The sequence below is a fragment of the Denticeps clupeoides genome, chromosome 5 (assembly GCF_900700375.1).
Source record: "Denticeps clupeoides chromosome 5, fDenClu1.1, whole genome shotgun sequence".
Taxonomy (NCBI): domain Eukaryota; kingdom Metazoa; phylum Chordata; class Actinopteri; order Clupeiformes; family Denticipitidae; genus Denticeps; species Denticeps clupeoides.
Genome location: NC_041711.1, coordinates 32,715,512 through 32,855,563, shown reverse-complemented (window position 1 = coordinate 32,855,563; position 140,052 = coordinate 32,715,512). Strand labels below are relative to the sequence as shown.

The window sequence follows — 140,052 nt, the reverse complement described above, 5'->3', positions numbered from 1 at the left end:
GTGTGGGGGGGGGGGGGGGGGGGGGGGGGGGGGTGACGGTGACGCCGCCGCCGCGCGCGCGCACGCCAGCGCCATCTTTCTTTACGCCACTTTCCGCCGCGCGGCTGCGGACGAGCATCGAGGTTCGAGGTTCGAGTTTCCGCACCCGGCGATCGGCGAGGGTCACACTGCTGTTCGAAACTGGCATTATTAATATTACTATTGCTAATAATAATAATAATAATAATGAACCACACAATATATTACCAAGTGCACACGCGTATAAATAGAAATATATAGAAATATATAGAGATTTCGGGTGAGGCCTAATTCCTGAACACAAAGCCGACAGGTCACGGGAGGGCTCGAAAAAAATAATAACTAGCCAACAAAACGGAAACCAAGCCCGGCACTTCCCGGCTCACGTTCGCGGGGCATCGATCGGTTTATTATTAATATTAATTTTTTTTTTTGTAAATATTGTATAATTTTTTTTTATCAGAAGCGGCTTCGTTCTACCTTCTCACTGGGGCACTTTTTTCCTTTAAACGATTTAAAAGCAAGACAGGTTTTAGCTGTTTGATTATTTTTTTATCCAAATTGGTTTGACATAATTTTGTATTAGGCTCTAGTACGTCCGATTATTATTTTTATTTATAGTCATCTGTAGCGGAAATATTGCTCGTTATCTGTAGTGTGCTATGGTTGCTTCTTGGCTACATTAATTTTATTTTATTTTGTCAAATATGACATTCAATATAAGGAGCTCTATCTCTGCCAACCTAATTCCAAGTCATTTTCTAAAAAAATAAAAATAGAAAATCAAATTGGCGAAGTATTGACGTGTTACTACTGACTGCTACAAGAAATGTGCTTATATCTGCAATAGCTTTTTATTTATGTTGAAATATCTATGTTACGTTCTTTTTATGACTTGAATAATATTTAAGTACAATTTATATTTACATCCTAATATCATATTATAGGCTATGAAATGTTTTTTTTTTTTTTGCTGATGGACGGCGTGTGGACGCGTTTTCGGTGTAAATGGCTCGGACCGTTACTGCTGTGTGTATATACGTCTCTCTCGCCGTCCGCGACCTCTCCCCTTTTTTCATTTTATGGTTATTATTATGATTATTTCATGTCACATTTCACGTGTGGTTTTTATTTCTCCTGCTCGGCGCCACTTTTTTTTTCTTGAAAAGAGAACCCAGAGGGACGGCGTGGGAGCAGAGCCCCCTTCCCCACGTAGCTTTAATCAGCCGAGATACGAACTGTGGGATGTATTTATTTCTTTGCCTTTTTGTCATAGTCTCTATCAGACGTTGTTCGGTTTGGGTAAAAATAAAAAGCGCAGAGGCTGTGATAGAAATATGTCGAATGGATATTTCATCACTGATAAATACATGAACACAGACTTGCACATTAAAAATAATAATAATAATAAATCCTGAATTGTTATTAAACGTACTTTTTTTTGTCACTTCACAAGTCGTGTGCGTGTTTTGGAGACCTCTTCTCCCTTCAACACGTCACCCCCGAAACCCCGTTTTTCGTGGGAATGTCGGACGACGCTGATTGGTGGATTAGATGCAGCTCAGCAACCAACAAAATAAAGAGGAGCCAGACGATCTCTCCACTAATCTGCCTTTAGTAATTCTTTATTCTAGCATTTCTTATTTGTGTGTGTGTGTGTGTGTGTGTGTGTGTGTGTGTGTGTGGTTTTACGCGCCAGTCAGTAACATCTCCAGGCTGTTCAACAGGTCAGATGGATTACAGTATCGATAGGGAGTTGAACCCTGGGTGAGGACCGATTGAACAGATCGATAGTGGGTTTTTTTTCGTGAAGGAGCAAAACAAAAGTGCCCTCTACCGGCGGCCCGTAATCGTTTTTTTTTATTATAAACTCTGGGTTTTGTTTGATTGTTGTTCGGACGGAAACCCGCAAATCTGATCCGTGTGAAGTAAAAAAAAAAAATGAAATCAACCATATACACACACCTATCGATCGCCGGTGCTGGAAATGAACGTGTTTCTCTCTCTTCGTTGGTCACGTGTCCAGAAAGCTGCTGTCAGCGTTTCCGATCAAGATTCCAAGTGTTTTGGAGTCAAACCAAATCCGAGATGTGCAACCACGAAGGGTGCATCTGCATAAACGCACTGTTTAAATTATTATTGCTCTGGTGAGGATTGTGGGAAAGAGGGACAGCAGCGGCCTTGCATGTCACTACTTTAAAGGACGGTTATTTCGTGCGGGGCGTGAAGGTCACCGGGAGGACTTGAGACTGGTCTTTTATGGGCGACTGCCTGTTCTTTACGAGAGATGGCCGGCGTGAAGTCTGTCTGTTTACTATCGGGTGAATATATCTGGCGTACGAGCTGCCTGTTGGTATGTTGTGATCGGCCTGTAACGGGTTCCCCGGTCGTGCGGCCTGGTGCCGGGTCCCATGCGGCTCTTCTGACTCTCCTGACGGTACAAAAAGGCGCCGCTCATCCAGACCAACGATGGTTTCATTTAAAAAAAATAACTTTCAAGGGACGAAACTTCAGGATGCAGGAGGTGAAGACACTGGATGCCGGTGTCATGTGGCTCTGCAATGCGGCTGTCCCGGCTTCCTCCTCCTCCTCCTCCTCCTCCTCAGCAGCAGCAGCAGCAGCGTTTAGCCGCGATCTCTGCTGCTGTCGGTTTGGTACCGGCCTGTGCGAACGAGGCTCCGTCCCCCCCCCGGCGCCTGTGCCACATCAACACTGGCCATCTTTCACCACGGATTGCCGGCAGGAGTGGAATTCTGCTTCAGATGCCACCCCTTCCCTTCCCTTCTGTAACTTACTGAATTACAATAAATACATGAATACCATAGAGATCAGTTGCTATGGGAAACTATGGCAAATATTCGTTCATAACGATCCCATTAGTTATGGTTATTATTAGTTATTAGCTTACTGTCTGCTGTGGAATCCAGACACCACTGAACATAATGTTTTGGTTTATGGGGTCAGCAGCAACGTGAATCTGACTGAAGATTAGTTTGGACTCGGCTACTATTATTACTATTTCATTTCAATTGAGCGTAATTAATAGGAATGCATGACTGTGTATCTATTTCTGTAATTGACAGTCGGTTGTGAGGTGCTGAACGAGTGACCCCGCCGTACCCCTGCCTCTGATCTGGCTTCTCGCGTGACAGCGTGCTTCGTGTCCCCCATGTCACGTTGTTCCTCAGAAGAGGGACGATTCCGCACGTCTGCTTCTTCCCTCTTTCCTGCAGACAAATGTCCTGTTAATGTGCCAATGTCAGACGCGGGGACGTCAAATCACACCCCTCCCTCCATCCCTCCCTCCCTCCAAACCAACCAACTGCATTCAGCCACTTCCAGCTGCACATTCACCGCGGGCGCAGTTTTAGAGGGGGTGGGGCGGGCGGGGCGACCTCTCAGCACAAATAAAATTTCATCCTCTGTAGTGGTAATATGGCCTCATGCGTGTAATGCAATTAATAGCCTATTGCAGCACATTAATTACATCTTTCTCTTAATTTGGGCAGCTCGAAACGTCCCGTTAGGAATGCCGGAGGAGACCTAATTGGAGCTGAAGCCCCCGGCGGCGGCACCTTAGTCCTGCAGTGCCACCTAGTGAAGCTCCGGCCGGGACGGTATAACGAAGCGGCTTGTTACTGTGGTCCTGCCAGAGGACTTGCTCACGGTGGACGTTGTGGACAGTCGGCTCCGCGTCCTCCTGGCGTAATTGGTTCGGGGCAGGACTCTTCCAGCATGAGACTCGCTTACCATCCCAAAATAATTAGATGAAAATGAACAGCCCCCAGGAATCGTGGGGGAGGGAGGAGATGAAAGGAGTGTGTGAGTGTGTGTGTGTGTGTGTGTGTGTGATAGAAATGTTGATCACGTGCTCTCAGCAACACAACATAAATTTACATGCATTAAAATGGGGCGTCACCCCAAAGGGTTAAAGACTCAGATGTAGGTCTAATGGCCAGAGGATGATATCATAGTCTGTCCCTGTAATCAATACCCCCACAACTCTGACACACACACACACACACACACAAATGCAATACAGCAAATTCATTATTATAAACTAGACGCATTCAGGCTAATTACACCCTGCATACATAAGAACACAAACGCTTATGTGCGTTCATTTGTAAACATTGTTTAATTATAAGTTTGCGTGAACTTTAATGATCATTTGCATGAATCACGCATCCTCTTTGGTGTGTAATTATTCAGCCTAATTGCTTGCACTGTTCACAGGGTGTCACTCGTTTTTATCCACGTACATTCCGAGATTTTTCCTCATCAAATCATACTCATATATTTGTACAAATAAGACCATTTAGTAACTATATAAAACCGCCACTTAGAACTAAAGTTATAATCATACTTGGTCATATGCAATATTTAATTTTAGTTTGTATGACGCACAATTTGTTGGTTGTAAATTAGGCAATTTAGATGTGTTCACTGCTCCGCTCAGCAAGGTAGCAGTTTTCACTTTGCAAAGATAAATTTGTTATTCTCATAACAGTGGGTCAAAAATCAAGCCACACCCCTTACATCCTATTTGTTTACCTAAATAAAAAAATTATTAAAAAAAAACAAAACAAAACAGAAAGTATTTATTTCAATTAACATTAATGTAGGGAAGTGGTATATAAATTATATTCACTTATATTTTTATACATGGCACGTTTAAGACTTTTTAAGATTTTTTTTTAATGTAAACATCCTACAATAATGTTTTTCCTAAATGATTCTGTCATCTTCCACAAAGTTAAATTACATTTCATCTGAAGACTCCAACTTGCACTGGAGATCTAGAACGACTGTGATGTGCAAGCAGGCTCCACCTCCCTACACATGAAAACCTGACTGCATCACATCCACAGTCTTATACCATTTGAAAATCACAAAAATACCCCAGTATGAAACATGTTGGGGATACTGATCTCCTTTTAAATAATCCTTGTACAGTAACATGCACAATAATTACCCCATATACTAGTTTGATGTCATCTGACAAGGGATTATATATAATATCTATGTTAATGAAGGCGTAGCTTTTTATCAGCAATTTGAAAGAATTACTCATCAGATCATGATAAGCAAATTGCAAAGAGCTTCATATTATATTCATATTAAACCTTGACGAAAACTATAAAATATAAAAATGGTCTCTGATTGCAGCAGAAGCGGTGAAATAATCACGAGGGAGGCGCCTCAAGTAATAAATGAAGCCGCCCTGCGCTGCTTTCCATCATGGGGCCACATTACAGGCCCTCAATATACATCATTAAACCAGGCATAAACAATTCATTAAAATGCACTTAAGACTACAAGCTAATGTCACTTCCAGCTGGAATATTAATAGGCCATAAAACGGCGGCGGTTCAGGCGAAAGGATCATTTGGTCATCAGGCTGACCCGGCTAATGAGGCTCCGGCCTGGAGTGACAGCAGGTGACGTCCGGCTCCGGCATCGCTTCGTGACACAGTTGGCCCGACTAACGTCGATTCGCCGCACATCCACTAATTACAGGGTCCGCCGGAGCAGGGCCAGCGTTTGCCAGTTGACGGCAGAGACAACCAGGCTAATGAAAAACTCAAATCATTTTCATTTATTCACCTGGTGCATGTGAAGAAATATTAAAATAAAAATAAACAGAGACCGAATGGGTCAACCCTTATTTTATTGTACCGTGACTCTTACTCCTGTTTCAGGTGAAAGTCAGTGAATGATACCAATTCAGTTATGATACCAATGATTTATTCGTCGAAACGAATCGGCCCTCCGAACAACATTGCGGGTGTCGAGCGGAGGGCGCGTCCACTGCTCTGCATGGCTCGGCACGTTTCACTGTAACAGATAACAACTCTTAATGCAAATAAATATTTAAGACGCCTTGGAAAAGAACCACAGTCATGTTTCGTTTTTTTGTTCGCGTCGTACTGAATTTCAATGGTCTCTATTAAAAAAAAAAAAACATGAAATCAGGCTAGCTGAATCTACAAATTGGCCCACTCTGGTAACAGTACGATGGAGAACAATCAATCACTGCACTTCACCAGCAGCACACATGCAAGGCCAACAAATCAAATATTTGAATTAAAATAAGGCACATTGAGACGTGCGGCCAGAGTTCACCATCTCCAAATAAGAAAAAAATATTTTTGCACCTCTGCGTGTGCCATCGTCCATTCATATTATAAAATCAATAAATAATTAAACATTAAACCCATTTGACAATCACACCTTTTTTTTTTTTTTCCTAAACATTCTTCAACAGCAATTATTCAACTGGACAGAGCTGACACTGTGGCAGTGGTGCCGGCGCGGCCGCAACTCAGAAAAAGCACGCAGTCGTACGAGGTGTCGGGCTGAGAACCTCCGGAAAAATAATACAATCAAACCCTGAGATCAATAGCGAGGTCGGGTCCATTGACAGAACCTCATGTGAAATTTGGGACACGGGTGTGATGTGAGGGGCCGGGTCCTGCGCTGAAAGTCACACCATCAGTGAACTCCAGCAAGGTGTGTGCGTGTGTGTGTGTGTGTGTGTGTGTGTGTGTGGTGTGTGTGTGTGTGAGAGAGGGGCATGTCACTGCGTGAAGCTCTTCTTTATGGCTACGTTAGGAAAGAGGCCCAAGAGTTCCTGGACGACGCGGGAGTCGATCTGGGAGCAGAAGGACACGTCCAGCAGCAGCAGCTTGGGACAAGATTGGAGTAGCTTCCTCAGGGAGGCGGGGCCCACCATTCGAGTTCCTGTCAATCAAATAATAATGGGAATTCACAAGCTTTAGTACATTATAATAACAAACCCCGAATCAGCAACTTAAGTGACAGAATAACGATGTCCAATACAGAAGTTTTTCACCAACATGATTTACATGAGGACACGCATATGTTTTTCATGCATCGTTGGCTTGTTGGTCTAGAGGTATGACTCTCGCTTCGGGTGCGAGAGGTCCCAGGTTCAAATCCCGGACAAGCCCAATGACGGCTCTCACCTCCTGTTAACTTCTGATTTGATTTAGGGTGCTAGTAGCCTAGTGGGTAACACACTCGCCTATGAACCAGAAGACCCGAGTTCGAATCCCACTTACTACCATAGTGTCCCTGAGCAAGACACTTAACCCTAAGTTGCTCCAGGGGGGGACTGTCCCTGTAACTACTGATTGTAAGTCGCTCTGGATAAGGGCGTCTGATAAATGCTGTAAATGTAAATGTAAATCTATATGCATGCGATGGTGCCGGACTCCACCCACCCAGTATGTCGAGGTGCTGCAGGGCGGGGCAGCAGTTGGCCAGCTCCTCCACGTCGGCGTCGCAGACGGTGCGATTGGCCGTGAGGAAGAGCTTCCGCAGATGCGGCAGGCACCGGGCCAGGTGCTGGAAGCAGCCGGAGCTGCTCTGCAGCGTGGAGCACCAGCCCAGGTCCAGCTCCTCCAGCAGCCGGCAGCCAGACACCAGCTCGGACAGGCCGCGCTCGGTCAGGTTGTGGCAGCGCCACAGGTCCAGGGAGCTCAGGAAGCGGCAGCGAGCGGCCAGCATGCTCGCCACCACGTCATAGTCCTCAACCTACAGCCAGCAGGACACAAGGACACACAGTGCAGCACAGTTGGTTATGCGTGAGGCTGCGTCACCGCAAGAAGAAAGAAAGTGAAGCGATTGTCACATGTGATACACAGCGGCACAGCACACGGTGCACACAGTGAAATTTGTCCTCTGCATTTAATCCATCACTGTGAGTGAGCAGTGGGCACCATGACAGGCGCCCGGGGAGCAGTGTGTGGGGACGGTGCTTTGCTCAGTGGCACCTCAGCGGATCGGGATTCAAACAGCAACCTTCTGATTACGGGGCCGCTTCCTTAACCGCTAGGACACCACTGCAGACTGGACATCACCACCAAAAGGGCCTACAATGGCCACATGAGCATCAGAACAGGACCATGGAGCCATGGAAGAAAGAGTACTGGCCAAACCCATCACCTTTCCTTCTACACCATGTCTGCACCTATCTGGAGGAGACAAGGCACCAGGATGGACTAGAGATGGAAGATAAACTGGTGGAAGTGGTGTGGAAACTACTGGGTTTGGCCAAGTACACCACTTCATGGTTCAAGTATGGTTTGAAGAACACAACAAATGATTTGAGGTGTTCTCCAGATCTCAGTCCAATCTGTGGGATGTGCAGGAAAAAAAAAAAGTCCAATCCACGGAGGCACCAGGAGGGCAAGGCTACTCTCCCAACCTACTCAATATCAGGCGGCCGATCTGTGTATTAGAATCAATTAATATCCCAACGTAAAATGAATAGAATTACAATGATGTGTTTACTTTTAAATATGGTGGCGTGTGAGGATGGGTGCGTATGAGCCTCACCATAACACAGCTGCCCAGGTTGAGGTGCCTGAGTTCAGCACAGAAGGTCAGGATGTTCAGGATCGCTGTTTGCTGCGGGTACACGGAAGAAGAAGAGGATGAGGGGGGGGGGGGGGGGGGGCGCATGTCTTCGGTACGGTAAAACGAGACAGAGGAATGTTTATCACAAGCGCATATCAAAGATAACAACAGGTTAAGCTATGTTACTGGATACGGCCGTCCGTTAGCAAAAAACGGGGGTGTCAAAATAAAACTATGAGATGACTTCGCCACCACCACCGCCACCGCCGCGTGCTCGGTAATGAGAGCGTATCGCGTTCCGGAGGAGAATGTGGGTTCTCGTGACATCGGCTACGCTTCCCAGGTCGGGCGCGAGGGCGGCCGAATCAAAGCGGGACTGAAGGGTGTCATTGTCTCCCCCGGCAGCGGTGGGTTCCAATAATGGCCCTCTCGCAGGGCGCCCCCGACAGCTGTCAGCCAGCGGTGTGACGTGTGCGCGGCGGTACGCGAGTGCCAACTTACTGAGCGAGCGAGCGAGCGAGTGTGCAAGAGAGAGAGAGAGAGAGAGAGAGAGAGAGAACAACACAACGTTAATTATGACAGTGACAGGTTAATGACAGGCGAGCTGGAGGATGACTCCACGGCAGACACAGCCCGGCCTGTCTTGGGCGGTAAACAGCCTCCTCCGGGCGCGGCCGCAGTAAGACTATACGTCTGAAGAGCGGGATAAACGCTGAATCACTCGCCGCACATTAGGAGAAGGGAGAAGAAAGGCTTTAATGAGTACATTTTGAGACGGGCCTGAACCTGAACAGCTCTGTCCTTCATCGCTGACTAGCTCCAAACAGGAGAAATCAGGTTTCCCCAGACACCATCAAAAAAACTCACATTTATGACACGCTTATCATCGGCCTCCATTACACAACTACAATTTGTAGTGGGATAGTTACAGAAAGTTGTGTAACGCACCGCACTTTCTGGCCACTCTATTGAAAACAGACCAAATGTGGGACAATGCAGGTCAACATGGGACAGGTTACACACACAAATCAGGCAAAATAAAGCTACAGTGTGATCTGTGACCTCAACCTTGTCACCTATTATATATTCCAGTTAGACCAGAAACGGCACACCGATGTCATCAGACGGAACAGAGCGGACATAATCTAGAACGTGCCACAGCATCTCTGCACATCCTTCACCCCAGGAGAGGAGTTGGGAGGAACATGGATTGATGGCCATCACAACCTCAGCCTTGCAGAGCGTCTTTACGGTTCTCATCTCAGATAATGGATGCCCAGGGTGGCAGCCTAGTGGGTAACACACTCGCCTATGAACCAGAAGACCCAGGTTCAAATCCCACTTAATACCATCGTGTCCCTGAGCAAGACACTTAACCCTAAGTGTCTCCAGGGGGGGACTGTCCCTGTAACTACTGATTGTAAGTCGCTCTGGATAAGGGCGTCTGATAAATGCTGTAAATGTAAATGGATGCCAGTGCAGCTCGCCACCACATTGTCATTGTCACGTGTCATGGTTAGAGGTAAATTTTTATTATTCACAACTGGGAAAAAAACAAATGACAAGTGACAATATGGAACATTATCTCCATATGCGGGATGTGGGACGAACCTGTGTAGACTGTGACAGTCCGTCAATAATCCGATTCTCACCAGACGGCTGTAAGTGATCTGAGTGTGGCACCTTTCACAACAACCGACGTGGCCCTGGGATGCTGGTGCAGGACCCATCTGTGCCAGGAGTTCTACACACCGGCGGGTAGAGAGTAACCATCCAAACCGCAGCCATTCTGTGCCCTGAAATGCACCACTGATGCACACAGACTACAAATCTACACAAACCAAGGCGGTCCCAGTTTTCATAAAAGCGAGTGTGATTGTATCTGACACACATTCAAATGTGCACAATGATCATAAACATTAGGGGTGGGAAGAGAACTCCATATTGCAATATACTGTTGTGCTCTCTGTCGCAATAAATAATCGATACACTAACGGCCAATATCGATATTTTATCACAACACAAAATGATTAAATTCCCTGTTATAAATATCTACCATTCTGTTTCTGCCTTCTTTTGATGAAAAACATCTGTCATTAAAGTTGCTGATTCGGTGAACTCCTCTCCGGTGAAAATGAGGGCGAACCGAGTACGGTACAGAATCATGGTTTACACGCGTTCATTAATGTTCCTGCTGTTTTTTAACGTTCATGCACTTTTATCTGCATTTATCTTATTTTTATGCATATTTCCTTGCACAATGTTGGGAATATTGCCATTACTAAATGCATAAGATTTCCTTATTCCTTGTCACAAATATCATGATATATTGTTGGTGAAATTTCTTCCAATTTATTGAATATCGCGAATCGTGATATTATCATTATCGTGGCTACATATCGCCACAGAATTGAATCGTGAGTTACCCGTATCGTCCCGCCCCTAATAAACATGCGTGGAAAAAAAAACTTGTCATCAATGACATCACTCGTCTTCTTTAAAATGAAATGAGACAATAGTTTCTTTCCAACCCCGACTTCATATGACTTCTGCGAGTGTGTGTGTGTGTGTGTTAACTTATTAATATGTGGGTCCAGATACGCCGAAAGAGGGTTGAAAATCTGGTGGTTACTGCTGGCACCGTGGATCTCGGCGAGAGGGGCTAAGAGGATACAAGAGAATCTCACACGGACGCCGCCACACACAGGCGTCTTCACAGCTCTCTCATAACGTCAAGTCTCCCTCGCACACACGTTCACACCTCGCTACTCCCTCCCTGCTGGCCGTGGCCTCTCCGTTTCTCACCTCTATCTTGGTGCGGTAGAGCACCAGCCGGCGTAGTCGGGGGATTTTGGCGATGTGGTTGAAGGCCTGAGGGTGGAGGCGGTCGCAGGAGGACAGGTTGAGCTCCTGAAGGCACCGACACGTCTGAGCGATCACCTCCAAGCACGCCTCGCTCAGGAAGTGACAACACGACAGCTCCAGACACACCAGACTCTGGCCGCACGCCTTGGTGAAGCTACCGGGAGGAGCGGAGGGAGACGGATTATCGTGGGTGAGCAGAAGCGCTGAGACAGAGTAAACAGAACCACCACATTCGGTCCGGTTCGATCTGCGGAAAACTAATTACTGACGTACCTACAGAGCTCCAAAAAGTACGCGGTGCTCTATCCAGGGTGGTAGTAGCACTCGCCTATGAACCAGAACACCCAGGTTCAAACCCCACTTACTACCACCGTCCCTGAGCAGGACACTTAACCCTGAGTGTCTCCAGGGGGGCGGACTGTCCCTGTAAATACTGACTGTAAGTCGCTCTGGATAAGGGCGTCTGGTAAATGCCGTAAATGTAAATGTAATGTTCACAGCAGCAGTTTAGTTGAAGGAAGGTGAAGTTTTGGGTCGTGTTCACTTCTCTGATCTACAGTCACCACGTACAGTCAGACCCGGCGTCCCTGGAGTAAGCCAGCGTTGGGTGTCCTGCGGCGGGACGCGACGGCATTTGACGATTACAATGGGAGTCACCTGCAGAATCCAGCAGCGGTGACGGCGCCACGGTTGCCCGTCCACGACAGGTTGAGCCTCTGCAGCAGCGTGCAGCGACCCTGGAGGTGGGCCAGCGAGGCGTCGCTGAGGCGGGACCAGTAGGGCTGCAGGCTCAGCTGCACGTACTGCAGCGGGTCGCAGCAGTGCTGCTGCAGGAGCTTGCAGCTCTGAGCCAAGCGGCACAGGTCCGGCAGGGTGAGGTGGCTCACGATCAGCTGGATCAGCTGCTCCGCACATGGAAAAATAAGAAAAGGAGGGAAGGGGGATGGAATGAGCTCCTCGAGATACATGAATCCTGTTCATTTACAGTTTATTAGGGGTGGTAGTAGCCTAGCGGGTAACACACTCGCCTATGAACCAGAAAACCCAGGTTCAAATCCCACTTACTACCATTGTGTCCCTGAGCAAGACAACACTTAACCCTGAGTGTCTCCAGGGGGACTGTCCCTGTAACTACTGATTGCAAATCGCTCTGGATAAGGGCGTCTGATAAATGCTGCAAATTTAAATGTAAATGTATTAGAGACCTGATACGGCCGGAGCCATTCAGTGAATGGACTGATGGGTGGTAGAGGGTGGTAGTAGCCTAGTGGGTAACACACTCGCCTGTGAACCAGAAGACCCAGGTTCAAACCCCACTTACTACCATCGTGTCCCTGAGCAAGACACTTAACCCTGAGTGTCTCCAGAGGGGGACTGCCCCTGTAGTCTGATAAATGCCGTAAATATAAATGAGAGGGGGGGATGATGGGATGGAACTGTTAAACAGTAATATAATGTATATTTCTCAGGCCCTTTGGCCCAACAGCTCACATGCCAAATTTCCACTTTTCACTTCATAGGGAATAAGGAATAAGATTCGCTCTGGGAATCATCATTCCAGGCAATCCTGCAGGGTATATAGTTTGTGTGTAAGTGTGTGTGTGTGTGTGTGTGTGTGTATTTGTGCCAGCATTTAGAAGAAACAATACGCTGTGTGTTCGGTTGGGTATCTGCTGGCAGATAATACCCCTATAGCGTTTCAGACACACACGCTCACACTCAGACCTGCAGCAGGTGAGTGGCAGGGGTTTGGAGTTAAGATCACAGGCCTGAACTCATGATACAGGGGCAGCAGAGGGTATCAGATTAACCTGCTGTTTTCAGAATTACACAATGATAAAATGTCATTTTTTTAATTAGCCAAAAATCACTGTAAAGGCCCAATTTGCCCACAAGCTGGAGATTGAGTGTCTCAAACATAGGTGTTTGACAGTGGATTTGAGTCTGAGCCCAGGCTCGGTATTCTGATACCTGGTTGAGAGTGTGTGATGCCTGTTTGTACAGCAAGCTGTGTGTAAGGGTGTGTATCATTTATCCACCTCGTAGGGAAGCTTGTCAAAGTATCCATTGCCAAGGTTCTGCTTAGCATCCCTGGCCTGTCGACAGGGCAAGCCCACATCTGTGGCCTCGTCCTCGCTGTCGCTCAGGTCACTGATGTCGATGATGGGCATTTTGTACAGGGCCAGGATGGGCCGCTCTCGCACCCCGCGCAGGATGACCGCGTCCAGCTCCGTGTAGTAGTCCAGCAGCGAGCTGTTCACCTCCAGCCGCAGCAGGTTGGTGGCGAAGCCGAGCTGCCGGATGTTGGGGGAGAACTGCCGGGCCTGCGGGGTCAAGGCCTTGCTGGGCTGCCCCGCCCACAGCACCTCCCACCTGACACAGAGAACACAGAACAAATCACTATAAAATAGAGTTCTTCTGTAATTTGTACTTAATACTTCTTAAGCGGCCGCGTAATCAGAAGGTTGCCGGTTCGAATCCTGATGAGGTGCCACTGAGCAGAGCACCGTCCCCACACACTGCTCCCCGGGTGCCTGTCATGGCCGCCCACTGCTCACCAAGGGTGATGGTTAAAAGCAGAGGACACATTTTGTTGTGTCACTGTGGGCTGTGCTGTGCTTCACAATGACAATCACTTCACTTTCGCTTTACTATTAAAAAACAATAAAACACAACAATTATAATGCATAAATAGCTGTATTAACCAATGAATGTGGAGATAATCGAGAATCTAAATAATTGTTAAATGCCTTGATGGGTGTGTATTGGCAAGGGTCTCACAATACGATACTTATCACGATAAGTGGGTCACGATACAATTATATATTGTGATACTGTACATATCACGATATTCTACAGCTCACTGAAAATGTAAAAACAGAGCTGAAATACAAGATCGGTGTGTCACGTTTGGCGAATACACTCTGCAGTTCAAATTCGAAGTACCCAGCAGTACAGCGCCATCTACAGGAGTGGCGGTTGTGGTCGCATGCTGATTCTCGTCTCTGCTGACTTCACTAAAGAAAATGCTCGACAGCACCACCCGGTGGTCTAAATCTGAATACGGAATATCCAAATTTGACGACGCTCCTGTCTTGATACAACATCACCACGTAAAATATTGCGATATATTGCTGTATTGATATTTTCAAACACCCGTAGCATTGATGCATTGGACAGCACTACACTCAAAGCCACGTGCAATCAAAAGCATACAATGCATACGAGGACCCAGAGGGGACTAAACCTCACACAGCAGCTTGTCTCAACAGACATTTCTAGCATAGTGAAAAAATTGTTCTTTGCAGGCATATCATGGGTTAAATCTCTATTTTGATTATTGGCACAGATTTAAACGGCGTGCACGGAAAGGTTTTCCAAGGCATCATATTCACAGTTTTGCGGCTGGCTCTGGTTTTGGGCCTGTTAAATGTGCTAAAGCCATGGTGGCATTTTATTTGCCTTTAACACCATGCTTTTTTTTTTTTTTTTTTAATAAATGATTAGACATGTTTGTGTGGTCATGACTCTAACAAATTATAACAAATGATCAAAATCTATTAAAAGTGAATCTATCCTAAAAATTTCAAATGCTTTTTTTTTTTTTTTTTAAAAGCTGAGAACTGTAGCGCTGCACCAAATTTCACAAAATGTCACATCAAGTCAGATGATTTAACTCTACAGTTTTAGTGAATCTGCGGACCATATTCAAATGCATTTATCCAGAATAAATGAAATTTCATTTGAAATAAAAGTCATTAGCAGGATACTTCATGGCTCACCTGACATCAGCTGGAGGATTCTGGGAAAAGGGGTTATGCGAGCAGGCCAGGATCTGGACAATGGCTCCTGGATGGTAGGTCTCCAACACTTCCACAGCCGTGGGGTAGACGGGCTCTTCGAAGGCCAGCTCCATGTAGTCCTGGCTGTGGAAGGCCTGTGGCGTGCGGCGGAAGGCCTGAGTGGCGCTGGTGCACTGCTCCCACCACCGCCCGTACGTGCGGAAGACGGCCGTTTGAGTGAAGTCACCTGAGCTGGGGTAGACGTTGGGGACGCCTGCCAGGTTCCACATGGTGTAGGACATGCTGTTCTCGCTACCGTAGTGCGAACTGAAGTCCAGCACCTCCTTGACGTACTGCTCCACCTCCACGCTGATGGGCAGCACCGCCCGCTGCCCCAGCTCCACCGCCCGCCGACTGCCCAGAGCCTCGCTTCGTGTCCCACTCCTGGAGCGGCGCCGCAGACAGATATAGTAAAACATGCTCAACACTGTTAGCATAGGGAACATAGGGCCGCGGGACGGGTGGGATCAGGGAGCGCCGTCACTTCCCCGCCCTCCCCACCAGCACCACCGCCAGCAGAGACTGCAGCAGCAGCACCGGCACCGCTCTGGATCGTGCTTCACACCGTGCAGGCTAACGAGTGAGCTGCATGCATGACCTGTGGGTCACAGAGAGACAAACACAGGGAGGTTAGGCACTCCACTACACAAGCATAGCTATGGGAATGCTACAAGGAGCCAGGGTTACTCTGCTACTGTAAATCTCGTTTCTACAGGCTAATCACCCAGGTCCAGAAGACCCAAGTTCAAACCCCACTTACTACCATCGTGTCCCTGAGCAAGACACTTGACCCTGAGTGTCTCCAGGGGGGGGACTGTCCCTGTAACTACTGACTGTAAGTCGCTCTGGATAAGGGCGTCTGGTAACTGGATGCGTCAGTACAAAATGGTTACAATAGGGTGACCAGAATTCCAGAATTCCTGGTCCAACTTTGAGCAAGGGCAGGATTTATAGACTGGGGTAAAGGATAAAGAGTTTAGGCGAGGCCCATTCCTATTGTATACTCATTATACATTATACAAACACAAGAAGAACTAAACTCAGGACCCTTTCAGTTTTCAAAGACACTTTGTCCAGGGGTCACTTGCAGGTCAAAGCTTTGTGAACACAGCTCTGTTCCCCTCAAACACAGAGGCAAAACGGCAGAAGAATGAATATTCGCCATAATCGCGTTGAGAATTTGTAATACAAACATCGTCTTCCTACATATATCCCCTGCATGTAAAATTATAATAGCTTGGCCCTGACTGCAGAGGAAACGACAGCTCTTCACACTTTAGACCACTGTGGTTTTAATTCTAAACTTGAAAACGCCCCGTGAACTAACTCTCACGCCACCTCGCAGTAGCACAGACGACACATTTAGACCCCAGAAATGACCGCGATGTCACTTTCCACCCCGTTGCCACTGTTTAAAAAGCCCTGCATGAGATCTTGTACCCACATGCTAGGCAGCTAGCCCGCTAGCACAGTTGCAGGTAGACGGCGGACTCCGTGCATTTACAGTGTGGGCATGTCCTTGCCTAGTTACCTCAGCTAACCACAACGTTAGACCAGGATTAATTTCATTCGACACGTCACTCGCCGGGTTAAAGTCACGCTTGCATCTACAGAGGAGCGATTTAGCGGTTACCTATTCAAAGCGCTACCGTGTCCTTGTGCCATTTTCCACAGTTACATGTTACAAGGCTCGGAAGCCTGTAACTACAGGACCCTCGTTCTGAAGAGTGTTTACCTCTCGCGTATCAACATCCGGTCACGCTTGGTCGCAGTGCTTCATGGGTATTGTAGTTTTTTTTTGTTGGTGCGAACAGACCATGCAAAATAGCCGGACAGGTTTACTAACAAGCGGCAGGTGCGTTCATTGCACTTCCACACTTGACAGTTAGAGTATTTTTTTTTATAAACCATACATTATAAATTAGTATAGCCTTGGTAAACTGCTTGTTTAGCTGCACATGCCGAACATGCTGTTATAATCACAGTTCAGTGGTGTTTGGGGATCACATTGCATTTTTGGTAGATGAGCGTTATCAAATTCATCTGGCAACTGAATGGCCAAACATGCTATGTGGGTTGGCTGAGGACATTTTGGAAATGAGACCTAGCAAGACAATTCAATAGCCTGGAGGAAACGCACAGCAGCCATTGGTGCATGCCTCAGGACCCCTCACTCCTTTCACACAGTGCACAAACTCTCAATGGTCTGGAAGGAATAAGCCATTGTTTGGTATGCTGAATAAAATATTTATCAGTCGGCCTAGGCTGGGAATGGCACAATATGACATTTACTCTGTCGTAAATAGGCACATTCCCACATGACCTGCCCCGTTGCCCTCGCCAGTGGAGAGGCTGCTTGGGGCCTGCGCCGAAGGCTGTCCGTCACGTGCACGTCCGGCACGCTCTGCAATGAAGATAGAAACAGATGCATAGGAGCACATCTTGGCTGGCATTTTGCATTGATGAATGACTTGTCCAGTCACTTTGTCTCGGTGGCGAATCGAGGCTCCATTGTCAACACAAAGAGCACTGGGTCTCCATGGACCCTCCCCGACCAATCACAGGCCCAGCTGTCCTGAGCAGGCGGGACGGTGCATATGACCAGAGGAGATAATTACCTCGGAATAACGGAGCTTTGTCTGGCTGCCTTTCTCTCTCACAATCAAAACACACAGCTTCCTTTTCTGTTTTGTGCACCGGATGCCTCATTTTTGGTAAATACCAAACTGATATTTTCCCTTGTTATCACTAGTCTGGAAAGTGTAATTCAAAGTTGAAAACCGTTTATCACGTTCTGGGACCAATCTATTATAACGGAGCCGCATGAATCCAAATAGCTCCGAATCTGTCAAAAATGAAAAAAAAATTCCAAATAAAGCAAGAGGTTGATTTATTACAGTTTAAACACAGAGTTTTTCCCCCGTTGGTTTATGTGCATTATTTTACATATGCGATTTTAATGAAGTGGGGTGATTTGCCTGCCTGAGTCTAGAATAAAGAATGTCGAGAGCAGAAGAGGAGAGCGGTGATGCGCAAAGTTAACGAGAGGTTGGCGGTCGGGGTCCAGCTGGGCGCTGGCGTGGACGCTGGCATGATTGACAGCCTGAACCGCTGTCAGATCCTCCAGGCATCAGTGCTGGGGCTGCTGTCTTCCGATTGTCCTCTGTTCCAGTCCATTGTGCCATACACGAACACACACACACACACATTCTAACACCACACTCACAGATGTGAGTCTCTCATCCTTTCATCTTTCTGGCTCGGCTGTCAAAAGCCCAGTTAAATAATGAATTTGTCTGTTTGCATCAATGGAGATGCTGATGGAAGCGCAATGGGGGAACAGGACGGCGTACGAAAGGGTGGCCCTCCAAACAAACACTGGTCGCTTCTTCCATTTTCTCACTAAAGAGCCTTCCATGTTTCCAACTGCTACGTGAGGACAGAATAAAAGCTCAACTCAATGTTTTTAGCAATTCTTAGAATATAGTAAAATGTTGACTTTTACAGAATTGTGATTTTCATTATTTTAATTATATTTAGTAGTATTGTTTTTTGAGAGAGCAAACCCTCATGTTTGCTACTGCATTAATCCTACACTGACAACACTTCAGATACAAATCTTCGGGTAATAAATTGCTTTTGTGTAAAATCAGCCTAAGATGATCGGAAGAGATTAAAAGTATGGGAGGACAGAGGGGCCGAATGAAACTCGGCTGTCTCAGATCTGCATTCAGCCGTGCAACACGATGCCACTCAAACACGAATCCACTTTGCAGCCATTTCTGACCCCTCTCGGCACACCCTGTTATTTCTTACTGACTGGATTCTGTTTTGAATAAGATAAACCAAGTGTCCCAAGGTAAATTACATTCCATTTAAATCTACGAACAAATCTTAATTGCATTTTATTATCAAGACCTATCTTCACTTAGTGCATAATCACCCATAAAATGCTATTCTCAATCACTCATAATTAATGTCCAAATTTCTTCTATCAAGGTGATATTTGATTAGCACATATATCTCACTGCCGGGTTCATTTTCAGAGGTCGATAAAACTCTCCATCTAAAGAGCACTTTAAATGTTTCATGTTGATTGCTGCAGTTCTTTGCCTTTTGTCTAAATGACAGAATCTGCAAATATAATTAGCATGGCAAGAAATAGAGCAAGATAGTGGAGAAGCTGTCATCTCTTTCTCCCATTGTTTTCTTGCTTTTTGTCCTCCAACTGAACTTCACTGAAACGTAGTTTAATTGCTTTCAGGAGAACACTGGTGAGGAAGTTATAACCTTGATCTTTCCCCTAGATAATGCATCTTGGTTTGCAAAATATATGCAAATTCGAGTCCTGAGCAGGAGAGTAGAATAAACAGACAAACATGATTTTGGCTCACTGTGTTTCTGATTAGAGAGAAATTATTAATCATGGTGCGAAGAGACGGCGTCTCCCGCTCGCATCTGGGTGATTTTACTGAAGTCCCTTTAAAGGTAATGCTCATCAGCAACGTTACAGCAGCTCAGGTTTTCTGTTTGCACCGCAGCAACAGAAGAAACCCTCTAAGAGGTTCCGAAACACGTCACAGGGAATCAAAGACAAATCGTCCTGGGCCTCAGATCAGGTTCTGATGCGGAATAAAATAAAGTGCATTCGCGGCTGCGCTTTCTTCTGTCTTCTACTAGACGTCATACAGAGCAGAAGGGTGCGGTGTACCTAACGCACACCTCACCAATGGTGTCCAATCGGAACCACACGGTCCTCTGGCACTTACATGTTGCGGATAAAACCACAAATTCTGTATACTTAATTTTCAATGACTGCACATTAAGAGTAAATATATAAGCAGATGCACTGCGGTTTTGCACTGCGGGGGGGGGGGGGGGGGGGGGCAAGCACACTGTATAATACGATCATCTAATGTGTGTATGGTGTGTTCATGCTTAAGAGGATGAATGAACAATGGTGACAGACAGACATGACGCTAATCTTTTTAACAGAAATATTTGAATCAGCTATTGTTCTCACTGTCTGGAGCCCTGAGAGCAGGGTTTATAAAGGGAAGGAAGAAATATCATCTTTTGTTTAAGCCATCACTCACCATATTTAATCGGTAGACACCAGGGGAGTCCTCACGAGAGATTATTCAACCAAGGTGCGCTAGTGAAACATGGCGAAATTGTGATGTGAGAACAGACAGGTGATGATACACTGGACTACAGCCAAACATAACCCGACCCAGTGTTCTGGAAGCATCTACTCTACCCCAGCGATTACGACGACTCTTCAGACCCCTGCATCACCAGAGCACCGAGCTGAAATATTAGCTAAACCTTGAACTGCCACCTCTCATCTGCACTCTTGGCACGCAGAGGCTTTTTTGTGTTTGTGCCAGCTTCAAAGACACAGTTATCTCGCTTCCTCAATTCCCCCCCAGCGCCGGGGTCAACTCCTCCTGCCCTTCATACTTCCGCACTCTCACTGCGCCATTGTTCTGCTCGCCGGGCCTGCTATCTCCTCGTAAGCCCGACCAGGTATCCAGGTATCTACCTCCAGAGCCTGAGTCCGAACGAGGTCAAACTGCAGCGAAATCCTAACAAGTCCCACAGAAGGCTGGAACTGTTAATGAATTATGGAATAAAATGTGAAAACATGGGGAAACATGGGGAAGCGGTCAAAAAAATAAAAATGTGTCAGGGTACCACTAACCTCTCCATAATTCCCCGCCGGGCGAATTAAAGTACTCCAGGGCTGTGCATCCACATTTCCGCAGGTTTTCAATCGGCATTCATTTCATCCGAGTTGCTCCCCGAGCCCAGAGAGGGCTAATTCAAATGCACACCCCGGCCTCCCGCTCCCCGCCATACCCATCTCAACAGGCTTCTGTGGAATTTATTCAAATATTTTGACATTTTGCCTCCCCTCACTTCCAGAGCAGAAATGATTTGTGACAGATGGGGAAGGGCCCTGTCTGATGAGCTTCCTCCAACACCACGGGCATGTCTTTCCCCTCTTCCTCCCGTTCCTCCAGTGCTCCTCCTTTCATGTGACGCAACTCCGCTCGGCGATAAACAAGCAAATGAAATACGAACACCGCGTTATCGCCGATAGAGGTTCCGCCACTCCAGCTTCTCGTCCGAGCATTTATTACCCCGTCTATACTGGTTCGTTATTACATTCGTCTAAATTTGATCCGTGCCGCCTGATGAAGGAAATGAATAAGCCGAACATTATGGATAGCCCGCGGGACTCGGAGAGGTGCAGGATACAGTGGCGTGACAACAGAGCGTCCATTTGAATAATGCTCCTCATTAGCAGGAAGAAGCTTTTTCCGCGCGCGCCTGTCCCTGGTCATTTTGCACCGGCGCGATAGAAAAACGTGGTGCCTCAGCGTGAAGGTTGGCATCAATCAAAAGAGGCACGAGCTTCGTATCGTGCCAGTGGACCCGTCCCCGCCCTGCTTTTGCATATAGAGCAATCCCCCCCAGCAGCCATGTTTTAGCGTCCTGGGACTTCATGAGGCGAGGGGCGGGGGATCGGTCACTCGATACTTCATGCCAGGACGTAGAGCCGTGCCGGTCTGCAAACTCGAACTACGTGACATTGATTCAGAAGTGTTGCTTCTTCTCTGTGCACGTCCCGACCTATAGCCTGCAACATGGCAGGCGGGGGGCATCAATCAATACACGGACAGCGCGGCCTGAGTAGACACGATAACGGGATATTTCTAGTCAACATGGACTCGGCACAGGGCACTCCATCATAGCTCAATCTCGTCCATCACCCACTACCTGTTTCGGTTTTCGTGTGAGTAAACATCTCACTTTCGCCGACTGTGAGCTGAATGGGTGAAAACGCGTCGCTATCTGCGAGGCCGATGACCAGGGGGCATGTGACAGTGCATTGTGGGAAACCCACATTCCAAAACAGCAAGACGTGGAACCGTGTGGAACAATTATGGTCCTAATTATGGTTCCTCCTCAACCTCAACAAACAACATGAAAACACACTGACAGCAACCGCAAAAACACAACTAGTTAGTCCTGATTATGTGCTGAAAAAACTCTGGGGGCTTCATTACTGGAGAAAATATATCCAGACTTAAACTAAGGTATCAAAGAAATGAACATCCTTCCTTCCTATTACAAAAGCATGAAAACTAATGACTGTCCCCTATTGGAGGTCTAATCGTATCTTAAGAAATCCTTTCTGTAACTGTAAATTAGATTCTTTTTTTCTTTGATTTGAATGCACCAGATGTGGACACGTCCTAATTTCCACACACAGTTTTGGTGTGTAATTAATCTTGGTCATAAAAAAATCTGCGTGATTTCAGTACTGACATCCGGTGGACCACGCCCAATCCGCGAGATTTGTGCTTCATGCAAGCGGCCAGTTGCAACCACTGAAATGTATGGCAAATGCGTCTTGCCAAGCAGAGGTATTGTAGTGGTAGTAGCCTAGTGGGTAACACACTCGCCTATGAACCAGAAGACCCGGGTTCGAACCCCACTTACTACCATTGTGTCCCTGAGCAAGACACTTAACCCTAAATTGCTCCAGGGGGGGACTGTCCCTGTAACTACTGATTGTAAGTCGCTCTGGATAAGGGTGTCTGATAAATGCTGTAAATGTAAAATGTACATAATCTCATAATTCTGGACAGTGATTCAGTGTTTCAGTTTGGCTGTACAAATTGCTCTGTGCAGTGAAAAATGAAACCGGGTTTAATGTGTTTTTTTCTAATTACAGTAGTAAATAAAATGGTTTGCTCTTTTGAAGTGAAGTGATTGTCATTGTGATACACTGCAACACAACAAAATTTGTCCTCTGCATTTAACCCATCACCCTTGGGGAGCAGTGGGCACCATGACAGGCGCCAGGGGAAGCAGTGTGTGGGGACGGTGCTTTGCTCAGTGGCACCGTGGCGGATCGGGATTCGAACCGGCAACCTTCTGATTATGGGGCCGCTTCCTTAACCGCTAGGCCACCACTGGCCCTACTAAGCCGTCTAATTTATGCTCATGAGTAAATTGCACCACCCCAACACACTGCACCCCGGGCGCATGTCATGGCTGCCCACTGCTCATTGGTTTATTCACATCAAGGCAATTCTAAAATATTAGGTGTTAAAATATTAGCCATTGTCTTCTTTTCTCAATTTTTCAAATCATACATTTACCCCTCAGCAGATCATTTCTCCTAGTGGCAAATGTATGCATTGCATGTATGCATATTTGGATAATGCTGTCCGATTATTCGGTCTGGTACATGGCACATCAATCAACTTCAACTTTAATCATCTTAGCAGTCTATATACATATTAATGCACTAGTCCAGGAAATGTAAAGCATTGTGTGGTTTGAACAGCCTTTTTCACTTGTTGTAATCTGTGTTCATGTTCCTCACCATTGCTATACAGACCTATCAAAAGTGAATTGAAATCTATGGCATCCTAATTCCTCACTTTGGAAATACCCACTTGTGGTTCTGTTAAAGATAAATGTCTGGTCTATTTTCTGTGGTTTTTCCAGTATAGAACACATAGGAATTAGATTACTAATTAGGTAATATTACTATTACTTTTAATCACATGGTGGTAAGACCCATTATGGGCTGATATAGGGTCTCACTTGGTTCCTTGGCCAGTCCTTGTTGGGTCACCCATTAGCACTCACTCAAACACTCTCTGGCCTCAAACAGCTTTCGATCATCAGAGAAGATTTGCTCGATGTCACAGAGAAGAAGAGCCTCTCGTCCACCGAGTGTTGAAATGCAACAAATATTAATCGCTTTCATCTTAATGAAGGGCCAATCAAATCAGAGTGGATTATTCCTTGTGACAGATTGTGTTTCACAATTCAAACAGGCAATGCTTCAAAATGACAAATCAGCGCGACTTGCGTGTGTTGATTGATTCCCTCCAGGAAAACCTAATAGATTTAGTCCTCACGCGGCAATTGGCACTCATTAACCTTCAAGCATTTTCATATGAGAATGTATTGCTGCCATTTCGCCGAAGCACTCAACGGCAATTCAGCAGGTGATGGATTCTTCCCCCTCTCTCCGGCGGCGGGTCGCGGAACACAGTAGCACTGGGCCCTTCGCTGGGGTTCCCCGCAAACACAGAGAAACAGACACGTGCACTATGTTCGTGGTGCAAACCTTTCGCTAAACCGTATGTAAATGCCACAATAAATGTCATATATATTCACGCTCTTTGGTGGGAAATTACGCCTATGACTGATGCCGTTTCATTCACCTTTACTCGTTCTCCACCCTCTGTCTCTCGCTCTCCCTCGCCTCTTCCTTCTAATTGCTTGGGTCACGCTCTCCTCGTTCACTTCTGGAGGTATTATTATTCCGCCATGATATAGAACTCACAATGACAACTGCAAAATATGAGATTATAACGTGTGTCAGCCTTTCCAAAATGGGTCCACAAAATCAAAATATTCTCCTTTCATCTTCGGGGTCAAAGGTCGCGATCTTCTTTGTGAGGTTCTGAGGGGAATTTCTAACAATAAGCTCACACTTCCTGCCTCTCGGTGGCAAAGCAGGTAGAGTCAGTGACTAGATTAACCTCCGTGACCTCTGCGGTACCTGTTCCGAGAATGCTTAATGTGCCAGTCTCCCTCACAAAAACAAACTGGCTGCCGTGTTGTCCTGCTGTTCATATAATAATTCATATTAGCATGAATAAAATGAAGAAAAAAAATAAAATTCAAATATGTGTTTTTTTCTTCAGAAAAACCCCGACGCCCAGGCTGGCAGTGGTGGTGGCCTAGCGGTTAAGGAAGCAGCCCCGTAAACAGAAGGTTGCCGGTTCGAATCCCGATCCGCCAAAGTGCCACTGAGGTGCCACTGAGCAAAGCACCGTCCCCACACACTGCTCCCCGGGCGCCTGTCATGGCCGCCCACTGCTCACACAGGGTGATGGGTTAAATGCAGAGGACAAATTTCACTGTGTGCACCGTGTGCTGCTGTGTATCACATGTGACAATCACTTCACTTTATTCTCCAGGGGCTCCCCAGCTCTCTGCCGGCCTGCCATGTTTCATGGCGCCCGGTGGATGGGAGCGGGTCGCCATGGAGACCCCGGCGCGGCGCAGGTCTGATCCAGGGCGAGAGACTGGAGCCGAAGGGGGTGTTCTCCCCTCGCCCGCATCTGAGGTTGGCACCGCGCGACAGCCCCCCGAATTCAATTACTCCGTCACGAGCCGAGCTCTGCCCCACGGGAGCCGCGCGGCTGCCATTTAAAAGTATGATTACTAATAAACCAATAACATTTTAACTCCCGGGTAATGGACCAGCAGATTAGAAAATTTAGATTACATTCAACTGCCTGTAGATTCTCATTAAAACACCGCAAACTAGAGAGAAACAATAGGTAATTAAGAGTTTAATGAAGCGTGCCACCGTTAGCACTAGCCGACTGTTTGCGTCTCTGCTGGGACCGAGCTTTACTCTACACTTATCCTACAGCAAAGCCACTCGGGCGTCTCATTTGGGCAATGCAACGTATTTAATTAGATTAATGAATTTTTATGGGCTCTCGGAGGGCCGGGGTCTGCGCCTGCGCTCCACCGCGGCGGCGTCTGCTGTATCGGCCGAGGCCGGGAGCGCACACGCACCTTCAGCCCCGCAGTTATAGATCATCGAGAAAATAGAAAAACAGAAATTCCGTTTCAACACAATTCATTTTAGGAAAACATTTGTTTCTATTAGAGTCGGCCGACGTTCGGCAGCGAACAGGCTCCTCCTACCAAAAGGAAAAAACACCCAACCTGCGCCCAATGTCCATGGGTGTCACCCACGTCCCCTGTTGTGGATTAACATGCTAAGTGTGGTCCATATATTCATGTTGCATAGACAGTCCTCAGGTTCGCTCATGGCTGTGGGTTCTGGACGAGGCACAAGCACCGCCCCCTGATTTCATATGTTCCCTTTTTGCAAGACATTTTGTGACTGTAATACTTTACTTAACCCTAATAAATTTGGTGCAAAAAACATGTAGTGCCCAACAATTGGGGCAGTGGTGGCCTAGCGGTTAAGGAAGCGGCCCCGTAATCAGAAGGTTGCTGGTTCGAATCCCGAGCCGGCAAGGTGCCACTGAGCAAAGCACCGTCCCCACACACTGCTCCCCGGGCGCTTGTCATGGTGCCCACTGCTTACTCAGGGTGATGGGTTAAATGCAGAGGACAAATTTCACTGTGTGCACCGTGTGCTGTGCTGCTGTGTATCACATGTGACAATCACTTCACTTTTAAATTGCATTTTTATGTTTCTGTGGGTCCACCCTTGCCCTCATTCAGCGCCAATTACAGTAACATCAGTGTTTGTCCTGCGCAATGTCCATAAAACTTGGTTAATTTACTCATAAAAACCAGCTAGTCTACCTCAACATTTACAGATGAAGCCCTATTAAAACAACACTCGGTAGGCACCTCAAGCAACTTAGTGAAGTGATTGTCACATGTGATACAGAGAAGCACAGCACACAGTGAAATTTGTCCTCCGCATTTAACCCATCACCCTGAGTGAGCAGTGGGCAGCCATGACAGGTGCCCGGGGAACAGTGTGTGGGGACGGTGCTTTGCTCAGTGGCACCTTGGCAGATCGGGATTCGAACCGGCAACCTTCTGATTATGGGGCCGCTTCCTTAACCGCTAGGCCACCGCCGCCCCTCTCTATTCTATTCGAGATGTGGATTAAAACATGGCCAGACGTATGGCTGTGCGTTGCCTGACCTCACTGCGGAATATTTCAAATATTGAATTCCGTTTTTGCCGCGTTGCCCTGTCCTAACTTCACGTGTACAACTTTGATGCATTAGTATGCGGTGGCTGTAGGTGCCATATTGCTGGCTTTTTAGGTGTGAGGAGTAACAGTTTTGTGTGCAGAAGTAACACACACTTGGCAGCGACTCCGTCCTTACAGGACGTCTGCCAGCTTTCCGAAGGGGGAAAAAATGAATAAAAAATATTAAAGCGTTCGCACATTCACGGTTCAGATAAGACAGATCACATTCTCGGCACAATCGCTCGCTGCGCCGGAGCGCTCTCTCGCTGCCACGATGCATCCTTAAGCGCCCAAAGCTGCTCGGTGGCAGGGGTCAGGTCGCCGGGCCAAACACGGGGGGTGTTTCTCCTGACAAGCCAAGTCCAAACACTGCGAAGGAACAGAAGACGGACAGGAGAACCGGCCCTTTGTTCCGTTTGGACGTGCACCTCTGAAGCAGAAGTGCGATGGCGGCGTATCCGTGTAACATCAGCGCCGTATCAAAGGCCCATTGATGCAGCATTAGAGTGCTGTCACAGGTTTATCACCCTTACATCAGCGCGGAATAAAGGCACTGTCTGTGCCCGCGGTTTATTTTGCGCAACAAAGCCTCTGAATGACTGCTGAGGCTGATATGGTATTTATTTCAATGGGGTGACATTAAAACCCGCTCCACAAAGCGATCAAGTAATTCAATTAATATTTTGAATAAGGTTTGAAATTGAGTGGGCTCCTTTTTTTTTTTGTCTTTTGAAAGGGTGAGATTAAGAATCCTCCGGAAATGCAAATGAGGGAAGAGTGCTGTAGGGCGACGGCATGCTGCCCCCTATGGGTCGCGCTGCCGACATCTCCCATCGTCCCCACTCGAGGAGCTGTGACCCTCGGCGCGACCCCGGAGTCTGCACGATCACCCCGACGAAGGGGCCGAGCCGATCGCTATGTGACAACTGCTGATCGCTCCTGGGTTTGTGCTGGTAAACGGGTGAATAATGGAGCCACGTTCGAACCCGCCGCGGCCCAGCAACGACGGAGGAGGAGCAGGAGGGCGGAGAGACAGATGGCCTCTCGCACCGTGAAGAGCAAGCATTGTTGTGCCCGCGAGGGCCGCACCGTCACGCCGAGTACAAGCCGTCCCCGGAGGGCCGGGCTCTTACCGTGTCAGCGTCCCCGTCCCATTGTCTCGCGGTTTTTAATTTCTCCGAACGCAGCCGAGCGTGACGCCAACTGTCTACCTACCGTGTCTGCCGCGCTCGGAAAGGAGGGAGAGTAAATAAATAAAGAAGAAGAGCATCCGAGAAAATAATCCGGCATAATGCTGCCGAGTTTAAAGAGGCTTTGCCAACATCCCTCCCGGTTCGGGGAGGAAGAGGGGGAGATAAAGAGCTGTCCCCCCCTCGGCCTCGCTGGGATCGGTGATTATTGTTTTTTTGGGGCGCAACAATCAAGGTATTAAGCGGCCGAAGATAACGTCCGGGGGACCAGGCGAGCCGCTTGGGGACGGGGACAATGGTGACGCCGGCACACGGCCTGCTCCACGTTTCCCCTCGCGGAAAAAGACACCCGGACCAATCTTAGCAGGGGACACTCGGGGGACGGGACAGAGGTTCGTACGTTTAGATATTCACCGTCGGGGGATCCAGGGGTGACGGCATGGCCGGGTCAAGGGAGCGAGAGGCAGAAAAAACGGGCCCCCACACACACACACACACACACACACACACACACACACCGCTCTGGCTTCCATCCAGCAGGCCAACAGGACGGCCGAAGTCATCTGGAGCGCCGCGCCTGCCAGTGAATAAATAAAGCTGTAATTAGTTAAGAAAACAGCGCCACCTGTTGGTGTCACTTCCCCCCCCCCCAAAAAAAACCAGGCCTCTGTGAGGGGGGCACCTGAGCCAGAGGAGAGGCGGTCGTGGGGTTCAGCCGGGCGCCCGTCCCACCGGAGACACGGGCGGTGGGGGACAGACGGAGGGGTCACCGTCCCTGCCAGGTGGCTGGAGGGACGGAGAGAGGGAGCAGCTACACACACACACACACACACACACACACACACACATCCACTTACTGCTGCAAATACGAAGCCGTGCTGCAGCAACAGAGAACCAGCGTAGAGAGTCAAGTAAAGGGTGGTAGTAGCCTAGCGGGTAACACACTTGCCTACGAACCAGAAGACCCAGGTTCAAACCCCACTTACTACCATCGTGTCCCTGAGCAAGACACTTAACCCTGAGTGTCTCCAGGGGGGGACTGTCCCTGTAGCTCTGGATAAGGGCGTCTCCACCACTCTGATTATAAAGTTTCAAGGCCTTAAAAATGGCCGACACAACGCTGAAGTTGGATTAGCCGGTGATTCGGAAACCGTCCGAGGAAACGGGCCGCGAAGCCGAGGTTGTCTGGGACTTGCGCTGCATAATGATGCTCCATACACGCATCAGGTGGGACACGAGAAGCGAACCTGCGGCCTTCTGCGTACTAAAATCACGAACAGACTTGCGGCTCGGTCTTTATGGTCTGTTGGGCTGGACCGCCGGGGACGCGTGGACAGGGCCAGGCTGCCGGTAGCGGTGGAGGTGACAGTGGCGGAGGCGCCACCGGCTCCTCCCGTCCAGAGCCACAGATGCTCCGGTGTTTGTGTGTTGACTCTGTGTAATTTGTTTGCTGTAATTTGTTTTTTCGGGGTGCCAGGGGACTTTCTCTCTTTAATTTCCCTCTCTCTGTTTGCCCCTCTTTGTGGAGCAGCGAGCTGTTAAGCGGCAGTAGGGGTGGAGCGAGAGCGAGAGAGGGAGAGAGAGAGGGAGAGAGAGAGGGGGAGAGAGAGAGGGAGGGAGAGAGGGGGAGAGAGAGAGGGAGGGAGAGGGGGAGAGAGAGAGAGAGAGGGGGAGAGAGAGAGAGGGAGGGAGAGAGCGAGAGAGGGAGAGAGAGAGAGAGGACTGGGGTGTTGAAGAGCCCAAATTAAAAAAAGGAGCGCCGCAGATTGTTTTAAGCTCCGGCTGCCCCTTCGGGCCCAAAGGCCTCGCTCGCAGGCTGCACCTGCTCCGTCCCGCAGGAGCCCGGTTCCTGATCCGTGGCCCCCGCTCCCCGTCCCCTCCTCTCCCCCTCTGCCCGCCCCCCCCCCCGCCTCCAGCGCCTGGCAGCTCCTTAATCAGCCGCCTCCGCGCCTGGATGCCTGCCACTCGTTAGGCTGATTGAAAACACGGTGGCTCTCTCACACACACACACACACACACACACACACACACACACACACACACACACACACACACACACACTTACACTCACACATTTACACTCACACTTACACGCACACACATTTACACTCACACTTACACGCACGCACATTTACACGCACGCACGCACACACACTCACACATTTACACACACACACCCACATTTACACACACACACCCACATTTACACTCACACGCACTCATACACACACCCACATTTACACTCACACGCACTCACACACACACATTTACACTCACACTTACACGCACGCACACACACACACACATTTACACACACGCACACACACACACACATTTACACACACACACACACACACATTTAGACCTCACACGCACTCACACACAAACATATTTACACACACACACACTCACACATTTACACGCACGCACATTTACACGCACGCACGCACGCACGCACACACACACACACACACATTTACACACACACACACACTCACACATTTACACACACGCACTCACACACATACACATTTACACACACACACTCACACAGGACGAAAAGTTCCTGAGATGGAGACACTCGTCACTCTGAAACAAACACATAAAAAAAACACACACACGCGCGCATAATGGTTTAAAATATGTACTGTATGGTTCAGCACAGATACACACACACACACACACACACACACACACACAGGACGAAAAGTTCCTGAGATGGAGACACTTGTCACTCTGAAACAAACACGTAAAAAAACCACACACACGCGCACGTAATGGTTTGAAATATGTACTGTATGGTTCAGCACAGATACACACACGGCACTACAACACACACACATACACACACACACCGAACAGACATCATTTAAAAGACACGGTACACTGTGTTCAAGAGCGACACGGACAGGTCATGACCAGTATTAGGCAGATATTGCAGAGCAGTTGGTCGTCTTCAGTAAATAAATTACAAAAAAAACTTTAGTTTCCGGGGTTAAAATGCCAGTTCGTCTACTGGACAAGTTCCCGGATTATCTGTCCCAGGATCAGAAAGCTTTGCTACGTCTCCTACTAACGGCTGCAAGAAAGATGATGACAACTTATTGGTTGAGACCTGAACCACCCACGATCTCACAGTGGACAGTTATATTTAATGGAACAGTTGACAGCACAACCACACTTGAAGACTCACATCTTTGAAAGAAGACGGGGACCAGCTCAAAGCCTTGTGGGACAGGCCACTTATGGCTCTTTTAAGTTTATGTTTCTGCTTGAGGTTTGTCTATTTATTCGTTTTTTTAAATTGATTTATTTCCCCCCTCAGATCTTTATTGTAATTATATATATATCTTTATATATCTCAGGACTGTTTGTTAATAATAAATAATAAGAATCGCCACAGTTCTGTTTAATGGGCTGATGTAGAGTTGTCACGCGGCTACTCACCTGCGCGGTAAATTCCGCCAGTTCTTACGTTATCACAACGTTCCCCTTTGATTCATCTGTAAAGTAAATCCACTTTATAAGAAGAGAGAAAAGTCGACTCAGTGGCACAAATCAGATACGATCAGACACACGACGTCATGTGGCGAAAAACACCTTCCGAATACGAAGGCCGAGACCTTTTCAGTGCGTCGGGAAGCGCACGGAAGTAATTAAGCGGCTCATTAATTATTAACCTCCCGTGGTCGGGTCTGAGGAGGCCGTGGCTGTTTTTAATCATCGGTTGGGTTCCTCGCTTGTGATTGTGTCGAAACCTCCCATTCGATTGGGCTCCGGGGCCCGTGTCAGCTACCTCTCCATCGGAATGTTCCGGGTTTAATAAAGTGATGCGCTTCATGGACGCCTCGCTGTTGCACAAGATGGATTATGTAAACAATGCTAAGCATGGTGCAAATAAGTCCGCCGCTCCACGTCGAGGGGGCGCCCAACGTCTCCTGCATTATTGGAAATCAATGCGAGTGAACGTGAAAGCACTCCTCTCCACGCCCAACTACGGTCCACTAAGACGCCCAGTCCATTATTGTTCCCGTATGCCCGTTTAAGATTCGGCTGCAGGTCTTTGGCGAGGGAATAATTCTTTGGAGTGTAATTGAATAATAAAATTTGATTTTACCGCACACCGGGTGAGGCGAGCTCTGGATCTGTGTAGGTCCCAGACTTGATCGGGTCAACTATGTATATTAACATGAAGCTAAGGGCTGTACACACACAGCCATTTAAAATGTACAGCGTGTATAATCACACACAGCGGCCACTGCAACACTTACACTACCTTCCCAGTCAAAACCGATTTCTAATTTTAAACGTGTGCAAAACGATTTGTTTAAATGCATCAAACATGAATATGCATGAAGGGGGAAACAAATAAACAAATTAATAGCTATGGCTTCAAGTTGATTCACAGAGAAAGTAGTTTAAAATCTAAATTAACATGTGTATGTGTGTGAGTATATATATATATATATATATATATATACACACACACACACACACACACACACACACACACATATATATGCACATTTTAGAATGAGAAATTTACAAACAAAAAATTATATCTATGTACACAGCTGCACAATTTAAAAGACCTAGATGGGGCAGTGCACTGCCCTCTGAATGGACAGGGTTCGGCAGAAATGGTTCTGTTGGCTTAAGGCAAGAACCTGCAAGAGACTCGGTTCTGCTCAGATAATCATATGAATGTAAATGTCGCCCTCTGGTGGCAAGTTGGAAATGGCGGTCTAAGCGGGCTGATCTGTCTTGCGAGCAGAGGGCTGACAGGCACCAGTGTGTGAAGCACCGCCCGGTCTGATGCAGCGGAACATCTGGTTCTGCTCAGAGTTCCGCGATGGGATCATCGAGCCGATGGAAGCTGCACTCCGAAGGCCACGGGCCTTAAAGCGCAGATGTCAAGATTGAGGCCTGATGCTTTATGCCTCACCTTCAGCCAAATCCATTTTTCAGCTATGGTTCATATTTTGGTAGATTAGGGGTGTTAAAATAATTTAACAAATACGTCAGGATTGCACAATAAGAGCATAAGCGGCATTGTTTCCTATATAAAGACATTGCTGGACAGTCCTAACTTTTTTTTTTAAATAATATAGCTAAATTATGTAGGTTTGTGGGATTCCCCGTGGCTCTCTTGGAGGTTGCCTTAATTTACTGGCCATTGAAATCGTGATAATGAGCCATTTTACAGCTAATGGAATATGGTCATAGCCTAAGGAGAACTGGAGGACCTCCGAAAAATTAAAAAAAAATAAAACGACCTGATGAAATTACATCAAAGGCTGATTTTTCTACACTGTGTCTGCAGCATGAACCCGTGTCCACGCCGCGCGTCTCGCCCCGCGCGTTGATATACCGACTTCCTGAGGCATTCGCTCCTGCACTGAAGGGGTTTTCCCTGTCGAGGAAAACCTCGTCAGAGGCGGCAAACATTAACACTTCACATGCTGCTCGGGCTCGGATCCATCCAGGTCGATGTCCGAGTCGAAAAACGACTGTCCCGAGTGGCCGGCGTCCGGCGAGGGGGTGCGGGACAGCACGTGTTGTCCGGAACGACTGCTGGCCTCGCTCTCCTCAAGAGTGTCTGTCCGGGAGAAAAGGCCGAAGTCGAGGGGCCGACTGGGGGACACACAGCTGCTGTCGCTCTGCCCGTCGTAGCAGAAATCCTCAATGTCCACATACCACTCCGGCCACAGCTTCCTCCGGATGCGGTCGCAGTACATGGCCAGGTTGATGAGCTCTCCTGCACGGCGTTAAAAGACAATTATTGAGAGACACGACACGTGCTTGGGCAATAAATGTGATTCTCGTAAGGTTGCCGGTTCAAATCCCGATCCGCCAAGGTGCCACTGAGGCCGCCCACTGCTCACCAAGGGTGATGGTTAAATGCAGAGGACAAATTTCACTGTGTACACCGTGTGCTGTGCATCACAAGTGACAAGTCACAGAATGTATTTCTTCCCATTCGATCAGTTCATCCAGTCAGTAACTAGCGGATGAGCAGTTGTGAATGATTTAGCACCATCTAGTGGGTCACATGATAACCTGGACGTGTATAATGATTAATAGAGAACCGTTTCCGATCCACCATGACTAGTGCTACAGTTCCAACTACAGTATACGTACACAGACCTCTTAAGGTCTGTTCTGTTGAAACAGAAAAATCATATTACATGAATGCGATTGCCGCCCTCTGGTGGCGAGATTAAGGGGCTGCTCTACAAGTGAAAGTCAAAGGGTGAAGAAGTGATTGTCATTGTGATGCACAGCATGCAAAACAACAAAATGTGTCCCCTGTATTTAACCCATCACCCCTAGTGAGCAGTGGGCAGCAGTGAAAGGCCGGGGAGCAGTGTGTGGGGACCGGTGCTTTGCATAGTGGCAACATGGCGGTTCGAGATTGGGGTCCGTTTCCTTTCGTAGGCCGCCCCTGCCTAGGAGTTCCATAACCGCTTGGCTAATGGGGTGTTTCTGTGAATGTATGTATGTAAGTGAAAAGCATGGCTGAGGGTTGACTTCTATGTAATAAACCCCACTTTCTTGGAGATTGTATGGACACCTGCTCCTGCATAGAACTCTGGTAGAACAGAACTCATTAAAAATGGTTTCTGCCTAAAATGTATGACTGTATGGATCTAGTATGAAAGTGAAGTGATTGTCATTGTGACACAACGAAACGTGTCCTCTGTATTTAACCATCAGCCTTGGTGAACAGTGGGCAGCCATGACAGGCGCCCGGGGAGCAGCGTGTAGGGGGACGGTGCTTTGCTCAGTGGCACCGGCAACCATCTTTAACCGCTAGTCCACCACTGCCACTGCATCAACCATTAATTATGGATGCGGCTCAATATCACTTTCCTTTAAAAGGCGACTTCTGTTCATGCCTTTATTGTCAATACTGTCACCGAGGTGACTTCTCTGCTTATAAAAAATAGCCCCACACCTTTAATAAGTTGCTCTGGCTGCGTTCCAGGCAGGGTCCACATGGCCTGAGCGAGGTGGCCAAAAACGGTGGCATCCACAGTGGTCATCTTTGACCCCATCATGTACTTTTTGTCTCCTGCAAAATACAAAAGCATTTAGTTATGCGAATTATGGTGATTGCATATAATAATCTGTGGTGCCTCTAGTCTACATTCAAACATAAACACCCTCCTCAACTAGAAATCCATTTTAGATATTTTAATTATTCGTTAATTATTCATATAGAGCTCCGCAGTTATGGAACGGTTTGACAGTCAGTGTCCAGGACTCAGACACAGTCTCAGTGTTTAAATCCAATCTTAAAAACGATCTGTTTTCTCGGGCCTTCTGTTAAAGTCCCAGACACTCAGTGAAGAGACCAGCAGATAAATCCTGGTTCCTGGCAACTGCTAAACGAGGACCCAACCAGAAGGTCACCACAGCCACCACCACCATAACAACTACAGCTTCAGGGATCTTCAAGTGGACCAGTACCATCATAATGGACACGTAATGTAGACCCTGACACTGGACTACACTCTGGACTTCTCCAACCCTACAACTGTAGGACTTATTTTTTATCACCAACCCGGCCCTGACACCATTTGCAGGCTCACTCTACCCTGGAAGGACGTCCCTCTCTCTATCACTCCTTCCCAACATTTCTTCCCTCCTAGAGTTTTTTTGTGTGGAGTTTTTCCTTGTATGTATAAGGGTCGAGTGTGAGGGGGTCAACTGTAGGGTCTGTCAAAGCCCATTGAGACATCCTGTATGTGATTTTGAGTTATATAAGAAATAAATGTTGTTGTTGTACCCGTTTTACTATCATTTTATCCCTGTTTGCCACCAGCCAATTAATAATTTTATGATGCGTGTAAACTCGATGCATATGAATATTAAATGCTAGCAGGGGTTAGCAAACAGCTTCACAGAAGCTGAAGTTCCAATTAATAACTTTATGCACTTTATGAATTCTACTTTCTGTTTCACCGTAATATTACTTTTTTTTTTAAATGTTGGTATGATGATGACACAAAACATGCTTTAATCCTTATTGTCGTTTAAACAAATGTTAACTCTTAACGTACAGCATTAGAATCTGAACATAACAGCTCAAGAACTCTGTTCCCTCTCAGCTGGACGTTCGAAGCCAGTGTTGTAATACCAGATCCAGCTCCTTGTCCAGGTTGTCCAGGTTATTCGTGTGAACCGAGACCGCGATTCGCAACGCACCCAGCAGAGTGGCCAGCGTTCGCATGTCCTTCTCCATCAGGGCGTACACCTCCTCCTTAGAGAAGCGGCCGATGCCATGGCCGTACATCTCGCGCCTCACAGCGCCGCCTGTCAGGTGGCTCAGGATCCGTTTCAGCAGGTCACCCAGGGGTCCGTCCGCGGCCAGCATTTTCTGGGTCTCCTCCAGATTGTCCACCCACTGACAGTATGCAATGGTCCTGAGGAGAGAAACACACACACACACACACACACAAACACTTCTTATTCAGCAAACCTTTTTGATTTGCGGTACTAATTCCAGTTTCCACACTGTTCAGAATTTTGAACTCGAGATTCTGTTCTGTTCTGATGCAAAAACTAAGCACCAAGAACTCATAATCCTTTACAATGGGTGTAAATACTGCATAAAAAACAACATTTACGTTTACAGCATTTACCAGACGCCCTTATCCAGAGCGACTTACAATCAGTAGTTACAGGGACAGTCCCCCCCTGCAGACACTGCTCAAGGACCTGCTCAGGGACACGATGGTAGTAATTTACTTTACTTTACTTTGCAGATGCTTTTAAGCAAAGCGACTTACAGGAGGAAGACACCAGCAATTCTCGTTCAGTTTCTATAGATTGAGTTTACAAAAACTAAGAGCCCCGATAAGGCCCAACTTGTCAGCAGAGAGCATGCTCGGAGATTGTTAAGTGCTAGACGAAGAAAAAATTATTATTATATATATATTTTTAGGTGACTGCAGAGGCTCCAGCCAGTTTGGAGATGACCGTTGCCTGGACGATGTAGTAAGTGGGATTTGAACCTGGGTCTTCTGGTTCACAGCAGAGTATGTTACCCGAGGTTCCTACCACCCTCTACATGTTTGAAAGTATTTAAGAACACTGTTTCAGATCAACATTACCTTACACTGACCTGAACAATATTAGCGTTCTAGGCATAGTTTTGTACCCCTGAATACCCTCCCCCATGTTAGGGTGGTAGTAGCCTAGTGGGTAACACACTCACCTATGAACCAGAAGACCCAGGTTCAAATCCCACTTACTACCATTGTGTCCCTGAGCAAGACACTTAACCCTAAATTGCTCCAGGGAGACTGTCCCTGTAACTACTGATTGTAAGTCGCTCTGGATAAGGGCATCTGATAAATGCTGTAAATGTAAATGTAAATGTGCTGCACACCCACAATGCACTGCTGCCATTAGTCCTCTGGAGAATAAAACGCCGCACGAGTGAGAAGGAGAAGGCGCATGGATGGAGGGCAAGCAGCTCAGCTGTGTTCTACGGCAGGACGAGGCAGGAAACTCGCTCACACACACGCGCAACCTTCTACTGGCCTGTAACGTAATCAGAGCGTACGGAAACGCTGCCATCAATAAGCACAACCTATTCCATCATGCCGCTCCTATAATAAATAAACCTTCACATATACACTGAAATGATCCACATTTCCAAATTCGACTTTAATTCACCTCCACAAACAACCGAATTAAACAATTAAGGTAACATTCTACTTGGCCATCTATCTGTCGAGGGAAATAAAGCAAAATTTACGTATCTGTGAACAGTAAAAATGCAGAGTACATTTGAAGGTGCTCTATCAGTGGTGGCTGTACTGTAACTTTGCCCAGAGCATCAACTACTATGTGTTTTATACAGCCAGGTTTTTCACTGTACAGGGTGGGCAATTTATATAGATCCACCTTAATAAAATGGGATGGTTGGTGATATTAACGTCCTGTTTGTGGCACATTAGTGAGGGGGGCAAACTTTTCAAGATGAGTGGTGACCATAGTGGCCATTTTAAAATCGCTCATCTTGGATCCAACTTTGGTTTTTTCAATAGGAAGACATTGAAAAACATTTGACATTTATTGGTAATTTCACAAGAAAAACAACGTTTTAACGTAACTTTATTCTTTCATGATTTATTTACAAGTTTCTGACCACTTATAAAATGTGTTCAATGTCACCAACCATGCCCATTTTACTAAAGTGTATTCAGATAAATGGCCCGCCCTGTAGAATGTTCTAGTTCACTTGTGCTCATTTCTGGCCAGCATAATATAGATTACAGTGTATAACATATTTATAGTACATAAATAGTAACATGTAAAGACATTTTTTAATAGTTCATTATCACCGGCTCTCCAGACCTGAAACCAAGTGCTGGATGAGCAGCAGCATCTGTACTAATGTCAGATTTTATGTGCCTCGCATGACGCACAGCTGCCATTATTGCTCTGCTTCATTTTTTCCATTTTTTTTTTTTTTTTAGTTCTCATGACCTAAATCCCACGGCAAAGCAGAAACAACAGACGTCAAATCCAGAAATGTCAGAAAGTGTCGAGGAATGGCAGGGATAATCACAGCACATACCAACAATAACGTTGAAATGTTTTATAGGACTGATAGATAGAGTAAAAAAAACGTTGGTTTTGTTTTAAAGACTAGAGCTTTTAGGCTCACTTCACAGCTGCATCATTACATTTAGTCAGAGGTCAGCATTGCGTGCAGTGATGTCCTCCGATGAGGCCCACATGGTTCCTCTCGTGGCTCCTGAGCCTCAAGAGACCAGAGATGGAAACCCGAGGCAAGATCCACCCGGAACAACAGGCCCACGCAAGAGCCCTGCAGTGGCATGAATTATTCACATCACCAGACATACGTGGACCTAAATACAGATCTTTCTTGAATGTTGTGGCCGGTGGAGAATTGACGTGAGGAGAGGTGGTAGCATCAGATGGGCGGAAACAGAAATGGCAAGACGAACTTTACAAGACGGCGTTTGGAAGTGCAGGCTTATACTGAAGGTGGTACAGCAGTGCGTGAGTGTTTTATAGGTCCCCTGACATCATTTTTTTCATATCATCTCATCTCAGTGGTCCCCTAATACTGTATCTCAAGTCCCTTTACGAAATGCAGCCGTGTCGCAGAATTACAGCCACTTTGATCCAGTCCCACAGTGGGATTTCGGTGTCTGTAGCTTTAAATGCTAATGAGGACCAGAGAGGCGGGACTTTCGTCAAAACTACATCGACGACACCACTCACCACCCACAACATTTGGCGTGTCCGCGTTTGCCCAGAAAAAAAGGTAACGAACCCGGCGGGAACCCTCGCGTAACCCGACTCCACAAACTAACGGATGATCTCCTACAAGCAAGAAAGTCTACAGAAGAAAATCCCTCATTTACCTCTGCTGGGAGGACACTGAGATGGCGGCGTGTCTATCTTCCAACCGAGCGTGCATTTCACTTGCTGAAAACGCCCCAAAATCCAGCCGGAGCTGAAGGATGTAAAATGTCCTCCGGCTTTCCCGAACCCCCGGGAAGATGTCGCGTTGTGCCAACACCTTTTTTCCTCCTTTCCCACTTTCCCATTCTATTGGTCTCGCGACGAAATATGTCGCAACGCAGCCTGTTAGATTTGTCTGAAGTACTTTTTGAAAAAGTGCGTTTTCAACTGCTTCTTAAAGGTGGTGGTAGTCTCGGCTAGTCGAATGGAGCAGGACAAGTTGTCCCACCAGCCAGGGACAACAAAGGAGAACAGAGTCGATTGGGATCGGAGACCCCGTGAAGAGGGAATTTTCAGTCTCGTTTCATTTGCGGATCTGAGAGGGCGTGCCCGAGTGTAGCTGGCTTGTAGTGTTACAGGGACAGTCCCCCCCCGGAGACACTCAGGGTTAAGTGTCTTGCTCAGGGACACGATGGTAGTAAGTGGGGTTTGAACCCGGGTCTTCTGGTTTATACCACGTCACTCCATCTATATATCTTTATATATATAATCAGTTGTGTTCTGCGCTGCATCGGTGCAGAATCGTCCCCCATCGATTATACCATTAATTTCAACGCCCCTAATACACCGACTGAAGTAATTTCTACACGTTTACATCTGATTTGGATGTAAATACCTTCGAGCACATGTTTTATTTGAACATTTTGTGGGTTAAAACTGGGTTGAAGTCTGCCGCTTCGGCATCCATCACAGACCCCCTCTCTACCCTTCATATGAATTCTAACTACTGTTCTCATCTACGACGGCAGACGGGAAGGAAGCTCGTTTCCCAGCTCACCAGTAGAAGTGCTCCTCCACCATCCGGGTGATGGCACGAGACACGGCCTTCTCCTGAGGACTCAGGCTCTTGTTGAGGCTCACGCCCAGCTCCTCCTCCAGGAAGTCGATGATGAACTCCGTGCCAGACACCTGCTTGTGGTTGTACTCAATCCAGGGCATCTTGCCGTGAGGGGAGAGCTTCCCATCGAAGTAGTTCTGAGGAGAAGGAAGAGGGACGGCAACGTGTTGTGAAAGCCTGGATATTGAAAGTCAGTACATTAGCATATGTAGGTATCTAAGACACATTTCAAAAAGGCCACCACCGTCACTACCGGCACTACATTGTGTAAAGCAGGAATGCCCCCTTATCCAGAGCGACTTACAATCAGTAATTACAGGGACAGTCCCCCCTGGAGACACTCAGGGTTAAGTGTCTTGCTCAGGGACACGATGGTAGTAAGTGGGATTTGAACCTGGGTCTTCTGGTTACCCGCTAGGCTACTAACACCCTACAAAATGACCACGCAACATCATTCTGACATTTCAACACCCCAACAAGACCGGGTCAACCGGGTCAACACGTGGCACAAGCAGACAGACGTGGCCAATGGTTCCCATCCTGGGGTTCGCACAGAGTTCGCATGGAGGTCACAGGATCGTACCTAACGTGAGGTTACCAAACCTCGCAGCGGTGGCCTAGCGGTTAAGGAAGCGGCCCCGTAATCAGAAGGTTGCCGGTTCGAATCCCGATCCGCCAAGGTGCCACTGAGCAAAGCACCGTCCCCACACACTGCTCCCCGGGCGCCTGTCATGGCCGCCCACTGCTCACTCAGGGTGATGGGTTAAATGCAGAGGACAAATTTCACTGTGTGCACCGTGTGCTGTGCTGCTGTGTATCACATGTGACAATCGCTTCACTTTACAGTAGGTTAATCAACACTCCGTATGGCCCTGTATGCTACATAAAATAGAGGCGTAAATCTGGTCAATAATTTCAATTTCTAGCCCTCTAGTCCGTCTTGTGTCGGGAGTGTGCTACCCGCTAGGCTACAACCACCCTCGGGAGGATGCAGATGAGAGGAGGACGGAGGACCGAGCCCGCTTGGGCTGAGGTAGCGTCGCGGGGCGAGGTGGTGAGCAGCACTGTCACGTGCCGCTTCAAGGCACAATACATACGGGACCTCCACAGAACCTCCACGAGGACTTCCAAGCACGGAACGAAGCTTGGATGGAGAGGATGGGGTCGCAGTCTAACCCAGCAACTCTCTGCATCTTAAAGAGTTGCTATTTTGTCCACCATGGACCTTCAACAGGCAAAATCCACACACGTGCACAGTACCTGGTAGGGAAGGTCCACCATGCGAAGGTACGTTTCCATCTTCAGGCAGAAAGGGGAGAGGCTGGGCACCCCATTCGCCGGCCTGGAGAACTGGTGGAGGATGATGGCGTCTTTAGAGTCCATCTCCTGCTCCTTCCTGAAAAACCCAGAGCGGAATTCGCCTCAGACGCACACCGGGATCAGTTTCCTGCACTCTCGGTCTAGGACCAGGGCCTAATCCATAAATGGGACAGTGGCCGCTTCTTTTTTTGTAGGTTGGGCGGTTAAATTGTTCCTACGGCCCACTACGCCCACTCTGAACGGCGCATAACTCTGGAGACACAGGGCTGTAGGACGTCTCCATAATAAACATCGTCATCGTGACGCCTGGAACTAATTCAATGCTAAATAACCAATATATGAACAGTCAATGATTCATAAAGTCAAGGGTCCCCTATTATTATTTTTTGCATCTGTATTGGTCTTAGTGGTCCCCTAATATCTGTATCGGTCTTAGTGGTCCCCTAATATCTGTATCGGTCTTAGTGGTCCCCTAATATCTGTATCGGTCTTAGTGGTCCCCTAATATCGTATCTGAAGAGACTGGCGAAGCAGAACGGGGCGCTTTATACATACAGTATCACCATTTCTAGCCCCGGTTATTTATCAACGTCAAATAACCGGGAAAATATCACAACGGGGGACTTCCAACAAATAGTGTGATGCTGCTGTCCACAGGGTTGTCCCATGCGTGCTCTCACCGCAACGTTGCAGCAATATGGCTGCATTAATGCCACTTGTCAGACAGGGACAGTCCCCCCCGGATTTGAACCTTCGTGACTGACCACACCGAGCCATTAAACTGTTAAAAAGCCCTGAGACGCTGCACAACGACGGCCATGACCATGGCGGATTAAACGGCGAGTGTGCGGGGTCGCTGAAGGACGCGCTGGGGGGGGGAGGGGCTCGTGACCACGTGACCGGGGGCGGGACTAATTCAGAAGAATTAACATGGATAAGTAAAGTAAAAGAGATAAATAGGTAAAATTGGGGGTGGGTGGGACTAATTCGGAAGAATTAACATGGATAAGTAAAGTAAAAGAGATAATAGGTAAAATTGGGGGGGGGGGCGGGACTAATTCGGAAGAATTAACATGGATAAGTAAAGTAAAAGAGATAAATAGGTAAAATTGGGGGTGGGTGGGACTAATTCAGAAGAATTAACATGGATAAGTAAAGTAAAAGAGATAAATAGGTAAAATTGGGGGGGTGGGCGGGACTAATTCGGAAGAATTAACATGGATAAGTAAAGTAAAAGAGATAAATAGGTAAAATTGGGGGGGTGGGCGGGACTAATTCGGAAGAATTAACATGGATAAGTAAAGTAAAAGAGATAAATAGGTAAAATTGGGGGTGGGTGGGACTAATTCGGAAGAATTAACATGGATAAGTAAAGTAAAAGAGATAAATAGGTAAAATTGGGGGGGTGGGCGGGACTAATTCGGAAGAATTAACATGGATAGTAAAGTAAAAGAGATAATAGGTAAAATTGGGGGTGGGTGGGACTAATTCAGAAGAATTAACATGGATAAGTAAAGTAAAAGAGATAAATAGGTAAAATTGGGGGGTGGGTGGGACTAATTCGGAAGATTTAACATGGATAAGTAAAGTAAAAGAGATAAATAGGTAAAATTGGGGGTGGGTGGGACTAATTCGGAAGAATTAACATGGATAAGTAAAGTAAAAGAGATAAATAGGTAAAATTGGGGGTGGGTGGGACTAATTCGGAAGAATTAACATGGATAAGTAAAGTAAAAGAGATAAATAGGTAAAATTGGGGGGGGGGGGGGGGGGGGGGGACTAATTCAGAAGAATTAACATGGATAAGTAAAGTAAAAGAGATAAATAGGTAAAATTGGGGGGGTGGGCGGGACTAATTCGGAAGAATTAACATGGATAAGTAAAGTAAAAGAGATAAATAGGTAAAATTGGGGGTGGGTGGGACTAATTCAGAAGAATTAACATGGATAAGTAAAGTAAAAGAGATAAATAGGTAAAATTGGGGGGGGCGGGACTAATTCGGAAGAATTAACATGGATAAGTAAAGTAAAAGAGATAAATAGTAAAATTGGGGTGGGTGGGACTAATTCAGAAGAATTAACATGGATAAGTAAAGTAAAAGAGATAAATAGGTAAAATTGGGGGGGGTGGGACTAATTCAGAAGAATTAACATGGATAAGTAAAGTAAAAGAGATAAATAGGTAAAATTGGGGGGGGGCGGGACTAATTCGGAAGAATTAACATGGATAAGTAAAGTAAAAGAGATAAATAGGTAAAATTGGGGGTGGGTGGGACTAATTCAGAAGAATTAACATGGATAAGTAAAGTAAAAGAGATAAATAGGTAAAATTGGGGGGGTGGGCGGGACTAATTCGGAAGAATTAACATGGAAAGTAAAGTAAAAGAGATAAATAGGTAAAATTGGGGGGTGGGTGGGACTAATTCAGAAGAATTAACATGGATAAGTAAAGTAAAAGAGATAAATAGGTAAAATTGGGGGTGGGTGGGACTAATTCGGAAGAATTAACATGGATAAGTAAAGTAAAAGAGATAAATAGGTAAAATTGGGGGGGTGGGCGGGACTAATTCAGAAGAATTAACATGGATAAGTAAAGTAAAAGAGATAAATAGGTAAAATTGGGGGGGTGGGCGGGACTAATTCGGAAGAATTAACATGGATAAGTAAAGTAAAAGAGATAAATAGGTAAAATTGGGGGTGGGTGGGACTAATTCGGAAGAATTAACATGGATAAGTAAAGTAAAAGAGATAAATAGGTAAAATTGGGGGGGTGGGCGGGACTAATTCGGAAGAATTAACATGGATAAGTAAAGTAAAAGAGATAAATAGGTAAAATTGGGGGTGGGTGGGACTAATTCAGAAGAATTAACATGGATAAGTAAAGTAAAAGAGATAAATAGGTAAAATTGGGGGGGTGGGCGGGACTAATTCAGAAGAATTAACATGGATAAGTAAAGTAAAAGAGATAAATAGGTAAAATTGGGGGTGGGTGGGACTAATTCGGAAGAATTAACATGGATAAGTAAAGTAAAAGAGATAAATAGGTAAAATTGGGGGGGTGGGTGGGACTAATTCGGAAGATTTAACATGGATAAGTAAAGTAAAAGAGATAAATAGGTAAAATTGGGGGTGGGTGGGACTAATTCGGAAGAATTAACATGGATAAGTAAAGTAAAAGAGATAAATAGGTAAAATTGGGGGGGTGGGCGGGACTAATTCGGAAGAATTAACATGGATAAGTAAAAGAGATAAATAGGTAAAATTGGGGGTGGGTGGGACTAATTCGGAAGAATTAACATGGATAAGTAAAGTAAAAGAGATAAATAGGTAAAATTGGGGGTGGGTGGGACTAATTCGGAAGAATTAACATGGATAAGTAAAGTAAAAGAGATAAATAGGTAAAATTGGGGGGGTGGGCGGGACTAATTCGGAAGAATTAACATGGATAAGTAAAGTAAAAGAGATAAATAGGTAAAATTGGGGGGGTGGGCGGGACTAATTCGGAAGAATTAACATGGATAAGTAAAGTAAAATTGGTACCTGATGGAGAGCAGTTCGTGCAGCAGGTACACGGCCGCGGCGATCAGCGCTCCGCCGGTCAGATACAGGCTCTTCCTCCACCACGACTCGGGGCCCAGCCCCGACATGCCCCCGCCGGGCTCCCGCAGCGGGAACGCCACCACGTAGCCGTGGAAGGACGGCTGCGGGCCGGAGCCGCAGAGGCCGAGGGGCAGCAGGCTGCGGTTCCGGCCGAGGTCGGCGACGCACGACCGCGACGTGGACAAGCAGGCGCCCCAGAACATCCTCGCATCCTCGCCCGCCTTCATCTAGGAGGCCGCCGCCGCCGCTCCGGCCCCGCCGCCGCGGCGTCCCGTCCCGTCCCGTCCCGTCCCGCCCGGCGCCGCCGGTCCGCGCAGGTCCGCAGCAGCCGCGGATGCGGGGGGCGAGTGACGTCACGACGCCGGCGTCGTTCTATACGCGCTGCAAAACGCCCCTTCTGGGGAGGGAACGACCCAGGAAGTCCCTTCCTGAACAGGGTGCGTTGATCTAGAAGGATCCGGAATTCCGGGCAGCGTTTGCCTCATCAATAATTCCAGCGAACCCTCGTTTGACCTTCAAAAGGTCATAATTGCATTAGAATACAGGGCGGCTGATGAATAAATTCAAGTTTTTTTATTAGAATACTGAATACATCCCAAAATAAATAAGTGTGGAATAATACGATTCCGCTGGTTTCACGCCATCTTAGCTTATGTTGTTTATTATTATTTCAGGACAGTTCAGGTTTTAATAGGAAAAAAACTGACATTTTACTGATTTTTTATTTTTTTTTTTCCCCAATGGTGGAGAGTAACCACACCTATATTGTATTTTCATGTTACAATATAGGTGTTTCATTCATTTCACAGAAAACTGTGAAAGCAGCACTTTAAATGCACCCCAAGTTTACAGTTAATAACACTTCTACACATGGAACAATACAGTTAAATAAAAACAACCCACTAAAAAAAATGAAATAACACCGCACACCTCAAGATAAGAACCAGGTTTGCATATTGGGGTGGGCGTGGAGAGTCTCCAAAATGCTGGAGAAAACAGCACAGTAGCGAAGGGGTACGGCTCCCATTTTTATGGCAAAACGTCCATCAAGGATTAGAACTTCCCTCCAGCAACGAGTCGTCTAAACCTCAGCCGCGCCCCTTACGTCCAGCATCTGTCGTGGGTTCACATCCTCAGGCGTGTCCTGCTTGAGACATGGCCTCAGCCTGGTCCTCCACTGAGGCCCGGTGGGGCTGCGGATCCTCTTTCCGCTTCACCGCGTGGAGAGCGTAGTTGATTGCAGTGCTCTGTGTCCAGCTCCAGGCCCCGGACAGAGGGTTGTACAGCATGCCCCGGACCGTCTCCACGTAGAAGCCAGCTGAGATGCACAGAGAGAGACGAGTAGGTGGGTAGGAATTCAGCATCTCCTCTTCTTTTGACTCTCACTCTCATCTCGTATTTACAGGTTCAGGCCCTCAGGTTTATTATTATCAATATTATTGAGGTTACTTACACAAAGCCATATATTTCAAAGCAACTCTGGTGCTGATCATTATTATAAAAAAATAAGCAATACATTTTGTGTTTATTTATAAATATGACTAATCCTATATTTTCATATATTTACTTTATACTGAATATCAGTAAATATAGACAAATATCAGACAAGTCAGTAAATATTTCCTAGTATAATGCATAAATACTGTAGTGAAAAAAGTAGTGGAAATAAAAGAAATTATTTTTTTCCCCAAATCTATTAAATCTATTAGATAATTATAATAAAGACACAAATTTGATTTTGTAAATAGAGATTATGCCATGGTAAACCAGACAATACTATTAGACCATCCTTCACAGCTTTAAGGTGAAATTAGAATGATCAATAGCGACGTCAGTGCGAATAAATTCTAAATGCTTTCCAAAAGGGCTGACATGCAAAAATTTCACTGTGTGCACCATGTGCTGTGCTGTGTATCACATGTGACCATCGCTTCACTTTACTTTAAAAAGAGAAAATGTCGTCATTGACATCAGGGGTGAAATTACGTGACATTCACAACAAAAGCTCTCGCAAAAAGATTTTAAGTGCATCAAGTTCAGACTTACTGGCTTCCAACAACCTCTCCAGCTCCACGGGGCTGACGAACTTGTCCCAGTCGTGGGTCCCGCGGGGTACGATGCGCAGCACGCGCTCCGCCGCCACAATGCCCAGCACGTAGGACAGGTTGGTCTTGTTGATGGTGGTGATGAAGAGCGAGCCCCCTGGCTGCGCAGAAGGGCGAGGAACAATCTGTGTCAGGCATATCGGGGCCATTTCGCACAGTGGAACCACGACAGGGTTCTCCGTGGGAATGAGCTGTAACAGACTACATATTTTTATTCTAATAGTGACAGTTTTGACTAGTTTTAGTGCAATGATTATATATCTACAATCTGCGCGTGCTGACACCTCGTCACTATTCACACGGGCACAGGCAGCCGACCATCTTTCAGCCGTTGGAGAAGAATCCTGACATGACGGAGGGTGATGTACATTAATAGCCGTTGAAGCAAAAGATGCGGCACTTAAGATGAGCGGGCGGAGCTGAGCGTAAAAAGACGGGCGTTTAGTAAGCGGTCAGTCCGCATCAGCGTCCTCCCCTGCGGTTCCGCTGTGAGCTGATGCTTACGGTCCTTTAAAAGCACACATGGACGAGCACGAGACTCTTAATCGCCGGGTCGTGGGTTCAAGCCCCACGTTGAGCGCTTATCTTTAGGGGCGGCGGTGTCCTAGCGGTTGAGGAAGCGGCCCTGTAATCTTTAAAAAAAAAAAAAAAAAAGTGATTGTCACATGTGATACACAGCAGAACAGCACACGGTGCACGCAGTGAAATTTGTCCTCTGCATTTAACCCATCACCCTGAGTGAGCAGTGGGCGGCCATGACAGGCGCCCGGGGAGCAGTGTGTGGGATTATGGGGCCACTTCCTTAACCGCTAGGCCACCACTACCCAAATCAGAAGGTTTCCCACTGCTGCCCACTGTTAAATGCAGGGGGTAATTTTCACTGTGTGCACCGTGTGCTGTGACAATCACCTCACCGTCTTCTCTCTTTCTTACAGTTCAAACGAGTGTAAATGTCGTACCGCGTGGCTGCAGTTAAAAGAGCAGAGTGAAGTTCCCACCCACCGACTCTCAGTCGAAACGGCATTAGAGGATTTGGCCTTTCACTCTTCGTGTCAGTCCTTTAACCCGCTGACCCTGGAGATTAGACCATCTGTCCATCTCTCTCTCTCTATCTATCTATCTCTCTCTCCTCCCCATGCACGCCTCATGCATGCGCTGCTGCTTTAGCTCTACTATGCTGACGACGGACCTTCAGCAAGTGGCAGCAGCAATTCGCAAAGGTGTCCAGGTCCGCCAGATGTTCCACAACCTCGGAGGCCACGACCGCGTCGAACGCCCCCGGCGCCTCTCCCTCGGACAGCTCCTCCGCGGTACAGGAGCGGTACGCGACGCGCTGGCGCAGGGCGGGGTCGATGGAGGCGTGTAGCTCGGCGGTCCGCACGCTGTCGCCCACGGGGTCGACGCCCAACACGTCCGCTCCCATCCTGCCCAGGGGCTGAGAGGAGAGACACATTTGGACATCTTTCAGAACGGTTTACGCTGTAGTGAGATCTTTATTTATTGCCATTTTTCATCTCCCAAATACTGCAGCGTATATTCAACCAACTTTTGCTGCAGTGACTCATGATGTTTCACATTTACATTTACATTTACAGCGCCCCGTCCTGGACACGCTCGAGGACGTCGGGAAAGTGATGGATGCTACTAGTCAGCCGAGGGGCTTGTCTCGCCTCCACATCTGCTGTGAAGGAAACCCAGCGACTGGCTTAATTCCCCCCGACAGCAGACCAAGACCAGGGGAACGGGCCAGGGGGACAGGCCAGAGACACGGTCCAGGGGGACGGGCCAGGGGACGCGTCCAAGTGCTGCCGGGAAGAGATATGGGACCTTATGCTGTCGGTTTGGAGTTGTCCTTTCCACCACACCCTAACCAGCCACATCCAGTGGCACTTCCTTCCTTCAGCTTGATAGCTTAAAAGAGATGTTTATACTCGGAGGGATCAAGAGGAAACGTTGGATGTGACTGGCGGTTACTGCAAAGAACAGAATTCTACACTCAGGGGAATCTTCTCGTCTCGCGGTCATGTGATGTGCTGTCTGTGTTCTGGGTCTTCCTCTTTGTGGGAGGAGCCTGTAACTCCTCCCACACCTGACCCTAGTTGCTCGCCCGTCGGAGTGAGGCCGAAAGGGAGAGCGGGAAGGAAAGAGAGGAGGAAAGGGAGAGCGGGGAAGGAAAGAGAGGAGGAAAGGGAGAGCGGGGAAGGAAAGAGAGGGAGGAAAGGGAGAGCGGGGAAGGAAAGAGGGGGGAAGGAAAGAGAGGAAAGGAAAGGGAGAGCGGGAAGGAAAGAGAGGAAAAGGAAAGGGAGAGCGGGGAAGGAAAGAGAGGAAAAGGAAAGGGAGAGCGGGGAAGGAAAGAGAGGAAAAGGAAAGGGAGAGCGGGGAAGGAAAGAGAGGAGGAAAGGGGAGAGCGGGGAAGGAAAGAGAGGAGGAAAAGGGAGAGCGGGGCAGGAAAGAGAGAAGGAAAGAGAGAGCGGGGAAAGAAAAAAGGAGGAGGAGGAAGGGAGAGCGGGGAAGGAAAGAGGAGGAGGAAAGGGAGAGCGGGGAAGGAAAGAGGAGGAGGAAAGTGAAAGTGAAGTGATTGTCACATGTGATACACAGCAGCACAGCACACGGTGCACACAGTGAAATTTGTCCTCTGCATTTAACCATCACCCTTGGTGAGCAGTGGGCACCATGACAGGCGCCCGGGAGCAGTGTGTGGGGACGGTGCTTTGCTCAGTGGCACCTCAGTGGTACCTTGGCAGATCGGGATTCGAACCGGCAACCTTCTGATTACGGGGCCGCTTCCTTAACCGCTAGGCCACCACTGCCCCACCAGGGACAGGGACAGGGAAAGGGAGAACGGGGAAGGAAAGAGGAGGAAAGGGAGAGCGGGGAAGGAAAGAGAGGAGGAAAGGGAGAGCGGGGAAATACGCCAGACAGACAGACTGGCGTATTTCCTGCTGCTTTTTCATGGCCTGACTGTAGTCTTGTTTCAGGGCTTGACTTGTACTGTTTTCGATTTATTAAAATGACCTCGCTAAAACGTTGGTGGCGTTTCCCTCCCTCTCTCCTGACCTGGAGCAGGACGTAACATCTCAACATCAGCATTCCCTCCGCATCACTCTGACGATGCAGCTAGCCGTGCGCCAGCCTACCTCAGTGAGAACACCTCCTCCACAGCCCACGTCTAGGATCCTCAGCCCAGCCAGGGGTCCGCCCCACTGCCGACGGCCGTGCACGTTCAACAGATTGTCCCTGAAATCCAGAGGGCAAAGGTCAGTGACATTCCAGTCACAGCCTTCATCTGCAGGCGCACAGTGGAACCTGGGCCATCCTCCTCGTCCTCCTCCCAACACCTTCATGCTCCAGCACCCTTCCGTCCTGCTCCCCCCAGGCGCTCGCCACAAGATGCAGTCTCCGCCCAGCAGCCACCGCACTAACTGCGACGCAAGGCCACGGTGGCCCTGAGACCGACGCCCCCCCGGCGTTTTCTTGCCATGACAAAGACGGCAAATGCCTTTGACTGGACCTTGGGTCACTTCGGCGTCCACAAACATTAACCACTAAAGAAGTAAATAAATAGCCTCCACCTCAAACAAATGTAATGTTAACGGTGATGAGCAGCAACAGCAGGCGTGTCCCTCATTTAAACCCGCCCCCAGGGCAGAGTCACATCGGTGCTTCCTTTCTAATTATGGGACGGATCGTGCGGGAAAGGGAGGGATGGAAAGTGAAGTGTGGCACATTAATAATGCAGCGTGGTGACACGGATCCTAGACCTAGCGGTTAAGGAAGCGGCCCCATAATCAGAAGGTTGCCGGTTCGAATCCTGATCCGCCAAGGTGCCACTGAGCAAAGCACCGTCCCCACACACTGCTCCCCTGTCATGGTGCCCACTGCTCACTCAGGGTGATGGGTTAAATGCAGAGGACAAATTTGTGCTGCTGTGTATCACATGTGACAATCACTTCACTTTTTTTTGCCCTGCATCAAAAATGAGGCCTTGAGAGTGGCGTACACACCTTACGAAAGGCACCCGGAGGTCATTCATGGAGTGCAGCGCCGCAAACGCTCCCTGCAGATCCCACCACTGGCTGGCCAGAGACTGGAACTTCTTCATCTCCCCGGGGTCGAGGGTCGAATGAGAGGCAAAACGGACGCTTTGATTTTGACACCTTTCAAGACACAAAAGCGACAGAGTTTGCTCCCTGGTTAGTTAATGTATGTTAAAATATATATATATATATATATATATATTTTTTTTTTTTTTTTACAAATAATAGAAGTCTCTAAAAGCTGCTGCATCATCAGCCCAGCAGGATTCCCCACGTCATCCACCACCGAGGTGGCGCTGTGCATGTTCAGTTCCAGCTCCTGGTGCGGAACAGAGACGACAGCACCGAAGCACGGCTACCTTGTTCCCGGGGTGATCTGGAGGTCTTGCGCCCCTCGGGTCTGCTGTCGGACGGCCCAGGAGCAGAGGTTCGCAGAGCCAGCGCCGCCCGGACACCGCAGCCCGTGGAGCAGGCGCCCCGCGTTCTTACAATACATATTCACAGCAATAATAATAATAATAATAATGATGATGATGATAAAACGCCAAGTTCGCGCTGTCGCACCCAACGTGGCCCGCGGGTGTCCCGCTGCTCTTTATTCCGAGTAGAAACGGGGCGGGACGAGAACAGTTCCCACCAGTCGAACGCTGTCACTTCAGCAGTCCGTCGGTTTACTGGCGGGATTAGAGAGAAGTTTGCGAGTCCGCGTCATGCCAATGCTAACATGCCAGATGCGAGCAGCGTAGACAAAAGCCGCCTCATGATAAGCAGCGTCGTACGTTGACGTCGCCGCCATATTGTGAGTGGCTCGTCTATGGAGAAGTCAAGTAAAGACGTTCAGACTCGATCAAGATGGCAAATTTTTACAACGCAAAAATCATTGATAAGGCTGAACTATTGTTCTTTGTTTATTTGGATATTGTATTATCACGTTGAATGTTAAGATTATTGTGTATATTGAAATGTATTTCGGACTATTAATGGATTGCGGTCATCGGTGAGAGTTCTATTCTTGATTTGTTTGAAAGACAAAGCGTGTCATATGAAGACTGTAAATTACAATTATTTTCACGAAGACTAACTTGAAGGATTTAGTATGATTTGACATATTATTTGTATAGCCCATGCTCTTTTCTCTCATTTCTCTGTCCCTCTGGCCGCTAGTCGTGCTGGCTGCAGCCTATTCAGCTAGAACAAGGAATAAGAACCCGGTGCGAGAGTGTAACATCTTGTAAGAATAACGTAATTCGCCTCAGTAAACTCACCTTGACCTCGTCCTGATGTCATCCAGAGACTCTCATCAAACTAGAAAGTACTTGCTGTTATAATTAGGAATTTTGTAAGGCATTTGTGTAAAAATAAACCCAAATTATTAATTTAACTAAAACCACTTTTATCCATATACATTAGCAATTAACTGCGGATTACATGCGTTTATGAAGATTGTTGTTGTGACTATAGCTGTTATGATTATTGTTCTTTGCCAGGAGAAATGTACGCTGCAACAGCGTCTCCTTGCTCGTCAATCACTGATGTAATGATATTGTTATTGAATACAATCAAACAGCCAGTCATTTTCTGAAATGTACACTGATCCTAGATCTGAATGAATGAAAAAAAATCTAATTAAATACTTAGTTCTTTACATAATTACACAAACATTATCAATGGAAATTAAATTTAATCAACCCATGGAGGTCTGCATTTGGAATCACACTCAAAATTAAAGTGGAAAAACACAACAAGCTGATCCAACTTTGATGTGATGTCCTTGAAACAAGTCAAAATGAGGCTCAGTAGTTTGTGTTGGCTCCACGTGTATGACCTCCCTACAACACCTGGGCATGCTCCTGTTGAGGTGGCAAATGGTCTCCGGAAGGATCTCCTTTCAGACCTGGACTAAACAATCCAGTGGTCCAGCTGCTGCCCTCCTCCACATCTCCTGGTGTACTGGCCCGTCTCCTGGTAGCGCCTCTGGACACTACGCCGACAGACACAGCAAACCTTCTTGCCACAGTTCACAATGATGTGCCATCCTGGATGAGCTGCACCACCTGAGCCACTTGTGTGGGTTGTAGACTCAGTGAAAGCATCTCCAGCATTCAAAAAATACCAAAACATCAGCCAGAAACCATAGGAACTGAGAAGTTGTCTGCGCTCACCGGCTGCAGAGCCGCGCTTTTATTGAAGACGTCTTGCTAATTGTCGTCTATTCCGTTTGCACAGCAGCATGTAAAATTGATGGCCAACGTTGCTTCCTAAGTGGACAGTTAGATTTGGACTTGGAGTTGCACCGTTTTATTTTTTTTTGACCAGTGTATTATTTGAACGTGAGTTTCCGCGCTCGGTTTACAGGGTGGACTGGTCCCTCGGATTATGGCAAATGCAGGGACACGTGGCGTGAACCTCGCACTTCCGTTTCCCTACATTAAACTTGCCTGCAATGAAATGATCAAACCCGCTCCGGATAATGAATTAGCGTGGTAGTTAAACACAGTTAACTTCACCGTATAAGTACTACCATTAAATGGAACGAAGCGAGTATGCGGGGATTCATCAAAAACTAAAAACACTTGGCAAAAGGGAACAAAATTATTGTTGAAAGAAATGTAAATCCAACGTGTTAGGACGTGCTTTGTCTCGATTGTACTTTTATGCAGCTAGCCTGTTAATACAACAAAAATCACATGCACACATACAAGAATTACTGGTTTTATTGGACAATTTACAGTAATGGGAGAATTCTTTGCCTGTTGGTTTTAAAATGTTTCGTGTGCAATGCTCTAACTACTCTGCGTAATGCAAGGCAAGGGGGAAATTAGCATTCAAAATCTCAGACAGCACTTAAAAATGTCACATTATTTACACACATCAGGGAAGCGGGAGTGGAGAGTTCACCTACACCAATGCCTCGATAATGAGACAAGCCTGCTCAACTCATGGAATTTAAAATAAGACCAAAGATCAGGGACAGGCTCCTCGTCAGCGCCAGCGACGGGCTGGAGAGTTGGACCTGAAAGAGAGCCGTGGGGGCAGAATGATTAGTTCGGTCGGTAAAACACACACACGCGCACACACACACACACACAGGCACAAAATTAAATTTAATAGATATAAAAAAAAAAAAAAAAAAACTGAGATTCAAGCATTAATATCTACTGCTGGAGCTGAAATATTACAACGGTTATCAGAACAGTGAAAATGGTCAAATGAGTAGATATTCAAGCATTTAACCCCCCCCATCACTGTAAACATGTTTATCCTGTACAGTAAAAGAAGGGTTCGATTATTACAAAACATTTCACAAAGACATTGCAATTATCACACACACACACACACACACACACACACAATACAACTACAATGAAATGAGAGGTAGAGAAATTGGAATACTACCTTGATCGTGATTTAGACTTGTGTTTGCGGCTTGCCTTCTTACCAGACCTGTGAGATTTTTCCGTTGACCGTGACCGACTACGCTTGGACTTTTTAGACTTTTTCTCCTTGCTAACCTCGGGGGACGGGGACCTGCTCCTACTGGTCTCGGACTCTGAACGTTTCTTGCTAGGCCTGCCGGAGGGTTTCTTGCTAGACTTGGCCTCCTTGGAGTCCGAGTACTCGCTCTCCTTCCTCCTCCTGGACTTGCCGTTGGTGTCCTCCTGCGCTACGGTGTCCCTGCCCTTCTCTCGCTCCTTACCCTTCTGCTTGTCCCTCTTCCTGTCGGAGTCCCTCTCCTTCTTCTTCTTGTCCCTCTCGTGGCTGCGGCTCCTGTCCCTCCTCTTGCCCTCCCTGTCCCTGTCCCTGCTCGGGGCTTTCTGCTTCCGCCTGTCGCGGCTGCTGCTGCGGCTGCGCCTGCGCTCCTTGCTGCGGCGCCGGTCGCGGCTGCGGCTCTGGCCGCCCCCGGCCCGCTCCTTCGACCTGCTCTTGCGGCCCCTGCTGCCGGCCCGGCGCTGGCGGGAGCGGCTCCGCTTCCCGCGGTGGCCGGACGAGCGTTCGTTGCTCCGCCTCCTCTCCCGGTCCTTGTCGCGTTCGGAGTGGCGGCGCCGCGCGCTGCGACTGCGGCTGCGTCGGTGAGCGCTGCGGGAGGCGGAGCGGCTGCGCCTCCTTTTCCTGCGGGGGGACGAGGAGCGGGACGAGCTGCGAGAGGACGCGGAGGAGGAGGAAGAGGAGGAGGACGAGGAAGAGGAGCGGCTGCTAGAGGAACTATTGGAGCTATCGGAGCGGGAAGTTGTGCTGTGGCGCTCGTTGGGTGTGCCCTCCTTGACTGACCCTACACCTGACCTCTGCCTGACCTCGCTGGGCTCGACCTCGCTCCGCGACCTGTGTCTCTCTAATGGAGGCTCCGCCTCCCTGTCCCTGTGCTTAGGCTCTTGATGCTCCTCCTCCAAAGCGGCCCTCTCCCTGCTCATTTTCTCCAGGACCACTTCATCTGCAAAACAACGAGTCAGAGTCACACGTCAAAGCCACCAACCAACCAACCAACCAACCCACCCACCAACCAACCAACCAACCCACCCACCAACCCACCAACCAACCCACCAACCCAGCTTCACCTTCCAGTTCCACGCAAACAAAATCATTCCGATAATACAAAACCTCTACGGTGGTTCCTGACACACTCGCCTGTGAACCAGAAGACCCAGGTTCAAATCCCACTTACTACCATTGTGTCCCTGAGCAAGACACTTAACCCTGAGTGTCTCCAGGGGGGGACTGTCCCTGTAACTACTGATTGTAAGTCGCTCTGGATAAGGGCGTCTGATAAATGCTGGAAATTAGGGCTGCAACAACGAATGGATTGAATCGATAAAAATTGATTACGAATTTCCTAATCGATTCGTTATGTTGTGCGACGCGGAGACGTTTTATTATTAAAAAAAAAAAAACTTTATTTGAGCGCGGAGTGGACACACTCGGTCTCTCTCACGCACAGATGCTAGCAGAGTTTGGCGCCTCATAGACAGCGCGGAGCAAAAATAAAAATAAAAACCGAGCGGAGGTATAGAGGACAGATACATGGCGGAGGCAGAGAAATCTGCGCGAAAATATGCAAAAGCGACACGGCACGGGAGCACCACGGCAATGATCCAGCACCTGAAACGCGTGTTTGATGAGGAGGAAGGGAGTTGAGCAGCAGGGTAAGTCACTACAGAATCCTACTTTAGTTCCGCTGTGAAGTGAGGAACGTAATGTCCCTGGTGCTGGTGTTTAACTCGCCGCGGAGGACAACTAGACGGGGACGTACAGCGCCACCTACAGGTGTGGAGGGGGGATGAAACAGCGTTCGGACTGTTCTCTGCGTCTCCGTGTGGACGACTCGCCTATTGTGTCCCTGAGCAAGACACTTAACACTAAGTTGCTCCAGGGGGACTGTCCCTGTAACTACTGATTGTAAGTCGCTCTGGATAATGTCGCTGTAAATGTAAATGTTTACCCGTCATTCAGCTTGACAGGCATGACAAGTTAGCGTTAGCGCGTTAATAACAGTAGTAAAGCAGGGGTGCTATAGTTACTTTGCATTAAAAGACTAAAGACATGTTTTAGCCTTTTTTGGACCATTCATTTTTCAATCTGTTGTCATGTATAGCTACACTGCAAAAATAGCTTTTCTTACCTAGTAATTTTGTCTCGTTTCCAGTCCAAATATCTAAAAAATCTTAAATCAAGATTACTAGACAAGAAAAAAGGCATGAGAAAATTAAGTGATGCTTAAAACTTCTGTTTGAGATTATATCTCATTAAGATTAGTTTTCTTACCCCATTGGCAGATAATTTTGCTTGTTTTAAACAAACAATCACTTCATTTTGAGATGTTTTATCAGAAAACAAGACATCATTTCTTATGCTTTTTCACGTGTCTAGTAAATGTATCTTGATATAAGATTTTTTAGAGATTTGGACTGAAATCAGGACAAAACTACTAAGTTAGAAAAGTAAGTGTGTGTGTCAGTGTGAGAGTTTGTGAGTGTGTGCGACTGCGAGTGTGTGCATCTGCAGTGTAGTGTAGAGAACAAGTTCTGACATTCAAACAAATCCTGTAAAATTTTCTGATTTGTATTGTTCTTTATTTTTTTTATAAATTATTTATCGTTCTGGCAGCTCAGGTGGCACTTTATTTATAAAAAAAAAGTCTATATTTGGCAGATGTAAAGCATACATGTGTATGTTTTTTTGTGTTAGTCAATTGTTTTTATTATTATTATAAAACAGCTCAAGGAGAAACATGTTTGTGCACTTTCTAAAGATTTTGGTTCTGTTTTTGAATAAAGGGTTGGAAATGAATGCTTTTCTTGTTTTTTTTTTTTGTTTTTATCCGATTCTACGATTAATCAAAAAATAATTATTGCCAGATTAATTGATTATTAAAATAATCGTTAGTTGCAGCCCTACTGTAAATGTTAATTTACTCCGGGGAAAACTACTTTACTTTACAGACGCTTTTATCCAAAGTGACTTACAGGAGGAAGACACCAGCAATTCTCGTTCAGTTTCTATAGATTTTTAATTTACAAAACCAAGAGCCCCGATAAGGCCGAACTTGTCAGAAAAAGAACATGCTCGGAAGTTAAGCACTAGACAGAGACGAATTTAAAACAAAAATTTGTGCAGTGTGTGCGTGCATGTGTTAGTGTTTTCAAGACCAGAGTCAAGTTGCCAGCGAGTTCTGCACATCTTCGCCGGAGTTTCTCTTACCCATTAAAGGAAAACCTACAGATCTCCAGCCTCATTTCCATTTACCAGACGCCCTTATCCAGAGCGACTTACAGTCAGTAGTTACAGGGACAGTCCCCCCCTGGAGACACTCAGGGTTAAGTGTCTTGCTCAGGGACATGATGGTAGTAAGTGGGGTTTGTGAAATGGTCCTGCATGTCGCTGCAGCCGCCGAATGTGTAATATTACGGGACGTGGTTGCGGTATTTTTTCTCACCCTGAGCGGCCGGACTGTCCGGCGCCTGCCTCTCCTGCTGCAGCTGCAGCTCCTTCTCCTTGCGGCGGAAGGCGTCCTGCTTCTGGCGGATTCGGTGCCGGAGCTCCTCCTCGTCGGTGTCGGAAGACTCGGACCCCCTGGCGCTGCGCTCCTCGTCCTCGCTGTCGCCGGATCCGTACTCACCCAGCCCCCCTGCGGCAACAAAAGCCCGTTTCTTACAGCAAGCGGCGCCGGACGGCCCGGCCGCACTGTTCACAGAAAGAGGCGCTGCAAGCAACGCCGGAGGCCGCCGGCACGATCCTCGCCTACGCTCATTGGACACTTTATTAGACACGCCTACCCAGTGCGCGTGTTCGCTTCACTAAATGACCGTGTAGTCCCGCATCAGTGATCATTCTTTGCTGGGCCGCCCTCCGTCCAGCAGCACAGCACACGGTGCACACAAATGTGCCCGCTGCATTTAACCATCACCCTTGGTGAGCAGTGGGCAGCCATGACAGGCGCCCGGGGAGCAGTGTGTGGGGACGGTGCTTTGCTCAGTGGCACCTTGGCGGATCGGGATTCGAACCGGCAACCTTCTGATTACGGGGCCGCTTCCTTAACCGCTAGGACACCACTGCCCCACCACTGTGCCTGTAGACTCCTCCCAAAAGGACCATGAGGTCCCACTACCGTCCCATTGTCACTGCTGAGCGGATAAGGGCCCAAATGACATCACCACCCAACCACCGGTTAATGAGGGTTCCTGCTGGCTGAGGCTTCTAAAATGTCCTGGTACAAGGGCAGGCGTCCCTAATAAAGCGTCAGCTAAACGCATTTCAGCATGCTGCTAACACTCTTCTGACCATAAAGCCATGTATGAAGGTCTGCCCCCGGGAGAGGGTGACCAACCACGAGCCCGCCCCCTGCCCGCCCCGCCCGCCCGGCAGAAACGATGGTACACTCACCGAGGCCGGTCAGAGAAGCCAGTGCACTTGACTGTGCCAGCTGTTTTGCAGGAGCTTTGATTCACATCAACAACAGGAACAACATGTTAAAACACAAACATCCACCATTTTCTCATAGCCAAGAGTCTCTAGAGAAGGGGGGGGGCACAGATATACAGTGTTCAGAAGAGCTGGCTTAGGCAAAAAAAAAAAATAAAATAAAGAGAGAAAAATGGTTAACAAACATGAAAGACAGAAGCACTCATAACTAACGCAGTGTGTCGCTCCAGCCGATCTACTGCTCACACTTTCTCGAGGGGGTCGCCCCGCCCCGAGTCGTGAGAGAATTAACCCCGGACTCTTTTCATTCTTTTTAAAACGACACGAGCAGAGAGTGACTGAAGGGGACATTTCACACAGAACAGCACGTGACAGCCGGTTACAGTGCGGTGCAGAGCATCTGTCTGCCCAAAGAACACACACACACACACACACACGGCATTTCAGAAGGGCAGAGTTACAGAGGTTACTACGAGTGCCCAGTGAGGGCTCTTTCCGTCAGGGTAATACTGCAATGGCGGGAGAAGATGCGCTGGCTCGAAGAATGGATCAGACCTTTGGTGGCCTTGCGGTGCGTCTCTTTGGCCACGTGGCAAATTTCTTCGTTTGTGACCTCAAGCAGAATTTCAGTCAGCAGCGTTTTGGTAATTAGCATCTACAGAGAGAGAAAGTGGTGATGCATTGACCCGAACGAGCCCATAGGCAGAACGCACGATGCCGAAAGCCAAGTAGAAACTAACCAGCTGGAACTCCCTCTCTTCCTCGGTCATCTCCGGCTCACTCTGCTCGTCCCGTGCGGGGGATGGACTCCGGCTAGAGAACTCCGGCTTTTGTGCAGGAGCCTCATCCGGCTCGCCCTCTTCACCATCTTCATCGTCGCTGTCCTGTGACGGGGGGGGGCAGAGGAAACATGAACATCCCAGCACCCCACAATCGCCCGGTGTCAGTTTCACAAAAACACCTTAACAGATCTGCAAACGTATTTGCATATACTGCACACATTTACTTTTATATATATATATGTGTGTGTGTGTGTGTATATATATATATATGTATGTATGTGTGTGTGTGTGTTAGGGCTGCACGATCTTGGGAAAATAAAAACAAAATGTAATATTGTTGAATATTGTGATAACGATATTTCTTGCGATATAACATTTCCCTAGAGAAATGCTTTTTTAAATTATTATTATTAGCCATTTAAAAACTCATTTATATATGTAATAATCATGCTAAAATAAACAGGCAATATATATATTCATCTGATCTAATTAAATCCAATTCAGGCTAAAAAGAAACAATGTGTCAAGGAAGTTGCAAATATTTAGCCTTCAAAACATTATGAATGACTTAAAGCCCTCTGCAGATATTCTGATTTCTGGTTTGCTGATACAGAGTACTTAATAAAAACATTATTTAAATTTACAGGCAACAGCTTTAGTCATAGAATTTAATAAATAAACAAACACTTGCGCTATAATCTGGCTGGTGTATTTTGCGTGTAACCTTTACGGCATTTACCAGACGCCCTTATCCAGAGCGACTTACAATCAGCAGTTACAGGGACAGTCCCCCCCCCTGGAGACACTCAGGGTTAAGTGTCTTGCTCAGGGACACGATGGTAGTAAGTGGGGTTTGAACCTGGGTCTTCTGGTTCATACGCAAGTGTGTTACCCACTAGGCTACTACCATCCTTGTTATGGTTATGCTAATTAGCGAGGCGGGGCTAACACTGCTGCTCCACATATCCTTGGTAGGCTGTGGATTTGTCATGTAGTTTAGGCAGCTCCTTGTCAGTCATGTAGCGGCGGCTTGGGACGTCATATCTGGGCTCCAGAACGTGGAGACGACGCAGGAATCCCACATTTTCTACCTCCGAGAGTGGCTGGTCACGCCATGCAATGTACTCGATAATCGCCCGTGTTGTTTTCAATGCACGCCGATTGTCTCTGGACATTTTCTCTGGTCTTGCAAGAGTTTGCTGCAGCGGGCACTCGGCACCTGCGATCAACCCCTTACACGCCACTCAAACACAGACATTTCTCAGACCGTGGCATCGGCGGACTTTTAATGAGTATGAGCACTTCTCGGTATCGGTGCATCCCTACTATGAATTCGGACATACTACTACGGGTAAATGTTGGGAGTTATGGGGATTTAATGCAGCCTGTGCAGGGGGAGAAACTCTACACCGGGAGGTCGAGGCGTGGGGCTGCAGGAGAACGTATTGGCCGCCTCCCTATTTTGTGGAAGCCGGAGGAGTAAGTATTGGCTGTTGGCGCCACCTACTGGCATCCGTTCAATGAAAAGCGTTATTCTGAACCGGTCATAATGGAGCCGACTTCTCCTTTCCTGACCTCACGGCGACGTGTCTCTCTCTCTCTCACTTCCTCTAGAATTTTTGTGTGTAAAGTGGCGTAAGTCATGTTATCTGTACGTGACAAAGTTTGAAACTAACTACAGAAACTCATACAAATGCGAGGTAAACGGTTCAGGCCACAAGCGAACACGTACAAATTTACTCTTCCGCGGCAGCCAAGGTCCATCGCCCTCTTCCTCGGCCATGTCCCTGTCCTTGGTGCTGTCGTTTGATATTTCGGAACGCTGCTTCTCCATCCTCTCTCTCTCGAGTTTCTTCTGTTTCTCTCGGTCCATTTTCTCAAGCCCTTCCCTGATCCAAGCTGGCAAGGTCCTCCTCTTCACAGCATCTGGGGGCAAATTCAATAATGCAACCGTAACGCAATCCAACCGAAGAGTCACGTCCCATCCCAGCCACACTGTCGCTTTGTAGGCTTCCAAATGGCAGCTCACCAAGGGCAGGGGGCTCCTGCTTGGCCGCCAGTTGGTTCGGGGACCTTGGATGTTCTCTAAAGCCTGGAGGTCGATCCCGTCTGTTCTGAGGAGGACCCTGCTGCCAGTAAGGGGGGTGAAATCCTGCAGCGGGAGGTCCAAACCCCGGAGTGGCTGCTGCAGCACCATGCTATGGGAACAAGGCATTAAATTAAACCGCCTGACATAAACCTCAAAACCATTTGATGTCGTACATGCAGGAAAAAAAATACCTGATAATCAAACTGAGTGATCGGGGCCATGGTGTAGCCATCCGGCTGGCCCCTAAAGCCATGGCTGTTTTGAGGGAAGCTGCCGTGGTGGGAGTCAGAGGTGAACTCTGCACTGTCCTGGCTGTTGCTGTCCTCAGACGGCGCCACGACGTCCATGGGCCCAGGCCCTGGGGGTATCCAGGCCTGGTCTGGAGGCGGAGGCGCAGGCTGCTGACTGTGCATCCCCCACTCTGAGGGACAACAAGCCGGCGTTGAGCAACATCCACCGCGGACACAGAGACTGGCCAGTCATGTGAGAGCTGGACCCAATTCATCGAATAAACAGGAAAGATGTACCAGGCTGCCACATCCTGTTGAAGTTGGGATCAGCCGGAAAGGACCCATGGTTATTGTGCGGCGCTGGTTCTAGGCCTGGGATCTCCTGGCCGTTGGGCTGCAGGCCCTGCGGTTCTGGGCCGCTCCCAGTCGACTCCTTTTGTGCAATCCAGGCTTGGGCCAGCGCCGCCCAATCCACCTGACCTGCCGAAGAACGGTCGAATTAAAACCAGCAATCGCGACACCACCCAGCAGCACCTTCGACGGGCCATTTACTTGGGTCCTGCTGGTGCTGGAAGGACTGCATCCACTGCTGCTGGCTCAGCGGCCACTGTGGCCAGGGCTGCCCACCCTGGTCCCACATCTCTCGGGCTGTTCGATCACCTCCCGGGTTCAACGGTGATCAGTGTCAGGGACCCGACTGCATGGAAAGAAAGACCACGTAAGCGCGAACACACACACAGAGTGGTAGTAGCCTAGTCGCTAACACACTCGCCTATGAACCAGAAGACCCAGGTTCAAACCCCACTTACTACCATTGCGTCCCACTTAACCCTGAGTGTCTCCAGGGGGGACTGTCCCTGTAACTACTGATTGTATGTCGCTCTGGATAAGGGCGTCTGGTAAATGCTGTAAATGTAAACATACACACATACAGAGAAGTAGCGTGTTTTCACCCCGACCGGGTGGTAGTAGCCTAGCGGGTAACACACTCGCCTACGAACCAGAACACCCAGGTTCAAACCCCACTTACTACCATCGTGTCCCTGGGCTGTGCATGCTAGCTCGGAAATAAAAATAATAATGAAACCGGCTCACGTTTCCGATTCGAGTTTAAAAACGTTAAGATTTGATGCTTCTCTGCGGTGCGTCGCGCTGCACGTTTAGCCGGCCGCTGGCTGCAGAAACACGGGCGGCCGGCTGCGCGCTGCCGTGTCGCCGGTGCGGTTTTATTATTATTATTTTTTTAAAAGGGGGACGCCGTGGCGAGCAGACGGGTTCGGTCACCGCGCAAAAACAACGGCAGCGACCCGCCGCCGGAGGTGCAGCGTTCTCCCCGAGCAGCTAGTCGGCGGCTAACCCGCCGCGCTGCTCCCTTCCAGGCCGCGCACAAGGCGGGACCGAGGCGCGCAGGAGCGGGGAAACCGCGCGTCGCCCGAGGGGTGGGAGACTAGCGTCGAGTTTTATTACGCGGGCATGTCGCTCGAACGGCCACGGTCACGACGCACGACGCGCCGTTTCCCCCCCTCACCTCTTCCAAGAAGCGTCTTCGTTCTCGCACCCAAGATGGCGCATCTGCGGGAAACCCGCTGCAGCGACGACTTCCTGTGCAGCTTCCACGCTTCAAAATAAAAGTTCGGCATTACAAATTATACAGTACAGGCCAAAAGTTCGGACACCTTCTCATTCAACGTGTTTTTTTGTTTTTTTTTCATGACCATTTACGTTGGAAGATTCTCACTGAAGGCATCAAAACTATGAATGAACACATGTGGAGTTCTGTACTTAACAAAAAGTGGAGACCTGGCCTCCACAGTCACCGGACCTGAACCCAGTCCAGATGGTTTACTTTACTTTACTTTACTTTACTTTATTTGGCAGACGCTTTTATCCAAAGCGACTTACAATGGGAAGACACCAGCAATTCTCGTTCGATTTCTATAGAATATCAAGTATACAAACTAAGAGCCCTGATAAGGCTTAGACTTGGTTGTCATAAGGCTTAGACTTGGTTTGGGGTGAGTTGGACCAACAAGTGCTAAACACCTCTGGGAACTCCTTCAAGACTGTTGGAGAAGCATTTCAGGTGACGACCTCTTGAAGCTCATCGAGAGAATGCCAAGAGTGTGCAAAGCAGTAATCAGAGCAAAGAAACTAGAATATAAAACATGTTTTCACTTATTTCACCTTTTTTTGTTAAATACATAACTCCACATGTGTTCATTCATAGTTTTGATGCTATATATACTAACAATTTTTTGGGGGGTCTGGTTCTTAAAAGTTAAATTAAATAAGTGTAAACACACTACTTCAGCAAACTGGGTGCTGGTGAAAGGGAAAAATGCTTACTGAAATATATTTAACGCTTTGTACAGCCTTTGTTGGTGATGACAGCTTCCTGGATGCCTCCTGAATGGAGAAACTAGACGCATGCATTTTGTTTGGACGATTACAATCCTGAAGGTTTTATGGGACCCTTCTATGAAGTTTGGATCCAGTTGAGCAATCCGTTCAACTCTGAAATCAGTTGAGAGATTCCATGGCTGTGCGTTTTGGATCTTTGTCTTGCTAAGCCGTCCACCGTGGTAAGTGGTAGGTAATGGTAAATTATTACGAATGGCACATTTTCCCAGTCATCCTTCCTTAAAGTACAGTGCCTATAAAAAAGATTTTTCATCACTTGATTTACAGAACATGTCTACAACTTTGAAGATGTGTTTTTCTGTGTGTGAAGCAAACAAATAGGACACTTTAGAAAACTTTAGCATGCATAAGTCTAGATGAGGGTGTCTGATAAATGCCATAAATGTATTGTAATGCTACCACCTTGGTCCACTGTGATGTTAAGAGGGTGGTAGTAGCCTAGGGTGTAACACACTCGCCTATGAACCAGAAGACCCAGGTTCAAATCCCACTTACTACCATTGTGTCCCTGAGCAAGACACTTAACCCTAAAATTGCTCCAGGGGGGGACTGTCCCTGTAACTACTGATTGTAAGTAGCATTTTCCTTGGTGGCTGTAAAGATCAATATTACTCTCATCTGACCAGAATACCTTCCTCCATACATTTCAGGAGTTGCCCACATGCCTTTTTGGCAAAGTCAAGACATGGCTTCTTGTTTTTAACACAGAATAATGGCTTTTTCTAGTCACTCTTCCATATTGCCTGACTATGGAGTGTACAGCTTATGGGGCAGTGGTGGCTTAGCGGTTAAGGAAGCAGCCCCGTAATCAGAAGGTTGCCGGTTTGAATCCCACAACGGCAAGATGGCACTGAAATAAGGACCATAGAATACCATATTTATTTAAAAAGCACTTTAACACAACAAAGGAGCTGACCAAAGTGCTCTACATTTAAATAAAGAGAAATAAAAAAATCAAAAATAAATTACCAGGAACAGGACAGACATGGACAAAAAGTTAATCAAGAATAAAGAATATATAGAAAACAGAATAACATACAATGAGAGAACATGCAGCAATTTGAATTAAACAAGGGGTTGAATAAAACAGAAAATATTTAAGACAACATAGTTAAATGACTGCATAAAGAACTGCATTCAACACTGCATAAGAACACCGTATTAGAACCACCTCACACTGGGTTAAAAGCCAGGGTGTAAAAGTGAGTTTTTAAACGGGATTTAAACGCAGTGATTAATGGCGCCTGCCTGACACTCATTGGTAGGTCATTCCATAGATGTGGGGCGGCCACCGCAAAGGCCCTGTCACCTCTCAGCTTGTAATGTGACCTAAGGACAGACAATGTTCTCTGGTCTGAAGACCTGAGAGAACGGGGTGGAGTGTAGGAATGCAGTAGGTCTGCCAAACAGGCTGGAGCCGAGCCATTCAGTGATTTAAAAACAAATGTTTTTTTTTTTTTTTTTTAAATGGACTCTAAAACAGAGAGGGAGTGTTGTGAGGCTAAGATTGGGGTTATGTGATCTCGCCTGTTTGTACCAGTGAGAAGTTGCACTAAATGAAGGAGAGCTAAAGATGTCTGGCTGAACCCAAAAAGGAATGAAGCATGAATCACTGTTTCCAGATTTCGTTTGGCTCGAGTTTTACAATATTGTTAACCTGTGCATCCATTTTTAGAGTTGAGTCAATTTTAACCATCCCCACTCACTGCTCCCTGGGCGCCTGGCATGGCTGCCCACTGCTCACAAAGGGTGATGGTTTAAAAGCAGAGGACACAATTCATTGTGTCACTGTGTGCTGTGCTGCAGTGTTTCACAATGACAATCACTTCACTCCTTTGTGTGGGAGGTCAGTTTAAGTGATGTTTGTGATTTTGATTTAGGTATATTCAGTTGACCTCTTTTATGGGCCCTTTTCAGTTGTTTGGGCCCTTTGTAGTGCTTATTGTTTGGGTAATAAAACCCCGCTTTTCAGCCAGAAAATCTGCTGTTCTTTGCCTGACTGTTAAGTGCCTTAAACACCAGTGTTGGGTAGGAGTTAATCATTTGCACAAGGGCCATAATAAACATGGATGGCAGTATAGCTCCAACACATGCTAGTAGGTCCCATCCCTCCTAAGATCTGATCTCATGTAAGATCAGCATTTTCTCGCCCTTCACTTTGTTCTGTACGGGTTTAAAATCGGAGCGTTTTCTGTGGAATGATCTTTGTGGACAGCGATTAGGACCCAAGCTGAAATGGAGCAAGATTCCTACAGATTCAGCGGGTTGTTTCGAGGCAAGCCGAGGCTCGTCTGTCCTTCAGCATCAGGTCTCGGCGCCAGCGCTGACAGTTGAGAGACCAGGCCTGCCATTAACTGAGATTAAATCAGCACCGCTGCAGCAACAGCATGTCCCTGAGCTACAGGCCTGCTTTTTAAAAATAGACACACTTCAGAAAGATTTCCCCTCCTCGCTTGGTGGTTTGACACCCACTGCAATGTTAGGACTGCTTGATTTGGATGTCACCAAATGAGGGGGCAAAGCAAGCGGGGGATGGACACAATCGTTCTTGACGGTGCCCTTTTCCGGATTCCACACCCACCTCCTCTTCACCAGTCCACGACATGTTCCCAAACAGCGCTGCTTTGCACCCGTCGCTGCAAATTGCCACCGCTGATGAAGTGAAAATGGCATCCTGGGACAAGCAGTGACAGGGCGGTCTAATGGCCACCATCGTTTTCCCACAGAGGGTGGAGAGAGGGCGCAGGATACAAACAGGCGAAAAAAAGGCACCACGACTGAGACTGTACATTCATTCGTCATTTCAGTCCAATTTATTTCTTAATGAATCAAAACTACAATTATGATAATTAGTGATGGACTGCTTCATATTCTGCAACGTTAAAATAAAACCCTTAGAGGAAACCCTGCAGTCTGAGATACTGCACATGGTAGACCATTTGAGGCCCTTAAATATTTGACATACATTACAGCACAGCGGTAGTTTTCAGCCCTACTCCTGCAGCCTTCTTATTCGGACCCGCTCTACTTCTGACGTTATCCTTAAACAACAGGTGTCTCAGCGGGCTAAACTGTTTAGTGATGGAAAAGCGAATAATGTCTCCATTAGACAGACCTGAGAAACTCAGATATACACATATTTCTTTTTTTGTTCATTATGCTGAAGTCATGCACATATGAAGAGGTGTAGGCACTGTAATAACTTGAGGACATCACTGCAGCAATGATTCAGTCAATACACATTGTTTGTATTTACCTGCACTGTACAAATCCTCTAGACCTTATATATATATTTCTTATATAGATTATTATATATATTTTTATATATAAAAAAATGAACACAACCAGACCAAAACCAATATTCCATGCAGTGCAATCCAGATGAGTGAATGCCAAATCTATTTATCATACACAACTGATGAAAAAGGAGAGTGGGGAGTTGGGGTTCGCCATCCACAGGCCAGTATAGTAATGTCCCTTTAATAACGTATTACAATATACAGTATTGATTGTATTTTTGCAGCACACTTGGTAGAATGTATCCTTGATACGCTGTTGACTGGCCTAAAAACGACAACATGAAAAAAAAAAAGATGCAGCGTACCTGCTTCCCATTTTTCATGCAGCGCCCTACAGTACAGTACAATACAGTATCTGTTTTGGCACAGAAAGTGGCATGATTACATTCTATTTCTTATTGTTCCTGCACAGAATTGAGGAAATCTTTGGCTTTTCTTTTTTTTCCTTTTACATTTTTTTGTGAAAAAATAAACCCTCTGTGCTTCCCCATTCGAAAGAAAGATGATGTCTGACGGTGAAATTAAATAATGTTTTAGGAACATTTGTGCTAAATAAACATTATGTCTCTGTCTCTCTCTTATACAGTCAGGTTATTAATCGTAGTACACATTGCGCTTATTTGCATCACATGACCCATCTTCCATTAGAGAGGGGGCAGAACCCGGTGCAGGTTCATTCCAGTCCTGCTGTACTGTCCAGCCGTAGAACTCAGTCCTTCAGCAGAACTCGTAGAACAGCAAGTAAGCCTGAGAGTTGAGGACTCTGGACTCCGGTACGGTTTGGACGTTGGTGTCACTGACGTACACCCACTGACCTGGTGAGGGGCCGCTGGCTTCCCTCCCACCTGGAACACACAGATGGCATCTTCGGCTGAGAATGATGGTGCCACAAAACACTGCATTCTCTGTCAAATGTTCAGAAATATTCAGAATTTCAGAAGAAGGGGCCCAAAATGTGTCTGGTATAGAACCCTCATGATACATTCTGCAGTACGGTCATAGGGGAGCTTTTTTGGGGCAATTAATTCAAAGTAAAATGGGAATTTTGAGAATAGAAAGTCATAATAATGGGTTCCTAACATTTAGATTCTCAGTAAAGCTCTTATAACCTTAATACTCATGACTTAAAATGTCATAAATCAATTACTTTATTCTCTTAAATTAATTAATCTTTTTTTTTTATTATTATTATTAAGCCTACAACAGGAAAGCAGCACTAACTACAGCATTACAGGTTTTCTTTTTTCACCACAGAGCGCTTTGTTTCCTCAGTGCTTCAAATTGTACTGAGAAGATAAAACTAGCTGTAAACATTGTGGGGCAGAGATTCCAGAGAGGTCACTTGCCAGGTGAAGTGTAATTCTTTCACGGTGCTTCTTTGTGTAATGCTCAGGTAGTAGCAGTGTCGACAGAAGCCAAATTATGACCTTGCAGGGAAACTGGTTCATAAAATTTTTCTTTTGATAGCTGGGCTCCACTCTGGTAAGCCTTAGCTTTGTATGAAGGAAATAAGCAAGGCTGTGAGAAAAAGGTTAAAGGGGGGGGGCAACTGGAAAACTTTTTTATGAAGGAATGACCTTCTGACCTGTATTACCGTAGTTAAAAACCACAAGCCTAACAAAGCTATCCATCACATTCTGTGATTCTCTGGAGAGCAAAACAAATCCCACCCATCCCTGCCTCATTCGAGGATGCAAAGATCTACAACCCCGTTAAATAATAATCTCCCCGGGTACCAAGGTTTGTGAAGACGCGTGAGGCTTTTCAGAGGTTCCTCACCTGACTGGTTTCTACGCTGTTCTGACCTTCTCTGTGGAGCACGGACCTTCACATATGCTGTGTAGTGGCCCCCTCGCATTGAGCCACTGTGCTCAACAATCCCATACAAGCTGTAGAGCACACGCTCACCAGGCACAAGGTTCTGCACACAGAGGAACGAGAACAATTCGGCATGAAAGAACACACACAATATTTAAACGTTTCTTATATTTTTCATCCTGAAGGGACAGACTAACGACTGAGACCTTGCAAGAGGCCGAGCAGAAAGGTGCCAGGTCCAGGGTGAGAGGGAAGTCCACGTGGCGATTGACTTTCCTCAGATTCATTCCTGCCTGAAATCGCAGAGGTTATTTCATAACTGATGTGAAGAATGACATGGTGTTGCTTCATTAAGAAATAACAAAAATGTCTTTTTTGACCACTAGAGGACACATTTCAACCTACTCTTCTCTGGTCACACTTAGATGAAGAAACTCTGACCTGGTGGAAGCGCTTCAAGTGCAGGGTGACAACCGGAGGTAAGCTGGAGATGAGCATCTGCTTGCGAGCGCTGGTGTACACCTTTTCACTCTTCTTTTCTAAAGTCGGAAAATAAAAGATCATGGCGTACAGAAATCCACCAACCGAAGTGCATTTGAGCAGGGCGCCACCCGGTGGGTATCACCTGCCGCCGCGCTCCTCCTCAGCTGCCGCTGCCTCCTCTCGGTGCAGTTCTCACACAGCAGCTTGTTGTTGCCCATCAGCAGCTCCACAGAGGTAAACTGGTGCAGGCAGGACTGCACCGAGCACTCCTTCGAGCTGGGTGTGTAGTTGTGGCTCAGGGCCTGGAATGCCCCCTGGTGTTGGTGGTGGTGTTGATGTTGGCGCTCGCGTGGGGAATCTGCCAGCTCCTCTGGGCTGTGTACTGGGGGCACTGGGTCTGCAGAGGTGTGCACCAGGCCCAGTTTGTGCACGGCACTCACAAGCTGCTCCACAACTCCACCCTGCTGGGGTCGGTGGGACATCAGGCCGGCAGGAGCCGAAATGGGGTTAGTGGGCAGAACCGGAGACAAAGGACGGTCAGCCATACTCCTTGCACTGGGCCCTACCGGGGAGCGAGGGGACCACTCGCTCTCAGAGGCCTCGCTGTCGGCGTCGTTGCTGCTATCCTGTCCAACTGAATCTTTCTCACTGGCATCAGACGAGCTGGCTGAACCACCACCGCTCGTCCTGCAGCTGCTCAGGCTCCCAGCAATGCACAAGTCATCCGCTGGATGGGCGGGGCCATTGTTGGCCCCACTGCGATCCTCCTGGCTGCTGGACAAATGCTGACTAGGCTGCTTCTGAGAAAAAGAAGCACACAGCGCTATGTACAAAACTTAAAAGATGTGTCCACAAAACCTTTCATTTAGTACTAATGCAGAATAAACCCTCAATGAAGAACTACGTCTCAAATCTTACAGATCCACTCGGCTTCCTGGTGTTCTGGTTGATATGTGAATGTGTTGTCGAGGGCTCCTCCCCATGGATTACTAGTGAATCTTGATCTCGACTGCTCCGTCGGCCAGGGTTGGAAGGCTTTGAGGTCTTAAAAAAAAAAAAAAAAAGGCAGAAAACAATGAGTATGCATATTGTCATAACATAGAATTGCATTTCACGTGCATTATAACGCAGGTATGTATGTGTATTTAAAGGGTTTTTGCAACTTCCAAGGTGTGCAGGACCAATTAGGGATGTGTGGTCTGATATTCAGGTAAAACTACAGGTTAATCTGTTCAGACTGCAGACATGCCTCGTCCAGAATTCTCATCGTAACGTAATTCTAAATAATTTATGGTTAACAAGTTAACCCTCGAGAAGCACAAAAAGCACTAATGATGAATGCTCCCAGGACCAGGGATGATCAGCACAGCTCTGCAGCATTCTCTCTTTACTCCAGCTGTGACTGGGCCCTCGATACAGCACTGAGCATGAAAGCATCAAGTGTGACTTGTCAGGGGGTCGTAGCAATACATTCACAGACAGATTGACCTCACCCTCTCCTCGATGATGGGGAGTGAGATGTCAATGAAAGCCTCTTTCACTGTGAAGATCTTCAAACAAGAGAGGGACGCAAGGTCAACAGAGATAACCAAACTCCTTCAGTCCTCAAGGAGTTTAAAAAAACATTTACAGAGACTGCACTAAAGGTAATTGTAAATATTCATAATCCGTACAAAGAATTGTTTGACAGATCAAATGAGAAACAGTTCATTTGATGTGCATAATACCAAAGCAGCTTCATATGCATGTTAAGAGAAGGTCATGCGAACAGGACACTGAGATGTACTTACATGCTCACATTCCTCACACATGATTGTGTTGGTCAATTCACCAACAAAGATACGATCCACAAAGTTCATCTTCACTCCTTCTTTTCCATAAGCTGCCACAACAAAGGACACACAAAAGTCAAATAAAGAATAAAAAGATTAACATACCCTTTTACTATTGATAAATTCACGACTATTATGGTAAATTACATACTTCAGTGTTACAAGCAATAAGAGACAAGTTCATGAAACAATGGCAGAACAACTTTTAGTGTTAAGATGTTATTGCTTTATAATACATAGCTAATAAATAAAATAACATACATGAATATGTAAGCCAGCACTGCCCAACACTACAATATGAAGAGTGCTGACTACATTGCAATATCATTTAATATATAACATTAAACATAAGAAAATAAATATCCAACATATAATAATACATAAAAACATTCTCACTGTAAAATATAATTTATCTGTTTTTGAACAATAATTTTAATAGATAACACAAGATGGCAGTATTGTCCAGAATTCTAAGCAACGCTCATATGGGTGGCCAACCTTTAACTTGACGTTTGGTCTCCTCATCAGCAGTCTTCTCAGTGGGGTTGTTAAATGCTTTCAGGATGCCTGCCTTGATCCGCTGTCATTCAAAAACAAAATGTACATATAAAGCATGAAAATGTTTAGATAGCAATATTTTGTAGCAATAGATAATACCAATCTAAAATGAAAATGTAACTGAGGATTATACTAGTATACCCTTGGTTTATTGATAACATTTTTGTAGCATGTGTGTTGTACTTACCAAAGCATTCGATCACACACAAAAATGGTTTTAAAAAGGGTCTGAAATGGTAAGTGGCATGTAAACACCCTTTTGTGCAATGAAATTGTGTGTCAGAACTGCTTCACTACAGAGCACCTCATATATACGCATCTTAGTTCCTTGACATATTATGTCATATATTACATGGAGGAAGTTTCAGCCCACCCTCAGAATTAACATGGATTTATAAATGAACATAAAGCTTAAGCAATTATTATACTATATGAATATTTATTAAACGAGTAAATATAATCAGAAAAAAAAAAAAAGTAAAAACCTGCTCAGCAGTTTCAAAGTCAATGTCTACAATAGTTTGTAGCTAATAGGGATTAAACAGTGCACCATAAATGACCTAATATCCTATATTGTTGGAGGATTTAAGCCAGTTCAAAAACTTGAAATTCAAACCATGAATTTTATCTATTTGCAATTTCAGTTTTTAGCCAAACATATCATATATATATTTTTTTTATATACAAGTTATATCCAAAAGTGTGCTTAGATTTCTGGCCTGTAATGTATATTAATGTAAAAGAAATGCCCGTGCCCCTGACTGACACCGCATATGGGTATGTGTGAGTGTCTCAGACACCTCTCAGGCCCGGTCTTAATGAAAAGTGACATGGTCAGTGAGTGTTGGAGAGGAGACATGGCCACACTGAAGCACCAATCAATAGATAATTGGCTATAGTTCTGTCTGGGGCCATGACCAGTCAGCCCTACTGCCCAATCCCCCCTGCACTGGACTGACTATTTAGGTCAAAAGCTTCATTAATCCCACTCCTTCACCCCACCATCGCCAGCCCTCCCCAACTCAGATAGTCTCAGACCTACAGAGAAACCTACTAATTAATCACCAGTCGACCCCCCCAACTCACTGAAGAATCTGCAGCCCAGAACATGGGTTGTGCCCAGACCAGCATCATTAACCAAATTAAGCTAATTGCTGATCATTTACTATTGCCAATTAGCATATATTCCACCCGTAAACTTAAAAGGCCAATTGGCACATTCTGGTGTCTGGTTAATAACAAGATGAGACCTGGGGTGAGGAAGAGCAACTTTGTGAGCGCTGCGGGTAGCCCCACCAGTCAGAAAGTGTGTGTGTGAGACAGAACACCAGCTTCAAACACTGGATATATGATAATAATAAATACATTTAAAAAATGTACATCATTATATGAAATGAGTATACCATATGGCCAAATCAAAACTTTAAAAAAAAATATATATATAAGGCACATGCCTTTGTACATTATCCTGTGTGGTTTTAAGGCTGCACCCCCTCCCTCCGAGGCCAGGGGGGTTGGGGGGGGGCACAGCCGCCCTCATAAAGGCTCATTCAGCAGCTGCCTGTTTCCCAGGGCTTACAATGGCTCCCCGCTGTTCTCTGCAGCTCCTTAAGTGCCACAACTGCTAGCATTCACAGGTCAGGGTGGCCTGCTGCAGTGAAGGCGTGGGCCTGCGGCTGACCAAAGCTCACCGCACCCGCTGCCCAGTGCCTGTGGCCGGTGGCGGGTCCTGACCGGGGGCCTTTTTCCAACACACCATTCACCCCCACAGTGGGCGTTCTGTGTTCAAACCCTGCATAAGAGAATGGCGCATAGGCAAACCACACCAAGGGAGTGCGGCTATTCAGATATCCGAGGGCACATGCAGGCAGAACAGAAAAAATAACACACACACACACACACACGCGCGCTTTAAAAAGACCAGTGCACTGCAGGAAAGGCAACAAATTAGTTGTGTAACAGTTGAAAGGTAATTAGAAACATTTTATAGTGAAATCTGTTTCACAAAATGTTTACTATAATATTATAATCAATATATAAATAACTAATTAAGATATAATTAATATCTAAGCACAGTTGTCATTGCGTATGGTGGTGTCCATGTATGCAACACACTTTTAACACTTAACTTGGTGGCCCCAGGGCCCAGATATATGAAAACTTGTGTATATTATTGATGATTAGTGGTTGGATGATGGTGCAATATTAATTGTATTTTATCTTATGTAATATATTATTACATATTATTATTTTATATATAATTTTTTTTAGCATTTGTTAATGTTACCAGACTAATATTAGCAGTACTGCAGCAAGCCATGAGGCAGCGACTGCAATATTATTCGATTTCTTATTTCAAGGCTGCACAATTTGGGGGAAAAAAAACAACAAATAAAGTAATATTGTGATTACTGAGTTCCATATTGTGATATGCGATTGCAATATGATAATTGCCCCTTGCTTACCTATAAATTACCTCATATAAAATTACTAATTAAAAATCCACACATTATATCACTGCAAATGTTATTTCCCAATACTGCAGCTCAATAAAAATAAATATATAAAGCAATAAGAATTCTCAGAAACATTTTAAGAAAGCTGTACTACACATAGTAGGGTATAGGAACGGCTGAATATAAATAGGATGTTTTAGGTGCTGATACTAATTTGTCGTGTTGTTGTATTTTTAACTACAATTTCACTGTCACCCGACTCCATATCCATCCCCACCTGAGCTGACCAGTGGTATTTGGAAAAAGCCCTGTGAAAAGTAAGAAACTCCCTGCAATAATAAATACTCTGCCCCAGAGTTTTATATATGTTGCATATGTGGTCACCATCACCTGACGAAGGTGGCTGAGCTTTTAAAACAACCTAACATTTCATTTTTAAAAAAGCATTTAATTCATTTATTTACAACCTTTAACCTTTTAACAAGTTTCATAAAATGAATCAGGAACAAGTCATAAATATAATGCAATATAATGTAATATATTGTTTGTTGTGGTAGTAACTGTGTTTCTGCTCAATTAAAATGAAAGTTTCCCCACTTGCTCATGTCAACAGGTATTCACAAATACATAGAGTGGTTTGTATATTTGTGATTGGTGTGATACCTATTTGTGAATTTTGGCATATCTCCATAGGTCACGTGGGGAAACAGAAATGTATTTATTTTTCCGGCATGGTGCCCGAATTAGCATTAAGTAGAGAGGATTGTGATCTGAAGTGGTCACTTCTACTAATGGCAGGTCTGCGCTGATGTACTTAGACCTGCCCACAAGTGACGTGATCGCCTGAAGCATATGCTAACAGCAGACCTGAACAGCCGCGCAAAATGTTCGCTGGCCTACTTCCTTCTGAAGGTGAAACCGAGCTTGGCTTAACAAAAGGTCTGGCAGGTCTTACTACAACAAGCGAGCCACTTCAGATCAGTCACATGCAAATGCGTCAAGGCATCAATGAATTGCTACTTGCTGAAGACCTTGTACAGGTTCTGTATAAAGACATGTGAGAAGGTATACATTTATCAGCCAGACATGCAGTAGGTCTTGAAGATTACTTAGTAAAAGCAGGAAAAAATGAAAAGAATAACTATCCAAATGACTTCTGTGCCTTCCAAAAGGGTCCCAGGGTGGGATAATCAGTGCACTGGAAACACAGTCATTGGCACCCAATGCTCCGTGGTGTATGTGGGGAGTCGGGTCTGCTGCTTAAATCGTGGAAAACCTGCTAAAGAGTCTCCATACCGGCCCTTGTACAATTTCAAATGCACTTATAATGTGCACATGAAAAAGCCCAAACTGGATCATGAAGAAATTAAAGTAGGATTATGTTTGTAAATGTGAGATCATATAGAAAGTTATGCTTGTGTCATTTGCTTGTGGAAGACATTACAGCAGGATTCATTCAGTGGAAAAACAGTTGCAGTGAGTTGTTTTGGGAAAATGTTCTGCTGGGAAATCCTGGATATCTGAAAAGATGTGAAAGTGAAGCGAAAGTGAAGCGAAAGTGAAATTGTCAGATGTGATACGAAGCAGCACAGCACACGGTGCACACAGTGAAATTTGTCCTCTGTATTTAACCATCACCCTGAGTGACAGGCGCCCGGGGACCAGTGTGTGGGGACGGTGCTTTGCTCAGTGGCACCTCGGCGGATCGGGATTCGATTATGGGGCCGCTTCCTTAACCGCTAGGCCACCACTGACCCACCGTGTGCCAGAGGCAGTGGCCTCTTTCAGCAGCAGAATTCGCCCTTCCTCAACGAAAAAAACCTGAGTGTTCAAATATCTCAGAACTCAGTAATAAAGAAGTATTCTTGAAATTTCCCAGACCTCAATCTGATCCAGCATCCGTGGGATGTGGTGGAAAAATAAAATAATTGGATAGGTTATGGATAACTGGCACATGCCACATACCACAGAACCGCTTCAGAGGTTTTTAGGGAGCTCATGCCTCAAGAGGTGAAGGCTGTCAACCTAAACAATCCTGGGCATTGTGAAGGGTGTTTGTGTGTGTAAGTGGTTGAAGCCCCACCTTGGTCTCCTCCACCCTGATGGAGTCCAGCAGGTAGTGCAGCAGCTCTTGACTGTCTTGCTGCTGGTAGCCTTTGAAGCGGGGCGCCCTGCAGAAAGGAGAGAACATTCATATACATAAAAAATTAAATTATACAAAAAAAAAAAAAAAAACAGGACACACACACGCCAACGTAGATTCTTTTTGACACACCCACGCCCTGTTAACCTACAAATATTTACCTGGAAAGTAAGCCATGAAAAACCAAGCAGAGATGCTACAACATGCTCTCTCAGGCACACACACACACACACAAGCGCACACAATTCTAACAGCCACTCGATCCAAAAGCTGAAATTAAAGGAGAGAATGTGCATTATCTTCGCTCAAGGCCTCTCTGGTGCTTTTGCAGTCTGCTGCCTCTCTCACCAACTCTCCACCGGTCTCATCTCTGCACACTGCACCGCTCGGGAAGCATCGCAGATGGGGTCACACGCAGCCACACAAAGCTCCTGTTCACCTTCATTTGTTTTGAGCAATTCTTCATTAACAAAACAAAATTTTTCTTTAACAAAAGTATTAAAAAAAACAGTTGGTATAGCGATTTCTGCTCAGATACTTTTCAACCATAAATCCTGGTTAACAAGGTTCTCAAACCTTATCAAAACTTATATTTCAGCCCAGCACAACTGCCTGTTTCTCCAGGAAAGTAGTAATGATGACTGGACATTTACATTTACATTTACAGCATTTATCAGACGCCCTTATCCAGAGCGACTTACAATCAGTAGTTACAGGGACAGTCTCCCTGGAGCAACTCAGGGTTAAGTGTCTTGCTCAGGGACACAATGGTAGTACGTGGGATTCGAACCCGGGTCTTCTGGTTCATAGGCGAGTGTGTTACCCACTAGACTACTACCACCACAATTGTGAGGTTACAGTGGCTGTTCCCAAAATTAAAAATGGTCCTATGGCAAGGACAATGACACCTATTCAGGAAGATAACCCCGTAACATGTTGCTGTAAAGGACACTCTACATATGTAATGTTAGGTTGACAGGCAGGCTCCTTGGGCCAGAGTGGACCAGATGTGCAGCCAGATGTGGCGGACATATGGTGAGCCGGGGCTGTGGCCGTGGTAACCTGTTGTTGCTGTTGAAAGGCACAGTGTCATGGAACAGGTTGGTCAGGCTTCCGAATGCGAACGGGTGAGTCCAAGGTGTTGGACCAAGGTCAAGGTCTCAGGCTCCGAGGGCCAAAGTTGATAGAAATGGGCGTGGCTGTAACCGTGGAAACAGACTTGTCTGTCCAGAGCTCCCAGACGACGTTGGTTTTCTGGGACTAGTGTCAGTTACCAGCAGAGCGCATGGTGTGGCTGGAGGAAAGAGTCCGGCAGTCTGGAGCCCCTCTGCTGTGCACTGATGAAGGCTGACGGCCCGTCCCGCCATGGGTGACTGAGGGCCGCCACCTGCTCCTTGTGCAGGTCACGAGCAGGAGGTCTGAAGGAGTCCGGCCCCCCACCTTCCCTCTCTGTCCTCCACACTTAACCCCGGATCACTCCCCATGGGCAATGTGACATTGCCAAGGATACTTTACAGTCTTATTAATAAAATATTTTCAGAAGCAGAGCTGTAATTATATTGGTCTATTGTAGACCTTGTCCTAGATACTGACAAGAATTATTTCATCCCATTTGACAGATTGCAAACCCCTCATTTAGGAAGTGTCTCTATATTATGGAGCGGTTTGGGCTGGTATCCATTCAGCGCACGGGTTCTAACGTGGTTCTGGAGAAGGGCTGGCGGGTGAGGCTCGATTGGGCTGGAAGAATACGTGCGTAGCGTCCTGGAAACTCATCCCAGTGGAAGAGAGACAGAAGGAGCCTGTAGCGCTGCACCCAATCTGGCCTCGGCCAACACGGACAGCTGTGGCGTTAACACAATTAACAGCGGATGAGTTAGTACCAGACGCCAAGCAGCCCTGACATGCTGCTAAGTGCACATACACACTGATGAAGAAGGGAGGGGGAAAGGGAAAAAAAATGGAGGAATGAATGCACAAACATGCAAAAAATTATCAGGAAACTTCGTGTCCTCCAGGTCGTTTTTTTTTTTTTTTAAATAATCATAAAATGATTCAAATAACAAAATTCGATATCTCCATCTCAATTTCTAAAAATACACGTATGGATTGATGGCATCCGAAGGTTGCAAATACAGTGTAAATGCAACCTAGACATTCAGGCACAGCAAGGTTAAACATGGAATTCACCAGTAAATTCACTCATGTCAGTATACAAAAGAACAGTCTGAGATTTACACACAGATCTATAACTTGACACTAGTACCTAATCGTGACTAAAAGGACAGACGGCATTCTTAAATAGCTGCCTAATAATAATTCCACCACATACAAGATAAAAGCACCCATTTATTTCCATGCATTCACGAGTGAATTTGAATGCTTGCAAAAATATTCGATAAATGCAAACAAAGGCTGACACTGCAGGAGAAATGTAATTAATGGTCTGTATGGGCTGACCCAGTTGCTTTAGCACCTTCAATCACTCGTTCTGATGCAACCTTCGGAATCTCCTTTCTCTCTCACCAGCAGTTTTAATCAAATCTTAGCTGAAATCATACAACAAAGGCTGAGGGACTAGGGTGTCTGCTGTACCTTTTGTGCGTCCCTTTTCACCATCAGTGTGTGTGTGTGTGAGTGTGTGCGTGTTTTGTGGACGAGTCTCATTGTGAAGCAACAATTCTCCTATACCAATTTCACCCCACCGAGTAAGAGCAGCTTATTGGCGACTCCAGACTGGGTGAAAGACGAGGATGGAAATCGGGTGTGCTATGATGTGCCTGCCTGCAATGACAAGCTATGCAAATGTCACTAGTCGTGGCTACAGCTAACAGAGAGGAAATTCTAAAGACATGGCTAAGAGGATGGGAATATATAGCGTACAGCGAGTCTATACTCGGTGATGTTCAGAATCACTGCAGAATCGGAAATAACTGTCAAGAGGAAGACATTGCTTGAGAACTGCTGAGAACTGTAGATGAGCAGTGCCAATATCTCGTGGCAGATCATCGCCCATTGAGACATACTGTATGTGATTTTGGGCTATATAAGAAATAAATGTTGTTGATATACGTTTTATTGTGGTGTCGTGCAGTTTGTGTTGGTCAAATGATTTTTTTTTTTTTTAATGAAAATGGTGGAAAAACATGCATGAGCCAATCTAGATTAATTCATTTGGCCTAGTTTTTTTATATGCTTGTTTGGCAAATGGGGCAGGGGTGGTCTAGTGGGGGGGCAGAGGTGGTCCTAGTGGTTAAGGATGCGGCCCTGCAAACGAAGGTGGTCGGTTTGAATCCCGGTCTGCCAAGGTGCCACTGAGCAAAGCACCGTCCCCACACGCTGCTCCCTGGGTATCACAATGACAATCACTTCACCTTCACTTTCAATGGTTATAAATTTGAAAGCGGAAGAATGAATATGGTACTTTACATATACTTTTAAGATTCCATGGAAGTCTTCAAATTCTTGACTCCTTCTCTGAAATGAACAAGTAGATGAACGTGTACATCTCTCGCTCAAGAGAGCACTAATCATCATAAAGGACACCTCACATCTGACTCGTGGCCTGTTCCAACTGCTGCAGTCAGGCAAAAGATACAGGAGCATTAAATCAAGGACAGACAGCTTCTCCCCTGTTGTCATCAGGGCACTTAATGACATTTAATATATTTTCCCACCTCCAATTCAATTCCTTTTTCATGTGCAATAAGGTTTCTACCTCAATTTCTAATTTTATATTAGTATATATGCTAGTTGTCTTCCTTTTAAGCTAGCTCTACTTTCTTACTTTCTTTTTTACACACGTTATTTAAGATACCTCTCCGGTTCAGGGACTACATTTAATTTCATTGTACTAGTTGCAATGACAATAAAGATATTCTGATTAACAGTCAAATTTATTTTAGTAAAACTTATAATTTAGTAAATTATAAAATATAATTTAAACAGTAGTCCAAGGAATAAATGGAAATGCTTAAAGCAGTGACCTGCTTTCAAAAAAAAAAACAAAAAAAAAAAAAAACAACACCTTACCTAGAACTGAAAAATCAATGTGCATTTCAGAATTACATACATTTTTCATGGAACCAGAAATGGGTTAACAACTTAAAGCTCTTCTGCAGCAACAGAAGTTGCTCAAGCCTTGAAAGGTGGCTATATCAATTCCTACAGGCATCCCAACATTTGTGATTAAAACCCCCTCTGTCTTTGTAAAAGTAGTGTTGAAACACACTGTGGTACCGTACCAGCGTGTGAGTATTTTATGTACTGCTGAAAGTAGTGTGTTGCTATTAAAAATGAAAGAAATAAGGCAATTATCAATAAAAGAGACACTCACTCGAAAGTGAAGGTCTTTCCCACAGAGAACTTGTGAAGACCATCAAGGTGTCTCCTTCACCATCAAAAGGCAGTCAGAAACCAAAAGAGGTTTGGAAGACCCAAAGCCACAACATCATCATCAGAAGACAAGTTCACAGCTTGAGTGATTGGTGGCTTACAGGACCACAGATTAATAGTAGTCATAGGAAAGCGAATCTGTTTCAACTGTAAAGAGTTAAAAAAAAAAAAAAAAGCTTGTCTGAAACACTGCTAATTGACTACCGATGACTGGAAGAAGGTGTTATGGATGGAAAGGTTCAGTTGGTTCATCATGCAGGCCATGGGTATGCAAAGGGATGGTTCCTCAGTGTGACTTGTACAGAGGGAAAGGCGGCCTGAACCAAAACACGTACCAGTATATTTGATTTCCATTATAGAAAAATGCCATATTATATGCCAAAGCTTGGTACATAGCTTTGGCATATAGTGTTTGGTACATAAAAAAATTTGAATATATTTTTTCTTCTATCGTTTAATTACATAGTACAGGGCGGGCCATTTATATGGATACACCTTAATAGAATGGGAATGGTTGGTGACATTGAACACATTTTATAAGTGGTCAGAAACTTGTAAATAACTCATGAAAGAATAAAGTTATGCTAAAACCAAGCACACCATTGTTTTTCTTGTGAAATTACCAATAAATTTGATGTGTCACATGACCCTCTTCCTATTGAAAAAACAAAAGTTGGATCCAAGATGACCGACTTCAAAATGGCCACTATGGTCACCACCCATCTTGAAAAGTTTGCCCCCCTCACATATACTAATGTGCCACAAACAGGACGTTAATATCACCAACCATTCCCGTTTTATTAAGGTGTATCCATATAAATGGCCCACCCTGTACAATGAGGAAAAAATTGTGTTCTACATTTTTTGACCTGTTGTGTACATTTACATTTACAGCATTTACCAGACGCCCTTATCCAGAGCGACTTACAATCAGTAGTTACAGGGACAGTCCCCCCTGTCTTGCTCAGGGATACAATGGTAGAAAGTGGGTTTTGAACCAGGGTCTTCTGGTTCCCACTACGCTACTACCCACCCCATTGAAAATGTACATTGAAGATGTAAAGGACTGAGCACAGAAGAGAAGAGTGTAAATCTATGTGATGAGGCACAGACCGTCTAGGTCCAAATCAACATCTAATGATGCCCTTTTGTCTGTGCATAGCCTCAAATGGCAAAAAATTATATCACACACATGCTACACACCCCCTAACACAGCATCTCCAAATAAACCCAAGAACAAACTGGGTCTCTGGCTGGCACCAGAAGCTCACTGTGGTCCTGAGCCAAACTCTGCCTAGCAGTGGTCAGAGAAAGTGCAGACCTCTCCAGCTGGCGGTCGGGTCTGGGCACTGGGTGTTGGTGCCAGCAGCACTCAGCTGGTCAGCTTGGTCTGCAGCAGGCTGACTGTACCAGACCAACACAAATGTGTAGAGTCATCTGGTCCCCACTCCCCACTGCCTGGTACCCTTTCACATGTAAAACCAACATTTTGACTAGCATAGCATAATGTATTCAGCATTTTGTTCCATCGTCCACCATTACTACTTGCATATTCTCAGCAAAATGTTTTGACAAAATGTTTTCGATCAACTAAGGAACTTGTAAATTGGTCAGTCAACTTAGGGCAAAGGGACAGAGAATGAGATCTAGAGTGTCCTATTTCAGCAAACACCTGAGACCTAAAGCTAAAAAGCTTTGAGCTGAGACAGGTCAAACCCAGGTCAAGAACAAGGGTATAGAAGAACCACCACACATTTGTACAGTTTTCTTCCTATGCTTGCACTTGAACAGGAAACACAGTTGTTCCAGATAAGAACCTGAATACGAACTTGATATAAACCTTTCAGATGATAAAGGTGTACAAAATACTATTGTTATTAGAATTTTTTTAATGAAAATGTTGTGCAAGGATTCAGTGGTACATGGGTGTCTGTAATGGGGGAATGAAGAACCCCCTGTGCAGGACAGCTGAGCGGTGATTGTTTCAGGGAGGCAGACGCCATTTATTAAGTAACATTCCAACCAAAAACTTCAATCATAACATTCAAACTAAATAATAAACTGCCCGGGTTCTTATAGCCCTGGCCCCCACCATTTATCTAGCAGACAATAAACCCCCCCCCCCCAAAAAAAAAAAAAAAACAATTATCTCCCAACCAATGTTCAAACAAACCGTAATAATCATTTTGGACATTTATCACAGACTAGATTAATATACTTTTTCTGGATTAATATTGGCTCACATATTCAATACCTAAATCATTTTACTTAACTAAAAACCATTTGGTAGACTCTTAGTTTCACCCCAGCACCCGGGAATCAGCACGACAGACATTTCCTGTTAATAATCTGCATTAGTTTGATCTTGTCCAATCACAACTGTTTATTATTTCCTGGGAACTAGGGTTGTGTATTGCAAGGATCTCACGATACACATCACGGTACATGGGCCATGATACAATTATAACACGATATATTGTGATAGTGTACATATTGCGATATTCAGTGAAAATGTAATTTGATATACCAGATGCTGTGTACGAGTTGGGTGGATCATATTACAGTAATAATTCGGCCAAAACAACATAACTCAGAACTTAATTTTAACTGTTTAAAGATAAAATGCATAAGATATTTAAGAAAAGAAGATATTTAAGAAAAGAAGATATTTAAGTGTCCAGTCAGTTATCTGAGGCTGATGTGGTGGTGAGCCAGCACCATATTTTTGTATATAAAAAAATATCGATATTTGATGTCCCTGTATCGATACAATATCACCACGTAAAATATTGCAATATGTTCCTGTATTGTTGTTTTCTAACACCCCTACTAGGAACCCTGCACACTGGATTTTGGAAGAACTATACATAAGGGTCAATGACATAGAAGATTTTTCAACATGCCAATATTAAAATACCAAAAATAAGAATATCTGTTGCAACTATTCAAATATTTGTTGTGTATACATAAATTAATACAAATTTATTTAATTAAGTCATTCTAGATTTTTTATTTTTTTTAAAGAGGCAATTTAAAAAGTAATGTGGTGTGACCATTATTTCTCAAAACTAATATATACTTTCTAACATACATAATTTTTTACAAGTTGTTAGTAATATTAAGTAATTTTCCTGTAAAACCCATAGAACTGATAACGTTTTTAAAAATACCATTCACTTATGCATATTGAATCAGTTATTAATGATTTAGGTATAGGAATGAGATATTTTTTATTTTGAATTTTAGGTCAACGAACATTAAAAATTTTTGAATGAAATTTGAAACAGATTTTTTATTAACATTTCAAATATGAACTTAAACTCATCTTTATTTTCTATATAGCACATTTCATACAAGGAATACTGCAAATTGCTTTACTTGGGGGGAAAAAAACGTGGTCGTAAACATACACTCTTTAAAATGTGATATGGCAAGCCGCGAAGGGCCAGGTGAAGAAAGCATGAATTAACCGATTGAACAACATAAACAGTAACATTTCATAAACATTCATTTCATGTTTTGAAAAATCCACCCTAGGCCTGTTAAAACTGCCCAATCTTGGCTGCTCGATATAGCATGCCGTGAGGTTGCCGGCTCAGGTTCTGAATGACAAACACCACATGTTCTTGTAGTAATATGTAATATCTGGCACTTGTGGCCACATGAACAAGTTCTTTCCTCCTGCCTGCCGCATGGATGTAACTTGCACTTCCTCTCCAACAATCTGAAGAACCTGGTCATCATAGTTTATGTGGGTTCCAATCCTGATGATGTCTATGTTTTGCAATTTTATACAAGTACAAAACACTTTGTAAAATCTGCCAAATATGGCAGAAAATAAATTGTAGTAGAACAGCGGTCATGGCTGGAAGGCTGCACCACATGATATTTTGACACTTTAAATGACAGAAAAATTAGAAATAACTCCTGTATTTTGAGATGAGTTGAGATGAGTACATATATTGGAGCAATACTACATATACTTAGTATGTTTTAGCATATTAAAACCTTTAACAGACCTCAGCTTGTTTACAAAGTCCTTTGCATTATAAATTCTACATTAAATGTTGTATGTTATTTACGTTATATACATTATATGTTGTATGTTATAAAAACAAATAACATTATCCACAGAAATGGCCGGTGGACAACGTTTCTGTGGCATTTTGATTGCATAGTTAATTAAATAATCTTGATTCTAATACATCCATTAAACCCATCCTTCATGCTTTAAATTATAATAATATACATTTTTGTCTGCAGCACAAGTTGGCCTGAACGTGAAGTATGGACTTTCCCTATAATTGAATGTTTTAATCAATCTTGTAGGGCACTTCAGTTGAATTAACATAAAAAGGCAACATTCCAGATTTAACGTAAAACCAGAATGCTTATTTCTATTGTATACAGTCCAAATCAGTCCCTCAATTCACCTGAATCCTGTCTAGTTTGAAGTTGCAAATGAGTTAAACTGGGCATTATAGAACCTCTATTTTGTCATGATGTCGTTGTTTCGTTGCTTTTTTAGAGTCAATGAATAACTCTCAGCTTTAATCAAGCACATTTACAATAAAACCTTATCAGAGAAGTATGAGGGGGAAAAAAACAAAACCATACATTCACATGCACATACCCCTTGCCATTTGAAAAGTTCCGAAATTTGTACGACCCAAGAGATGGATGAGGATGAAGTAGAGTACTTCAGTGAGATATGAATGGATATAATTGTGAGTGTACGTATGAGCCCTTTTGTGTCTGAACACATGCATGCATGAGTGACAGACAGCAGTGGTAGGTACCAGATGAAATTATTTTTACTCTCCCTCACACACACACACACACACACACACACACACACACACACACACATACATACACACACCTGGCTGATAAATGCAGGGTACATGAGTGCATATAACAAAGACATCCGGCTGCCAGCAGTCTCATGCCCAAGCCACCCAACCATTTAGAACACCTCTTCCCCCATTAGCCAGCCGACCGTTTAGCCAGTGCATAGAACACAACCAACCCCGACAAACCAGCCGTTCACCATGTCCAAAGAGCATGTTCAAAGAACAGTCGCTAAACAGCTCACCATGCAGTGATGGGTAACCAGCCATGCTGAGGTCACACTCCAACCAGCCTTTGAAGCCCAAAGCAGGCAATTCAAGCCACTAAGCTAGGTCAGATAAACAGGAATGCCAGGATCGGCTGTGTTTCGGCTGACGGGTTCTAACAATGGACTTGGTGCTCTGTATTCTGCTGCTCAGTGCTCTAGTTTGACATTTACACGCGAGACATGCTGAAAGTCTTAACCTGTGCAATGACAAACCGAGTACAGTCCCCGCCAGAGGGTGGCACAGGTGCTGACGGCGCTCAGAAGGTCAGGAACACTGATGCTCTGAACCATATTGACTGGGCGGGAAACTGTGGCCCCTGTTGCCACAGAAACAAAAAAGGGGCGCCATACCAACTGAAGGGCGCTGCGGTCTTTCCGTCACTCAGAAAATGGGGTGCGCAAGTTTCAAGCGAACCTTGGAAGACCTTCGGGCAGTGGCGTGTTTTAAAGCACAACAGCGTGTGAAATACAGATGCAGGGCTGGATGGAAGGATGGAAGGATGGATGCAGTGGCTTTATATTGGAATATATACAAGGACACCATGTAAATGAAAACATGTTTATCTGGACAATAGGTCATTCTTTATCACACTTGTTCACTCTCTCACTCACTTTTAATGACAACCACGGCGGTTGTCAGGACGCAGGCAAAGAAAAATAAATAAATCTGCTATGTTAACAGCTGTCAATAAGACACAGTCCTTTCCCGTGGCAAAGCAGACTGTTTACAGGCATGTGGCTGAGTTACTGTAAACATATTTATCTGATAGATCGAAGCTTCCCTGACACACGCACGGACACACACACACACACACACACACACACGTCTTACTTCTGACAAAGCTGATTGAAGAGCAGTTTGGGAGAGATGGGCCCTTTCCCAGCCTCCTTCATGCTCTGCAGAAACAGGAACATGGCCGAAGTCAGCGGCTCTGGGTTCGGCAGAGTGATCATCAGGGCTCCCTACAGAACAAACAAGGGGAGGGATCATCATTTTACGCCCAATAATAGCAAAAAAAAAAAAAGCGAAACGTTCTGGTCTTTGCGTAGAGAGGCAGCACAGAGCGCACCAGGTTAGTATCTGGCGGTGGGCTGATCTTCAGCTTGTGGCCTTTCTCCTTCACTTCCTGAATCAGGTCATTCAGCATATGGGTCTGCGACAAATTCTAGCGCAAAAAAAAAAATTATAACAAATGATCAGACCGTTGCCTAAAAACAGTAGTCAACATGGCTTTTTCTGCATTCACCTGCATGACTGCATTGAAGAAGCAGGTGTTGCCCAGGTTGTTGATGCCTTTGACAGGGTAGGGTGTGCTGTTGGTTGGGCTCTTCCCCCTCTGAGGGTCCGAGTACTCAGAGGGCTCCTCGCGAAACTTGATGACTTTTGATGATGATGTTCCTGTAGCCCCACAAAGCAGGAGAAATAGTTACAGACCTCATTCTCTTTAAAATTGAAGCTAATGTCAGAAACACGATTCAACTGGTTGAGAGAAATATGATTAAATTAACTGCTCCAGCCATTCAGAAAAAAATCTGTTCATTTTCACAATTTTATTGAAAATTAAATGATAATTATCATTGATTTGCCACCTGCTAATAATCAGATCACATGCAGGCACAGAAAATAACTTATGAACACAACAGGCCGATTTCTCCCAATGACCCCCGCTGTATAGTAGGAGCAATGTCCAACAGGAGGACAATGCGAGCCGAACAGCTCGTCTGTGGGCCCAATTTGAATCCAGCTCTAGTCCCAGCGCAGTGAGGGGCAGCGGGCGGAGTGCCGTGCGGATTTTTCCGGTGGAGGCGGTTTAACGTGCCAGGCGGCAGCTGGGCCAGAGCGGGGTCATCTGGGACGGCAGATGACAGCTGGAGAAGACTCCGCTGGTGAGGGAGCGGCACTCTGGCCCAGCTGTTACACTCCCCACTCCAAAATAAATAAATAAACAAACAAACAAACAAATAAATAGATATTTAACTATATAACTACATTTATGATTAATGATGTGTAACACAAAAACAGATATACACAGCGACCTTACGATTTAAAACCACTGATAAGCAAACTGTCTTTCTGGTTACAACGGTTCAATTTAGGGGGGAAACATGTTCTACGAACTTATATTGTGCATCTTTGGGCATGAAATGAGCAACTGTGGTGATTAAAACCTTATTCCAGAGCAGACATTAATGAATAACTCAGCGGGGAAGGTTCTATTTGAATTCCCAGTCCCAGCTTATGAACACCGTGACTTTTCCCAAATATAATTCAATAATATTTTGTGTTTTCACCACATATTTTTACATGATTTACACATGAACAACTGCACAAGCAGAAGCAGCAAAGGCCCAGATGGAAAATTTGTGAGATGCCATCACTACCCATCCAATCAGTGGTGCCATCTAAGTGGGGGGAGACAAGTGTTGTTCCATCACATTAAGCATTAATGAACAAAACAAGTGAGAAGACCACTGGTGCTGAAGAAACGGAGTGAGTGACAGAGAGCGGGAGAGAAATTGCCCCATGGTAACGCCTGCCTTAAAAAAAAAAAAAGGGCCAAATAAAATAGATAAACAAAAATTGCCAGTCCAAGGTTTTTGAATAAGTGGGTGCCCACCCATTCACCAAATAAGTGGGTGGTAGTAGTTAAAGTTAAAGTGTAGTGATTGTCACATGTGATACACATCAGCACAGCACACAGTGCACACAGTGAAATTTGTCCTCCTCATTTAACCCATCACCCTGAGTGAGCAGTGGGCACCATGACAGGCGCAGTGTGTGGGGACGATGCTTTGCTCGGTGGCACCTCAGTGGCACCTTGGCAGATCGGGATTTGATTAGGGGGGCGCTTCCTTAACCGCTAGGTTACCACTGCCCCAAATGTTTATGGGAGTTGAGAGCAGTCATCGGGCTTGAACCCGGAACCTCTCACACCCGAAGCAAGAATCATACCACTAGACCAAAAAGCCAACAGTAGTAACACTCTCGCCTGTAAACCAGAAGTCCCAGGTTCAAATCCCACTTACTACCATCGTGTCCCTGAGCAAGACACTTAACCCTGAGTGTCTCCAGGGGGGGACTGTCCCTGTAAATACTGATTGTAAGTCGCTCTGGATAAGGGCGTCTGATAAATGCTCTAAATGTAAGTTAGCAAATAGGGAGGTGGGGAGGATTTTTTTTATTTTTAAAGTATACAGTCAAATAGAATGTGGAACATTTTAAAATCAATCAAGCAGTAGAGAATTTAACCTGCAATTGAATTAGTCATTTCCATATCCATGCAAGAAGCAGAGCGGGACAATAACAGGGAGAACCCAAACACATCCAGAAAACCAGCATGGTCTAGATTTCAGCACGGTACAAGTTTCTAATACAATAAAACAAAGAAAATGCTGGCTACAGGTGGATTATAAGCCCCTTATCTGCTAGACAATGACAAGACCTGTGCTCTGTTTGGACAGATCATGGTGTGAAAAGTGCAAAAAACACACATACACAGTCTCACAATGTGCTTTTAGTTATTACAAAAAAAAAATGTTGTAAAGGACGCCAGTGCTGCAGTCAGCTCTAATGGTGAACAACGGACTTGAATACACACAAATATCTCATCGCTTCTGACATCTAATTGCAGGGGCAGTGGTGGCCAAGCGGTTAAGGAAGATCCGCCAAGGTGCCACTGAGCAAAGCACCGTCCCCACACACTGCTCCCCGGGCGCCTGTCAAGGCTGCCCACTGTTCACTCAGGGTGATGGTTAAATGCAGAGGACAAATTTCACTGTGTGCACCGTGTGCTGTGCTGCTGCAATCACGTCACTTTATTATTATTATTATTTAATTGACACAATCCTCATCACTCAATGTTCAATGTTTCAACCTATCCCCACCCCAAGTCCGTATAACTTTATAAACACTTGCCTTTATCCACAGATGAAGCCTAATTTCAAGGGCATATGCGTCACGTCTTAAGGGTTAAGCAGTATTGTGATTATATATTCATGACATGGACGCTATGTGATAAGCACACAGGTGCAAACTGGGTGCCAAGTGAAGTGTTGGATCATCTTCACACAGCCTTCAAATAGGAAATAAACTGAAATCATTTAAATTGGTCTGAAGTGACAGTGACTAATTGTCACGTGTGACACACCCCAGCACGGCACCCAGTCAAACGAAATGAAGAAAGAATCAGCAAGATTCTGGTTCGGCCCCTCACAGAAGCATGTTCCATAGGTTCTACAAGCAGAACAGAGCCGCCCAGATGCTGATATGATATGATATATGGAATATGGCCTGGTACGGCGTCATATTATTCATGCAATCGGACAAACTTCACCTTCAGCTTCATAGGGGAAGGTGTGAAAACTGGAGGGAATGTGTGAGAGTTGGAATGCACTTATGCCTACAATTGAAGTTTTTCCACAGCATTTGGCCAGATGTATATAGTGACGGTTTGTAATTAATCAATGTTTTTTTTTTTTTTTTTATATAAGGCAAAAGTGCTATACAACTTCATAACATTATCATTAAAACAATAAGATCAAACTAAAACAGACACTGGTCAGTTTTAAAATGGAATAAAAAGTTTAGTTTTTTTTTTTTTTGCTCCAAACATGTTTTAAATTAATCTTTTAATCTGGACCAACTCAGCCAACCTGATTTTGCTGTTCCAAATATTAATAATCCTGGATAATAATACTGAGCATCGGACACTCTTTTACAGTTTTTCACGCAGGGACAGCGGGAACATCTAGAACATCTGCGGATCCATCTGGAAGACATCAGGGACAACGCCCATATGCCCGCAAACAGTGCGGCGCGAAACAAGTGTGGCAAGAGAAAGCATTCCTCTTACCAACAGAGACCGATAGCAGGAACACAGAGTCAGGAACATAGTGTGTGTGTGTGTGTGTGTTTCTTGGATGGGCATAAACTGGGCATAATGGGAATGCCTATGGACAAACTGCATCTGGGACCATCACTCAAGGTAAACAATGTTCAGGGAGCCATCTGCCACCGAGCAGCGCGCAATGACAGTGGGGGCTGTGAGAGAGGACAGGGGGGCCAGGGGGGTCCCAACAAGCACAAACATATGGAAAAGCAGATTTTTCCTCTCCCCGCAGCAGTCGGCGAGGGCAAATGTCAGCATGCTGCGCGGCCACGGTTGACTGTGCCGCGCTCGGCACCACCACCTGGCTCTCCTTGCTCAGCCACCGAATATGGGCAGCAGTGACACTGTGAAGCCCGTCCCCAGGGCGGACTAAACGGCCGCCGTTACTGCGTTCGGCCTCGCCCTCCCGCCCCGCACCAAACGCCCCTGCTGGCCACGCGCTCGTCCGGCGCAGCTTTCACACAAGCAGGAACCCGAAAATCTGCACCGACGCCAGCGCCGATTAACCGGATAGGATCACCATCGACGCGAGGCTGAAAGAAGATGTTAAAGATGTTGGAGCCAAATCGCCAAGCGTCCCCCTCTCTCAGCAGCTTCCATGATGTTAGAGGCAGCAGCCAGTCATGGGGAAGGACAAGCCACCGCAAAATGTCTTATTTGCTCATTTGCTCTGACCACAGGGCATGACAAACAGCGCTTTCTTGCCATCTGAGGCCAAGGGAACCAGACGTCATGCGAAAACACACGGGCGTGGGCCGACGCCCTGCTTCTCCCCACGTTGGCCCAGATAAATGAAGGAAAAACGACGGCATTTAAACATTCGCGTGAGACAACAGCTAAATCGCACCGGTTGCAGTGGTGGCCAAGAGGTTGAGGAAGCGGCCCCCGTTCGGGTGCCACTGGGGAAAGAGCCGTGCCCCACTCACTGCTCCCCGGGCGCCTCTCATGGCAATTTCGCTGTGTGCACCGTGTGCACCGTGTGCTGTGCTGCAGCGTTTCACAATGACAATCACTTCGCTTTCAGTTTACCGGTCCAAGCAACGGAATATATAAATAGAGCGGCATTAAAATAAGTCTTGTTCTGCTCTTGTTTCCCCACAGAAATCATTTAAGAAAATCATTTTCAGGAAAAAGTTGACACATATACATACCTGCAATATGTACAATATGGCCTTAAAAAAAGAGACATGACTGCTGGGAGGCTCTTTTAAACAAAACAGACACGAGGCACTGAATTCTGCTGGTGTTATTAAAAAATGATTAATAACATTATTAAAAGATTCTTCTCTTAAATGATTTCTGATGACACCTTTGTGGAAACACAAAAGTGGCTGCAGACAGAGACTAATTTTGAGCCATGACATTTTGAATGCAGAGGGGGAGAAGTGTATGGATGCATTTCTATTTATTTCGCTGACTTGTACTCAAGTCCATTAATTGATTAATCCAGTTGTTCATTTAGTTCTGGGTTTAAAGAACATGGCAAGGATTTTTATTATCCAATTCATGGCAAACTGTGATAAAATGAAATGAAGTGCAATATTTCAGCAGGCAATATTTCCTTTCATATGCCGTTTACTGATCATTAATTCCTTTGCTCTTACTTTTGTGGAAAACTTGATTTGATTAAAATGAGATTGCTTAAGAAATCCATTGGTCATACAAATCTTGCTCATTTGACATCAATGCAATGTATGATATGTGTTGCAAATTCTAGCAAGTTTGTGAGCACCACATCAAATAATCTGTCTGATACATAAATTTGTGACTCTGACGCAGCCAAAATGCAAGCAAGCACACAAAATGATGTCTGTAGTTAGAGTACTAAGCTAGTTTCTTCTTACAAGATCTTGCCCACTCAACCAAAGCTTCATAATGCAAAAGTGAAGTGATTGTCATTGTGAAACACTGCAGCACACGGTGCACACAACAAAATGTGTCCTCTGCTTTTAACCCATCACCCTTGGTGAGCAGTGGGCAGCCATGGCAGGTGCCCGGGGAGCAGCGTGTGGGGACGGTGCTTTGCTTCCTTAACCGCTAGGCCACCACTGCCCCCATAAAAAAAAAAACCTTTAAACATAGTGCTGCCCCCAAGCAGTCAGAGCTCTCAATGCACCACCATCACCAAAAAACTGATAAACTCAACAACAATACACTTCCAGCCTTATTCACTCCTAATATTCTGCCCATTTTGCACATTTCTGCTCATTTTGCATGTTTGTCTTGTGTGTCCTGTATGAAATATCCAACGAGCATCCTACATGATGTTGTCCTGTTTGTCCTTGTTCAGTGTACAGAAAGTTGTACAATTTTCTTTTCTAGTCTGTGCATCATTTAAGTTAGTGTAGTTATATAGTCAAGTGTGTATATACATATATATTTTTCTTTTATTATTGCACTATGGGGGGGGGGTCTGTGTGAAACAGTATTTCAATACATGGTATACTGTGTACACCGTTGTACTGACAATAAACCTTTCTTGAATCTGATGTGACTAACCAACACTTAACCTTCACTTAACAAATGCAGCAAAAGGGCTGAAACCAGGCCACAAATCACTTGTTTTTTTTTTATTTGTATGTCCTGCACAAGATGAATGAAGCTGCCAATCCATACAAGTTAAGCTCACATAGGACTTTGGGGTGAATATGAAAACATAATACTGTTAAAAGGATTATATAATTCTTAAAAAAAAAAAAATGTACATCTTCAAAATAATGTCAGTTTCCCATTCTGCACCCTTGTTTAACCGCGGCTAGCAAAGACCAAACAAAATTAATAGGTGGAAAAAAACTGTGACGGATGCAAAAATCAATAGCAGGGAAAAAAAGAAATAATGATGAAAATGCAGCATCCACACAACTATTCAGAGCAAACATTTTAATTTCCTCTACAAAGCCTGCCCAGCTGTGTTTCCATCCCTGAGGTCAAGTCTCCTTTTACTGGGACTCTGGTACTTGAGCTGAAGGCCTTATTGGTAAAGAGAGCACAGTTAATAGATTTCCTTTCTTCTCCAAGCCGTTGTTGTCCAAAACTATTACTGATTCAGAAAAATTCTTGCTGGGGCGCTTTTGTGGAGGGGATATATGGGGGAATAAAGAATACAACAGCAGCCTCCACCTCAAAACAAAACAAACGGGGAAAAAAAACTGGCCTTCACGCAGAAATGCAATTTCACCAGCTCCCCTCAGTCAGGACCGGTCTTTTTCGTGCTAACAATGGCAGCCCATTTCTCTCCCATTTAACAAGCCAGCCACAAACAATCGAGAGGGGGGGGGGTGCTAACAGGTTATATGAAGGCCTGCAGGGCAATATGTGGCTGAAGGTACCTTGCTCTCCGGCCCAGCCAACGCCAGCCACCAGCAGAGCCAAAAAGTCCCTTTTATTGGGACATGTTGAGCCCCTGTACTTTCAGGGTAACTGGGCTCCAGAATATTTGTAGTTAGTAAAGAGAGAGAAGAGTGAAAGTGATTGTCACACGTGATACACAGCAGCACAGCACACAGTGCACACAGTGCAATTTGTCCTCTGCATTTAACCCATCACCTTTAGTGAGCGGTGGGCAGCCATGACAGGCACCCAGGGAGCAGTGTGTGGGGACGGTGCTTTGCTCAGTGGCACCTCAGTGGTACCTTGGCAGATCGGGATTCGAACCAGCAACCTTCTGATTACAGGGCCGCTTCCTTAACCGCTAGGCCACCACTGGCCCAAACCTTACAAACTTTCCCTGACCGGGAATCGAACCCGGGCCGCGGCGGTGAGAGCGCCGAATCCTAACCACTAGACCACCAGGGACTGACTAGTAAAACACATTGATATGTTATCCATATGGCGGCATACATATTTTGATGGGACAGCTACACCACTTGTTCAACTCGCACTCGCACGCCTGATCCATTCATCTCTGAAGGTACGAGGAAGGTACGACACTCATCTAGACTCTTCTCCGTCTTGGCCCCTCGGTGGTGGAATGAACTTCCCCTCGAGGTCAGAACAGCTCAGTCACCGAGCACTTTCACACGGCAGCTCAAGACCTTCCTCTTTAAAGAATATTTAGATGAACTTGTAACCTTCTTATTGTCGAACTTGTGTACAGAATCTACAACAACGTAAATGTAAATGTATTACTCTAACCAAGGCAATAAACCTTATCTAAGATAAGAGCATCTGTTTAATGAAATGTCATGTACACGGATTTGGAGTGCTGTGTGGAGGGGAGAAAGGAGCGAGAGATGCAGTGAGAGAAGAGGGGCTGCATATGTGAGCGGCTCCTCTGTGCGTGTTGTTCAGTCCCAGCAGGAGGCTTTGGTGTCACGGCGTGTGCCGTAATAAAGACGTGCCTCCACTCGGGGACGGCGCTGCAGCTGTGGAAGCCAGTCCCAAAGCCCAGACCCAGACCCAAGATCCCACAAGCCCTACGAACGCTGTCCTCCCAGAGGTGCTGAGACGAGAGCGGGGAGATTGGGGGGGATTAGAAGGGGCACAGTGGCGAGGGGGTGGGATGTAGGGGACAACGCAGGGTCTAAACTCCACACAGCTGCTCGCGTTCTTCAGGGAACTCAGCCGGGGAGCGCCACTCAAGCGCCTAATGGCATTAATGAGGGCGGCCAGGCGGCAGTAACGGAATTGGAGCATCTCTGCCGCAGTGCTGCCTGCAGTGGGTCGCAGCGGGGAAGTGGCAGCAGAAAACCCGGGCATGGCCGGGTTAAAATGACGCGCGCTACGCTACAACACGGGATATGCATAGGATATGCTAGCCCAGGCAAGCAGACATCAGGTTAAAATGGCATGAGACGTACGACACTGGCTGTGATTGTGGCAGGACACGCAGCTTCATGGAAATAATTCCCGTACGTTTCACCATAGGATCTTTCTACAAAAAAAAGCTTGGCATGGAAGGCATTTCCGAGCAGCTCGTTCATAATATATGTACAGTGATCCATCTCATTACAAGAAAGCTACACGTCTATCAACATTCATGGAAATACTGTTACTGATATCGTATGATTAGCCTTTATTACACCTCACTCTGCACCTCGTATACTCCGAGCCTCCAGTACTGCTCGCCTTGTTCCCTCCATCTCTGAAGGTAAAAGGAAAACATTCATCTAGACTCTTCTCTGTCTTGTTGTCGAACTTGTGTACAGAAACTACAACAGAGTGAATAAAATAGATGTATTCATAGTTGGGGTCCTAGTGAACCAGAATTGATCTCTTCATCGATGGTAACTTAAGCATGTTGTAAGTCGCTCTGGATAAGGGCCAAATGCCGTAAATGTAAATGTAAATTAGATTGGCAAAGAGAGCTTGTTCAGCACTTAAATCTTTCATGTGAGGACTTTGAATGTGTCTCGTTCACAAAGCTGGATATATATATATGTGTGTGTGTGTGTGTGTGTGTGTGGCAAATAAAATTTCATGTGACCTCCAGCCCTTGTTAGGTGGAAGTTTGGGAAAAAAGAAAAAAAGGCCAAAATATTTCACAACAAAATTTCATTTTGAGAAGCAATTCAGCCATGGCAGTCAAAGACATTAATATACAGTCGTGGCCAATAATTTTGAGAATGACAAATACTGTTTTTCACAAAGTTTCAGTGTTTTTAGATCTTTTTGTCAGTTGTTTCTGAGGTGCACTGAAGTAAAATTACAAGCATTTTACAAGTTTTATAAGTTCAAAGGCTTTTATTGACGATTACATCAAGTTTATGCAAAGAGTCGATATTTGCAGTGTTGTCCCCCAAGACCTTTGCAGTTCGCCCTGACATGCTGTCACTGAAGTTCTGGACCAAATCCTGACTGATGGCGAACCATTCCTTCATAATCAGTGCTTAAAGTTTGTGGGTTGTTGTTTGTCCACACGTCTCTCGAAGATTGACCACAAGTTCTCAATTGCATTAAGGTCCATGGAGTTTTCCGGTCACAGGACCTGAATTTAAATGTTTTGTTCCCCGAGCCACTTACTTATCACTTTGGCCTCATGGCACAGTGCTCAACCATGCTGGAAAAGCCATTGTTCTTCACCAAACTGTCCTTGGATAGTTGGAAAAAGTTGCCGTCAGAGGATATTTTGGAACCATTCTTTATTCATGGGTGTGTTTTTAGGCAAAATTGTGAGTGAGCACATTCCCGTGGATGAAAAGCGCTACCATCGTATGTCCCCACATACGATGGTAGCGCTCAGCTTTTCTTCTCCGGAGAATCATTTTTCCAGATCCCCCAAACAATCGGAAAGGGGCTTCATCTGAGAACATGACTTCACCCCGGTCCTCTGCAGTCCAATCCCTGTACTTTTTGCAGAATATCAGTCCGTCCTTGATGTTTTTCTAGGAGAGAAGTGGCTTCTTTGCTGGCCTTCTTGACACCGGGCCATCTTCCAAAGGTCTTGCCATTCCTGAGCAAGCGCTGCACTGGTGGCGCCCCGATCCCGCACCTGAATCATCTTTAAGAGACGGTCCTGATGCTTGCTGAACGTTCTTGGGCACCTTGAAGCCTTATTCCATGCATTTGATCATCTCTCCTTGCAGCTTTTGATGATCTGATAAATGGTTGATTTGGCTGCAATATTAGTAGCAGCAATATCCTCGCCTGTGAAGCCCTTTTTATGCAATGCAATGATGACTGGACGCGTTTCCTTGCAGGTAACCATGATTGACAGAGAAGAAAAATGATTTTAAGAATCACTCTCTTTTTAAAGCATCCAGTCTGGTATTCTAACTCAACCAGAACAGAATGACCTCCAGCCTTGTGCTCATCAACAGTCTCACTTGTAGTAATGAGAGGATCACTGAAATGATCTCAGTGGCACAGCTGAAATGTAGTGAAAACTTCAATTTCATGGCAAAGAGAGACTTTGCAATTCATCTGATCTTTCTTCATAACATTCTGGAGTATATGCAAATTTCCATAATAAAAACGGAAGCCGGTTTTTGTCATTCTCGTCTTGGTGGCTCTGTTCTGCTTGTAAGCAGAATTTAAGGAACATGTCCCTTTGAGGAGCTCAACCAGAATCTTGCTGATTTTTCTCTTACGGACCCGTAATCGGAAAGTTGCCAGTTCGAATCCCGAACCGCAAAGGTACCACTGAGCAAAGCACAGTCCCTACACGCCGTCATGGCTGCCCACTGCTCAATCAGGGGATGGGTTAAATGCCGAGACCACATTTCACTGTGTGAACTGGGTGCTGTGGTCTGTCACATGTGACAATTAAACACTTTCACGATTTTAATTATGAAGGCAGCGTGAAGATGGTCCAACACTGCACTTGGCATGTGTGTATCACATCGCATGCATGAATACACTGTAGATGTGACACATATGCCCTTTAAATTAGGCTTTATATGTTTCTAAAGTTATACGTACATAGCTGAGCAGTGTTTGCTCAGGGAAAGGTCCTTGGCCCTTTGAAGAAAAGGGACTCCTCTGAGGTAAATGAAGCAGTTCGACGCTAGCAGCCACATGCGGCCTTCTTGGGGGTATGTGAGCTTGCAAACATTCACAGTAGTGGGGGCACAAATCTCCCACAATATTGATCCAAGACGTGCCCAAATTCAGTTTCGGCTTCATGTGACCAAATCTGCATGCAAGGTTTCTTTCAAATCTGTGACGATGAGGAGCGAAAGTGTGACGACTCCTCTCTCTTTTCAATGATCAATATAGCACTGTTGTGCTGAAAGTATTTTTTTCCATCATGTCAGCGTCAACAGTCATCCTGTGGTGGTGATAAAAGTACACAAAATGTACATAGTAAGGCCATAAGGGGAAGTGGTGGCCTAGCGGTTAAGCAAGCGGACCCGTAATCGGAAGGTGCCACTGAGCAAAGCACCGTCCCCACACGCTCCTCCCCGGTCGCCCGTCATGGATGCCCACTGCTCACCAAGGGTGAAGGTTAAAAGCAGAGGACATGTTGGGTGGTAGTAGCCTAGTGGGTAACACACTCGCCTATGAAGCAGAAGACCCAGGTTCAAACCCCACTTACTACCATTGTGTCCCTGAGCAAGACACTTAACCCAGGGGGGGACTGTCCCTGTAACTACTGATTGTAAGTTGCTCTGGATAAGGGCGTCTGATGAATGCCTTAAATGTAAATGTAAATGTTGTGGTGTGTGCACAGTGTACTGTCGTGAAATGACCAAAATTAATAATCATCTTTCGGGTCTCCATATTTCATTAGAGCATTTCTGTAGGTGTCTTCATACCACGGATCCATTTGGTGAACTAACTGAGACAGAGCAGATTCTGACCAAACGCCACAGAAACATTTCACTACACTATTGACTTTTCCACTAGGGGGAGTCAGTAAACTATAAGCGAGGCAGTCAAGACTGACATGAAGGTGTCAATAGGTGCATCCTTTCATACTCCGCACTCTCTGAGAGACTGGGACCGTTGACATTGAAAACCACAAAGATGAAACCAACAACAAAACTGAAAAAAAAAAAACAAGCATGACCACATTGTGGTGCGGTCATTCATCCGTGATGAATTTGCTACAGAACATGCTTTACCTGAGGTCGCCTTGACTGAATGCTTCTGGAGGAAGTCCAGTGCCTGGGCCAAAGCCTTCTTATTGCAATGTGTGGAGAGCTCTTCATTACATTCAAAACACCTGGAAGAAACAGTGCAAAGCCACATATTCCACAAATGTTACATCCCTGTGAGTTTCACCACAAAAATCTCAGCACTCTACTGAGACTTTTCAAAACAAGATACCCATAACGTCAGGTGTATAAAACAGCAATGTGCCTTGAAAAATCGCAGTGGGTAGATCAGAAACAAAGGTGCACATGTCCCATTAAGAGTGAAGTGACTGCTCACCAGGCCTTCCATGTGCTGAGGCTGATGGTGATGCAGTGGGACTCAGGGTGGTGGGCCTGCTGATGCTTGGTGGAATGCTGGCTCTCTGAGTGGTTGCAGCCCTGGGAACAGAGAAAATGTTCAGGTTGCCCATCCCACAGTGGCGGGGAGGTGGTGCCCTTGAGCAAGGCACCGTGAGCTGCGCTATGCTGTGTATCACAATCACAAAAATAATCACTTTTACCCCCCCCCACATTCAAAAGAATAAAAAATATTTATTATAAAAATGTGCAACTTAAAAAATAATAATAATTAATCTTGACTAAAATGTAGTGAAGTGATTGTCATTGTGATACACAAGAGCACAGCACATGGTGCACACACTGAAATTTGTCCTCTGCATTTAACCCATCACCCTGAGTGAGCAGTGGGCAGCCATGACAGGCGCCCGGGGAGCAGTGTGTGGGGACGGTGCTTTGCTCAATGGCACCTCAGTGGCACCTTGGCTGATTGGGATTCGATCCGGCAACCTTCTGATTACGGGGCCGCCATGACAGGCGCCCGGGGAGCAGCGTGTGGGGACGGTGCTTTGCTCAGTGGCACCTTGGCGGCTCTGCATTTGAACCGCCGACTTTCCGTCTGGGTCCGATTACTAGTCCACCACCGCCCCTAATAACGGGCCATAATCTAACAATCAGAATAATCAGGTAAATAAAAGGTTGCTGATACCTGGAAGCCACATTTGAGGCAGACGAGGACATCATGTGAGCCTGCAGGCTCCCCCTCAAACATATTCCTCTCACGCAGGCATTCGGAGCAGACGGACCACACACTGCCGGTCACTGCCTTCTTCACAGACGTCAGGTCCACTGCCTTGCTGACATGCTGGCACATCGACCCTGGACGAAACATCACGGTAAGAACCACGGCGGTAGACTGGTCGTGGACATCCACTTAATTCTGGCATACTTCTGTAGACGGGGAAGGCCCTCATACCAACTTCATCGGATGACTCCTCATCCCGCGTTTTTTTCGGCCTGTTGGTCCGCTTGGTCATGTCGGCAGTTTTTAAAGAGAACGGGTCTTTCAGCCGCATCTACACTTAACAAATACAACCACATATTTATTCTCACTTCCATGAACCTCAAGAATAAATTAACAGAAATTAGACCAACGAATGAACGGGACTATGACTAGGACGGTAACACCTAAGTGATAGATCTGCACCAAACTTGCATATCATTTTGTCTTCCCGATCAAGGCACTTTACCCTGTAACAGCAATTTAATGAGGCTGCTATCTGAGCAACAGATTCTCCTCTTCTATGCCACGAGAACCCTCTAATAACCTCACTACTGTCAGCTCACTGCACGTCATTTACAATTGGCCATACAGCCCTAGCGTTCGTGTCCGGGTCTTAGCATCTAGAGTCGACGGGGAGGTGCGGTGCCGACACCCTCACATCGCATCACGTCACGTCACGCTAATGGGCTCCAAATAACTGTTCTCCGGGCTGAGACGGGGCACACACCGACACATCTAGGAGCTGATGGAAATTAAAAGGACAACTCACCTCTTTGGTATCACTCCCCCTTTCGGCGCTAACTAGCTAGCCAGCTAGCTAGCAAACGTTTTGACTGCCGAGTGTAGAAGTTACGCTTGGAGGACGGGCTGGGGGGGGAAAGGACTCAAACTTCGCGAACAGACACAACACAGATAATAGAGATATGTATATAACGTTGGATTTAAAGGGGCCGAACTTCGGCGTTGCTGGGGAACATTTCTGCAGCACCACTTCCAGTCAAATCGTCACGTCCTGAGGTCAACAGATGACGCCATACGGCAACGCGCACATGTCAAATTCAGCAGCGTTTCGTCGAGCGCTTCCGATTTCCTTTTTTATTGATCCATATTTTATTATGTTATATTATCGAAAATACCATAATATTCTATATTTCTATTAGAATAGCCATTTCAATCAGAGTTAGAATTATAGAAATATAATTCTATGTAGTAGTCCACTGGGTAACCCAGTCGAATATGAACCAGAAGACGATTACTACCGTTGTGTCCCTGAGCACTTAACCCTGAGTTGCTCAAGGGGGACTGTACCAGTAACTATGGATTGTAAGGTGCTCTGGATAATGATAGGGAGTGAATGATATATGCCATAAATATAATGTAAATGTGTTATTCCTTGTCAGACTTCACTTTGGATAATAAAAAGAAAATTCTTAACACACGCAAACATTTGTAATACATAAACTCGTCACTCTATTTCATCTCAACACATTTTCCGGAATAGTTTTCAGGGTCGGACGCGCTGCGAACTGCTCCGCGGTTCTGTATGGTCCTCTTTGCGTGCCGTACTCCGTCGCGCATGCGCACTGCGCGACACCCGGCTGCCGGCTATGCGACGCAACTAGCTGACCAAGTAGGAGAAGTTTGAGAGGGCGGCGGCGACGGCCAGAACTTTGCCGAGTAAACTGGTCGAAACTTTAATTTTAATACGATGGCTTTAAACAGATGTTCGAGAGTCGGGAAAATTATTCCAAGCGTTTTGCGAATTTATGGCACCCCAGCGGGCAGCGGCACGGGAGCTGCGACGAGGTCGCACGGAATCCGTTTCCCGAGCGTGCGACGTGAGTGTTCGCTGTTAACGTTTTTAGTGGGCAACACGTTAAAAGTAAAAGGTAAAAGTTCCAAGCGTCGTCCAGAACGATTGCTCGTTCTCGGCACGGTTTTGCGGGAGTTTGCGGACGCGGAGGACGAGGTCGGGCTTCACGTGTCTCGTCTGGATCTCTCTGCATTTCAGACGCGCTCGTCGGGCGGGTGGGATCTCCGTGTCGCGCTTACAGCTCCTCTCCCGCCACCGACGTGTCGTACGAGCAGCTGAAGGCGTCGCTCGCCGCCCGGACGGGGGTGGTGGTTGATGTCCGGGAGCCGTGGGAGCTTCGAGAGTACGGCAACATTCCGGGATCGATTAACGTGCCTTGCAAGTATTTCACGCAATTATCAAATCATGCACATACGTATGAGCGGCCGTTTGGGAAATATTTCAGACTTTTGTCACACAAACACATGTGAAACATACACGTATGAAACTGACAAGCATGCATTTATATTTCTGAAAACTCACACACACGCACACACATATGGATGCACACACATGTGTATATATGAATAACTCAAGCCCCTCTGTCTGCCGAGCGCCGCCACGCTACCAGCCACAGCGTGGCTAAAGTGAAGTGATTGTGATACAGAGCACAGCACACGGTGACACAGCAAAATATGTTCTCTGCATTTAACCCATCACCCTGAGTGATCAGTGGGCAGCCATGACAGGAGCAGTGTGTGGGGACGGTGCTTTGCTCAGTGGCACCTCGGCGGATCGGGATTCGAACCAGCAACCATCCGCTAGTCCACCCCTGCCCCCTACTATGAATATATATACTGTATATATATATTTTTTTCCTTTACATACCTTATTCCTGTGAGTTTGGGGCAGTGAAGACATAATACATGGATACGCTGCTATGAGAGAAAGAGAAGGGAGAGCGGTGTCGCTACCCGGTTTGGACTGCGCATGCGCTTTGAATCGGGTCTCCACACAAGAATCCACAGAACTGCCTTACGGATGTAGTGAAAAGTTTTCACTCACACAAACATGTGAAAAGCTTCACTAATGCTATATGTGTTGTGTGTGTGTTTAACACACAGCTTAAGTTTTTGTTTGTTACATAAGAGTATTTCATGTGTATCTGTGTGAGCGTTTCATATATATATGTGTGTGTGTGTGTGTTTTCAGTAGTATAAATGCATGCTTGTCAGTTTCACGTGAATGTGTGTGTGTTTCACATGCGTTTCTGTAACAAAAGTCTGAAATATTTCCTGAACGTCCCCTCATACATGCGCCTTTAATATATCTCATTCTTAAATGTTATATATTTAATGTTATTGTAGCAGTAATTATATTTATTATTTGTTGTAATAGTAACTGTGTTTGGTTTAGCCAAATAGTAAATTAGTACTCTAATTACATTTGCAATATTAGAAATAATATGAACCATATTTCAGTACCTTTGTATTTGTATTTAATTGGATTGATTCCATCCGTCACAAATACCTTTGCGCTTGCAGTGGGACAACTCAACCAGGCCCTGCAGCTGACACCAGGGGAGTTTAAGGAGAAGTATGGGGGGGACATGCCCTCACAGACAGAAAACATCATCTTCACCTGCCTGGCGGGTGTCAGAAGCAAAACTGCTCTGGATTCAGCAATCTCCTTAGGATACTCCAAGTAAGTACACTGTTGTGTTTAAGCAATAACAATTATATGTTCATCTGCTCCGCCCACTACATATTTTGTAAATATTTTGATTGACATTTGACCCTTGTTTGTTTCTTTTTTCCCTATTCCAGTGTTCAGCACTATCCAGGCGGATGGCAAGACTGGGCAAAACATGAAATATTACAGAGCAAACAATAAAAAAAAAACCATGCAATTTACTTCTACAAATGCAATGTGAATTTACATCCTGTAATTTCACACATGAGCACGTGTGGCCGAGATTTACAATTTACGTTACAATACTGGAGATGTATCCAACAGATGAGTATATGAGGTTTCTTCAGGGTGTTCGTGTGTACGGTGAGAGCGTGCTGTTAAAAGCATGTCTGAGTTCGGTCTGAGAGTTTCAATTATTTACACATTGTAAAATGTACAAAAGGGCTCTATCCATATGTCCAGATGTAAGGTGAAGGACGTTAGAGTAGCTGTGTGCCTCCATCGTTTTCATTCTTTGCATTATTTTAAATAGGATCTGTATCCTTAAGGCTATATTGATTTTTGTAAGTGCAATGAAAGAAAAATAAAGACAACCCATGAAAAGAACTGGTTTGTTCTTTGTCAGCCCTATTTTTATTTCATTTGTCATGGACACATGTCACTGTGGCACTGTGTAGGACAGGTTATTTGTTAAGGCCTAATGAAATCATCTTGGTAATTGTGCTCTGGCATTTTCTGCACTCCAATATGAAAAGCATTCAGCGGCGCATCGGAAGATTCCGGTGTCGTGTATAACAAATGATGTATTCAGTTCAGGTTTTGGGCAATGAATTTCCGAGGCGGTGGCTTTATCTACTGTACAAACAAGTGAGTCACTTGCATAAAAAATATATTATTACAGCAAGGACCGGGCCGTATGCTACATGTGCGTTATGCACCGTTTAGTCCTATTTAATTCAGAGCTAGAAATAAATCGTCGTGTACAAATATCTTTTCATTATAATAGATACTCCAGCCCCCCCCCCCCCAGTGAAATGTAATGAGATTACGTCTGTACCAGCACTGCTGAGCAATATGACGCCCAGGTGTTTAAGCTCATTTGTCCTTTGCTCACGTCTCAGAGGGCCACTGCCTCCACCCGCATCTCACATGCCTGCCACATTTGAGATATTCGGAAAGAATCCCGCAAACGAAATAAAATCAATTTGTCAAAATCTGCTCCACCCCTGATGTTCATAATGGCGAGGAGAGAACAAGGGAAAGAAATGGGATCATTAACTGATGTGCAGTAAAGTCAAAGATCCATGTTTGTTATGAGGCCCAGAATTTTGAACGGACACTAATGACGGACCTTTTCATATCACATCATGCGTCTTCCCACATCCTTTAGACACCCCAAGCACGAATCCAAGACAAAGCCCCACAGTCCCTACATTTTCCAAGTAGACAGGCTAATTTCCCCCCTTTAATACTCGTTTATTCCCTCAAATCCCCTCATTTTGCGTAATTCCAGACCCAGCTAATGACTGTTTCTGTCAAAGTCTTGCCCACGTTGCCCTCCCTCTCCCGCCTGACCTCATCAGGACACTCCTTGCTGCGCCCCACTCGCAATTAAAGCCAGCACCCATCAGGGCGCATCAAATCAGCGCTGCACCTCCTGCCTAATGGGCCCTGCCGCCTCCTCGCGGGGCCCTGGCAGATGGCTCTGTGGCAGGTCGTGCGCATCGCGCTCCGGAGGCTCGACATTCCAGAGCTGCTGGATCATGCTCTGAGCCGGGCCTTATAAGAGGGTCGGGTTGCGGAAGGGCGCCACTCCTCGGCCCTGCCAGACCCCGAGCTTCGGAGAGAACGAGCACGAGCTAGACCTGGGCCACCATGAGCCGCAGCCCTGAGAGGATTTCGTCGTACCGTCGGCATTTTGAGGAAGGCAGCGCCTTGTCCTACCAGGTGAGGGTGTCCAGTCCCTCTCCCCCGCGCCGCGATGTCAGGCACCGCTCTGCCAGCTACACCCGCCCCACTGCAGCTAGGGACCTCTCTTTGGGCCGCAGGACCATCTCCAGCACCCGCAGACCTATCATGGCCAGGTGAGTTCTGAAGAGAAGTGATATTTCTGGGTAATATCAGAAACGTTGGGTCATTACGGTGAGGTTGTCACCGAACGGTTGCAGCGCCAGCATGGGAGCCCTTTGTGTGGGAACAGCACTGGATCTGGAAAGTGCATCTGCCGAGAACCAGGAGTACCTGAGCACCCGCACCAGTCAGCGGCAGGAGATGGTCGTGCTGAATGACAGGCTGGCTGCCTACATTGAGAAGGTAGCACATACTCTTACTTTCTACCATTAAAGAGATGTCTATAAGGCGTAAAAATAAAAAAGAATTCCACAGCACACCCTTATGACCTTTCAGCTTCTCCTGGAAGCAGGGCCTGCTTTTCAGGCCCATGTTTGACAGAATTGGTCTGATTTGAGCACGCTTGAGTGTAGAAACACGCCTTCTGGCTGCTGAAACGGAGCAGCGCATTACGCGCTGATCTGGGCAGTGAGCACATTCCAGCACGCCATGTACAGGGGGGTAATGAGTGGTCTGCACCGCTCCGTCTTTAAAGGTCCGGTCACTGGAGCAACAAAACAAGTTGTTGGAGGCGGAGATTGAAGGCCTTCAGAATCGCTTCGTGAAGCCCACGGGCCTGCGCAAACTCTACGAGGATCAGCTGGGCGAGCTCAGGAGACAGGCGGACCAGATGAAGAACCATCGGGTATGTCTACGTATATGTATGCATGTGTCTTTGTATATTTATATATATATACACACACACACACGTACACACATGCACACACACACACACAAGCATATATATATGTGTGTGTGCATGTGTGTGGTTGTAGAAAGAGAGAGACATCCATACATTTACCAACTAAACTTTGATGGGGTTTTAATTCCAATAAACTGACCTTTTTGAAAGATCAGTGTGACCAGACACTGAATCTTTATATATGTTGTAGGTTTTGCACACAACATATTTAGAATTAGAAATAAAAAAAAAGTAAGTGAAACCAGTTGCAACACTTTGATTTGGTCTAAAGATAATTTTATTGTAAAGGTACTTAGTAGTGCTTGTTTGAAAGGACATGGCTATTGCTGCTAAAGACGCCATGGCAGGTCAGCTGGAGATGATCAAAGTCAGGTATGAGGAGGCGCTGGAGCTGAGGAGAACGGCCGAACTGGAGATCGAGAATTTCCGCCCGGTGAGTTACCGCACAACGCGGTGCTCCATCATTTTGTCAACAGAACCTATTCCATAACCTTCGTTTTAATTTTGAAGGAAGTAGATGCGGCCACGTCTGCACGCATTGCTTTGGAAAAACAGATGGACAACCTGGATGTGGAGATTGATTTTCTCAAGAGGATCCAGAAGGAGGTAGAACAAGACCAATCATGGTCGTGATTTGTGGATAAAAACTAACTAGAATAACTAATAACTATAATGATAATGTTGAAACAAATAACAGTGTCTTTTTATGATATTGATTCCCAGGAAATAGACGAGCTGATGAGCCAAATCTATTCGGCTCAGGCCTCGGTCGAGGATGCATTCTCCCTGCCAGACCTGTCTGCCGCGCTCAAGCAGATCCAGCTACAGTACGACAACATAGCGGCCAAGAACCTACAGGTACTGAGGAATCGAATGTCTATACCTAGTTCTTATAATAATAGGTATTGTTGTTTTTATTATTTGCAATTTTTTTTTATTTAATAAACAATACCTTATACTGTTTTTTTTTCTCTTCAGGAAATGGATACGTGGTATAAAACCAAATTTGACGATTTGAACCAAAAGTCCTTCAAACACCCGGATAAGGTCCGGAGCACAAGAGAGCAAATTACAAATGCCAAAAAAGACGTAAGTGCGGTCAATGTGCACCTGTGAGTCTGTATTGGTCTTAAATTAATACAAAGAGTAGTCGTGTTGAATGGAGCCTGTTCAAAGATATCATGTCCTCCAAAGATTCAAAACAAAGAACGGGACATGGACGCCCTGCAGACCCGAAACGAGGCCCTGGAGGCACAGATTCGTGAAGCTCAGGAAAAATACAAGAAGGAGCTGGAGGATCTCAATGTGAGTTTCTGCTGTGTCCAGAAACAAACTCAAGAAATTCAGTATTAAGTCATTACAGACTAATTTATATATGCTCATATTGCCAGTAATTTTATCACATTATTATGATTATTATTTTTTTCTTTGGGATATAATTGCATAAAGTTATGCAAAATACTGCTCAAATAAAATGAGATTTAAAGAGATTTTTCTATATTTACCAGGTTACAAACCACACGACAGTGAATAGTAATATAATATTTTATCTAATTATTTCAATTTCAACAGAATGCACTGTGACAAAAAAATGTGGGGTTGAAAGGTTTAGTATAACTTGACATATCTGAAAATAGAACTGCAGCTCCACTGGCTGCACAGCCACTCATTGGCAGATTGCAGATGTAATTGCAACACTGATTTCAGACATTTATAAATCAGAAAATAATTTAGTCTCTTTTTTACAGGCCAGGATTGAAGCTCTGCAGGTGGAACTGAAATCCACCAAAGAGAAAATCGCCCTACACCTCCGCGAGTACCAGGACCTGCTCAACGTGAAGATGAGTCTGGAGATTGAGATCACCACATACAGGTAGAAGACCATTATACGTTCATCACATGCAGCATGTACCATTACTAGGTCGTACATCACAAATCTGTTACCTGCTAATGTTTCTCTCCAATGCATTTCATAGGAAGCTGATTGAGGGTGAAGACACACGTATCACCAGCATGGTGCAAGGCACGATGGGTATGAGTGCCATTACTGCTGGGATGGGTGAAGCTAGAGTGGGAGCAGTGGGCATAGGTGCAGGAATGCAGGACGGTGCTTGGGTAGGTGCTGGAGTTGGTCGCAGGGCTGGAGCTGGAGGCTCCGCTGAATTCGGCACTGGGCTTGATGGGAGAATGGGCGCTGCTGGGATTGGTAGCAAGTTTGGTACTGGAGTGGGCGCAGGAATTGGGGGCGGGCTTGACGCTGGAGCAGCTACTGGGAAAAGTAGTGGGCTCGATGCTGAAGGGGTTGCGGGGATTGGTACCAAACATAGTGCTGGAACTGGTGCCAGAGTAGGTAGCGGGCTTGGCAGTGGAATGGGCGCTGGTATCGGTATTGGGGTTGGCGCTGGAGCGGGTGCTGGTATCGGCAGTGGGGTTGGTCCAGGAGTGGGTGTTGGGATTGGTAGCAAACTTGGCCCAGGAGCAGGTGCTGGCATCGGTGGTGGGATCAGCACTGGACTGGGTTCTGGGATGGGTGTCAAAATTGGCACCGGAGCTGGTGCTGGGATCAGTGATAGGCTCGGCGCTATAGTGGGTGCTGGCATAGGTGGTGCATTGAATGGAGGGACTATTGAATCCTACACCAAGGAGCAGGCTGTGGAGCTGACAGAAAGAAAGACCGTGCTAATCAGGTAAAAGAAGGGATGATGATGATGCTGATGATGATGATGATGACATGATGACCATTTGGATGGGTCTATTTCTTTGACTTATTTTTATTTATGCCCACCTTAGGACAGTTAAAACGGACGAAGACATTCTGGAAAGCAACACACAGGAGAGGAGCTATATAATTTCTGGAGCAGCTGATGAAGAGGAGTAAGGCGACAGACCATGACCCTTGACCTCGCTCTGCAGACCAATACAAGTGGTCTCAGCCCAGGTCCTGACCCTTGGCCCCCCAAACAAGACCATGAAGATGTCTACGTCTTCAAAAAGCTCTGCTCTGCCTTCAGGCTTTTTGTGGGACTAAAATCCGTTTAAATCCGATGGCAATTGGTGGCAAAATTGTGTGAATTGCATGACGTCCCATTGACCAGCTTTTTCATTCGGACCCGCTGCGTGCCTCACTCTGCTTATTTGCAAAGATATAGAAATAAAGTTGTCAGCATTCAGTCTGTCACTGTCCAGTGTGTCATTCAGAGTTTAAATAACACAATGATAGAACATTTCTAAAGCCACAGAAATGAGAGAACGTGGAGAAAGTGTGATTTGTAAAAAAAAAAAAAAAACATGGTCACCTGAGGCAGGGTCTGTCACCTTGACATCCTCTCCCGGCCGGGGGGGAAGCCTGGCCATCAAAGGGGCTCGGCGCTGCCGCGAAGTGAAGGCGCACAGTCGCCGCCTGTCCTCATTCCATCCACACCCACACCTTATCCATCTGCCCGTGATCGGAAGTGAGCGGCTCACGCTGGAACATGCCAAACACCCTGAGCGTCCCGCTGGCCGCACTCGCTGCTGATGGGAGGCGTGTGAGCGACCCAGAAATATTTTTTTCATTCTGCTGTGGTATCGAGAAGTGGCTGAAAAAAAAGGTACATGGATGTTATTCATGGCAACCTCACACACACACACACACACACAATGAGTGGGAGAATTGCAGGACGTTCATGTAACGTCAGGCCATACGTTACACCAACAGTGGACCACAAAGGCAGGAGATGATCTGTGCAACATGTGACACCGATAAACAAAAAGCCGAGCTGACAAAAGAGCATTGCGGGAAGACAGAAACACACCCTGCGAGCCTGCAAGTGGGGATCTGCCATGTATTTACTGCATCTGACAAGGGGTGTCTTCTATGGTGTGTATGTGTGTGTATTTGGTGTCCCTGACCTATGCCTGCAAGATGTAAGGCAGCTTCTACCGGGAGCCACGAGTCACCAGGGACAAAACATAAGAGTCCAAATTCAGTGTCGAGGCACAGTAAAAGGTGAAATATGTCTGCACACAGTCCATTAAATGCAAATTCCCTGCTAATCACGTCCAGCAGAAGATCTGACCACTCCTGAAATGGGTTCCATTGTGAAAATGTTATAGAATAGAGAAAATGGTGAATGGACATGTGATATTAAAATGTTCCTTGTACTCGTTTATGTATACTTCCAGAAGGGCTGCCGCTATGATGGGAGGTTTTATGAGGTTCTCTACTCCAGCATATAACTTTTCCGTTGTATGTCTATTTTTGCCTTTGGACCTGAACTGTTAATAATTAATTACATAATGCAAATTATTATTATTATCTCTCTCTCTCTCTCTCTCTCTCTCTCTCTCTCTCTCAGCGTGAGGCTTATGTATATTTATATGTATATAAATTTGACAACAGCCTGTCCAAGACACAAGGATACAATCTGCATGCGTTGTGCCAGACACTCGTTTACCCGGTCGTCATTTTCACAAGCTCATCCCACCCAAAAATTTTGGCTTGGAAAATAGTGAAAGGTTCAAAGATGACAGAATGAAAGGATGAAAGCAAAGAATTGAATCATTGTTAAATTATCTCATTTTGTGAAATTGGTTGAAAATTTTGATTGCTTGGGCTATTATATGCATATTAGCATTCAATGCTAGTGTTCTAGCATCTAATGCTAACAATAAAATGCTAACAGGGCAGGACCACGATGCGTCATGTGAAATTTGATGTTGTTTGGAGTGTGTTGAGAAAATAGCATGCTAATGTTAGCATGCTAATGCTAAAGCATCATGTCTAAAAAAAATATTTTTGCATGTTAACGCTAGCATGCCAACATCAACAGTGCTAACAGGGTGGAAGCATGATGAGTCATGTGAAATTTGGTAATGTTTTGTATGCCATTTATCTTGGTTGGATGACCAAAAATGTTACCATTTGTTGCTCTGTAAAATGAATGGGTTCCAATGGGACGATGGAGAGATGAAAAGGAGTGGAGAATAGGGGGATGAGTGGAAGGAGTTTATATGTGGTTGAACTGGTTACTGTTATGTAATAGGTGAAATGTGTGTTGGTTGGACGGCTGATAGTGTGACTATTGTTGCACTGTTAAATGAATGGCCTTCAATGGGACGATGGAGGGATGAAAACGAGGAGTTTGGGGTAGGGTGATGAGTGGAAGGAAGTTAAATGTGGTAGAATTGGTAACATTGGTTTAATAGGTGAAACATTGTAGGAATGCTAACATTCTGATCATTGTCTGATCAATGCATGGGTGTGAATGGGATGATGGAGAGATGAAAAGGAGGAGTGGAGGATGATGGAAATGAGGTTAAATGTCGTAGTATTGGTTCAATTTGGTGAAAAGGGGAAATATGTAGTCTTTTAGAAGGCTGAAGGTGTGACTGTAGCGTCTGTATAAAATGGATCCCCTTCTATTCACTTATAATGGGAAATTTAAGTCGTCCCCAGTTCCGCCCAATCACACTTCTCCGCTTTTTTGTAGAATGTGCGAGGTGCGTTTTTATACATTTTCCAGAAAAGAATTAAAATAACTGGAAAAGGGAAGTTTGTGAAGAAACTTCGATTTTGGCTTGGGAAGCAGTTAAAGGTTAAAAGGTGCCAGAATGAGAGTACGAAGGGAAGGAGCGGAATCATTGACTAATAAATGAGTTTATGCAGTTTGAGCCAATTCTATGAAACATTTGAGAAGGAAGAGAAGGAAGAGATAAGCGGCGAGGAGAGAGGAGACGGAGCTGTCCATGGTCCTGTCCAGCTCGGACCACCATCCGTTCAAAAGCCGAAAAAAACGAGAGTCGTTCAGATGCAATGATTTAAATCGTTAAAGAGGCAGGAAACCGGCGAGTCACTCGATTTACCGGACAGCCTAACGAAAACATCGTTTTAAAGTTGTTCTTTTTTAATGCAAAATAGAAGCATTTTGGAAATGACAAATTATGCATTTGGAAATGACAAATTATGCTTTAAAATAACACAACTGTATAAAACTATAAAAGTCAACGTTACGTTCTATAAGGAAGAGTATTTTTCGATTACGAAGTGACCGCTGAAAAGACGGGATTCGCAAAAACCTTTTTTTTTTTTTAACTACAAAACCAAACGAAATGCAACGTTCTTTTTTCTTTCCTGTGGATGGGGGGCGTATTTAAATGACTTTGTGAAGAAGCCTCTGGAGTCGGAATAATAAGCAACGGCGGGGACGTTTCCCAGCGTCCGGAGGAAGCTTCGAGAAGGCCGAAAGTCGGACTGACTCCTCTCGCACCCCGAGAAACAGCAATTAGGCCCGGCTGACACGCAGCGCCATTCAGCGGCGGCCCGGCCGGAATAAATTTGCCTAGAAATGAACGCGCCGGGCAGCAGGGAGAATCGGGGAGACGGGGGAGCCCCATTCCGGCGCGCGGGAGTGAAAAACGGTATGAATTTGTAAGGTGCACCGAAACATTTCGATTCCGACACGTCCACGCCCCATTGTGCGCGTCCTTTCAGGCCCCCAAAACGAGGCGAGATGCGCCTGAAAGGCCAGCGGCGGCCGCGCAGGGACTTTCACCGATCTGCGCACGCATGACCTGCGGCCAATCGCCGTGGACGCTGTAGTCCGGGTTAAAATCCCGATCGTGTCATCTGGCGGGACTCCCATCCAGAAGCGTCCCACCCGCATGCGCAGCTGGTCCGGCCCGCGGATTTATAATCAGATATGGAACCGCACCGTTAGTTATATTATCATTTTTCATTGCATATTCAGATTCCAAACATAGAGTGAAATAATAATGGACGGTTTTGGGGGGCCCTGGGAAAAGGAGGGTCGGGGAATGTGAGGTTTTATGGTGGCTGTTTTTCTCCGGAGCTCTGGGAGGCTTTTGAGTCTTTGTGGCGGTCGCAGATGAAGTGGCGAACCCCTGGCACTCCGGGGCAGTTCGGGGCTCTGAATGGGGTCCCTGGTGGGACATTGCGCGACGCAACCGCGACGCTTTACAGAGGTCGTTGTCCCCTTACATTCACGGCTCATTACGGGGTAACCTGTTCCACCTAAAAGGCCACAAGAAGCTGAGAGGCAGCTTCTTAATTTACAGCCCGGATGGAAGGACGATTTTTTTTTAACCGAGAACCATTCTGGGGAGACGGGGGTCCATAAAAATGTTCTGGAATGTTCCGATGGAGTCTCCAATAAGGCCTCCACCATGTAATTAATGTGTCTTATTTGGAAAAAGGGAGCACAATGCCACCGTTCAGGCTATTTAATTTCATTTAATTTTCCATCTCATTTGGCCCGAACACTGCCCTCCCTCCCTCCCTCTCTCTCTCTCTCTCTCTCTCTGTCTCTCTCTCTCTCTTCATCAAGTGGGGACGGGTGTGCGGGGCGGAGGCCGGTCCGGATGGGAACCAGTCCGGACCGGCAGCGTTAATAAATAACCGCTCCGCGCAGCGGGTCCCTGCGTGCGCCCATTCAGGAGGGGGCTCGCGTGTACCACCCCCCCACCGACCCCCCCACGCCCTTTCACTCGATAAGCGGCGAGGAGAGAGGAGGAGCGGCGGGGAACCCCAACCTCTCCATCACCGGCCGCAGCGCATGCAGGGTCCGCGTCCAGCCCCCCCCCCCCCCCAAAAAAAAAAAGAGCATCGGGGTCACACGGAGTGTCCAGAAGTCACGCACACACACACACACCTTTGCCGTCCCAGGTAAACTTGCAAAAAATCTTCATTAAGAAAACCATTACCGGAGGCCACACCCAAGCATCAGGTAAATGCACCGTAATTAAACGCAGTCCTGATCTGCTTAATTTGCATGATGATAACAACAGCAATAATAAAAGAGTCCGAATAAATCACGTGTTTTCGTTCTTTATTAAAAAATAAATAAAAACGAGTGGACGACTTGTGGTCGCTCTCTCTCTCTATCTCTCTCTCTCTCTCTCTCTTTCCCGTCGGGTACCTGCCCGCTCCCAGTCCGGCACACGCCGGGACTCAATGGGACTTAACAAGTCCCCCCCCCCCAAAAAAAATACCCCACTCCCGCTCCCCTTTGTCCACGCGGGAACCCGCTCCGCTGCCAGGGGAGGGATCCGTGGTCTTTGAAGTTAAAAGGACGCAGCCAAGTAGATTTAAAGTAGTCACTGATTTCCAAAAAAAAAGCGCCTCGTAAAGAAACAATAACGAGGGAGGAGGAGGAGGGGGGGGCAGAATTTATGGAGAAATTATACAGTGGATTTGTCACTTAAAATATCGGAACTGTCCGGCGTACAAAGCCCCACGCTGAGGATTAATGGTCGCGCCAGACCTTTGATTCCGCGCCCCTCTTTTCTCTGCCCTTGACAAATTGGATTTTGGGGATGGGAAGGTCGCCGGGGCCGATTGTCCCCCCCCCCCCCGACCGCTCGGAGCGCTTCATTATGCGCCGGGAGGGTGAGAGAGGGTGACGGGAGCGTCTCCATGTGACCAGAGCGCAGCGCGCAGCTGCTGGAAGAGCGCAACTCTCTCACCGCCGGGGCCGCGTTTAGAAAAAGCCGCGCCGGAGTGGCCGGCGCGTCACTTGGCGGCCGGAGACGGGCCTGCGCGCACCCCCCACACCCCACCCGAGACATGCAGCCCAGCCGGAGCCCCGCCGTCAGCGTGTTCGCGGACTGCTGCATCCCGGGCGGCCTGCGGATGGGACCGGTCCCGGGGACCTTCAAGCTCGGGAAGTACGTGACGGACCGCAGGGACGTGGGCCTTAAGAAAAAGGTAATCAAGTCTGCAATTTCGTTCTTCGTCAAACTTCATTATTGTCCTTTAAATTAGCTTTAACAAAACGAATGACATTTTTACATATTTTTAGTTGATTTTACATATTCATTAAATTTTGGATTTTTTTTTTTTATTTAATTTTTTCTTCAGTCCAATTCTCTCTACTTTTCCTTTTCTTATTCCAGGAAGACGCGTCCATCGCGCCAGGGCGCATTAATTGGCTTTGGCACGTTGGGGAATAATTGAGTTCTATTAACGCAGAGACGCGTCACTCTCGGCTCCTGCTTAACCGCCTTAATAAGGACGAGATTTCGGACGCCACTTAAAGCACAAAACTGCGCAGCCTCGAGCGATTTAAAATGGGACACGGTTCGATGGAAGCTAAAACACACGCATACACACACACACACACACACACACACACACACACACACACACACCACTGCTTTATTAGTCAATGAAAATAAATCCTGCTTTTTAATTTTTAGAAAAAAAATTCTGGACAACGTGAAAATATCCCGTTTTTAAATATGGGAATTCTCGCGTGTGTTGCCGCGCCCCTGATTGACGCGTGTAAACGCGGCGCCGCGGGCTGCCCCACGATCATCAGGTGCAATCTCCGTGTCAAATGTCACGCTTTAATCTCCCATTTGCCGGGGCGCTTTAGAGACGCGCTGTCGCTCCGCAAATTCGTTTCTCGTATCAACTCAATTAAACGGCCGCCGCGGGTTAACAGGGCGCGTAAAGACGCGTTAAAAACGACGCGCTCGCCGGGGACTTCTCAATTAATAACCTTTTTTTAAATTTTGTTTTACAAAAAAATGGTAAAGAAAAAAATGGAAATGAACCTTCGAAACGAACGTTAAACGCAGTTAAGAAATATTATAGAGTTTGGGATTTTTTATTGTATTTATTTTTTTTTGCTCTGAATTGAACGCGGCTTGGTTTCTGTCTCCACAGATCCGCCTGCTCAGGGGGGAGTTCGTGGACGAATCGGGCAGTTCCGTCCCGGACTGGATCGGTTTTATCCGCGCAGCCAGAAACAGCCAGGAACAGAACCTGGAGGCGGTTTCCGAGCTCCCCGGGGGTCAGGTGAGCTTTCAAATAAACTGGAAAATATAGACATTATAATAATAATAATAATAAAAATAAATCGTTATAATTGGTTTTGATGAAACGATTAAATGCGTTTATTTGATTTTTCTATTTCAGATTTTCTACCGAGTCCTGAGAGAAATCCAGCCTGGAGAGGAGCTCAGTGTGTGGTACTCCAACCCGCTGGCGCAGTGGTTCGACGTCCCCACCACGGCGACCCCGACGCATGACGAGAAAGGTGAGTGGCAACCTGTCACGGCTCAAACTTTATTGTCCTCGTTTCTAAACGAAATCCGATCCCGTCGTACCGCGCGAACGTTCACTCGATTAAAACCCACGCGCAGCATTATTATTATCGACAACAAAAAACTTAATTATTATCATTGTTATTATTAAAATCCAATTAGGACGCGCGGTGGAGTATTTCTAATTACTGGCCGCGTTAATTGAATGTTTCTCACTTTATTAAACCGCGACGCACTCCACCTAATGACAAAGTGGACGACGGCAATTCGTGGTGGGAGGAGGACGGAGGGTGGTGTGTGTGTGTGTGTTTGGGGGGGGGGGGCGGTTAACAAATGTCACCGCCTCATTAATATTCATGCGTTCGAAAGAAGAAAAAAAGGTGCGCCACGGTAAATTACGCGGCCACACCGGCCTTTGTCGCGTCGTGAATGGCAACTTTTCACGTCGCCGCTATATTGCGTCCCGACAGATGGGACGGTCCCATTGTCCTCGCAGGGCCGCGATTTCAGGCCACAGCTGCCGTCACTTCCACGGGAGACGGGCCAGATTGCCTGTCGCGGCGACGTGACCCCACCCGCGACCGCTCAACTGGTGTCATGCCGGCGTGAAAAACGGAACGTATGAATAATTAGAATGACTCGTTTCGAGCCCAATACAACTCAAATGAAATATTTATTGGGTTGGTGGGTGGGGATTCGTGGGTGGGGATTCCCTCAGTATCGAATCCACTTCTCATTTTCTGCCAAATAAAGTCGCGGTTCCTTCATGTTCTCTATATGTTCTCAGGCGAGGAACGCTACATCTGCTGGTACTGCTGGAGGATCTTCAAGTACCCCAACACGCTGAAGGCCCACGTCCACTTCCACTGCGCGCTCAGCGGCGGCCGCGGGATCGTGGGCGCCGAGCAGGCCCGGGGCCCCGAGAGCGCCGGCAGGTCCCCGAAGTCGGGCGACCTCCCCAACGCGCACAGCACCTCGACGTCGGACCCCGGCAAGAGGCCCGCATCCGGCTCGCCCTTCCTCGGCAAGGCGGGGTTCCCCAAGAGGCCGGGCGCGGCGGAGCAGGACAGGGCGCTGGACATGAGCGTGTCGGCCAGGAACCCCCCGCACCCGCTGGGCCCGGGCGGGGCCCCCGCGGTCCTGCACGGCGTGGGCTTCCACCCGGGCGTCCGGTCCGCGTTCCGGCCCATGGGACTGTCCAAGCTCGAGGAGCCCGCCGCCAAGGCCCACGGGTTCGGCAAACTTTTGGGGGGCGTCAAAGCCGCGCCCGCGTCCAAGTGCGCGCACCCCGCGGACCCCCGGGCCTTCCCCCTGCTCCCGCACTTCGAGGAGACCTCCGCCTTCAAGCACGTGGAGGGCAGGGTGCACCCCGGACTGCCCCCCTCGCGCTACTCGCACCTCTCGCCCGGCTTCCACTTCGAGAGGGTCTCCTTATCCCAGTTCGAGGGGGTCAAGCCCTACGGCGGGGACTGCGGCCTCCCCCTGGTGCCCTTCACCGTCTACAACGGCGAGCTGCTCTACAGCGCCCCCTACTACCCCCTCAAGCTCCACTTCGGCAACCTGCTCAAGTACCCCGACTCCGTGTCCTACTTCGGCGGGCCCGCGCTGCCCCCGGACCTGGGCGAGATCGCCATGCACACGCAGCAGCTGTCCGAGATGGCGGGGGACAAGTCGGCCCCCGCCGCCAGCCCGGGCCCCGGCAAGCCCAAGAAGGGCCACCTGTGCCTGTACTGCGGCAAGCTGTACTCGCGGAAGTACGGCCTGAAGATCCACATGCGCACGCACACCGGATACAAGCCGCTCAAGTGCAAGGTGTGCTTCCGGCCGTTCGGCGACCCCAGCAACCTGAACAAGCACATCCGGCTGCACGCCGAGGGCAACACGCCGTACCGCTGCGAGTTCTGCGGCAAGGTGCTGGTGCGCAGGCGCGACCTGGAGCGCCACGTCAAGTCCCGGCACCCGGGCCAGAGCGCGAAGAAGGCGGACGCCGAGCAGAAGAGCGACAAACGACAACGACGACGACGACGACAGCGACGTGGACGTGTGCTTCACCGACGACCAGAGCGAGCCGGAGTCCGCCAAGAACCGCGATTAACGTCCGTTCGTTTCCCCAGCCGGAGCTGCACTTTAAAACGGCCCCCCCCCCATATTTATTATTTTTTATTTTAAAAAGTATATTATGTGTTCGTTTCATAAAAAGCCGATTTGTGGCGAAAATGGTGGAAGAAATCCATGCTGGTAGCTGATTATTATTTTTAATAATAATAACAACAACAACAATAATAAAACCATCGATGCTTTTAGTGAAGTGGATTTCCAGACATATGGACCTCAGTGTAAAAATGTAAAAAGAAATCGTTGTTACGTGGGACTGTGTGGTTGTATGTTTGTTAATAACCGATATTGTACATGAACGGCATTTCTTGATATTTACAATATTTGGAATAAAATTGTACATTTGAAAAACATTTACATTCAAATGGATCCGGTCACGTCTGGGTTATTCGAATCGCCTCGACGGTCCGTTTCAAGCTGCGAAATGCGACAATATAATAAAAATAATAATAAAAGAATGGCAAGAATCTTTCCCGCCGCTCCCAACAGAAAAAGAATTATTGGTCTGCGAAGGAGGAGGAATAACTTTTATTACGCGCGAAAGTGACCAGAAAGTAATACCGAAAATAACAAAACGGGTGAAAGGAGAGTCGCGGACAACGCGGGAAAACGAACAAAAAATGTATTAATATTAATGACAACACCAACAATAATTATAACAATAATAGAGACACCCATAATAATATTGACATCGGTTATTATTACTATCATTATTGTCGTTTTAGGTCTAAAAACGCTGACTTTCGTTTTTTTTTTTTTTATATTCTCCAATCCGGTCTGTTTTTTCTATTTAACAGCCCCCAGCGCCGGCAGACAATGGCTCTATATTCATTTTGAGACGAACTGTCGATTTAACGCAGCGGCGCCAAGGTCAGGGAAGAATCCACAAGAATAAACCAGGCTTGTTTTTTCTTTTTTCGTTTTAAATTTCGTATGAAAAAGCATTTGTAAACGAAAGCGACGATTTAACGCATTTTTAATGAGGAATTTGGCTCTCAGAAATTCGAGATGCGTTTGCTTAAAACCTCAAAATAGCTCAAGATTCCAGACGCGTGAAAGGTGGATGATGTGCTGATGCTTCAAAGTAATAACTGCATGTGCTGGCTGATTGACAGCTGACAGGTTTACATGGTACAAGGCAGGTGAAATGTCACCCATGCACAAATAATTCATGATAGGAAAAGTCTCACTTAGAGACCATTCCTTAAACTGAGTGTCAATTTAACATACACACACACACACACACACACACACACACACACACTTGAAGGTTGTCACGAGCTGTTATTGGTCCCCAAAACTGGCCCTTGTCCCAACTCTGAGCTTCCAGTTGGAGGCAGGCGGGTAAATTCAGATGCTGAAGCATCTCTTCTGAAGACCGCAGGAGAGCGGTGAACGCAATCGCGCCGCTGAAACCCGCCAGATGTCAGCCACTGGCCGGTGACCGGGAACACTCCAGGAAATGCAACATTAGCTTGTATTTACTGGTGAACAAATATTCTGGCTCCTGTGTGTCCTATAGGCCCATACATTTTAGAGCATGTTGAACAGGACAAGTGTGTGTGTGTGTGTGTGTGTGTGTAGTGCACCGATATTCACTTTGCATGCTCGAAAAGGTGCTGGGAGGCCTCGGACACTAGTTATTTGCAGTAATTGCTGGAAAGGATGCCGTGAATGGGCACTGCTGTGGGGCAAGGGGTTCTTATTTCTTATGAAAATCGTCCGTGTGCTTTCACATCCACTGACAGTGAAACGCTGATGACACATTACACTTATTTTCTGTTGGCCGGTGATAAAATAGTGAAAGAGTCGTTTTTATTTTTTCTTTTCTTTTTTAGCGATTCCATGGTTAGATATGTGCACTATACAGGCCATCCATACCCACCCCTTAATACTCCCACCAGTGTTTGAATCAATTTGCACCATTCGTTAGTTGGAACACCAGGGAGGGATTGATTTTGGGACCCGGAGCAGCAGTTTCAGCAGTTTCCACCCACCTGCCAGCAGCAGATGATTCTGGTGCAAAGACTTGCCGTGTAAAACGTAGACGTGGAGAAATGCAGCCAAAACCAAACCACCTTTACTCCGTCACTTTACCACGAATCCAGCCCACAGTCACATTTCAATACAATCCCGTCAGTCTGGCTGTTCTCAAGACTGACATAAATAAGTCAGGTTTAAAGGAACACAGTCATTTTGAAAAAAAGAAGATTCTGATATACATCTGTTTCCTGGCCAGGCCTCAAACACACATTTTAATCCAACTCAATGAAGGCAGCTATATACAGCTATATTGTTCTAATCTAAAAAAAGTCCCCCGATTCACGTGATCTAGTCACCAGCACTGGTGCGAATGCACCCAAACCAAACCTCAAAGGTGCTCACAGCTCTGCTCCAGCAAATTACAATGCACTCCATCTGCCATGGAAAAGGAAACTAATGACAATTGCCAGGACCATTCGTATGGAGCAATTTGGGGACTTTCGTGATGTCACTTTCATGTCCTTATTGGTGGGGTGTAGTACACAAAAGGTACAGTCATTGGGAAACAATTGTGAAATGGCCATGCATCAGTATTGTGCCATTTTCAGATCTGCATTAGATCATTCCAGGAGCCAAAGCAAGGTCTGAAGTAACAGATTAGGAGATAATATGGTCAATATCTTGCACGCTGTGATGTAGGTTAACCAGCCTAGTATAGCAGATGCTTTGTGTCATGAAGATAAAAAAAACAGAACATTAAAAGCTAGTGCAACAATTTGAGGATAATACTATTTACATGGACATTTGTAGGACGGAAATCTTCAAAACCAGACAGCTCCGACAGCCGGAAGGCCGTGGACTAGTAGTACTGGTTTCTTTTAACATTACCGAAGGACTAAAATCTCGAAGGAAGCACTTCCAATTCGTTTCAATAATTATAGAGAGACAGCAAAGACCGGCATACACACCGGCAAACAATGCAGCCATGAGGTGTACTGATCCCAGTTCAGAATAACCCATATTGATTCGAATAAAAATCCAATTTGGCAACAAATGCATTCAATTCTTCCACACGACTGATCTCCAAATTATGGAGCCGGTAGAAAATGCCAACAGAAACACTGGAGCAACAGCGTTTCTGGAATTCCGGCGGGTTTACAGCAGGTCAGACCAATTTTGCATGGCTATGGATGACCTCCTGGCACATGATGTCACCTAAGCAATAGATTTAGAGCGGACGGGTTTTGTTTTTTGCACAATGTGCAGCCCCTCGCACAAACACACACCTCACCAGGCCCCGTGTTATTCAAAGACTCACTTCAATCAGAATTGAAAACCCCCTTACATTTTCATAAAAAATTTCGGGACAACGCAGCAACTTGTTATTGTGATCAACAGCACAGGCTAATTGGGTGGAAATAATCTGGAAGACGCTGGACAAAAGACATGTCTGACGAGCCCACAATCAAAGCCGAAAAATTCCCTTTTGAGAAGCAACCTTGGTGGAACAAAAAGGAACAGAAACAAACGAGTAATTTGTCGGAAAGCCACGTCGGAGTCTTGAGCTCTGCAGGTTGATGCGCTCCTGGGCTTTTCTGAGATGAGGCCTGTGCAACATCTGCGACACTGGCCCTGCATGCAGAGGGGCTTATTTGATTGTGATGATCCGTGATGCCAGCCAACACAACTGCCTGTGCCACAGTTTGATATCAGACATGTCGTGTTTCTAAGGCAACCGGGCTGTCAGTGACTATCAGTGCAAAGAGGCTCTCCTCGGGAGGACTGGAGTTGCATCTTTGTGGGGAAAGGAAAACATTTCCCCGGTCGAATCTCTGTCAGGAGCCTCAGTGTGGTGTGAAGGAGCAGATACGCCACGCAAACGTTCATGTTGAAGATACCTGGCCATCTGGTTTGAGTGCACTGAATACACATTTAGTTACATCGTCGAGGCCCCAAATGGATCTCACCAATGCACTATCTATCCCTCCACCCCAAGGTCAGGTGTTCTGGGGAAAAAAACCTCAGCACAGCTCATGTTCCGGTCACGTTCCACCGTGCACTATGAACAGATATTTTTCCGCATTGATCACTGTGGATGTGAAAGGATCCAGAGTACAAATGCATTCCATGCGTGAAACCCACCTTGGTGCAGATGGACACTGGCACTTTTTTCCCCATTTGATTCAGTGGCTCATGAAAAAAACTGTAATTTACTAAGTTATTTATTGATTTCTAAATATGTAATGCGGTTATATGAATGTGAGCATAGGAACAGGGCACCTTATCCTACATGCATGCTACACATGAACTGTAATATACTATTTAACAAGATATAATATGTAATCTGCATGTACAGCGAAACATGCCAAACTACAGTGACCTGACAGAGCTGGAAACTGGCATCATGCTGTGTTCACACCGTGTCTTACATTACACTGCATCCAGTCTGTAGAATCTCCAGACTGTAGAATCTTCCTCAGCATCTCCCTCATCCACTGCAACCTCTGTCTCTGGCCTTGCTGTTTCCTGCTGCTTTCTGTTTGCTCTGCCTCAGTGTCCCGATTCTATTTCTCCACTCACTCTACCATTTACTATTCAAAAAAGTATTGATTAACACGGCAATGTAAACAACTAGTACTTGACAGTATTAACAAGGTCTATCTGCACTTATGAATGTAATTATATGACATTTTAATTCGTGTAACAATTACAATAGAGAACTTAATACACATAAAAGCAACAAAAAAAACACACTTGAAGGTTAATAAACTTACATTATTGGCCTAGTGGCTAAAGAAGCAGACTTATAACCGGAAGGTTATGGTCTCAAATACAGAACTGTCAAGGTGTCACCAAGGTCCCCTTGAGCAAGGTACCGTACTGACACACTGCTCCCCGGGCGCCTTTCATGGCTTCTGGTTGGTGGGTTAAATGCAGAAGACACATTGCATTGTGTGCACTGTGTGCTGTGCCCTGTATCACAATGAGAAAAAACTATCCCTTTAAGATTAGCCTAATCTGAGCTTTTAGTTTTCATTTCAATCTCATCTAGGGGTTCAAGTCTATGGATTTGTAAAAAACTAATACAACATGATTTTCTCAAATCCAGGACTTTCATGCATTAACATGATATTAACAGATGCATTTATACATATACACACACACATACAGACACACACAGAGTGCAATACAGTAAAATTAAATATCTGTAGAGAATAAAATGCAGATATGGCAAGAGGCTGGTGCAAGAAGCAGTTGTGTATAAAGACCGACCAGCTCCTTAAGTGTTCCAAAGAGAAAATTCCTTGTCAACCTGAGAAGGTTAATTGAATTCGCTGCCACTCAGGGATGTGTGCCGCGGCTGAATGTTGCATTCTGAAAGGACTCCGCTCTCTCGGTGCCCTTGGTTCTGTGCTGCGCCGCGCCGGTTGAAAGTTGATGGAGAGTGAAAGTGACGGCGGTGACAGTCTCAGCTCCGGGAGCAGGTAAACCAGAAGAACAGCACAGGTACAGGAAGCACACAGAACTGGTTATGGGTCAGTCCTGCTGTGCAGCATCAATGGTGAAGCCTTGACATTCACATGCATTTCATGCAGAATTAAATGCTGGTGAGATATGCATAAATAAGCAGTTTCTTGTGAAATGAACACGTCCAGGTGCCTTTCAGATCTTGTATTGCTTCATGGAACGTGACGAATCTTTACTACGAGCTAGAGATTGAAGCATATTTCTGTATGAAAGCACGGATGCGAGACCGGTTTCATTTGTATGGCACATGAGGCCAGTTTAAATGAGTTTATTGTGCTTATGTGTGGGTGAGGGAGACAGCAAGGAGGGGGTTAGAATCGTTCTTCTATGGCCGCACCAGCAGGTAGGGGTGCGGCTCACACCAGCTGTGGCCTGCTGGTACCCTCTCCTCCGTCTCTCGGCCACGCCAAACAAACATGCGCTTGTCATGGCTCCCTCCACAGCGCCGCCTCCACATTCAGCTGCAAATGAGCCGGATTCAGCCCCACTGCTTCGCTCTGCCCCTCCTACCCCCACCAAGCCCAACAGTGTTTGATGTGAACAATAATTAGGAGGCATTCACATTCACGAGTGGGGAAAAATGCTCATGTACGTCCTAAAGCCTAAAGATAATCCACCCCCTCACCGGAACTATACATATTCATACGCCTGTTCATTTTCTGTATGGCATGATTGGTCAAGGCGGAGATTAAAAAGGTATGCAAAATAAAACTTCAACATAATTACACATTAAATACATATTCACATTCGATATATGACAATGCATGCGACAGAAAGCTTTAATAATTAAATATAATATTATATGTATTCAGCATCTTTAGTCTCAAATAGATACTTATATGTCTCCTAGTTTTTGATATGAACAGATTAAAAGCAATACATTTTTTATCTATTTAACTACTGAATTACATATTACATACATGTAATTCAATTTAACACTTGATTTGTATATTTTATCATTAAGGATTTAATCGTTTTAATCTCTCAGTCACTGAGGTCCCAGCATGTGTCGAATTGACCAAGAACATGGTGAGCTTGAATGTAGCATGTTAGAAGATACCTTTCAGATGCAAGAGGCTGCTAGTATGACCTTCTATATTCAGGCTAACAAAGTCATTATAAGTTATTCATGCAAAAAAAAAAGTAAGCCCTGATGGACCCCACAATGCGAGCGAGAGAGCAAGCATGCACTCCTGTGACCGATCTTTAATGACTGATGGAGAGCGGAGTTGACCGTGGTCCCGGTGGTGCTCTGTAGCTCAGACAAAGTCAGGGAGCAGTGCAAGGGCTACGGAGAACAAGCGGACAGCTACAGGTCAGTGCTGTTTAAACCGAGGGTGAACAGCAGACTAAAGGATGAGGTACATGGGTTCGAGGCAAGATGCAGACGGAGATGGAGGCACCTACATATACCAGCTAATGAATGAAGTGTATGTGGGTTCCATTCCTCCACCAGAGAGGGCAGAACGCATCGAAAGGCCATACGTGCCCTATTGTGCAATGCCTTCATACAGCATACAGAACGAGGTTCCGGGAGAACTTGAAAAGCTGTTTCTGTGAAAAGCTTGGAAGGCGCGGGTTGCAAATACATTCACAGGGTGCAACATATAGACAAGTAAACAAACCGCAGTAAAAACACTAGGTTTACATCGTATCGACTGACAGGTGGGTCAGAGGTTGCATTAAATCCGAGACCTTGCTCAGCTAATGGCAGCTATTGATGGCCAATTCCTGACTGCCGGAGCGAGACCCACGAAGCAAATGCCTTCCCGTTCCACCTGACAATCTTTCGTCCACAAAGAAGCAGACATGTGTGGCCTCAGAATGCTCAAGGACACCTCTCCACCAACAACCGTCCTCCTGGAGACTGAGCAATACGGAACGATTGAGAGGGAAGTGTATTAGTGGCAACTCCGGCATCCTGAACGTGGCTAAAACTCCGGCAAATGTGATGCATTGATTTTCCCATTACCTTCAGCCTGCTGAACAGGCCAGAGTATCTGAGCGCTAATGTGCCGGCAATTAACACAGCCCATTCTCTCTGACCTATTCAGATAACCAACATCGAGCAGCCCCGACATGCAAGTTCGTTCAAGCTGGTTCCTGAAGCCGGTCTGCTGCCTGGTCAGAGATGACTGATCACGAATGGCCATTTAGACGTGTTATTAAGTCACATCTCAAGTGAAGCAGCGCCATTGTCAGTCTCACAGCAGTTGACATTTACACGAACGTGTCATTTCAAAGGGCAGAAACGCCACATCTCCACCTCATATTGCCCCTGGTCTGTTTTCCAGACATAGAGAAAGTGGTGAGGGACGGAAGGAGAGGAACTGGGCCCTATCGAAGTGAGATCTAGGCGGGACTGTCGCCGGGAAAAAGAGAAAAGAGCAGCCGAAAGAGAGGGGGCAGTTGCGATAGGAAAGGTGGCTGTGGACGGAGCCCCATTGGGGTGCAGTGAGGTGTGAGATGACCCATTCACTCAGATCTGAGGGCACTGTCAAACTGCGCATCAGCGCTCTCACCCGGGAGCTGCGGCGGCCACAGACGCTCACAGTTAACCAGGCAACCCCATTACAGGCCGGGGGGGCGTGTCCGGACCTGCCACTCCAAAGACACCACACTGGTCAGCCGAGAATATTAATCGCTTTTAAATAAAGTGGAGGTCCCTTTATTGGGTGTCTGGTGCTGGTTTGTTATCGCCCGTCTGAAAAGGCCAATGGCCCCCTTTGGTCTCGCCGACTAAAAGAGCTGCAGGCTCTGAATGAGGCCATTGATGAGAAGGGGCGGGGAGCACCAAACTTTTATTTATCTTTTAGCCTGTGGCCCTTTTTCTCCTCTCTCTCGCTCTCTCGTGCACTTTGATTTTTTTTTTTCCCACGTACATGTTTGTTTAATGTAATAATCCTCTAATATCAGTGAAAAGTACTAAAACCAGACTTGCATTTTCACACTGCTTCCATCGTCCAGGACAGAAAGATCTAACTAGGATTATTTAATATAACAGTGTAAAAACAACCTGAGGTTGAAATAGTAAAAATTAGAGCAGATAAAGACTGAAATGATAACATCTACAAATGAGTATATATACATTTCTGTCATGCTGGCGGGACATGGCGAGGAAGAAGGATGCGTACGCACGACGTCACGAAACAGGGGTTTAATACATGCTGAACGGGACAGGGGAGACATCACGTAACGATGACCCGACTGCAAACAGACACCAACAGGGCAGCTTTATACAGACAGACACAGGTGAAAACATAACAGCACAGGATGAGCATGAAACTGGGTGGTAGTAGCCTAGCGGGTTCAAGACCCGGGTTCAAACCCCACTTACTACCATCGTGTCCCTGAGCAAGACACTTAACCCTGAGTGTCTCCAGGGGGGGCTGCCCACTGCTCACCAAGGGTGATGGTTAAAAGCAGAGGACACATTTCATTGTGTCACTGTGTGCTGTGCTGCAGTGTATCATAACAATCACTTTCTCTTTCACTTATGGGTTATTGTCAGACTGGGATACACAGAAAAAGGGACAGAATTTACTGGACAACCAAGAAACACTGACACATATCACAGGACACTATACAGATATAATGACCCCGTAGGGACAGGGCAGATACGGGATTCACATGTACTTAAACATCAGGTAATCAGGTAGACACCGACTGAACATGGAAACTCCATCTCGGAACATGGGACTGGAGCACCCCCCCAGTGTCAGGACCATGACATTTACATTTACAGCATTTATCAGACGCCCTTATGCAGAGCGACTTACAATCAGTAGTTACAGGGACAGTCACCCGGGAGCAACTCAGGGTTAAGCGTCTTGCTCAGGGACACAATGTGGGATTTGAACCCGGGTCTTCTGGTTCACAGGCGAGTGTCTACTGACCGCATAGTTAGGTGTGTTAGTTGTGTTATTTCGGACATGCCTGTGCATCCTGTTTCCATTGATCATCCTTGAGATGTTTCTGCAGCTTAATTGGAGTCCACCTAGGGAAAAACATGAAAGTCACACACCCACAGTTGACGGTTCATGTCAGAGCACGAGAAAAGTCAAAATAATTGTCTGTAGACAGGATCGTCTCGAAGGACAAAAATCTGGGGAAGGATACTGAAAAATGTCTGCTGCCTTGAAGGTCCCTACGAGCACAGTGGCCTCCATCATACGTAAGTGGAAGAAGTTCAGACACACCAGGACTGTTTGTAGAGCTGGCCGGCCACCTAAACTGATGGAAGGTATGGAAGCGGACAACCAAAAGGGATTTATTAATAAACACAAGGTAAAACTGAGGCCTGAACTGAGGACAGACACTCAGGGGAAGTCTCTCTGTACACGTTAATGCAGCCATGCCATCCTGCAGCTGCTCTCTGCATTTAACAGGTCCTTATCGCCCCTGCCCAATAAGCCTCGGGAAGGAGCGGTTTGGACCTGTTGATCAGCCGCATGAGTGGCAGTTGCGCGAGCATCACAGGACCAGAAGAGAGGTGGCCTCCAAACTGATCCGATGGACATAGATTCCAGACTCTCAAATCTCACATCTCACGTCCACATCCAACACAATTCTCACATGGGACCCACACACCTGACCCGTGTGACAAGCACAAAACATCCCCCAACCCTATAACCCTCCGTTCTCTCTCTCGGACAGGCCAAGTCTGTGTGGCAGGCCCGTGCATGGGCGACTACCACGGGCCTGGCGGGGAGATAATGGAGGCCATTACAGCCACACGCTTAATTCCCTGCTGCCAGCCTCAAGTGGGAAGAGCAAACAAAGCCTCTGAGTCTGTTCTTGAGATGAGGAAGAGGCAGGGGTTTCTGAAGGCCTGAATGAGGTTATATATTAATCCTGACAAGGGAAAAAACATTCTACAGGTTGCTTTTTAAGCTCCTTTTGTACCGGCTCCTTTTTCCCTCTCCTTTTCTTGCGGTCTTGTCTAGCTTATGAAAAGGTTTTTTCCTCTGCTCCTATTGACGAAATTGTCTGCTAAATACACGCTATTAGGATACATGTATAGATGAGTAACAAATTATTAGTTGCAATTACTGGTCATCTATTAGTTCTGTATAATAGAGTGATTAGCTGCAGAGCCTTTTAACTTCAGAGGAAGTAATTTTAAGACAGCCCTGTCTTCACAAAGGGAAGAAAAGGGTCCCTTTAAATGTGGCATACCCGCCTATTGTACTAAAAAACACATTATAAAAGGATTATCAGGATGCCAAAGAAAACTGATACGATCAATGGGGAACACATAAATCACTGTGTGGGCTTCTGTACAGCCATGTGCTATTCTCCTTCATACAGATCATACATCTGAAAAGCACAGTTTTCATGCACAGATTCAGTTCTGTGCATTTATACTGAACTATTGAGAGTGAAGCATACTTTATACAGAGGTTAGCGCTGATCATTACAAGTTAATCTTTTATTCATATCTGCGCGGGCAAAACTTAAATTGGTTTTGAAAAGATTGCATTTCTGTGTCCACACATGCCTGAAAACCACGGATCTCTGCCACATGCCAATTAGCCTGATAGTTTTGCTTTTGCTCATTCGAGATAGAAATGTGGACAAAGAACTAAGACTAGGACCAAAAGTACAACAGACAGGAGGCAGGAGAATCGAAGCTATTCTGTTAGCTCGTGGTGCTCAAACTTATGTAAATACATTGTGCAAAAACAGCTCATGAACTAGAAGGAGAAAATCGACAAGATCGTTGGAAGCATCATTCAGGTGCATAGCAAAGCCTATTAAGTAGCAGTAGTAATAATAATAATGATGCATACATTTCCTATGAGGCCCCCTCCACTACGGCAAGCCAACAGGGCCAGTGATCGGCAGGTCAATTAAACAGCAATAAAAGGGGTACAACTTGACTACTGTCCTACTGCTCTAAAACACTGTGCATATGACACTGTGACAATTAGCCATCTTTGTTCAGGTTCAGGTCATGGCAAAACAATTTTTTTTTGCACAGACCATATATGAGCAGGCTCAGTAAAAGAGGAGGCTGCACAGGTGACAACCGATGGCAGAATAAGCAACCTGCGTTACCCTTCCAGCCATCCAGTTGACCGGTAACAGGGTCATGGTCAAATGAACTCCGGTATATATTTCAGCTGCCCTGTTTTTGTCTTTCGCAAGGGTGCTGAACCGAGAATGACCAGGTCCATAATCAATAATGTGCACTTTGATGATGTTTCCTCATTTGTTAATGACAAATCCATTAGTAGTAACCGGTCAAACCATACCAGTAAAAATATGGCAAGACGTGGAATCCTTCAGCTCTAATAGAGGAACTGCTTATTGTTTCATTTCATATTGATTTCTCGTGCTGAAATTCTCTCAATGCTTCACCGGGCCCTGTCAGTAGAGCATTGTTAAGAGATGCATTAGAGGCACCTGGGAGTTTTTACAAAGAAGAACAAAGTCCCAGAGAAGAAGCAAGGCCCTTGCCTGGCCGAAACACTGGGCGCAGTGCTCGCAGCCAATCAGATCATGGTGTAAATAGTCAATCTGGCTGAGGAGCCTGGATCTCTTTAAGCAGCAACGAGCCGAGAAGAGCCCGCAACTCTCCTCTTCAGACTGGAGCTCAATTTGCACATTACCCCGGCCTATTCATGAGCTCCCACTGAGGCGCCTCTGAAGGAAGGCCAAGTGACACGGCGCTGTTTCATCCATCTCCGTACCAGGGAAGCACAAGTGCCCACCGTTTCTCGAGCTTCCTTTGACGTTCCCTCTGTCCTCGCTGTTTATTTTAATTGTGGCCGGGGTGACAGCTGGTGGTGACATGGGGCCGATTATATGTTTCCTCCAGCAATATGAAAGAGGACAGCGATGGGCCGCATTGTGTGCTGCCCTGCCACTGACAGCCCTGCCTGTTGCACCAGTCTCGGTCTGGCTGCCCCATGGCGTGAGGGGGCCGCGCTGCAGACACACAAACAATGCAAACGCACACACACACACACACACACTGAACAACACAAACAAATTATACGCTGCATCTGGACTGGGAAGGCACAGACACTAGCTGCAGGGGATCACCGAGGACACACCCACCCAAAGCACCGGGGCCACGTAAAGCTCCATCTGAAAATGTCGGTTGTCTCAGTCAGCCACTCTCCGCGCTCGCCAGACAACCAGGCCGGGCAATTTCGCCACCCGGGTCCTGGCTGAGGCCAAGGGCGCGGGGTCCCCGCTGGTTTTGATCGCGAGCTCCGTAATTGCTGGCCTGAAAGTGAAACACTTCAGATGAATGGAAGTGGAGCATCAGTGGCCCCTGATGTCTGCCAGGCTACTCCCAGGTAATAGCCACAACCGCCCCCTCCGCCCCACCACCTCCCCGGTCCGTGGAGCACTTGTGTTGAATGGGGGGGGATGAAAGTAGTTCAGGAGGGGCGGACTGGGGGCCCAGTGCTTGCGTCTGCTCCGATGCTGGCGAGCCCATAATTGGCCATAATGAGACTTTTGTTTTGTAGCATTATGGAGATATTCTTGAAGTCATCCTGGATGATTGGCTAAAGTAGAGTGGCACGGGCCTTGGGTCCACTTGTGGTTCTGATCTGTGCGTGCGGTAATTACTGAAGTCCCATTGAAGTCTCCATTTGCCCCTCTGAGAGCGACCCGTGTGACTTGCGAGGCCGTACATACCTCCTCGATAAACTCCACCCAAGAAAACAGCTGCAACTCTTTGATTTTATCATCTTCACTTAATGGGTTTCCTTGACAACACATTGGAGAAATGCTGAGATAAACACCAAATGGGGCCAGTAGTAACAGCACTCTGCATGCTTTCAAAGGCCCTCACCGACCAACAAATACGCGTGAGGTTATACATACTCAAGATGATTTGTCCGATATTCATTATAGCTTGCTGCTTTCAATTGAACTACACTGAATTACAGCACATTTTCAGTTGAGTAACTGTGAACTTCCAGCTTTTATCAGCCGCTAAAGAACTTTCTGACAAAGGAACCTCAGCAAGAGATTTATTAGATATTTTGGAATCCCGGATCGACGTGATTAAAGTGAAGTGATTGTCATTGTGGTACACTGCAGCACAGCACACGGTGCACACACCGAAATGTGTCCTCTGCTTTGAACCCATCACCTTTAGTGAGCAGGAAGCAGTGTGTGGGGCACCTCAGTGGCTTCGGAATCAAACCGGCAACTTCCGACTACGGGTCCGCTACATTACCCGCTAGGATCCCATTTCTTTCCAGTTTGGCCTTGTGTCCACACGGAAACGGCGTTTTAGGCGAAAGCATTAATTTTAGCATTTTAGAATGGCTATTTTCCAAAACGGGTTTCATGGTGAATTTCTATTTTCCACATATTTATGTGGAGAGCACAGCAGAAAAAACTGACGTATTAGCCCAACCTTTGACCTTACCTATAATCCCAAACATGTCATGCATACAACTATGGTGAATAACATGTCTGGGGTTGTGCTGCAGCATCTGTAGAACCTCATAAAACAACTACAAGAACTCCTCTCTACATTTCTAATGAAAAGACGAGCATGGAGAACAACAACGTTTTTAACTCACTGCACAGTGAGGGGTGGTGTGGCCTAGCGGTTAAGGAAGTGGCCCTGTAATCAGAAGGTTGCCGGTTCCCGATCCGCCAAGGTGCCACTGAGGTGCCACTGAGCAAAGCGTCGTCCCCACACACTGCTCCACTGCCTGTCATGGCTGCCCACTGCTCACTCAGGGTGATGGGTTAAATGCAGAGGACAAATTTCACTGTGTGCACTGTGTGCTGTGCTGCACCATTCAGTGACACACACATACTGACAATTTAGAGTTAACATTCACCCAGTGCACATGCTTTTTTGGTCATAGAACCCAGAGGAAACCTGTGCCAACATGGGCAGATAAAGGAAACTCCAGAGAGCCACGGTTCCATCTCATGACCTTGGAGGTGTGAGGTCACCACAATCTCTGTATGACCCCTCAACAGCGTTGTTGTGATTTATTTAGAGCTGAATTCTGTGTTGGCACAACACTTGCTGAATAAATATAGAATGGGTTTAGTTAGATTTGCATTTAATACTAGAATTAAATGGCTTCTTAACAAATATTTCTTTTCAGTTTATCAACATTTTACCTCTATGTGAATGCAAAGAAGCAGAAATCCTTGAGTATACACAAACACACACTCACACTCACACTCACACAACATACAAAGCGTCTGAACGTGGAACAACCTTGGATTTTTTTTTTAGTACCAATGTGAAACAACTGAAATAAACTTTTTTGAAATGAAAAAGGCAACGCAATCCTCCAGTAAACCTTTGCTCACAACCTCATGGTTGTTTTCACCGAATAGTAAAGAAGAGCACTCCATAATCCTGAAGGATAAAATGCTATTTTTTTCATAATTTTTTTTACAAATTTGCATTTACTCCAAACACTGTATAAAAAGATGACTATTTTTCAGATATAAAATATCATTATTAGAGCTGACAAAACCGAGGGTCTGGGTGCGCCTCAGGTGGGTGAGCCAAATGAAAACCTCTTTGTGTTATATATGAAGTGTGTGCGTGTGTCAGCAGAGTTACCAAACAATTCTGCGTGAATTGTCCCTCACATATGGTCCTGTCACACATTCGAACGTGCATCCATATGATCAGAATAACATATTGGGCATAAACACTCACTTAGCTGTGCGGGTGGGCAGTGTTTGTGGCATTTGTTGTCATTGATTGGGGGAAAGTTGCAGTGGCGGCGAGGGTGTGTATGCCATGTGGGCCCGTTCTCAGTCCCCACTCAGCGCTGGGCCTCATTTGCATTCCTTTGTGTGCATATAAAGACCTCGGCGGCCACCTATTCTGAGGCCCGAGTTTACCAGCTGCCGTCCAGAGCCAGTCGTCATTATGACTCCACTGTTCCTCTGAGAACGGCGCCACATGTTCCACACGCGCACGCTGTCGTCTGCACACACACGCCATCCGAAGCGACCCCACCGAAGAGCATTTCACAGAACAAACCCTGCTATAATGTGCATTTATATGCCCGCACACTCCACCAGAAAGTGCCCTTTGTTGCCAAAATGAGGACACTGACTGCATGGGGAGCTGATGTCAGGTGGTCACGTCCATGAATTTCCCTAAAATCCTTGCGCAGACAAACTACCACATCAATTATTAAGAGACGCTGAATTTTGTAGTACTTCTAGCAACTTAAATGAAGCAGCCCAGTAGGGTCACTTTCACTAACAGTTAAAGTAGAAATCTTCCATTTTAGAGCTATTTTCATTTTGTGTGTCCCATTGCACATTCTGTACTGAACTAATTCTCTCTGTGTATATAGAACCCTCTTTTAGGACTGGCGCTAGTCGCTGGCCCACTAAATGTACGGCTACTTGCTAGTGAAGTCTCACACATAAATACACTGATAAAACAAGAAAGCAGACTGACACGTGTGGGTTTAATTAATCAGAGAAGAAGCGTCTGTGAGAGCAGTCAATGTTTGGGCCCCTCCCGTTTTTTAACATCATCAAAGACTGTTTTCTGGGTGACAGACAATGGCCAAGGACACATTCACACTAGCGAACAAACTCCACCTTCAGCATGTAGCACCAGTTCAAAAACAGGGCCCACGGTGTGTCTGAGAATCACACTATGCAGCGTTGCATGGCACGCTGAGCCAGCAGCGTGTGCAGAAGATCTGGATGCGGCGTATGCCATGCCACAAACTACAGGGCGGGCCATTTATATAGATACACCTTAATAAAATGGGAATGGTTGGTGACATTGAACACATTTTATAAGTGGCCAGAAACTTGTAAATAACTCACAAAAGAATAAAGTTACGTTAAAACCAAGAAATTACCAATAAATTTGATGTGTCACATGACCCTCTTCCTATTGAAAAAACAAAAGTTGGATCCAAGATGACTGACTTCAAAATGGCCACTATGGTCACCGCCCATCTTGAAAAGTCCCCCCCCTCACATATACTAATGTGCCACAAACAGGACGTTAATATCACCAACCATTCCCATTTTATTAAGGTGTATCCATATAAATGGCCCACCCTCTACATTCCTCTAATAAAGTGGGGGGAAAATGCACACGCACAAATACATCGGATGAACTGTGAGTGAAAAAGTCTGCTTTCAGAATGTATGTATGTTTCTCTATGTATATGAAGTGAACTGTGCGTGTGTGTGTTTTGCACGGTCACGTAATTACGTTATGAATATGGACATGTAGAGGGCAGACTGGTTGGGTGGCATGTGTTCTAGGACCACCTGACCTCTTTCTCCTCGAGGCTGATGAGAGCCTGGGGCAAAGCGCTGCACCTGTTTCAGCACTGAGCAGAAAACATCTGAGTCCAAAACACACATAGATGCATCTCAAACACACACACGCACGCACACACGCATCCACGAACACATCATTCATCAGTAGCAAAAAAACATAGATACTGTACACCATAAACACTTCCCATTCATCATGCAACCTGCACAGTCAACTACATAAGAAAGATGTGCTTGTTTGAGCATGAATGGCTCCCAAAACACAAGACCAAAAAAAACAAACTAACAAAATTAGACGTTCAGTGAAACAACCAGAGGAGGGTGTGCCAAGTGGCAGCTTTTGGCTCAGATCCGTTGAGAAAGACACTTCCTAATCAGTTCCAAACAGTTCTCTTCTAGGCTCTTCTGCCAGCTTCCGCACTGACCATTCAGTGTCACAGATTTTCTAAAGGAACCAGAAAGAACCAGAATGCACCTGGTCCATGTAGCAGCCATCCATGGACACCCACCTGTCTTTTGCACACTTTTAGCATTTAGCATCACATTTCTCACACAATGTGCGTTGCTTTATCTTTTTTTAAATGATCAGTTTAAGTACATCTTGCTGAATGTATTAATGTCATCTACTCTATTGTGAATATTTCTCCAGCTTTATTATTGCTTCTTTGGCCTTGTTCTGTAGTGGAAGGATTTAACCTGATTCTTGCAAGGCTGACAAGTCAAAATCCTAATACTTGGTGTAGAAAGGGGATTCATTGTGGATTACTTGAATTGAAGATGAAAAAAATAAATTCTAAACGGAAGACATTCGTCTAGAAAGAGGGATGAAGCAACAATCCTAACAATTGCTAATGGTTGCTAATGGTTCAGTCTTTCCCGAAACTTTCGAGCTAGTAATGTGACAGTCACATTGCTTTTTAATATGTGAACATTCATTTTCACATTGTGGAAAAAAAAATAAACCCACACTCAACACCTGCTGCACTGACGGCTGCAGCTAAAGGCCATTCAGCGACCAGGGCCACTCCACACACTCCGCACTGAAGCGCCCCTGATCACACACACACACACACACACATACACCAATCCCACTGTCCTCTCCTGGACGTGTGGGGTGGCCAATGATAGAACTACAGGAAAATTAGCAATAATTATCGCCGGACCACACCCACAGACAAGAATGAGATTGTCGCTGTGGGGAAATAATACAAACACTCCGCAAAAGGAAAATAGACACTGTCCCTTTTATTCCCGCCAGGTCTGGAGACAGAAAGAGAGCGCTTTTATTCTGCAGACGTGAATGGCTGGCCTATTAGCTTAGCCGATGTTGGGGTTATCCGCAGTCTAGCAGCACCCTTTGTGCGCCCACTCCCTTTTGTGTGGACAGAGGGCAGACACACACACTTGTGTATCAGTGTAATGCCGGTCGCAGTAATGAAAACGATACCTCGCAATCTTGCTATCATTCTCTCTCTCTCTCTCTCTCTCCCTCCGTTCTCTTTCTGTCTCTCACTCTCTCACCAGCGCTTACTTATTAATCCATTTTTCTGGTAATTGTGTCATGATTGTCTATCTTGGCCTGTTGAGGACTAATGGAGAGATAATAATCATGACGGAAGTGGAATTTGTCAACATCCCCCACGATCAAATATTCACTTAAATCAGAAATAAAAAAGCACTTTTAAGAACCATAGAAAAAAAAAATCCTGAAACCCTCAGCACAGCAGAAGGACACAGGTTTTGGGAAGTTTTATTATAAAGGCATTCAGTGGTTTCCACATTTAAAGAGAAAGCACCAATCTTTCACATTATAGATGATCTACAAGGACACAACTCCAATACCCAGTCTGATGGACTCAGCACCCATTCAGGAGGACAAAAAAACCCAACATCCTTTTACTAAGGCCACACGTTCACCCCTCTTGCTTTGCTGTGTTCCAGTCTAATGCAGACCAGTCTAACTACCCACAATTCAACACAGTTGACCCAAAAAGGATGTTTCTCCTGAATGCGGTTGGTACTGCTGATTAGGAGACATGGAATTTAACCTCAGCTTCCAGCATCTGAGCGGAGGACCACAAACCGGTCCAGTTTCCTCCCATGTCTCACATCTTCAGCTACTGCTATGCACTCGGCTCATTATGCTCGGGAAAATGATGACCCACATTGCAATATGTCATGTACCGCACGCCGGCTTCAGCAACGCACACAAATACGCGAAGATTTAAAGTTTTGTCCCCACGTGGATAAATAAAGGTAGTAGTGTGTTGTGGGATGTATTTAGTGGTCCCCTAGTACAATATCTGAGGTCCCTTTCCAAAATTCAGTCATGGTGCAGAATCACAGCCAGTTTTAGCCAGTCCCACTATGAGATTTCCCCAGGACGCCCACTGGTTCTTCAGGAGCTAAAAACATACATTTGTGCTCATTTTTACATCCAACTGCAACGCTTTGCACATTTTCAAGCCGTGATTGTCGGTGGAGCTACTTTTTTAGGGGAAGGGTGGGACATTCTCTGGGTGGACAAAGCATGAGAAACGGGAGGTAATGATGACAACAGGGGAGACATTCCAGATGGGGTGAAGTAGAATGACCAAAGCCAACTTTATACATATCGCCATTTCTAACCCCTGCAGGACCGTAGACAGGCTAGGGGAACTCGTATTAATGTTAAATAATCTCAAGTAGACACAGTTTCATAACAGGGACATTTTAATAAAGAAAATACATCCAGAATACTGTAGTTAAGCAATCACTATCCAACCAATCGTTGGATTTCTTACAGTTTAGGGAGACCAAGTGTGTGTTTTCCACATTGGTTTTCATACATTTAGATTTATATTTGCAGAATTTATCAGATGCCCTTATCCAGAGCAATTTACAACCAGCAGGTACAGGGACAGTCCCCCTGGAGACACTCAGGATTAAGTGTCTTGCTCAGAGACACACTGGTAGTCAGTGGGATTTGGTCTTCTGGTTCGACCCACTAGGCCACTACCACCCTACTATCACCCTTGGTGGTAATAGCCATCAATTGAGCCATCTTGGACTTAGATATTCTTTGGCTGCATAAACTGGATAAAATTGCATGATGCTTTTGCATCCAATAAAGCATGTAAGAGGCTGCAGAACACTTTCATCACAAGCATTCATTTGCTGCAGTCGCATCATGGCTTTACACACTGTGCGTGTGTACAAGTCTAAATGAATTTTTATTGAAGGAAAAATAAAGGTTTAGTCCAGGTTTACTAAAGGTTTAGTAACCCAAGGGAAGCGGTCA

General features: G+C 46.1%; 8 protein-coding genes and 2 non-coding genes across 17 annotated transcripts; 4 read left to right on the top strand and 6 right to left on the bottom strand.

The window, feature by feature from the left end:
* Nucleotides 1-3,840: 3,840 nt before the first annotated feature.
* Nucleotides 3,841-16,856, bottom strand: fbxl4 (F-box and leucine-rich repeat protein 4). 3 transcript variants are annotated; one of them, XR_003749925.1, is made up of 9 exons: nt 16,744-16,856; nt 15,051-15,708; nt 13,308-13,641; nt 11,926-12,170; nt 11,209-11,422; nt 8,383-8,454; nt 7,266-7,578; nt 6,541-6,762; nt 3,841-3,869 (listed from the first exon to the last, which is right to left on the bottom strand). XR_003749925.1 is itself a non-coding variant. In XM_028981749.1 (8 exons), the coding sequence occupies exons 2-8, from the start codon at nt 15,554-15,556 to the stop codon at nt 6,599-6,601; spliced, it is 1,848 nt and encodes a 615-aa protein (XP_028837582.1). In that variant the 5' UTR covers nt 15,557-15,708; nt 16,744-16,856; the 3' UTR covers nt 5,673-6,598. The 3 variants fall into 3 exon arrangements, 2 of the variants coding, with proteins under 2 accessions (XP_028837582.1, XP_028837583.1); XM_028981749.1 differs by lacking the exon at nt 3,841-3,869 and having other exon boundaries at nt 5,673-6,762; XM_028981750.1 differs by lacking the exon at nt 3,841-3,869 and having other exon boundaries at nt 5,673-6,762; nt 15,051-15,494; nt 16,744-16,830.
* On the top strand, nt 6,921-6,992 carry trnap-cgg (transfer RNA proline (anticodon CGG)). The gene has a single exon. It is a non-coding gene; the product is annotated as a tRNA-Pro (tRNA).
* Nucleotides 16,857-31,201: 14,345 nt separating the features above from the next.
* Nucleotides 31,202-45,785, bottom strand: faxcb (failed axon connections homolog, metaxin like GST domain containing b). Its single transcript, XM_028980328.1, has 6 exons — nt 45,306-45,785; nt 41,707-41,842; nt 40,387-40,583; nt 36,309-36,526; nt 35,056-35,172; nt 31,202-33,855 (listed from the first exon to the last, which is right to left on the bottom strand). Exons 1-6 carry the CDS (start codon nt 45,590-45,592, stop codon nt 33,545-33,547), a joined length of 1,266 nt encoding a protein of 421 aa, XP_028836161.1. The 5' UTR covers nt 45,593-45,785; the 3' UTR covers nt 31,202-33,544.
* A 213-nt stretch (nt 45,786-45,998) lies between these two features.
* On the bottom strand, nt 45,999-52,319 carry coq3 (coenzyme Q3 methyltransferase). Of its 2 annotated transcripts, none has more exons than XM_028980604.1 (6): nt 51,867-52,319; nt 51,475-51,627; nt 50,608-50,707; nt 48,660-48,905; nt 47,412-47,661; nt 45,999-46,683 (listed from the first exon to the last, which is right to left on the bottom strand). In XM_028980604.1, exons 1-6 carry the CDS (start codon nt 52,001-52,003, stop codon nt 46,499-46,501), a joined length of 1,071 nt encoding a protein of 356 aa, XP_028836437.1. In that variant the 5' UTR covers nt 52,004-52,319; the 3' UTR covers nt 45,999-46,498. The 2 variants fall into 2 exon arrangements, with proteins under 2 accessions (XP_028836437.1, XP_028836438.1); XM_028980605.1 differs by having other exon boundaries at nt 47,412-47,571.
* A 1,884-nt stretch (nt 52,320-54,203) lies between these two features.
* pnisr (PNN-interacting serine/arginine-rich protein) lies at nt 54,204-64,138 on the bottom strand. The gene is made up of 12 exons (XM_028981796.1): nt 64,051-64,138; nt 63,075-63,219; nt 62,820-63,002; nt 62,484-62,713; nt 62,233-62,401; nt 61,936-62,129; nt 60,162-60,305; nt 59,977-60,076; nt 59,383-59,436; nt 58,436-58,627; nt 54,904-55,936; nt 54,204-54,520 (listed from the first exon to the last, which is right to left on the bottom strand). Exons 2-12 carry the CDS (start codon nt 63,160-63,162, stop codon nt 54,490-54,492), a joined length of 2,418 nt encoding a protein of 805 aa, XP_028837629.1. The 5' UTR covers nt 63,163-63,219; nt 64,051-64,138; the 3' UTR covers nt 54,204-54,489.
* A 2,217-nt stretch (nt 64,139-66,355) lies between these two features.
* usp45 (ubiquitin specific peptidase 45) lies at nt 66,356-102,576 on the bottom strand. Of its 4 annotated transcripts, none has more exons than XM_028981577.1 (18): nt 102,302-102,576; nt 101,698-101,829; nt 101,458-101,627; nt 100,750-100,850; nt 100,440-100,540; nt 88,294-88,445; nt 88,117-88,212; nt 87,879-88,009; nt 77,473-77,560; nt 72,874-72,955; nt 72,334-72,425; nt 72,037-72,093; nt 71,462-71,587; nt 70,686-71,343; nt 70,502-70,599; nt 70,267-70,353; nt 70,022-70,163; nt 66,356-69,087 (listed from the first exon to the last, which is right to left on the bottom strand). In XM_028981577.1, exons 2-18 carry the CDS (start codon nt 101,822-101,824, stop codon nt 68,960-68,962), a joined length of 2,436 nt encoding a protein of 811 aa, XP_028837410.1. In that variant the 5' UTR covers nt 101,825-101,829; nt 102,302-102,576; the 3' UTR covers nt 66,356-68,959. The 4 variants fall into 4 exon arrangements, with proteins under 4 accessions (XP_028837410.1, XP_028837409.1, XP_028837411.1 ...); XM_028981576.1 differs by having other exon boundaries at nt 101,698-101,824; XM_028981578.1 differs by having other exon boundaries at nt 70,686-71,340; nt 101,698-101,824.
* Nucleotides 95,659-95,730, bottom strand: trnae-cuc (transfer RNA glutamic acid (anticodon CUC)). Its single transcript has one exon. It is a non-coding gene; the product is annotated as a tRNA-Glu (tRNA).
* A 512-nt stretch (nt 102,577-103,088) lies between the features above and the next one.
* On the top strand, nt 103,089-105,622 carry tstd3 (thiosulfate sulfurtransferase like domain containing 3). 2 transcript variants are annotated; one of them, XM_028981008.1, is made up of 4 exons: nt 103,089-103,421; nt 103,544-103,723; nt 104,869-105,028; nt 105,151-105,622. In XM_028981008.1, the coding sequence occupies exons 1-4, from the start codon at nt 103,241-103,243 to the stop codon at nt 105,215-105,217; spliced, it is 588 nt and encodes a 195-aa protein (XP_028836841.1). In that variant the 5' UTR covers nt 103,089-103,240; the 3' UTR covers nt 105,218-105,622. The 2 variants fall into 2 exon arrangements, with proteins under 2 accessions (XP_028836841.1, XP_028836842.1); XM_028981009.1 differs by having other exon boundaries at nt 103,092-103,370.
* A 1,082-nt stretch (nt 105,623-106,704) lies between these two features.
* Nucleotides 106,705-111,001, top strand: LOC114790885 (desmin). The gene is made up of 11 exons (XM_028981303.1): nt 106,705-107,100; nt 107,185-107,329; nt 107,622-107,771; nt 108,142-108,261; nt 108,339-108,434; nt 108,552-108,686; nt 108,807-108,917; nt 109,023-109,133; nt 109,577-109,701; nt 109,805-110,515; nt 110,619-111,001. Exons 1-11 carry the CDS (start codon nt 106,892-106,894, stop codon nt 110,704-110,706), a joined length of 2,001 nt encoding a protein of 666 aa, XP_028837136.1. The 5' UTR covers nt 106,705-106,891; the 3' UTR covers nt 110,707-111,001.
* Nucleotides 111,002-116,346: 5,345 nt separating this feature from the next.
* prdm13 (PR domain containing 13) lies at nt 116,347-120,355 on the top strand. The gene is given in 5 exon segments (XM_028981090.1): nt 116,347-116,532; nt 117,496-117,627; nt 117,748-117,868; nt 118,663-119,891; nt 119,893-120,355. Coding segments are annotated over 5 exon segments (1,701 nt in total). The 5' UTR covers nt 116,347-116,391; the 3' UTR covers nt 119,971-120,355.
* The last annotated feature ends 19,697 nt before the right edge of the window (nt 120,356-140,052 follow it).

Coding starts and splice junctions, on each gene's coding strand:
- fbxl4 (XM_028981749.1), bottom strand. CDS start 15,556: ATGTTCCCTATGCTAACAGTGTTGAGCATGTTTTACTATATCTGTCTG. Junction 13,642..15,050: donor AATCCTCCAGCTGATGTCAG/GTGAGCCATGAA, acceptor TCTCTGTGTCAG/GTGGGAGGTGCTGTGGGCGG. Junction 6,763..7,265: donor GCAGCACCTCGACATACTGG/GTGGGTGGAGTC, acceptor TTTGATTGACAG/GAACTCGAATGGTGGGCCCC.
- faxcb (XM_028980328.1), bottom strand. CDS start 45,592: ATGAAGGCGGGCGAGGATGCGAGGATGTTCTGGGGCGCCTGCTTGTCC. Junction 41,843..45,305: donor CACGAACTGCTCTCCATCAG/GTACCAATTTTA, acceptor TGGGTTTTTCAG/GAAGGAGCAGGAGATGGACT. Junction 35,173..36,308: donor AACGCTGGCCACTCTGCTGG/GTGCGTTGCGAA, acceptor TGTATTTTGCAG/GAGACAAAAAGTACATGATG.
- coq3 (XM_028980604.1), bottom strand. CDS start 52,003: ATGTATTGTAAGAACGCGGGGCGCCTGCTCCACGGGCTGCGGTGTCCG. Junction 50,708..51,474: donor CTCCGGGTGCCTTTCGTAAG/GTGTGTACGCCA, acceptor TCTGGATTTCAG/GGACAATCTGTTGAACGTGC. Junction 48,906..50,607: donor GAGGAGGTGTTCTCACTGAG/GTAGGCTGGCGC, acceptor CTCTCCTCTCAG/CCCCTGGGCAGGATGGGAGC.
- pnisr (XM_028981796.1), bottom strand. CDS start 63,162: ATGTGGGACCAGGGTGGGCAGCCCTGGCCACAGTGGCCGCTGAGCCAG. Junction 59,437..59,976: donor GCACCGCAAGGCCACCAAAG/GTCTGATCCATT, acceptor TGTGAATCAAAG/CTCCTGCAAAACAGCTGGCA. Junction 54,521..54,903: donor AAGTCTAAATCACGATCAAG/GTAGTATTCCAA, acceptor GCTCTCTTTCAG/GTCCAACTCTCCAGCCCGTC.
- usp45 (XM_028981577.1), bottom strand. CDS start 101,824: ATGCGGCTGAAAGACCCGTTCTCTTTAAAAACTGCCGACATGACCAAG. Junction 71,344..71,461: donor CCAGGAAGCCGAGTGGATCT/GTAAGATTTGAG, acceptor TCTTTTTCTCAG/AAGCAGCCTAGTCAGCATTT. Junction 70,600..70,685: donor GAGGAGGAGCGCGGCGGCAG/GTGATACCCACC, acceptor TTCCGACTTTAG/AAAAGAAGAGTGAAAAGGTG.
- tstd3 (XM_028981008.1), top strand. CDS start 103,241: ATGGCTTTAAACAGATGTTCGAGAGTCGGGAAAATTATTCCAAGCGTT. Junction 103,724..104,868: donor GGGATCGATTAACGTGCCTT/GCAAGTATTTCA, acceptor TTGCGCTTGCAG/TGGGACAACTCAACCAGGCC. Junction 105,029..105,150: donor ATCTCCTTAGGATACTCCAA/GTAAGTACACTG, acceptor TCCCTATTCCAG/TGTTCAGCACTATCCAGGCG.
- LOC114790885 (XM_028981303.1), top strand. CDS start 106,892: ATGAGCCGCAGCCCTGAGAGGATTTCGTCGTACCGTCGGCATTTTGAG. Junction 107,772..108,141: donor ACCAGATGAAGAACCATCGG/GTATGTCTACGT, acceptor CTTGTTTGAAAG/GACATGGCTATTGCTGCTAA. Junction 108,918..109,022: donor TTACAAATGCCAAAAAAGAC/GTAAGTGCGGTC, acceptor TGTCCTCCAAAG/ATTCAAAACAAAGAACGGGA.